General features: G+C 40.0%; 1 protein-coding gene across 1 annotated transcript; it reads left to right on the plus strand.

Moving 5' to 3' along the window:
- The first annotated feature begins 13,640 nt into the window (after positions 1-13,640).
- On the plus strand, positions 13,641-105,084 carry cntn3b (contactin 3b). Its single transcript, XM_033966278.2, has 23 exons — positions 13,641-13,998; positions 31,424-31,549; positions 37,699-37,834; positions 52,963-53,138; positions 59,869-59,967; positions 65,913-66,116; positions 68,228-68,330; positions 70,959-71,143; positions 72,418-72,554; positions 76,513-76,642; positions 79,352-79,502; positions 82,566-82,693; positions 84,846-85,021; positions 91,363-91,480; positions 92,827-92,985; positions 94,215-94,364; positions 95,340-95,410; positions 96,696-96,930; positions 98,359-98,468; positions 100,427-100,613; positions 102,325-102,437; positions 103,405-103,570; positions 104,993-105,084. Exons 2-23 carry the CDS (start codon positions 31,474-31,476, stop codon positions 105,082-105,084), a joined length of 3,102 nt encoding a protein of 1,033 aa, XP_033822169.1. The 5' UTR covers positions 13,641-13,998; positions 31,424-31,473.
- Positions 105,085-144,179: the final 39,095 nt, after the last annotated feature.

Below are 144,179 nucleotides of genomic sequence, written 5' to 3' on the forward strand. Positions count from 1 at the left end.
ATCCTGATTAACACTGAACCAGCACAAGAATCAACATAGAAGCAGAGGAGATGACACAAGTAAGAGCTTTGTGCATAACATTTTTGTATTTTTGATTATTGCAGTGTAATGTTTTATTAAGAGTATGCACGATTTCAAAGGGTAAACACACCCCCACTCTCAGTATGAAACCATTAAAACATATCTTGGTCTTGGTTGTTTCCCTCTGTGATCAGTTTGTAGATAAAATGAGTTCTCACATTGGCTCCTTTCATATAAATAAATAGTAAACGAGCCAGTCTTTTGAATGGCTCTTTGAAACGAACTGATCCAAAAGATTCAGATCCCATAAAAGAGCTAAAATCCCATGACTAGCTGGGATACTCTAAATAAGATATCCCAAATCCTCTCTGCAGTTTTTGTACCTTATATGTCAACCAAATAAAGAGAAAATTGAACCCTGCTAACCTAAACTACAGAGGATGTTTCAAATTGACATCTCTAAACGTAAGATTTTCTCCTATTCACCTGCAGTGTCCCGTCTTACCAAAGCAACTTGTGTCTATGTACAATGCAATTCCAGCACTCTACTACTCCTCTTTGTAGGCTGTTAGAATGAATACCTCTCTCACAGCTGCAGAGCGCCATGCATGCCACCTCACAAATAACTCCAAGGTTCTCTCCGGTGTTCTTTTCTGTGCACATGTATAAACTCGTAGCCTTTCTTGAACACAGCTTGTATGGCAGCTAATTGAAAAGTATCAGGGCTGTGGCACACTTGTTATGCGTGTGCTGCTTTTTAATAGGTACCACTGGGCATGAGTGTAAAGTACTACCGGACCCATTCATGCATACGTCTGTGTGCAGCCTCCCCTGTATGTATATCAGGGTGTATTGATTTTTACCAATACAGATGAATCCCTGTTACTTTACAATGGGTTAGAGAAATGGGTAGCGCTTTATTATAAGAACACACGAACAAAGCATGAATCAAGACTTAATTCATGATGAACAACTAGCTAAAGAAAAAAAATATTCTGTCAACTGGACAACAAGTTTTTAAGGGTTTATGGTATGCTCAAGGTATGTTCTGGGTCCAATTTAAGGCATGTTAAAGGTTCAGTTTAAGGTGTGGTCAGGATCCCATTTAAGGTATGTTTAGGGTCCAGTTTAAGGTGTGTTTTGCGTCCAGTTTAAGGTATGTTCAGGGTCCATTTTAAAGTATGTTCAGGGTCCAGTTTAAGGTAAGTGAAGGGTCCAGTTTAAGGTAAGTTAAGGGTCCGGTTTAAGGTATGTTCAGGGTCTGGTTTATGGTATGTTCAGGGTCTGGTTTATGGTGTGTTCAGGGTCCATTTTAAAGTATGTTCAGGGTCCAGTTTAAGGTATGTTCAGGGTCCATTTTAAAGCATGTTCAGGGTTCAGTTTAAGGTAAGTGAAGGGTCCAGTTTAAGGTAAGTTAAGGGTCCGGTTTAAGGTATGTTCAGGGTCTGGTTTATGGTATGTTCAGGGTCTGGTTTAAAGTAAGTTAAGGGTCCAGTTTAAGGCATGTTCTAGTTCCAGTTTAAGGTATGTTCAGGGTCCATTTAAGGTTTATTATTATGTCCATGAATAGATTTTTTCTTTTATTATGGATCATACCTGGACGGCAGAAGGATTATACAGACAATGAACAAATAGCTTATTAAGAATGATTCAGGCTTGGTAGTTACTTAATTAATGTAGCAACTCTAACTCCTAATGCTCACTGTTTAATTAAGCAGTTACTATGCCTGAATAATAAACGTGCAAAAAAAAAGTAAGGGGTAAAATAGAGCAAAAAACAGGTGCTGTTTTGAGTTGCGCCTCACAAAGAAATGCAGCATAAACTTACCATGTGGAATTGAATGAATATGCAAAATTTGGCTTAAAGTTTAAGCAGAGGAAATGCAAATCTCGTTCTTTAGTGGACACTGTCTGATTTATTAGGACTAGGAGGGCGTAAACTGTGGGAAAATTTAGGACGGTGAAGTGGGTGTGTAGGCAACACAACGGCAATTTGTGCACCAAATTACCCCTAACTTAAAACCAGACCCTACCCCCCTAACCCTGAAATTATCTTAAACCGTAACCCTGGCCCTAACACCTAACTTGGCTCTAAACCTACCCTAGCACCTAACCTGAACATTAGCCCTAACACCCAACCCTAACACTAGCTCTAACCCCCAACCCTACCCTAACACCTAACCCCCTAAGCCTAACCTTATCTTTAATCCTAACCCTGGCCCTAACAACTAACTTGGCCCTAACCCTAGCGCTAACACCTAACTCTAGCCCTAGCTTTAACACCTAACCTTTCCCTAACACCTAACCCTGTTACACCCCTAGCCCTAATAGCTAACCCTACCCCAATCCTTACACCTAACCCTTCATTAACACTTCTATAACACCTAACCTTAGCCTTAAAACCTCACCCTAACCCTAACCCCAAACGCTAACCCTACCCTAACCCTGCCTCAACCCTAACCTTAGCCCTAATATCTAACTCTTCCCTAACCCCTAACCCTAATACCGTCCCCTAAACCCTACCTTAACCCCAAAACCCTCACCTTAAACCTTAACCCTACTCCTAACCCTTATCCCTAACCTTCCCCTACCCATACCCTAAACTCTACGCTAACACCTAACCAGAACCCTAGTCCTAACACCGAACCCTAACTCCTAACCCTCCCCTAACACTTAACCCTAACCCCATGCCCTAACCCTATCCCTCCAATTTTAAAGTCAATTCTAAATTTGTCAGAAAGCCAGTGAAGGGACTCCAGCACTGGGTTGAGTTGCCAGTAGTTTATCACATGCAGCACGCTCATAAATCTCACATGCAATTATTATTTTATTTTTTTTTGCACTCACAGTTTCACACCTGGATTGATAAATGTGGCCTTATTTGTCCATTATGAATTAAGCCTGTGTTCCTGCTTCATTGAAACTAATTGATGTGTAGTTATTATAAAGTGGTACCCGGGAATGCGCTCCTTCATTCAGTAATTATTGCCGAGGCCACAGTATTTAGCAGCAGCGCATTGGCTCAGCTCACCTCCTGGTTCCATACGGCTTCTTAACTGACAAATGTGCTACTCCAGCGCGGTCAGCTGTTCCACTGCATTACTGTTATTGAGATTAATGTTGTTGTGTCGGTTATACCTGTGTGATTGTGTACAGCGGGGAGGGGGTTGGGGGCTGCTGGGCGGGGTTAAGTCTAGAGCTGATCACCTGACTGGGGTCGTTAGACAAATTGAACTAAACATCTGTGAAGGGGCTGTTTAGTTGTTAACCCAATGGCACACTCTAATGCCTGTGCTGTGTGCTGTAACGGACAAGTAAAAGTGGGTTTCTACACCAGTGCCCAGTGAAAACTCAGCAGCTTGGAGAACAATCTGTTTGATTGGTCCTTTGTGTCGAGCTTTGCAGTATTGAGTTGGCTGGTAAAATCAATTTGGGCTGCTCTTTAATGATTGTCTACCATGGCATTTCACTTCCAGCAAACTACATTTAAAATTCAACTGTTTATTGGTCCATTATTTAGATTTTTTGTGATCCATAAGTTTTATACAACGGGGGGAAAATTGAGGGAGAGTGGGATACAAATTACAGATATGATTAGGATTTTATTTAAGGATAGTTGACGGTGCAGGAGATCAGTCCACTACCATGGAGATGTTATTGTACTGATGGCCAATAAATTCTACTTTTTTACTAGGAGGGTGCTCGCTTTCCCACAGAACTGCCCTCTAACTTGACCTCGTGACATCTCATGCTTGTCTCTATGGAGAAAAGTATGTTTAATGTTTAATACCATAATGTGGAGCATTCCAGGAAACAAAATACAATCTCCATGGAGACATGTCAGTGGCAGGCGCTTAGCACAAAGGTCACAAAGTGCACCCTTAATTATCTATTAAAAAACACTATCATTACATTCTAAAAGGCTCATGTATCGGCTTCAGCAACTTTGACCCTGAACTTTCTTGTTGAAGTTGCACATGTGGTTGCAAAAAAAAGGTTGGATAAGCATCTCAACAAAATGAAAACACAAAAGAGGTTAGCACGTGCGATAATAAATGGGTGATATACATAATTTTTTCAGTTTTGACAGCAAATCTACTCTTAACCTTACGTGACAGCCGCTCAAATCACTGCCGCGCTGCGATCAAACAAAATGGATTGTTCTGTATGTCGGTTGTCTCCAAAACCCTGACACACTTCCTCCGGTGGTGGTTTTTGCGGGTCGGCACTCTTTCCGTAGGAACAAAAGCCTCGGGTTGGCAGGTTCTCACAAAGGAACATCTTCGTAGCCGCCATCTCGAATGCAAGCCACAGGTACGAGAGAGACAGATGCTTCGCTCACAGCCAGGCCAGCTCACAAGTGTGCACACGGCATGAACAGGATGCAAAAACACAGCTGCTTTTTGTGCTTCGCTGAATCACACCAATTAATGTCCTCGCCGCCTTCCTTCCTTTCCATGAATGTAGTCATTGGGTTTCTATCGGAACTGCTCTCCAAAACATCTGCAGAAAAGGCAACTCAATGAGAAGCTCTTTCCCCTCATTGCCATTCATATCAATTCATTGCTTGCGTCCAACAAAGTTTCCATTAATATTTCATTGGCTGTTGGGTTTTGACAAGGCATCGATTTGAATCTGCAGGCATTCAAGCTCAAATTAATTGGTTGACAACAAGAAACAGTTTACATACAGAAGCAGATACATGTGCAAAAAGTGTGGAAAATCAAAACATTCTTATGGGTGGTGATTTGTTACAGCACTCAGCTCTTTCTCCAGCTCCATGATATATAATTTGAACCATAATGATGATGCAATAAAAGGCATTAAACTGATATTTCTTCATGGAAACGAGGAGGCAACACCAGTAAGCCAAATTACATTAAGAATGCATTAAATCTGTAAGGCAAAGCAATAACATCTCCACGAGTCGAGCAGGTGCAAGTTACGTACAGTAGTGCACACAGTTAATATACAGAATTTCTTATAAAAAGTTTAAGACCAACTGGTTCTTCTCAACTTGCATTAACACCTAAATTGGCTCCCAGGGGCTGCCGGCCTTAGAGAGAATAGTATTAGTTTTCCTCACCACATGCTCCAATAAACATACTGGCTGTGTGTGCAATGTCCCAATCTGTTACCCGAAGACATCCGCCAACAACACTCTCGTCTACACAATCTAGCGTAAGTTAAACTCATTTGTCATCGCCTCAGTCTTTTAAAACAATGGGGCAGGACTTAAGATGTTATTAAATATCTAAATGTGTCCTTTAGAGATCGACCTATGTGTTTTTTCATGTCCGGTGCCGATAACGATTGTTTGGAATTCAGAGCAAACGATGGCCAATAAATTCTGTTGATATTTTGTATTTAATTTAGTTTTAATTTAATCTAATTTAATTTAGTTGTATTTTATTTTATTTTATTAATTTAATTTAGTTGTATTTTATTAATTAAATTAAATTTAATTTTATTTTATTTTATTTATTTATTTTATTTTTGCTGATATGTAGGGCCAATTTTTCTCCAGATTATATAATGCAAATTTCCCCCCAAGCTTTTGTTTTTACCTCAAACCTATAAATGAGCTGTGCAGTCATGTTTTGTGCAACTATCACTTTGTATTAAAATGTTAAAATAAAGCTTTGTGTGTATTTTCTAGGCAGCAGATTGACCAAAACTAAATATCGGCCTGTGCTGGAGACTGAAGACCGATAGCCGTTACGCTAAAAAGTCCAAATATCGACCAACTGATGTATCGGTCGATCACTGGTGTCGATTGGTCCAGATTTAGTGAGTTGTGTCCGAGAGAAAATCCCACTGTCCACTCCTGTCTAACTGACAAAGCTACTATAATGATTTAACATTTCCTTGACAACTGTATCACTGCACCGAGCTGAGCCGTGTGGTCCATGCAGTCATGTTACTAAGATAAAAAATTCTCTTATGAAACCATGCAGTACTTTTAACTTTACCTTTTTCATCTTCCTTCCTGTTTCCTTCCTTTATGAGAGGGGGAAACTCTAGTAAATGCGATGTAGTTTTATGTAAAACCTGTGCACCCGTGTGCCCTTTGAGTCTACCCAGGTTGGATTAAAATTGCATGACCATGTTCTTGCTGAGTGTGGGCACATGTTGGTTGCACTGCCATACATAATTAATAACAATCAAGATGTCTGGTGTCATTTCACAGGTTTGTCTAACCTCATAATGGACTGAAGCTCTTTTAGGGCACCAGTAAGGGGACTGTGTATTCCCAGTCCCACTCGGATGGTCAGTCAACAGATGGAGCTTCTACATCCCAGTGGTTCTCCTGCACAGCTGTGAAGGCGTACACTTTTACACATTTACTTTTGGCACTCAGGCGTTTGACTCTGGTTTGATCTCACAAAGTTTCGTGACTGAACCGCTTTTTATGAGATGTAACTTCCTAAATTAAACATGTTTGAGGACTTTTCCCCATTGGAAAGATATAAAGACAAAACAACCTATTTTATGTCATATTTTAGCAGCGAAAACCTGAATTTTCAACTGAAATGAATGGGATTCCTATCACGCTGGTAAACTGGACTCAAATGCAACACAAAGAGAGCAGTCAAATGTCTTAGAAACTACAACAGAAAGTGTCCTTTAAACAGGTAATTCAGAATATGGTAAATCAGGGACTAAAGAACTGAGGAATAATGTCTTATTTAATATGAACGAAAATCTCCCCCACACTGGGATTCAATAATGGACACAGGCTGGGGAAATAGACGCAGGAACAAGTAACTCAATCAGATGTAAATGCAAGTTCAAAAGTGCAGAAGTGTTGCTCTTGACTGGTGAACAATCCAGCAAGAACTGACAGAACAGAAGCAGTATATATAGACGAACCTGGGCTGGTAAGCAAAACGAGAGGCTTGAAAACTGAGCTGGACTGGGGATAAACATGCAAACAGGTAGATCTGTGACAATTCCTGCTTAACCAGAAGTGCCACCACAAAGAAAGTACAGTTTAGCAGAATTTACAACAAAAGTGGGTGATGCAGAATAAGGTCAATACTATTTTGATTGACTATCTTAATTGCTACCGTTGCCGTAGGTTGACTTTTCATAATGCTTTTGTATATTTTATCAGGCATATAAAGTTGTCATTATATATTGCTTCTATAGTGACAAACATTAAAATTCAGCTGCACAAGACAAAGTAATATGACACATTCCCCAGTGGTTTCATATACAGCGTAAAGCAGGCTTTTTGTTTGCTTCTAGTGTTAATATCACCCTCACTCTTCACCTGCTGAATGGCTCCACTATAAAGTCTGCATCTCCTATACTCAACAATACCCACATTTTATTTTGCATCACCTGTCTAGAGCAAAGATGAAGGACAACGTGTTTGCAATGTGAAATAATCTAGTAAAGTCTAATCTAATAAAGTTAAAGTTGTGTATAGGAAAACATCTATAAAGAATCAACTCAGAATCATATATTTTCTTGTCTGAAGCTTCTTGACCTTTGACTCTCCTCACAAAATAGTTTCCCCTATTGGTTCTCTCCCCGCAGTCCGGACCAAAGGGGCACCAATAAAAGAGAGAACTATTTTGGCCAGTGGATGTTGTTCTCCGTGCTGTACATTTGGAGAACTGGCAGTAACAACAATCGAAATCGTGCTGTGTAAACTGGTAAGCCTCAAGCCTCAACAGCACTGGCTCCTCGCTCAGTCAAAGCTCGCTGACAGACTGCACAGCGCAACTCTGAGTTTCTGATAAAACTCCACTGTCTTATAACAGCACACTAAAATACACAGCCTTTTCAAATAATATTGTGCTTTCTCTAGTCTAATAATTGCATTACACAGTCCCACTAATACCTCACATCATGTTGCATCCATGGGTCTAGTCCATCTTTTTCATAAATATTTTTCCGGAATGCAATTTATTTTGATCATGCATAGTGGCAGAGCATTGAGTTCTTAGTCCCTCTCCAGACAGCCCAGGAAAAATTCTATACTATCCACAAAACTGTCACTGCTACATTTCCTGTTGGTCCAACTTACTAACCAAAATCGAGATTGGAATATATTACCTGTCTGTTTTTGTGTTGTGCTTTGGATGCTTCTGTCAAACTGTATATTTATGAAAGATACACACTATTTGTACACTCAGTTCTTTCTTTTTTTATGTATAGTACATAATGAATATGTTTAATGCAATTTCTACTGATGTATTTTGAAGGAGGAAATTTGCAAGTACTGGAAGGATTTCAAACCTGGACGGGATTACTTTATTATTATTATTTTTTTAACTTTTACTATTATTATTATTGTTTAATTTTGTTTTATATATACTTATTTTTATGTATTTTTTGTCTTTATTGTCTATGTATGATGATGATGGTGATGATTATTATTATTAATAATAATTTTACATTGTATTATTTCTATATGCTTACTTTTTATGTATTTTTTGTCTTGTGTATTTATTATTATTATTATTATTATTATTATTATTATTATTATTATTATTATTATTATGTATTTATTTATTTTTTCTCTTCTGTGTATATGCCCATTTGGGGTGGGGATGGGGGTAAAATGTAATCGGACTGTAACCTGTAAAGCTGCAGATGAGATCAATACTTGAAGTAAAAAAAATAGCTTGGGTCAATGCAGTATGTTTCACTATTATATGTGTGCACTGATACACTTCATGCTTTTGTGTGTCTGTGCGCCTTTGCTTGTCCAACACATATTTCTCCATGAGTGCACAATGAGTGAATATAGTTTAATTACCATCCCCATGTCCTGTGTTACACTGTGGATAACTAAAGTCATAGCTCCTCATTGCACATAATAGTTTCATAGCCTTATATCTTTACTCTACTGGCACAAATTGTATGTCTATCATTGTGTTCAATAGTTATTTATCCAGATTTTCATTGCATATTTCCTATTCTCCTGCTGTTTTTTAACTGGAATTTCCTCTTTGTCAAAAAAAAAAAGTTGAAATTTGAAACTATACTGTTATAATTGGTATCGAAGCAAAAAAGGGTTCACATTGCAAATATTTCCTCCTGTGCAGTGGAGATTAGTGGCGGTCATCTGTCTTTGGCTTTCAAGTTTATTTTATTTTGCATCTTTAAACCGACATATGGCCATATTTGAAACAGCATCTGATATCACTTCCAACTGCTGCAATGTGAGCAGTGAGGCTGGCTGCATTTACATTTACCCAGATGCAGTTATTCAAATACATATTATATACTCGTGGATTGGGGTCATGCTTGGCTTCTGTTTACAGTAAACATCTGTGCCGTAATGGAACACTATAAGGCTATGTTCGGAGGAGGCTAATAAAGAAGAATTTACTACACACGCATTTGCATTTGGCTGTGTTTTCTTTAGGTAATTGCTAATTGCATGCTGACTCTGTTACTTGTTTATTCTTAACCGCAAAAGTGGTTCAAGAAAAAATAAGCAATGTGCCAATCTGGCATTTTCAAGGAATTCTTTCAAACCCAGCTGGCAAAACATTTAATAAGAATCTTTTTCAGACATTCATGGGTGTTGACAGCTTCAGATTTCAAGTTCGTGATTAATTGGGGAGGGAAATGAGGGGTTTTGAGGTTTGTGGTTCAATTCTGTTATGGGACTTTGTGAAAATTGTGTTGTTTTTTTTTTTGGTTTTGAGAAACATTTAACAGTAAAATTGGTGCATTATTCCACCAGTTGTGATGAAAGGAGGTTGTAAAGCTAATGAAAACTAGCATGTTAACACTCATTTTCTCATTATCGGACAATCAAATCAATCAAAAAGGTGTAGACAGCACGTAGTAGACTTATTTTGACCTCAAGAACTGCTGAACTGGGGCTCAAGCACATGAGAACACACTGGGTGCAGAACCTTTAAGAAGCTGACGTTCTGCTATGATGATGAGTGCTCTGCTTCACATTTCTACACCATTTATCAAGCAAAATACAGCAGAAAGCAAAGAAATGTATAGTTAACTCTGCCTAGTTCCAAACAGAGGATCATCATCATAAAAAGTCTAGTTTATAGAGCACGCTCCATCTGCTCCATGTCTATCTCCCTCCTGTCTTATTTTCCATCTGTGCTCTACTTCTAGACCACTTCATATTTGCTACATAATCCACAGCTGGTAACCACTAATGACTGTGTAGATTGAGAGAATGATAAGTATCTCATTCATCGCACGTACACACACACACACCAACAAACATCGGTATCAGTGGAGGCAGGACACTCACTGAAGAAACTTCTTTGTCAAATAAAATTAAGTTTTAATGAACTGCTTCCCGGGTCTTTCTCATAAACATCTAACGCTGAGAAAATACAAACCCGGAACATCGAATTCCCGCAGAATCTGAGAGTAAAATCTGAGACCTTCTCTTGTTTGAGAGTGCTAATGATGGTGCGTCTAGATATCATCCATGATATGCAACAGCGCTTTAATCCAGGACCAAAGCCATACCTTCACTTTCATGTATACGACAACCTGTATAATGTTTATGGAGCCTATATGTTTGCACCACATGGGTCTTAGATGTATTACACAAGCAAAAATGACAGGATAATTCACACATTTATTCACAATATGTTGTGCACACATTCAATTAGATTATCTCGTAATTTCAGACGGAGGGCAGGGGTCTATATAACTCTACGGGGGATTCAGTTTCTGCAAAAAATATCCAAATTTATCCACAAAAGCTTTGCACATTTGTCATAGCAATGAAGGAGTAATGGCTTTCAACTGAGGAGATTCATGGCATTAGGGTTGAATACTGGCAAGTAATTCTGAAAAAATAAAAATGTTACTTTATTTCTGCAGATAAGAAGACATTAAACCATGAACTTTGGACAATACCATAGAATTCTGACCTGTCTTTCACTTTCGCTGGGTCCTTTATCCGTGTGGAATTTGCATGTTCTCTCCATGTTTGCGTAGGTTCCATCACGTTGCTCGGGTTTTCCCCTAAAACAAAAAAATATTTACAATACGGCCAAGAATCCAGGAAATCATATTGTAGGATTTTTTATGAATTAATTGGTAACTCCCTCGGTAAAATAAGTATTTCACCTACAAACAAGCAAGATTTCTGGCTCTCACCGACCTGTAACTTCTTTAAGAGGTTCCTCTGTCCTCCACTCGTTACCTGTATTAACGGCACTTGTTTGAACTCGTTATCAGTATAAAAGACACCTGTCCACAACCTTAAACAGTCAGACTGAAAACTCCACTATGGCCAAGACCAAAGAGCTGTCAAAGGACACCACAAACAAAACTGTAGACCTGCACCAAGCTGGGAAGACTGAATCTGCAATAGGTAAGCAGCTCGGTGTGAAGAAATCCACTTTGGGAGCAATTATTAGAAAATGGAAAACATACATGACCATTGATAATCTCCCCCGATCTGGAGAGAGGGAGATTATGAGTGGGGTCAAAATTATCACAAGAACGGTGAGCAAAAATCCCACAATCACACGGGGGGACCCAGGCTACCATCAATAACACGCTACGCTGCCAGGGACTCAAATCCTGCAGTGCCAGATGTGTCCCCCTGCTTAAGCCTGTACATGTCCAGGCCCGTCTGAAGTTTGTTAAAGAGCATTTGGATGATCCAGAAGAGGACTGGGAGAAGTTGTCGTGTTCGGAGGAGAAAGATTGCTGAGTTGCATCCAAAGAACTCCATACCTACTGTGAAGCATGAGGGTGGAAACATCATGCTTTGGGTATGTTTTGGGGGTTTTTTTTTTTAGTTTTTTTCTGTAAAGGGACCAGGACGACTAATCTGTGTAAAGGAAAGAATGAATTGGGCCTCCTTCCCTCAACAAGAACACTGAAGATAAAACATGGCTGCCGTTTTTTTACATTATACCATAGCGTAAAACTCGAATAGTTAAGTGAGTTTATACAATAAGTGTCCCACAGTGAGGTAAGTCAGAATATAATGTCCCTCAGTCAGAAAAATGACTTTTGGCAGTGCCTGCAAAACCCAACTGAGGAGACCTGCTCTAAAATTGATGAGATGCTGTGGATGCAAAAGTGCCACCCTCTTCCTCATTTGACTGCATGGGTTGTAGCTAATGCAGCTCGTCATCTTCAGTGGCCCTGTGCGTGATAAGCTCATATCTCCACTGACCTTCATCTGTCATTTTAGTCCGCACAACTCCCTCACCGGCACCTCCATCGCCCGTAACAACCTGCACAACCTTAATTAATAGAGTTTCAACCCATCTGTATGTTCTATCAGTCATTCCGAAAAGCCCTTCTCCTGCACCCACAAACATTAAATATTCATATCTCCTTTGTACCAGATAAAACTAACACCAATTACGCACGAGGAGATAGGCAGATTTATATAGCCTGATGAGTGACAGTTGGTAAAACACAGGGCTGTCACAAATCGTCCATGCCTTTATAGCTATTTTTAATTTATTTTTTAACAGTACAATGCTTCTTTCAAGGCTTCCCTAAACTTGAAAGAGAATAGATGGCGCGTCAGTTTTCAACAAGATCTATCTGCTTAGAACAAAAAGTGACAATGGCCCCTTGACAACATGAGACCTCCAAACTGCTGGTGTGCATCGCGCTGACAATTCAACACTTTCACACTTTTATTGTATCAACAGCTTTTTGTCAAATAAAGAAATAACTGTTAATCAAACCAGCAATTATAAAGATGTTTGTTTTTTAATATTAAAAAATGGATGCTAAAAACTCTGAGAGACACAAAATCTACAATGGTACAATTCCCAGTATCATTTTCTCCAGCAAATACACAAAATAGTTTTAAAACATAAGCTTCCAGGGTGGTTGCAGTTCAGATAGAATAGAGAACATGGTTGTGCACTTTTCCAAACTGCATTGTGTTTTGCAGGACCAGCGATTTACAATAAGTTCAGTTTTTGTGTTTTGTTTGTGGATATAGTTAAAAAAGTGAAAAATAGACCACACGAAGAATCATGGGTCACTTTTTGTGAGGTGGAAAGTGAGCTGAGAAACCTGCTCTGTCTGTGTCTCTGTAATCCTGCAGTGTCCAGGTGTGATCCACAGTAAAAGAACAAGGTAAATGTGTCAACTGGACAAAAAGACAAAGACAAAAACAAAACACAACAACAAACAAACAGACAATCAACTGTATGTTAACAGTCAACTGTATGCTACAGAAATGCAGTGTCCTCCTGTTAAAAGTGCAGTTTTACTTTTGAGAATATAACATTACACCAAGCTCACGCAGAACCAAATACTTCAAATAAATAGGCTATGTATCCAATAATAACTTCATTCTGTTAAATCTTTTCCATATTTCCGCAAAAGTTTCAACGTGACGCACGCACATACATGATATGTGATGAAAAGCTGAGTGCGTAGTGCGCACACAGTGTATAGTGCGCACAGTGTATAGTGCGCACAGCACATTGTGCGCAAAGTGCAGGGTGCACACACAGTGCATTGTGCACACACAGTACACTGTGCGCACAGTGCATTGTGCACACACAGTACACTGTGCGCACAGTGCAGGTGTCTATAGGCTGCTGCTGGTGCATTACACTGTGCGCGCACACGTCACCAGTGGGCGCTTGTGCCTTCGCTCCTCTGCCTCGTTCTGCAGCGCACAAAGAGCCCAGCAGCGGAGGGATGTGCACTATGTGACTCTCCTCTCTCTCCCGCTCCTTTTCCACATCCTCTGCTTCTCTTTTGGCCGCATCTCCTGGACTGTACAACAGGACGAGGTCGTGGAGCATCGTGTTTCTCCAACTGCGCGACAGTGGGATTTATTCGCCGAGGTTTAACCCGTTTTGCACTTCTAGAATCACGGAAAAGACAAAGTAAAGAAGTGGATTGCGCTGAGCTCTCCCTCGTGGTGCTGGAGATGATTTCTGGACACTAGCTGCAGTGGAAACACGTCTCATTCATAGAAGGATTACACTCAAGGCAATTTCATGAAGAGGAAAAAACTGAACGAAACAAGTAAGTCCTAAACCAACACTTTGGATGATTCACTCCATCCTCCATGCACCATTCTGCTAAACTTTCGCTTCATCCAGGGGGGAATATTAATTGCACACTGCACCGTTAAACCCAGTGTCTTTTTCTAAACTGTGAGAATAAAACAGATTAAATATTATATCTGCCTCTTATATGTGACGAGATGAGCACATGTGACCGATTTAATCACGAAAAATGAGCAGGAAAATATAGTCAAGATTAATTTAACACTCACGTTTATTCTTATTGTTTTTTTCTCTTTTTTTTCCTGTGGGGATGTGGGTTATGGCACAACCTGATTCATGCGGAACACTTTAATTCCATTTGTCCAAACAGAAATGCGCAAAAGTTACTCTAATTTGCAGGATGTAGTAACCTATTAGGATGATTCAGTGCACTGCCCTGTGGAGAGGATGTGCGTATTTGCCCGTGGTCCTTGTTAAAACGAGCAGAGAGTGCAGTGTTGCCTGCGACCGACGCTGCCACTGCTGCTGATGACTGCGATTCACAAACGCTTTAGATAGTCCTAGTGGGATTTCTACTGTTGGGGCTCATTTCCCTCTCATCTAGGGCTAACTCCATATGGTGCCTCTCTGCGCAATCACACAGAGGGAGAAAGAAAGATGGATAGAATGAGAAAGAGTAAGTACTTTGGGAAGTTGTGCCTATTTGAATATTGTAGCTGCTCAATTAGTATTTGCATTTCTATCCCAGACTCTTTGGAGACATAGAAAAAACATTGAAAAAACAAAAAAACTGGCCCATCTTCAAAGCAGCACCATAGTCAGTTGGGATTGTCTCACTTTCTCTTCTAGTCATGTTTATTTATAGCCTCCTTGCACATTTTTTTTGTTGAAGGAAACAAGGAGTAGCCAAATGAGAGGTGAAGTGTCTTTGAAGCGCGGGGAACATTATAAAACAGGCGATATCCTCCAGCTTGGATGAGTTTGTGTGGAGCACCATTTGCTTTGAACACGCCTTTGATTGAACCCTAGTGGCAATTACTGTGCGTATAGACAGTCTCGATTTTGAACTCGCCGGAGAAATGGATTGAGAAAGCGTGGAGAAGCTGCGTCTCCAGTCTCCAGTCTCCAGTCCTGCACATCATCCTCATCCTCTTGACCTCTAGGCGAAGCGTCTGGAGGCTGGGAGCGTCTCCGGAGGGCAAAGCGTCTGGATGTTGATAGGAGTCTCGCTGGCCCCTCTGTTTCTTTAAGTGCACTCACTCTTTTTGCCCCATTTTAAAGATGCAGAGATGCACGTCGGTCGTTCTTGTGGGGATTTACGTTTATGGAGGTTGAAAAATACACAAAAGCCCAGACCAGATGTGGCAGGGATCAGCTGTTCTCCTGCCTGAAAATTTTTCACATTTGAGCTGCTTTAATGTATCAAACAAACATGATGGTAGTTGTAATTGTGGTGCCAATATAATAAAAGTTATGTATAATATAAGTAAGGCTTTAAATCTTTATGGAGACAAGCGCCATTAGGTCAAGTTAGTCACATCTATGGAGAGGTGAGCCTGCTGACAGTATTTATGCACCTATGTTCAATTTAAAGCAATAAAACACTAGTAAATGGGATAAAAAGAATAAAGAAAGATAGATTTGTTTAATGCCTGACTGTAAAATATTGCAGGACTGGTCTGGATTTAAATTAATATGACATTGTATTTTTGTGTGGTCTAAAGTAAAAATAACAAAGCAAAACAAAGATCGTTCAGAAACAAATAATATTCACTCAAAGCCACAGTAACCTGGTTATTAGAGGTGTCAGAAACACATATCTCAGTTTAATCAGTGCTTCCCGGCTCTCTGGGGCGCAGGCGTGATAAAGACTGACTTTTATGTCGGAAATATCAGCTGCTCGAATGAAAAGCATTTTGAATTTATCACATCATACGGTCTGGCTGTTTATCATATTTCCCTATGCAATATCTGTTCAGTCTTATCCATACAACATGCCACTCACACCCGGGGAGTGGATGCTTTTATTATATTTCCACTGATATTGAAAAAAATGTGATGTTTGAGCAGCTATTTCATGAATGTTAAAGTCATAGCTGCTGGAATTGACTTAAGTGAGTGTCTATATGTGTGTGCGCTGTGGGGATTACATAACAGTTTATTTCATCCCGTGACGGACAACGCGTCAGTTGGAGATATTTTTATTCGGCTTGAAACTGTTATTGGCACCTGAATTTTCTATATTCTTATGATCCTGCCTAATCACTGTATAAATAAGAACCTGCATTAGACACGACTAAAGCCATAAACCTGCTCGGGCTCTACAACAATGCAAAACTGAAGCACAGTCACTTCCCGTGTTAGTGCTTTATCAAAAACATATTTGTGTGCACTGCAGTGTTAGACTTTGGAATGTGGCCAGTGGCTCCATTATAATATTAATCTTATCTGTGCTGTGCCCATGTGTGTCACCAGCGCACGTGCGTATACACTTTGGATGTATTGTGTTAATTTAATGACCAGTCTTGCACCAAGTATCCAGTTTACATTAGCAGGACAGTCTACTTTATGCTAAACGTAAAGGTGCACTTGTTTTCATGGAGATGCTTGGGATGTTCTATAGTATGACATTAAACTCATCTACATACAACCATGTGACGCCATCAGGACAATTTTCAAGTCAGATTGGTGAAGAACAGTGGCGGAGATGGACTTTTACGTGAGGGTTGGCCAGGGGGTGTCAAAGTTTGAACAAAATGAACAAGCTGTCGTTCATTATCGTTCTTATAAGCCATTTAATCACACAGGAAATCACTGGTTAATTCAGTTTTTGTCAGTCTTTACAATGTTTTAAAGATAGTATTTTGTAGTGACCATGGCATTTACGGTGCGTATTCCCGCGCTGTGGGGTTCTCGGGTCTTCCTTCAGGAGATTTAGCTAAAACAGGTATAATTTCATGTATTTTGGTTGGTTTTCAGGATGAATTACCATGCATTTGACCTAATATGCTGTTATTTGCCAGCTAGTATTTGCATAATCACTAGTGCCCAGTACAAGTATATAATTGTCGTAACGGTGCGGATAGGACCAAAGGATGCAGACCAGAGCAGTTTTAACAGTGTTTATTTACAGCGGTGAAAATGCAGTCTTTAAACAGGTCACAAGAGCAGGTACAGGAACCGGGGAGCGGGAGACGGGTCAGGCGGGTGCGGTGCAGGTAGAGGCGGGCAGGACAGGACCAGGACGGGGATAGAAGCAGGTGCGGTACCAGGGCAGGCGGATCAGACGAAGACCAGAGCGGGGAGCGGGTGACAAACCAGAGACCAGGACCGGACAGGAGACGAGACGAGCAGGAGACGAGACGAGCAGGAGACGAGACGAGCAGGAGACGAGACGAGCAGGAGACAAGACGAGCTGGAAGCGATACCGGGACTGGAACGTGGCGGCAGGAGCTGGGCGAGTAGAGGCAGGAATCTGGAGGGTGCATAAATCCAAATGAGCATTTGCCGGAAAGTACCATATAACAAAGCTTAGCAAGAAACATTCACGTTTTACACGCGGACGGTCTGGCACCGAGTGTAGACTGCCAAGCCTTCTTGTACTCAGCAGCAGGTGGTGGTGATTAGGCTGATGCACCCCAGGTGTGCACGGGAGGAGTCAGGCACTCCACCCAGCTCCAGACACACAGGTAGGGGAGGGGGAGAGAGCACGGGAGGACAGGGAAACTGACATCATGACAGTACCCCCCCCCTAAGGTCCACCTCCTGGTGGACCCCCAGGCTTGTCAGGATGAGCGCGGTGGAAGTCTCTCACCATGTCGGGGTCCAGAATGCGTGCCCTGGGCACCCAGGATCGCTCCTCCGGACCGTAACCCTCCCAATCGACGAGGTACTGGAGGCCCCTACCACGGCGACGAACGTCAATCAGGCGGCGGACGGTGAACGCCGGGTGGCCGTCAATGACTCGGGCGGGCGGTGGGGGATCGGCCGGAGGGCACAGGTCGCTGGTCCGGACTGGTTTAACCTGGGAGACGTGAAAGGTCGGATGAATCCGGAGAGACGGGGGTAACTGGAGGCGCACCGCCGATGGATTTATGATCCTCATGATCTTAAACGGTCCCAGGAATCGGGGGGACAGCTTACGGGAGTCCGTCTTCAGCGGGACCGTCTTGGCGGAGAGCCAAACCATCTGGCCAGGTTGGTATACGGGCGCCGGGACACGGTGGCGATCGGCCGTCGCCTTAGTGCGCGCTCCAGCCCGAAGAAGGGCCGCCCTGGCCTTCTTCCAGATCCGGCGACAGCGCTGGAGATGGCGCTGAACAGACGGGACGGCGAGGTCCCTCTCCTCCGTGGGAAAGAGAGGGGGTTGATATCCCAGCGATGCCTCGAAGGGGGACATACCAGTGGCGGAACTCACGAGGGAGTTGTGAGCATACTCTATCCAGGGCAGGTGAGTACTCCAGGTCGCGGGGTTGGCGGAGGCTGTGCACCGTAGGGCCGACTCCAGGTCTTGGTTGGCCCGCTCCGTCTGCCCATTAGATTGTGGATGGAACCCGGACGTGAGGCTAACCGTGGCCCCCAAACCGTTGCAGAAAGACCGCCATACCTGAGAGGTGAATTGGGTCCCTCTGTCGGACACGATGTCCACCGGGATGCCGTGGAGTCGGAAGACATGACTGGTCAGCTGGTCGGCAGTTTCTTTGGCTGTGGGGAGCTTAGGCAGGGCAACGAAATGGGCGGCCTTGGAGAAGCGGTCCACAATGGTGAGAACCACCGTGTTCCCCTGGGAAGGGGGAAGGCCCGTCACGAAGTCCAAGGCGATGTGGGACCAAGGGCGACGAGGAACTGGGAGAGGATGCAAGAGACCAGAAGGGGGTGAGTGGGAGGCCTTGGCCCGAGCACATACCTGGCAGGCGGCGACATAAGCCCGGGTGTCTGTGTCCATCGTGGGCCACCAGAAGCGTCTCCTGAGGAGGGAGAGAGAGCGACCGGCACCAGGATGGCAGGCGAAACGGGAGGCATGGACCCACTGGAGCACCTGAGACCGGACAGAATCGGGAACAAACAGTTTACCTGGAGGGCCGTTACCTGGGTCGGGGTCGTTGGTCTGGGCCTCTCGAACGGTGTCCTCGATATCCCAATGGACCGCGGCCACCACACACGAGGAGGGAATAATTGTTTCTGCGGTGACCGGGCTATCCTCCAGGGCGAACTGGCGGGAGAGGGCATCGGGTTTGACGTTCCGAGATCCGGGGCGGTAGGTGAGGAGAAAGTTGAAGCGGCTGAAGAAGAGGGACCAACGAGCTTGACGGGGATTGAGGCGCCTGGCGGACTGGATGTACTCCAAGTTTTTATGGTCGGTCCAGACGATGAATGGTTGCTCCGCCCCTTCGAGCCAGTGGCGCCACTCCTCCAAGGCCAGCTTTACGGCAAGGAGCTCCCGATCCCCCACGTCATAATTGACCTCGGCCGAGGACAATCGCCGGGAAAAGAAGGCGCAGGGACAGAGGCGGTTGTGGGGGTCGAACCTCTGCGAAAGCACGGCCCCCACTCCCGAGTCGGAGGCGTCGACCTCCACGATGAATTGCCGTGAAGGGTCGGGCTGGTGCAGGATGGGAGCGGAGGTAAATAGTCTCTTAAGCTTCTCGAAGGCTGTCTGCGCCTCAGGAGACCAGGCAAACGGCAAAGCAGGAGAGGTGAGTTTAGTTAAGGGCGAGATAACCCTACTAAAATCCCGGATGAAACGTCTATAAAAATTGGCAAAGCCGATAAATCTCTGGAGCTGTCTCCGGCTGGTAGGAACGGGCCACTCAGTGACAGCCTGGATCTTTTCAGGGTCAGCTCTTACTTGGCCCCGCCCCACAATGAAGCCCAAAAAGCTGACCTCCTCTGCGTGAAACTCGCATTTCTCAGCTTTCACGAACAGTTTATTCTCGAGGAGGCGCTGGAGAACCTGGCGAACGTGCTGATGATGCTCCTGGGGGGACCGCGAGAAAATCAAGATGTCATCCAAGTAAACAAAGACGAATCGGTTAAGGAAATCACGGAGCACATCGTTGATGAGGGCTTGGAATACGGCAGGGGCGTTGGTGAGACCGAAGGGCATAACCAAGTATTCGAAATGTCCCAGGGGTGTCTTGAAGGCCGTCTTCCATTCGTCTCCCTCCCTGATGCGCACCAGGTGGTACGCATTCCGCAAATCCAACTTTGAGAAGATGGTCGCACCGTGGAGGGGCGTAAATGCCGAGTCCAGTAAGGGAAGCGGGTATTTATTCTTTACAGTTATATTGTTCAGACCCCGGTAATCAATGCAAGGCCGCAGGGATTTGTCCTTCTTAGCCACAAAGAAGAACCCCGCTCCCACGGGTGAAGTGGACGGGCGGATGATTCCGGCAGCCAGGGACCCACGGATATAGTCCTCCATTGACTCGCGTTCAGGTTTAGACAGGTTATATAGCCTGCTAGATGGTAGTGGGGCACCCGGCAGGAGGTCAATGGCGCAGTCATATGGACGGTGGGGCGGTAAAGAGAGGGCCTTGCTCTTGCTAAAAACCTCCCCCAGGTCGTGATATTCAGCAGGCACCGAGGACAGATTGGGGGTGTCTGGGGACGGATCAGCGACAGGAACGGACCTCCCGGCCGGAGGGAGGGCGGACCGAAGGCACTTGGCGTGGCAATCGGGACTCCAGCCCGAAACTCCGCCCCTGGCCCAATCGAAAACAGGGTTGTGGGCGCGTAGCCAGGGGTAACCAAGGACCAGAGGAGAAGCGGAGGAGGACAGGACATGAAACTGACGGTTCTCTTGGTGGTTGCCGGACAGAATCACGGTGACAGGTTCTGTGATGTGAGTGATGTGCCCCAGAAAACGTCCATTGAGCCCCTGGGCATTTAAGGGGCGTTCGAGGGGCTCCAGGTAGACCCCGAGCTGCTCCGCGACTTGGGCATCAATAAAGTCCCTCTCAGCCCCGGAGTCGATAAGGGCGGAAACGCATAAGGTCTCTGTGCGAACGCACAGGGTGGCGCTGAGCCGCAGTCTATTAGAAGAGTCCAGGATGTGTTGCTCGCCCACCAGTACTCCCAGTGCTACTGGTGGGCCCCCTCTTTTGGCCGAACTGGGCAAGTGACCACATAATGTCCGCGCTCACCGCAGTAGAGGCAAGCCCCGGCCAGACGACGCCTCCGTTGACGCTCCTCGGCCGACACAAGGGTCCTGTCGAGTTGCATGGGCTCATCCGGCGGGGGCGGGGCAGCGCGTGGCTCCGGCGGGACCGGTGACCGGCGTCTCTCTCGGCGACGAGCCCGTAGGCGGTTGTCTATACGGTGAGTGAGGGAGATGAGGGTCCGCAGGTCGGGGGGTTCGTCCCGGGAAACCAATTCATCTTTCAAAGTCTCGTTCAGGCCCCGCACAAACACAGCCCGCAGCGCGCTGTCCGTCCAGTCCAGCTCCGCCGCATGTGTCCAGAATTCAATGGAATAATCCGCTACCGTCCTGGAGCCCTGGCTGAGAGTCAATAACCGGGAGGCAGCATTGTCCTGGTAGTGCGGGTGGTCAAACACCAGCTTAAACGTGGACACAAATTCATTAAAATCCAGGCTATCCACAGACGTCTTCATTAGGCGCGCCTCTGCCCACTGGAGAGCTCTGCCCCGGAGTAATCCACATATATATCGGATCTTGGTGGCCCCCGAGCTGAAACGAGAAGGGCATTGCTGGAACATGAACTCGCACTGGAACAGGAATCCGCGACAGAGGTGAGGTTGTCCAGCATACGGCTCCGGATCCGTGCCTCTCGGCTCCGGGAGGCGTGGCGGCGCTCCGGCTGCAGCAGGCGGGGTGACGAGGAGCGCGGCCACCTGGTGGTTAAGCTGTGCCACCTGCTGGGACAATGTCTGATTTAGCTCCAATAGAGTCCGAATGGATTGTTCATGCTGACCCAGCACCGCCTCGGGGTGAGAGTGCGTGAGGCGGCGCGTCTGGTCCGGATCTGAGCCTGCTTGGTCCATAGTGGCCAGACCGTTCTGTCGTAACGGTGCGGATAGGACCAAAGGATGCAGACCAGAGCAGTTTTAACAGTGTTTATTTACAGCGGTGAAAATGCAGTCTTTAAACAGGTCACAAGAGCAGGTACAGGAACCGGGGAGCGGGAGACGGGTCAGGCGGGTGCGGTGCAGGTAGAGGCGGGCAGGACAGGACCAGGACGGGGATAGAAGCAGGTGCGGTACCAGGGCAGGCGGATCAGACGAAGACCAGAGCGGGGAGCGGGTGACAAACCAGAGACCAGGACCGGACAGGAGACGAGACGAGCAGGAGACGAGACGAGCAGGAGACGAGACGAGCAGGAGACGAGACGAGCAGGAGACAAGACGAGCTGGAAGCGATACCGGGACTGGAACGTGGCGGCAGGAGCTGGGCGAGTAGAGGCAGGAATCTGGAGGGTGCATAAATCCAAATGAGCATTTGCCGGAAAGTACCATATAACAAAGCTTAGCAAGAAACATTCACGTTTTACACGCGGACGGTCTGGCACCGAGTGTAGACTGCCAAGCCTTCTTGTACTCAGCAGCAGGTGGTGGTGATTAGGCTGATGCACCCCAGGTGTGCACGGGAGGAGTCAGGCACTCCACCCAGCTCCAGACACACAGGTAGGGGAGGGGGAGAGAGCACGGGAGGACAGGGAAACTGACATCATGACAATAATGTAGTTTTGTGCTCATGTTATGATCAGCAAATATCTACAAACAATATCCCTCCATTTCTTATGATGCAATTTAGTTTTAACATCAGCTACACAATCTGTTTTGCATGCCCCCAAAACCTCTGTGTCTATTTTGGACCTTCACTCACAGTTTGAGAATGCCTGTTCTTACCCAGCTGTCACCTGCACTTGAACTGCTTGAATAGTCGCCTTGTTGAAATGTTTTAGTGCTATAATGCTAACAGTAATATTACATACACAGCGCTGGAGTCAGGTGCCAGTGCTCCAATAAACAGCACACAATTACTACAGTATGTGCCAAATACAACTGCGCTGTGCCCGTTTAATCAGCCGACTGGATACTGGACTCCAGGTCTGACCTACGCCACCAGCTCTAAGGCCAGTGACCACAATACTGTCCACAAACCTCCACTCTGATCAAAGCTGGCGTGCGCATAATGGGGGAATAGAAAGGCGCACAATTTGACAGAATAGTTCAACCCCAAACAAGCCTAATGTTTCCTTCTGTCACTCAAAGCGTAGGGTAAACGCTAAAGTAACCACTCAAAACGAAACGAACATTAAAAATCCCAGCTGTAAAACTCACAAGTTACAATAATGGCACAAATGCAAAAGCCGGTGACATAAGCATCATATAAAGAAAGACTCACCTCATTGTTCACTATCCCCTGTCCTGCTGTCATCGTGGATAAATTCACGTTGACGTCCTGTCCGTATTGTATTATCCTATGCTTGTTACGTTTGTCTCTCCTTATAAAGCCAAACCACTCTTTTGACATTGATTCATTTGATCCTCAATAGACAGTCCGACTTCCTCACTCTGCTTCACTTAATTTACATTTCAAAAGGAGAAAACAAAACTCTCGTCCTCTGTCTCCTACTGTAATAGCTCGTGTTGTTTTGTTGCACTTAGGAAACACATGTTCTGGGGCTGTAAGAGAACGCTTTCATGGACATTTGGAAGTTGGAGCTTGGAGTTTTCGATCGCAAATGTTCAGCAAAGTTCTTTATAAAATGTTTTAATGGTCAGTGTCTCTAGTTGGGGCGTTTATAGAGATGACACTGACCAACCTGACTACACCTTTGGCTCTGCTACTGGTGGAGAAGCAACCGAATTCACTGTTTTTCAATGCAATAAATACTGTAATTGAATAAATACAAGGTAAAACAATAACATCTCCATGAAGACACGCAGTTGAGCTCTCCACCACAAATTTATAAAGTGCAGTTTTGAATCATCTATCATATTTTCTGCTCTTTTTTATGTTTTTTTCATGCTTTTTCCATCAGTTATATGTAATAAACAAGGGTTAAAGACAATACATTTGCCGGCACTGAGCATCTGCGCATATTCAGATTGAGTTATTCCTTGGTGGTGAATTGTCAGTCTCTTCGCTTCTCGCACACACTAGAAGATAGCTGCCATAAAGACAATAACACAGTAGAATTGACCGTGACCCGCGCCTTCTGAATACATAATCATCGCGCTACCGCTGTCCCGTTTCGATAACATTCTCCCATCTGCACGAGGACATGTGCGGACACCCGTGTGAATCCACCTGGCTTGCATGTCCACACTTATATTAGATTTTGCAATTACTGTGCCCTCAGAGGGGAAATAGAGGCATTTAACCACATCTCCAATCAATTATATGCCAAACAACGATGGCGCTAACCAAGAAGCCATCTCATTTAGCATGGGGCGCGTTTAGCTGACGACTCCCATTAGCCACAGTGGAGGTGAGAGCGTGATGCCTCATTACATTTGGCACAGCAATCTCTCGCTGGTCGTCTCGCCAGGAAAAAGCCCAGAAGGAAACTGCCACCTTTACCTTCAGAGGCTGGAGAATTTAAGTTTTTCAGTTGGTTTAGCTGTGGCTTCAACATGAGTGGTTTAAAATTGACTTGCTGGGATGTATAGAAATGTAATAGAATTGCTCTGTAAAAAGGACTGATTATAGTTGGATCCAAGGGGCGCTACTAGAAGCTATATAGCGCTTCTCAAACTGTGGAATGTTGGCTTATCCCGTGTTCCTCCTCCTCTGTTATTCATCACTTATATTACTCAGATAATCATCTTTACTTACATCCAGTTCAGTCAAAATTTTGTAAGAATATCTCAGCGTATTTCAGTCTCAGTTGTAGGATTTGGTTTAGCGCAAATCTATTCTTGAATCAAATCAAAGCAGGTACAATATTAGGGCTGGGCAATTTGACAGTACAAATCTAATCTCTGTGACCATCTGCTATTGCCGTATTGTTATTCAGTAATTCTCTGTTTAATACAGCGCTAAAGCTCAAACTGTTGCACATTTGCGACAACGGCTCGTCCTATTTATTTGATCATATGAGCGTTTATATTTACCATTATTACCATTGTGTTGGTTGTTTTCGCTGAAGTTTCGAATGTGTATTTTGTTCACTGACAAGGCATGAAAACGTATTCTGATTCCACTGGCCAGCGTCTATCTTCTTAACTGATTGACAGGTGGATTTAACCAATCACAGCCCTTAAATCATGATCTAAGCTCTGTAAAAACATGATATTCATTTTCACAGATATCGCTCACTCCTTCACTGGTTTGTTTATTGGGGGAAAAAATGCTTGAAAACCAAATTATTCCAACTTTTCTAAGAAGGAATGACAGGGATAATATCTACAAAGTCAACCTGGGATATAGCATAGCCCTGTATCCAACCTGTGTGTTCCCAATTTGCCTTTTCAGACAAAAGCTTTTACCCTCTAATCAGCACCAACCTGCCGTATGTAGGTGGAGGTTAGAGATTTGGTTGGTAATGTTAACGTCACCATCTATTGCAGGATCCGATGCCAGCTCTTTTTGTGAACTGAATTATGTTCAGGTGCATGTTCAAAGATGCAAATACGTTTATTTCTGTCTCCAAATCAACGGCAGGCGCACCTCTCTGAGAGTTTGAAATGACAAAAAATGGCCTTTTCACTGAGTATGCAAATGTGTGAGTGGTGGAAGGGAAGGCTGTTGAAATATGGGTAAAGACAGCTAAAGATTTAGACATTACACTGTATTGCGTTTGTCTGCAACTCTAACCTGACAATATATCACAGATTGGGCCGATGTGCCAATAAGATGAAATTAGTCTAGGATACAATTTTGGTTATATCATCATTCCTATATCTTTATAATGTTTTATTTTATTTTTTATTTTTTGTTTGTTTGTTTTAGTTTTTAACTAAAGCCTCTAAAAGATCACAATTAAGAGGTTGAAAATATATGTATATATTATTATTATTAATAATATAATTTTGCAATGGTTGTTTTGGAGATTTAGTCTTTAGTAAAAATAAAAAGACTGCAAAATAGTTCACTAAAAACTGTAATCTTTCAAATACATTTACTGATGCACTGCTATATTTTCATCTCAATATTGTCATTGGGAAAACATAAATAAATACATAAATAGATTGAAAAAAAATGAGATACAGATGAACTATGGTCATGAGCTCTGGGTAATGACCAAAATCCGAAAGATCGCGGATTCAAGCGGCCAAAATTAGTTTCCTCCGCAGAGTGGCTGGGCGCTCCCTTAGAGATAGGGTGAGGAGCTCGGTCACACGGGAGGAGCTCAGAGTAGAGCCTCTGCTCCTCCATGTCGAGAGGAGCCAGTTGAGGTGGCTCAGGCATCTGTTCCAGATGCCTCCTGGACGCCTCCCTAGAAAGGTGTTCCAGGCATGTCCCACCAGGAGGAGGCCCTGGGGAAGACCCAGGACACGCTGGTCTCTCGTTTATCGTGGGGGTTATGTTCTGAAAATAACCCACAATAGGTGAAATCTGTGAAGTAGTCAACTTTATTTTTTACAATTATTCTACATGTTTTTGGCTGTAAAACCCCTCACCACGCACTTTATACACTTTTCTCAGACAGGCATTAACATTTTCTCACCTTTCTCTCTTGTTTAATTAATTAATAGTGACTCACGCATATTTCACACTTCCTCTGACAATGTCTCTTCGTCCTGGTGTTGTAGTGTCGATCGAACATTTGTCTGAACACATTCTGTACTGTACAGGAGACACGGCACAGAGGAGACTGATGGACAATGGTCTACAGTCCAACAGTCAATCAGGACGCAGAACAGATTGAACAGATGCTGTAAAAAAGCATGTAAAATTGCACTAAAAAAATCTGTGAAACAGCAAGACCGCAAAAGGTGAACCGCGATAAAGCGAGGAACAACTGTATTGGGTAAATACACCTGCCACAGAGAGTTGTTGAGAGTGCGAGGGAGAAAATGTCTTTGTTTGAGCTTGGCAATACATTAGAGATGCATCAGAAAAGCACTGAATCACAACATGACAATTTCATACAAATAACATATTGTGAGGAATCAAAGTGTGATAAATATGTTCTTCAAATCGCCCAAGTCCAGAAAAAAAGTAACTACACCTAAGCTTCTAAAACAGTGAGACTGGAGTAAGGTTACTACAATTATCGACTGTTGAGTCTTAGCCAAGAACCTGCAGCCCAGCATGAAAGCCCTTTTATTAAATTGTCAGACCTTCAGAAGAGGATTTGTTATGCTACTCCATGTGAAGCCTACAACTTTTAAATGTGTTTTGTGTACAAAGAAGGTGTGGAATTGAGTTGTCACTTTGATGTCCAAAAAAGCTCCATCTTCACAACCCACCTTCACCGCACTAAGATTACGGAATGCATGCAATGTCTCCCTTTTGTAATATTTTAAACCATGTAATTAAATGTGATGGGTTTCTCACAGTGAGTCTCAAAACTCCAAAACTTCTCTGATAACTCTTTAATGGCTATTGGCAATGGAAAAACCCAATGGTGACATCAGCTAATTGTGTTTGTACATATTCTTCTTCCAAGTCCAGCCAAGTTTTAGCTTAAATAAATAAAATAAACATGGAGAATGATCCAACAAATGCATATGTATTTGTTATTGTTAAGTAGTAGTAGTGTGTCGTGCACTAAGGCTAGGCAATTAACGTCATTTGAATCGAGATTGAGATTCAGTCAGTCGTTAATCGTAAAAGTTTTATGCAGCTTTCCAATCAATAAGTCCACAGTCAGTCCTCTGTCTGTAAGAGCATGGGGTTTGGAGCAGATGATTTTGGCTATTATTTCTGATCAATTTCTCATAAAGTCTATCTTGATTATCACGTCTATCTTGATTGACAACATTAAAAGCCATTTATATTTCTGAAAAAGAATAAATCAAACTGAAATCGACATTTATAAACATGAGGAAAAGTGATTTGGTTTGAAAATAAGGTCACCCAGCTTTAAATCTTGTAGCCATTATTAGTTATTTCCATCGACATAAAGCTGTTTTTAAAGTTAACGCCCATTTGACCCATCGTTTAATGCTTCTGGGGCAGCCTGTCCGGAGTCATGGGTGCAGCGCGTCTCCAGATCTTGAGCTTGGCTTGATCAGGACGACTTTAGCTGAAGGATTTGGTGCATGTTTTGAGTTGATGGGGGACATTGAAACGTGCAAACTCTGCACAGAAAGGCTCGACAAGGAGTAAAACCTGGAATTTTCTTGCCATGAAGTGAGAGTATTTGCCATTCAGCCACTGCGCCAACAGGACACATAGAGAAATAAATATTTGAACTAGTATTGATGCTAAAAAGTCACATTCACAGGACAGAAATGAACGTTTTCTGAATAGCTTAGAATGATCTTGAGCTGTATCAGAAATTATAAGACCACATAGACTAGTATTGCCCACTGACGACGATGGAACATCCTTGGACAACTGAGGGATTTTTCATATTATTTAATGTTGAAACTCACATTCTTTTGTCTAAATGAAGAGTGTTTTTTCATTATCATCATGGTATCGGAATGGATATTGAGTAACGAGTCTATTCCTCAGTATCGAAATCAAGTTTGCAACACTAATAAGAATCATAAATACATGAAATATTCCGCAGTTGTGGGTGCACTCTATACCGCTATTAATCCCGGTTGGGCTGGGACGCACTGATATAGTTTTACAGTGTTAATCTGTAATGACAGGAGTGTCAGTGCTGCCTTACACAATAACGCAATTCAGATTCTTTCTAGCGTCCTTATGCCACTTTCTCCCACACAGTGAAAGCCTCCTGTGGTGGTATTTAGCTCTGTTTTAAGAATGCCAAAGATAGCCCTGGGTTAATCCGCACAACAGGGTGGAACTGTGGGATGGAGGGGTTTGGTTGGAGTCTTAATCCTGAGCACTGTATCACTTTCTCTCACTGTGATTTAGGTCAGGGCCTGTCCACTGCCACAGTAATTATAGTTCTCCTCGCTGTCTCCACATAAGAAAACTTTTAATGGCCTTTAAAGGGTTCTGTCAAAGGTTAGCGCTGTGTGTTCCAAGTATTTGCTCTTACATGTACCTTTTTAACGATTCTACATTTAGATTCAGGTCATGTATTTGCGATGATGCACGTCCCACCAGGGCAATTAGCATGAGCAGTAAAAACGCACATACGGATGACCAAACATACGACACAGTGACGCAATTCGGAAAAAAGTGGAGCTCTCACGCACCCGATGAAGGGCATTACATCTACACAGGCAGGATTTATACTTAAAAGACGGATGAGAGTCGGAATAAAAGATACAAAATACCTATTTGTGTTTGAATAGGGAATAAAATAGCTAGAGCCTTAAGGCAGTGAATAAAACTCACTTAAAATATGACTATGACTGTGAGCGAAAGAGGTTTTTGTTTTTAATATTCTAATGTGCAGTTAAGTCTTGATATATTTTGTGGGTTTTAAAGTGTAATAAACTCGTGCTAAACTAGGGAAGAACATCGAACAGAGAAATGGGCGACAGTAGCTCAGTTCGTTGAGCTTTATAGTGATGAATCCCGCTCGTGACGTAAGCAGCATTGGTTGAGCGGTCAGATCCATTGACAAACTGGTTGGAGGTGCAATTCCAGCTCCCACGGATGAATGCTGTCGTTGCGCAGGACACTTAACCCACTTCGCCCCCAGTTTCTGCGTACACTGGTGTATGAACGTGTGAATGGGTGAGTGGTTCCTTGAAGTAAAGTGCTATATAAGAATTTGACCATTTACCATTTACTAAACCCAGTATGTCAAATGACATATGTTTCACCTCCAGACACAGACAAAGGTGATGATGATGAGATGGAGAGTCTGAAGTATCTAATGGTTCTGCTGCTGCACAGGTGGATAGAGTGAATTGGGATTGCAGCAGATATTAAACAGAAGACGACTGAGGACTGAGGGTGTTACAAATGAATGAGTCGACACATAAATATATTAGATTTTGGCTTGATGAAAACTTATCCTTTAAAAAACATATCTTATAATTATTTAACAGTTTAAAATCTAAATTATCATTTTATTACAGAAATATATAATGTATCCCAATGAGTTACAGAAAAGCCTTCCTGTCCGTATTGGATTATGGGGATGTGGTACTTTGGAAACCATTGGATCCAAAATTTCACTTAGCCCTTCATTTTATTACAGGTGATGGATTTGTAGCTCATCACTGTTTCTCTATGAAAAAGTGGGTTGTCCATCACTGTCTGTTAGAAGAGAACAGCACTGTATGAAGTTTATCTATAAGGGATTACTTCAAAAACTGCCAGAATACCTCACCTGCTTGCTAATCATTGATACCGGAACATTTAAGGCTAAGGCTAAGGATGAGCCGCACCAGAGTTAGTGTGAGTTTGTGTTGTATTTTAAACAGGGCACCCATGAAAAAGAGACCCCAAGTGCTCTCATTGGGTCCCCCTGTATAAAAAAAGATAAATAAAATAAAAATAAATGAGTTGAGGAGACTGCTTGAGTTGTAGACAGCAAAAGGCAAGTGTGAAAAAATAAGAAAAATAGTTGTGATCATTGCACATAATTGTATAATAAGTACAATATCATTTGCAGTAGACAAAATCGCAGCTGTGTATTCAAGAATTAGCTGATATGGCTTCAGTTTTACTTATTCAACAAAGAGCTTGCATCATAAGTAGTCCAGTCTAGTTCTGTTGTAGGTAGTACCCGTGATGACGTAGTCCAAGATAACAAGGTCTGAGCTGGCGGTGTGGAGCTGGCACTGCACACAATCCAATTTATCTATCATATACTTTACCTTATCAGATCAGAAGCAGTGACTTGGATGCCGCAACTTCCAAATTTCAGAAACCAACAGGAACCAGTCTAATTAGCATGCTACGTCTCAAGTATTTGAATAATTATATGTGCAAAATCAGTGCCTAAACGTCATACCGACATCTCGCTCCACTAAAAAACACAACAAATTCGATGTACATGTTTTTGGCTAAGCTGCTGCGTTTCACCACTAGCCTACACAACATAAAAGCCCATACTGTAGAATCTATACGTAGTAGTATTGTCCACGCTTGTACGCTTGGAGCTCCACCGCTGAGTTCTTTAGTTTGCTCGTGGGCTGCTTATTTGAGCTTGTTAGTTCGCTAGACAAACAGGCACACTGGTTTAACAGCTGTTTCTTCTCCTGTTCCACCTGAAAATATCACTGCTGCTTGAATCGTATCCCCAGGTTTTCCGCACGTCTGTTCCGTTCGCTTCTCTGCTCCCACTCCACTCTCACTTCATTTACAGTACCTCCAAAATAATAGCATCTAATTATGCACGCCTGGCATCCTAATCATGTTTTCTGTTGTCAAATTCTTGTCGCATTTGGATCAAAATGTCATATTTTAATTACTTTCCGTTTAGATTGAATTCGAGGGAGAGACTTCCATTCGCACGCAGTTGGAGGAGAGTCCATGAGCCCTTGGCAACTAAAGATGATGTTACCATGGAAACAAATTGTTCTGCTATCAATCACCGGATGCCTTGCAGGTAAGAAATCTGATTCCAGTGTAGTCTTCAGTGTTAACACAATTTCTCCTAATACTATGGTGAATGCTAATATGGATCTCGACATGCATGAATTGGCTAATGCTGTTATGCATATACGAAGTAGGTGGCTTGGATGTGAAACCTCTGGGCTAAAACGTAAACTTTTTAGCATCGGCAGGAAGCACAACTGCACAATATGGATTTTATTATCACCTTTGCCTTTATGTAATTAGATAACTGTTCTCTTAAGGGAGAAACGTATAAGCCCTGAGTTTAAAATAAGCTCTTAATTTATTCGCAAAACCAACAGAACGATATTCCAAAGTCAGATTGTTGAACGCTGAGAGTCGGTAGCTGAGTGATTTTTAAAATGCCCTTGTGCACTCGCTGAGGATTGCACAGCCTATACAAGCCGCATAATTAAGAGGAGACATATGCGGAATGATGCTTTAATGATACGCTGTGATACGGTACTGTTATCTCGCAGAATGGAAGACGTTTTTATTTTTATAGGAAGCTTTCAGTGCAATATTAAACATGGGTTCTAATGTCAGGTAAGAGAAAACATTGTTTGGTTTTAATATGAGTTGAGAGCTATGTAAATACTGTTATTATTCCACAACACATACAACTGTTTACTGTTTATCGTGTTGGAAAAGCCATTAGCCAGTGGAAAAGCCTATTTATTTTCAGTTTGGTGATATTATATTTTGATTTGAATATATTTTCTAATGATTTTAACATAAAAAATGGATTTGTATCTGTAAAACTCACTCAACACAATCAGACAAAGTAACTGTGTTCGGCTACGACCTCCAGAAGATATTTTTAGTGATACGAGATTGCCTTTTATTGTGCGCAAATGAAATAGTTTATAATCCTTCATGGTTTGCTAATTATATCAATTCAGCTGTGATCAAATAAGAAAGAAAGCGTTCAGTTCTTTGACACTACAGTCTCATCTACAGCGGTTTTGTAATGGCGAGGTGATTGCCGTTCTGCTCCTGCTGCTATCTCTTACTCTAGGTTAGAGGTTAAAAATAGCATTTCATTCACACTAAGCCCTCTATGAAATCCAGAGTCCAAGGCGCCTTATGACCAAATCACAGCAGCAGTGAATAACCTCATCCGTGTTGACCACAAAGGTTGAGCTGATTGTCTCTGTCCTTCCGAGAGCTCTGTCCTCTTACATATTCAGTCATCGCTGTCGGGGACGGTCGCTAGTCCCATCCCATCCCAGTTTATATCCCGTTCTGATCCTTATCTGAGTGCAAGCGTGCAGTCCTATCTCATATTTTAGCACAATTTTCCTGCCGACTTACCTCGCTTGCCCTTGTTGTGACTTGGGTTTTGGACAATAAACAATAATATCATTTTGTCGTGATAAAAAACGTAGACAATAATCGTTCATGGGACATTTCATATAAACGTGATCATCATTATACTACCAGAATGTGCAGAAAAAAAGCTACTTATCCACAGGGAAGTCAAAGGGGACAAAGGGGTCTGTTCTTTTGGGCGCCAAGGTCATATTGGCCCAGAATTAGACCCTCTTCCTCTTAATTTGTCTTAGAGGGGGGCCCATGTGAGGCTTCATGCCCCTAGCCCCCAAATTTCCGCCAACGCCCCTGCTCATTATTATAGATTGTAGTTTTATTCACTGATAACAAAGTACAATACTGTCCCAGCTGTTTAAACATGGAACTTATTCATAATTAAATGATAAAAAATATAATTATTCATATCCAGAACATTTTAAAACTCTCAGCGACTTTAATAATTATTGTGATATAATCGTTAATCGCAATTATTTAACCGTGACACCAAATTACAATGTGGTCCCATGCCATCCCGTGTGATTGCTTTGGGACGGGACCAGGAAAGAACAAACTATTGTTAAGCCCACTTCAAATGACATTGCAAATCCCTTTATTGTTATTCAAAGTGACTCGTGAGTAATCGACATCTCTGTTCTCAGTGGAGCGTCGGCCAAGCGGGTTCACCTTCCACACGGACGAGCAGAGTGTTGGAGGGTGGATGTTTTTTTTCCAATCATACACACTGTTATGATTGTGCGGAGTAAAATACTTGAAAATAACTACAGCCAGGGGTGGATGAAGTACTCCATTTTGTTACTTAAGTACAAGTACAGATACAGAGGTTAAAAGAAAACACCACATGAAAAAACGTATTTAAAAAGTACCTGTTTAAAAATGTACTTTGAGTAAAAATAAAAGTATTTCACACTAGTGTTGTTCATTTGTTAAAGTGTTAAATGTAGAGATATTGATTACAAAATGAGACATGAGACATTTTGGTCACAGTAACAATATGGGTAACACTTTGTAATAACTACAGCCTATTTAGCCTTAATAAAGCATGAACAAGCACTTAATTAATAATGATTCAGGCTTAATAACTGCTTAATTACAACCTTAATTTTTCTTATAAAGTTTGTGCATTCAGCCAAAGCTTGAACTCTAAAACTTTAGTCAGGATTTTACCACGAACATGGTAAAAAAACAACCCCTCAAATCATATGAAAAGTACTTTTTACTTTCAGTTCAGTTTAAAAATGTAGTGGAGTTGAAAGTACATATACTGCTCTCAAATGTAGTGAATTAAAAGTAAAAAGTATCCACTGAAAAATGCACTTAAGTAAAGTACAGATACCTAAAAATTCGACTTAGTACAGTACTTTTCTACGTGTACTTCATTATCTTCCATCACTAGTAGACGGTTTGCTACAGAATCATGTAGTCCAAGTCTTAAAGTATTTTTTTACTGGTTCATAAATATGTGTTACCTGTAGTTCTTTATGGATCCACTTTCACAGAGTCACAGAGTTGAATTCGTTCTTGCATTTGTTTATTTTGTTCATGACATTTCAGAGCCAAAGGAGATAAATGTTCTCAAAAGCCGGGATATTAACAATTTAGAGAGGCACTTGGTGAGCCGATGTTTGGATGCCACTATCTGATGCAAGAAAATATACCTTGCTTTGTCAAATGTCAGAGGTTGGAGCAAAAACTCAGTACAAGTAGCGCCTGCCAGAATGAATTGCGAGGACCGTGACATGAAGGGCCAAAGCCTTGTGGTTTCCTGAGGTGACTCCTGAATAACTGAAGCACTCAAACTGACTCAAGCACATAGTTTATAAATCCTCTGTCATCAGAGGATTTTTTGAGCGAAGAAGGTCAAGTATTAAAATACCTGAAAGCCTGCCTAACTTAGGTGCAACAATGGGTCAACTGTCTGAAATTGTTTTACTCCGCACTCCACACTTTTGATAGTAGTGCTAACGGTCTTTCAACTTAGTTTTTGCAAATGCAGCCGTCATATTTTTAAAGAAAATCAAGATTCATTCCAATTAAGATTTCAAAGCGCAAGTGATAAAAGCACCAAACAAAAAAACCCTAATTTTCTTTTTTATTTTTTGTATTTTAGCCTTTCTTTTTAGCATCAAAACACCTCTGGCTTAGCTCTACAACATATGCACCATATCCACCTGAAAAAGGAACATAATTTTAGGTTAAGCACACTTGTAAACTTGTTCTATTTTTAACTGCCCTCCTGACATATAATTATTGTTAGAGCCACATGCTAGCCACATGCTGCTCGCGTGTTAGCTGTAGGGTTTTACTATAACGAGACCTTTTTTTTCCATCTGTTCCTGCCTTCGTTTAGTCCCAGATTGTGTTCTACTTCTGCCCTGTTAAGAGGTTGGCAGATGAGCGTATCTTTACTCTCCATATGTACGCTGTCACAAAACACTTCTGGAAAAGAAACACAGGACTGAACATCGTTTTGTGCTTGGATTCGTACATCAACTTTTTCATTTATCCAGTTTAAAAGAAGTAAAAATGACTAGTGTGCAATAATAGTTTCCTGACCAGCCACATTTTGCAGTACTTTACAAAGAAAAAACGTGTCCTATCTCCCTAAAAACGTGTCCGATCTCTCTGATTTCTGATGGTTTTATTGGCAATGGGATTAACCAAACACAGAAATGCATGGTTTGTTTTGTCAAATACAATCGTGGCAGCAGGATTACATGTTATATATTTCCTTTTGCTGTGAATATAATACCTTCTAAGTGCTGCAAAATGGTTGTTGTTCTTGTAGGCTAGTCGTCGCACAAATCTCTAAGACTAATTAAGGTCCTTGGCTGTCTGAGGTCAATCAATACTCGAGATGCATGTGTAAAATTATCTCAGCCCATTTGCAAAAGAATAAAGGAATATTATATACTCAGCCTTTTCATTTTTCCGCATTGTTGCACCGGACCAGTTCGTATAAATCTTGCACGGTGCGATGGTATATCATGATGATAAATTGATGGGTCAAACATTACGCTTGCTGCTTCCGAGGCTGGAATAACCGTGCTTAAGTGCCACCGCAGCCAGTGTTGTGTTTCTCTGAATGTTTCAAGTGTCTCCTGAAAATGCAGCCGTGTACAGAAAAGTGCTTGCAAATAAATGAGCGCCTAATGCCGTACAAAGTGGGATTTACTCAAGTGCAATAACAGCAAATAAAACAGCATTTGTAGAGTACCACTGTCCTTTCTGTCCCATCAACACATGTCTCGCTATACCTTTACAAGCTAGGCCTATCACAGTTAAGTTTTCGTATGCAGTATATTGCTAAATTGGCGAAAATATTGCATTCAACAATAATATTTAAGAGCACTTGATGTTGTTAATACTGTAAAGCAGTAATGTCAGTAAACCCTTTTGTTAACTCACTATATTATAATTTACTGCAATAAATTAATAGGAAAATAAAACAAATTCAAACTGGTAGCACTTTAAAATATGGTTCAGGACTTACTAAGTACTTACGGTGGTAGGTAGTAGATACTTGACTGGTAATTACGGTGGTACTTACAGTGGTAGTTACTGGGTTAGCTACTGTGGTACTTGTACTGGTACTTTGGCTGGTACTTACACTGATACTTACTGACATATACTGTATAATTAATAGTGGTACTTTGTGGTATTTACAATGGTACTTATAGTGGTACAAGAAGTGATACTTGCACTAAATAAGAAAATATATAATATCCAATAATCCAATAATAACAAAAACAAATAAATTATACGTTTTAAATGAACGTGACAGTGACACATACTGATAACTATCAATACTTTAACTGGTACTTGATTGAGCATTTCATGGTACTTACTGGTAATTCTACTGGTAATTACTGTGGTATTTTAAAGCGAGACTTATGGTACTGACACTAGTAATTACTGGTACTATCTATAGTACTTAATGCAGTTTGTACTGGTAATTACTGTCATAGTTAACAGTGAGACCGGACTGTATTTTAAAGCGAGACATTGCCGTAGTTGCACTGGTAATTACTAGTATTTCCCATAGCACTAACTGTTGTTTCTACAGGTAATTACTATAGTAGTTAACAGTGAGACCGGACTGTATTTTAAAGCCAGACATTGTGGTAGTTGTACTGGTAATTACTAATACTTTCTGTAGTGCTAACTGTTGCTTCTACTGGTAAATATTATAGTAGTTAATACCAATTCCAGACTGTATTTTAAAGCGAGACAATATGATACTGACACTAGTACTACCTAAAGTACTTACTGCAGTTTGTACTGGTAATTACAGTAATAGTTAATAGTGAGACTGGACTGTATTTTAAAACAAGACATTAACAAATTAACAAAAAAACAAGCGTATAGAATAAGATGAGCATGTATTTAAAATAAAGTTGTTTGTCTATTATTTATAACCAATACAGTGTTTATTGTAAAAGCCCTACTAGCTTTAGCCATGCATGCTATTCCATTTTTCCATGTAGCCTACTGTTTCACTGCACAACATCTTTCTGGACAAAGCAGCATAGAGTGAGAACAAAATAGATGTGTGCGTCCGTGTATATGCGCATGTGTGTATGTGTTTGTGGGGATGAAACAGTAGCAGGCTCAGAAGACAGCCTTTATATACTTGTGAAAAACTAATATCAACTGAGTGCCAGAAAGTTGCCACTGTTGAGTAAGATAAAGTACTAGTCCACGCGCTGCTGGGGCTGTTGTTGCATTGCTCTAGTATTTTCTCCTTTAGGTCAAAGAGACACATTTGTCTGCCTTGTTCTACTGTATACTTTTCTTCCTCTTCTGTTCCAGCCTGCACAGAGGATGTCATCTTTCAGGGGCCAAGATGGACGACCGAGCCAAGTGACCTCATTTTACCAATCAACTCGCCCAACCGCCAGGCCACAGTCACATGTCAGGCAGAAGGCAGTCCTCCTCCACACTACAGGTAAACCGCCGCATCAAAGTATACTTACTCTTTTCACGCTTCAAAGACCTGTCCGTGATGGTTCTTCATCTACCTCGCCGTAACTCCTTGTGAATCCCCATTGTTGTCACTGTGGAAATCAAAGCGTTTTCCAATAGAGCTGACGGCCATTGATTTGCCGAAGTTTTCTGGACATAAGTGAGCGATTAGGCGCTTTCCAGCAAAAGGCTCGGCTTCAAAGTGCTTAATTGAGCATCCATTCCTAATTGAAAAAGCTTATCTGAGTTTGCCATTAGATATGAGGTATGGAGTCGGCAGGCCAAAAGCCGCCGCCGCCGCCGCTGTGCCTGATGAAAATGACAATTCACTCCGATGTGAGCGGGGTTAGCTTTATTAATGATAAGATTTAAGCCAGTGTGCAGCTAAAGCCGGTGATTTATAATATGCTGCAAGGATTAAGAAATCATTAGGAGCGAGGGGAAGATTGGAGTGGCTCATTTGCACTGCAGATCCTTTGATATCTTCTTGTTATTCCCTGAGTGGGGCAAGTCTGAAAATGGCAGCGTGCTCGGTAGATTGTGTTTCGGAGCTGGGTCAGCACCGTGGTTAGGAGATATAAGCGAGCAGAGCAGAGGCGAGCGGCTGTAACCTTGAGCGTTAAGAAAATGTATAGAAAGGTGTCGACTCAAAATGGTTAGATCTGTTTGATATAGTGAGAGGGCTGTTCTGAAAAAAGAAAATCTAACTGTGATTATTACGACTGTGATTACATTTGTGATACAGTGGTCCCTTGTTTATCGCGGGGGTTATGTTCCAAAAATAACCCGCAATAGGCGAAATCCGCAAAGTTTACAATTATTCTATATGTTTTTGGCTGTAAAACCCCTCACCACACACTTTATACACTTTTTTCACACAGGCATTAACATTTTGTCACATTTCTCTCTTGTGTAAACTCTCTCAAAGTTCAAACCTTCGTACATTTTAATAAATAAGCGCAGTATTATAGAACGAAACCAAACACTATACTCCACTGTAAATAAAAATGACAGCTTTTAGAAATACTGTAATAAATTTAACGAGGTTGGACACATAAGAAATGATTAACAGTGACTCACGCGTATTTCACAGTTCCTCTGACCGCGCCTCTTCGTCCTGGCGCCGCTTCGCTGTAGTGTCTCTTAATGTTCTTTCCTGCAGTCACAGTTACTCAAAGCTAAAGCAGACTCCATCTTTACTATGGTCTTGTTGCGAGTAGTTAAAACCCTTTTTGCATTTTGGTTAAACCTTATAGCTGCTGTCGTTCGTATGTTATTTTCCTCCTTTTTTATGTAACAAACTGAAAATTCATTTATTCCGTAATGGCGTCCTACAGCCACTTAACTTCCACCTTCCCTCAGCGGGTCCAGAAGTCCAACTTTTTCTGCGATGGTTAACGTCTTTCTTGGTCTTTTGGGCTCGGGCGTAGGCGCCTTTGACGCTGCAGAACGTTTCATCGACATCGTGGGTTTTGTTGGAGAGAAAACTTGCAAACATACAGCACTTTAGAGTCACAGTGCGATCCAACATTTGTGTAAATTTTGCTGAATTGAGACCGCAAAAGATGAACCACAATGTAACTGTATATGTTTAAAAAGTAAGATTCTGAGTGGACATTAGAGTGGACATTGTAAACCACACTATTTTGCATGCATGGAAAGAAGGAAAAAGGCAAAAAAAAAAAAAAAGCTTCGATTTGGACTTTTTGCTTTTGCATTCAATTCAACGTGAACATCAACACTTGACAGAAGACTGAAAATACTGAAGTTCTAAACCACAAGGATAGCAGTTTTTTTTCTTTTTTCCATTCCTTTTTGCCCAATAAAAGACAGGATAATTTGTTGTTGGCAGAAGACATTTCAATCCCTAAATAATTGCAGCCTTTTCGATTTGATAATTGCTACAGTTCAAACTGCAATTTCGTTTCAATTGTGATAAATGGTGCAGTCCCTATTGTGAACCTTCTTTAATCACTGTTTTGTGTATCAGAAAATAACAGTGCACTCGTATTCCGTGATAGATAGTGTTCCGGGCCTGGCTCAGCAGTGGGGTTAGTTGATGCACAGCCAGCAGAGGCGTGCAGACGTAACCTCGTGAGTGGCATTCCTTTAAATGCTTACATATCCTTTAATGTTCACCGAGATGCGCTCCAGCCGCCGCAGTGGGCGATCTGTGCTTTTCTCTGCGTGTCTCCCCAGAGCAGCTGCACCTGAGCACTCACATGTTGGGTCTGTGGAGAGGAAAACATCTGTGAGAGGATGGGGTTGTTGTCAGAAAAATGAGCCACAGCTGAGTGAGCCTTGGTGTTATGAAACAGTACAGGAGCACGCTGCCATTATCTACTCAAGTGAAACATGCTATTCTATCATAACAATCACATTTCATACTGAGAGCGGAGCGTCAGTGCTGGGTTTGTTGTACAGATACAGGTAACATTTATATCAAACCATTTTTACATAGTTTACATTGATGGTCTAATATTACTTTGGGCACATCCTTTATTTGAGAATCATTTATATAATTAGAAGTTGTTTTTTTATGTGTTTATGAGTTTTAAACAGACAAACTTGAGGTTTTATTGTGGTTGTACTTTCTTAAATTATGAAATATTTTAGTTTTAGTAAAAGAAATTTGGTGATCATATGAATCATTAAAGGAGCACTATGTAACTTTTCTGTTAAAGGGCCAATAAAGGGCAATAAAAATATGTGTAATTTAATAAATGCAAGATTTACTCATTTAACGCCATATACGCTGGAACATTGCAGGAAAAGAAATGGCATCTCCATGGACACAAGCAGGTCGCCCCACCAGAGAAATGTTTTTAGCCAATATGACAAAAAGAGACTGTGAAAAGTTCAGATCAAGGTTCACACAACAAACTAATACTAATTCTGTTGCCATGACAATGCACGTCATCATTTCCTTGGTCAGCCAGACCATGACTGTGGCTGTTAATGGTGTGACATAATCAGCTGTTTTTAGAGTTTATAACAGAAACAGAACTGGGTATGAAGCTAGAGGCTTATTTGTGGTGATACACTTGTTTAAGGCAGATTGTTGAATGCCGTTTCTAGAGCTGACAACAAATCTGTCTCTTCTCATTACAAATAATGCATGTTGTCGAGTTGGAATGAAGTGCACAAGAGCTTGTACACATTTGTCTTTCCTCAGTCTCATTACTTCTTCATTGTCCTTCAATATAAGGACACATCAGCTAATCAAGCTTTTCTGAAGGTCTACATTTTTAACCATTTCATTTACAGCTTTTGTGTTGTTCAGATATTACCTGTACTGCACTGCATAAACCATGTATTTTACCCAAGAATCTCAGAAGGCTACAATAATACCCCTCTCACTTTGATTCAATTTCACACTTGTGCAGACACATAGGCCCACATTAGCATTTCCCAGTGCTCTTTTGTTTTGTGGGCTCTTAAAGTGTATGGTCCTGCCTCTTTCTTTAGCACTTGGCAGCCGTAATGAACCGGCATCCTCCCCTGGTGACAGCTTTAAACATCAATCTCACCTTATTGTGGAGCATAAAACCTTTACAAAGGCAAGAGAATCACTTCAGACTAAAAAGGTGTGCATTTGTGCTCTCATTTCCACTCCCATTCACAATTGTTTTCCATTTTCAAGTTGAGATTGATTCAGGGACGAAATAGCACATGAGGGCTCTCATTGCAATTAATAATGTTATGTTGAATAATAAGGCGGTGTTACGAGTCTACTGAAAATATACAGGCAGGAGTCAAGGAAAATGTCTTTTGATGTAAATAGTTCAGCTACACTCTGTGAGCCCACGTCGTAAGTCCAGCATTTAAATTGAAGGGCGATTTATTTTGGAAAATAAACCCAGCTTGTTGCCGCTATGAAAAATAACATTAAGATGAGAGCGGAATGCTAACAAGCTACCATCGTCACCTCTGTAAACAACACAAGTCATCAGGTCAATGCAGAAAGATGTAACAAAGCAAACAGAAACATGGCTCTCTAGTAATATAGCTACATTTGATTGTTTGAAAGTACCTGACTGCTTTCCAATCTAACCCATTTGAAAATAAATTAGCTTTAAATATGTACCGTATTTTCTGTACTATAAGTCACACTTTTTTCATAGTTTGGCCGGGGATGTGACATATACTCAGATGTGATTTATATGTGAAATATATGTTGTTTTTCTTCATTATTATGCATTTTTTGGCTGGTGCGACTTATACTCCTGCACAACTTATACTCCTGCGCGACGTATACTCCAGCACGACTTATACTCCTGCGCAACTTATACTCCTGAGCGACTTATACTCCAGCACGACTTATACTCCTGCACAACTTATACTGTGCGACGTATACTCCAGCACGACTTATACTCCTGCGCAACTTATACTGCGCAACTTATACTCCAGCGCGACTTATACTCCCGCATGACTTATACTCCTGCACAACTTATACTGCACGACTTATACTCCAGCGCAACTTATACTCCTGAGCGACTTATACTCCAGCACGACTTATACTCCTGCACAACTTATACTGCGCGACTTATACTCCAGTGCGACTTATACTCCAGTGCGACTTATACTGCGCGACTTATACTCCAGCGCGACTTGCACTCCTGAGCGACTTATACTCCATCACGACTTGCACTCCTGAGCGACTTATACTCCTGTGCGGCTTATACTCCAGCGCGACTTATACTCCGAAAAATACGTTACTTGTTTTTTTTGGTGTTGCATCATTTAGTATGACACTAAGCCCTGTCACGATAACACATTTTGAAAGCAGGATATATTGCAACAGCGATATACTGCGATAAACGATAATACTGAAACTACTTTATGCCACTGAAACAACAATAATGAAAGTGAATCCTTGTAAGCCACTGCAGTCCTCCTCTCTTTTTCCTGTGGGTTTTTTGGAGTTTTTCTTTGCTGAGAAGGACAGTCTAAGGACAAGGGATGTTCTGGGACAGTTTAATCTGTTATTGACCAATGTCTGTTTCATGGCTGATTTTCTGACTTTCTGTTGATTAAGTCACTTCTCATGTTCAGCCGTTAGAGCCGACTGCTGCTGTGATTTTGGGCTTTACAAAAATATATTTAATTGAACTAAGTGGACTGAGCTGTAAAAAATAAATAGCAGAAAGAAGCAATAATTAGCCACAGATGTAACTTTTTCAATGCAGCTACCAAGTTCATTTTATGGTTAATAGTCAGATTTTTATATCGCGCTTTTCCACCTTCAATGATGTTTATGTTGAGAGCGGGATTCAAACTGCCAACCTTCAGATCAGTGGGCAAACACCAACTGAGTTACTGTAACACTGGGGAATGTGAAGTCTGAAATTAGCTGTAAATGAGACTCTTTCTGAACGCCTGACTCTGTCTTTCAGTGCAGTGTGCAGGCTTGGCATGGGACTCACAAATGAACAGTTTGTGTAATTAGACATGCCAGGCTAGAGCATATTACATTCTGGCTGCCATGATTAATTCTGTCTTTGGTGTAGCTGTAAGAAAAAAATCTCAATTGGCTTTAAAATGAGTGGATAAATTGGACCACACATGATTTAATTCACCATTGTTTAGCATTCCATCTGCTACGAGGGCTAGGCTGTATCATGTCGCTGCGTATATGTTTTGTGATATAAAATTATGAGGTACCTTCACCGATATCCTTCATCAGAAAAGTTACACAGTGGATCTTAGTGATAGACCGATATTTGCCCCTTTTAGCGTATTGACGATCAGCCTTAAATCTGCTCCAGAAGCTGATATTTGATTTGTGCTCAGCAACTGCCTCATTTGAACACTTCAATACAAAGGATTATACAAAATGACTACTACTGCAACAGAAGCTCAGTTGATCCGAAGGTTCAAATCCCACTCTAAACATAAATGGTCAGAGCGCTTAGATCCACTGACCACAGGTTAGCGATTCCACAGATGAATGAGGTTGTGTGAATGGTTGAGTATTTCCTTGATGTAAAGCGCTTTGAGTACCTTGAAAGTAGAAAAGTGCTATATAAAAGTGTATGTTCTCTCATCTAATTGAAACAAGGTTGTGGGTGAGTTTGTAATAAATGAATGTAATACACTGCTTGCCCCCCCCCCAAAAAAGGTCACATACTGTTATATTTGGTTGGACTGCCCCCCTTTCAGATAGATACAAGCCAGTGTCCACTAGCAATCTGACCAGAACTCAATGGACAGTGAAACATCTTCACTCCAACAACTTTTTGTCCAGTTGACTGATTAGAATTTTTCTTTTACTAAGCAATGAATGATTATCTGGACTTTACACAGCCTCCAAAACATGCAAAGTACTGTGATAAGACAGAGCAGTACATACAAGTATCTACACAGGAAGTATACTGCCTGGCCAAAAAAGAAAAGGTCACACGCTCTAATATTTGGTTGTTCCGCCTTTAGCTTTGGTTACGGCGTTCGCTGTGGCGTTGTTTCGATTTTGCTTCTTCAATGTCACAAGATTTATTTCCATCCAGTGTTGCATTAATTTTCCACCAAGATGTTGCATTGATGATGGTCGAGTCTGACCGCTGCACAAATTCTTCTCCAGCACATCCCAAAGATTCTCATTGGGGTTAAGGTCTGGACTCTGTGGTGGACAATCCATGTGTGAAAATGATGTCTCATGCTCCTGAACCACTCTTTCACAATTTAAGCCCGATGAATCCTGGCATTGTCATCTTGGAATATGCCCCAAAATCCATTGATGGAATAACCTGGTCATTCAGTATATTCAGGTGTCAGCTGACCTCATTCTTTGAGCACAGACTCTTGCTGAACCTAGACCGGACCAACTGCAGGAACCTCGTACCTATTTGCTTAGTTAAATCCAGGTGGTGACCTTTTTTTTGGCCAGGCAGTGAACTTTGAAGGAGATAATTTCAATTTTCAGCCCTACATATCAGTCCAGAAAATATCGGCAGGGCATATCGGCCTTTGGTTTCTCTGGATTCTAAACAAGCAGTACTGGCATCGGCCCTGAAACAAAACCCACAAAAACAACACATCGGTCGATCTCCAGTGGACCGTTAAGTACTATGAATTGCTCGCCCTCATCACTCAGTATATGACGCTCCCCGTGACACAGCGAATACAGCAGGAGCCATAACAGTAGTTGGCTTGACAAATAGTCCAGTGTGGCGGCGGAGTGCACCACGGGGCTACAAGCGCTGTTTTATGAATACACCTGTCAGCGTGTTTACTATGAATCAGCTGTACCCCAGGATCAAGGGCGCAGCCGTGATTGGGAAGAGAGGGAATAAAAGGCACATGGGGTCGCCTCTCCTATCACATAATGGGGCTCCAGGTAGATGTATGGCTCCGCAAAGGCATTAAGTAAAGGCGCAGGAGAACAGGGGTAGTCGATAGAGTCATGTGGCTTGTTTAGGTTTGGAGAAGAGTAAGCTTAGATTTTAGATTATATTATATCAGTGCTTTGCCAAATGTTGAAAATCGCGTTACGCTTTCATACATGGTTCATTCCCTCATTTCTACATGGGCTGGTTAAAATGTTTTGCCCACTGACACAATGGAAGTACATGCACAGAGCTGGGATCAAACCGCCAGCTTTTGTGTTTAGGGCTGCAACAAATAATTTGATTTGTGAGGGTGATTGTTTTTGTTCAGATTTTGATTGTGAAAGTTCAGTGAGGTAGAGATTTTTGCAAGCCAGATAAAACTAAAACTATATATATATATATATATATATATATATATATATATATATATATATATATATATATATATATATATATATATATATATATATATATATATATATATATATATATATATATATAAAAAAGTCGCCACCTGGATTTAACTAAGCAAATAAGTACAAGCCGGTAAGTGCAGTTGGTCCGGTCTAGAGTCAGCAACAGTCTGTGCTCAAAGAATGAGGTCAGCTGACACCTGAATATACTGAATGACCAGGTTATTCCAGCAATGGATTTTTTCTTCCCAGATGGCACAGACATATTCCAAGATGACAATGCCAGGATTTATCGGGCTCAAATTGTGAAAGAGTGGATCAGGAGCATGAACACAGAGAAAGACAGAGAGAGAGAGGGAGAAAGCAGAGAGAGAGACAGAGAGAAAGAGGGAGAGGGAGGGAGAGAGAAATAGAAGCAGAGAGAGAGACAAAGAGAGAAAGAGGAGCAGAGAGAGGGAGAAGCAGAAAGAGAGAGATGCACAGAGAGAGAGGGAGGCAGAGAGAGAGAAATAGAAGCCGAGAAAGAGAGAGAGGGAGAGGAAGGCAGAGAGAGAGAAATAGAAGCCGAGAGGGAGAGAGAGGGGGAGAAAGCAGAGAGAGAGAGAAAGCAGAGAGAGAGAAAGAGGGAGGGAGAGAGAGAGAAATAGAAGCAGAGAGAGAGACAAAGAGAGAAAGAGGAGCAGAGAGAGGGAGAAGCAGAAAGAGACACAGAGAGAGAGATGCACAGAGAGAGAGAGGGAGAGAGAGAGGGAGGCAGAGAGAGATAAATAGAAACTGAGAGAGAGGCAGAGAGAGGGAGGTGCACAGAGAGAGAGTCAGACACATCATTTTCACACATGGATTGTCCACCACAGAGTCCAGACCTTAACCCCATTGAGAATCTTTGGGATGTGCTGGAGAAGCTTTGTGCAGAGTCAGACTCGACCATCATCAATGCAACATCTGGGTGAAAAATTTATGCAACACTGGATGTTAATGTACTGCTCTGTCTTATCACAGTACTTTGCATGTTTTTGAGGCTGTGTAAAATCCAGATAATCATTCATCACTTAGTAAAAGAAAAATTCTAATCAGTCAACTGGACAAAAAGTTGTTCGCTGTTCATTCAGTTGAGGTCAGATTGCTAGTGGACACTGCCACTCTATCTGAAATCAGGGCTAATTATAATGAAACACACCAATTTTTTCCACTTTCTGTTTGTTTGAAGAAGTGACTTGGATGAGGGATTACACCGACATTAATACCAAATTAGTAGATGAGTATTTAAGTAATCAATTATGTATGATATATTATGAAGTTGGAAATTGCAGCCAAATGATAGTATTTTGTCCATATTTGTGTGTTTTTTATAATTATTATGCAGCTGAGCAAGCTAAACGCTCTCCCATGATATGGTTTAATCTAGCATTCAATTGGTTTAAATAATTACCACAACTCAATAATGGCTCTCTATAGACAATTTCATTAGTGACATAACACAGCCGTCTAAAAGATTCCCCTGTCACCGTGTTCTCGTCAGTCTGTGTTACAGCAGCTCACTCCAGTCCCTGTTCTGTTCTACTCTCCTCCTATTAATAGCTTAGACATATTTATGTGGATGTGGCTCTTGTATTTGCCCGCATGGCACTGAGCTGTCAATTTTCCTTCTAATGCTCTGGGATTGTAAAAATCCACTCACACCTAAACTGGCAGTGAGGGGGCAGCAGCTTTGTGCCACATTTACATTGCATCCAAATGAGCTGCAATGTATTAAAAAGCAATAGGCACTAAGCATAACTGTGGAGAGAATTCTCAGGTCAGCAGTATAAATCTCATTATACAATTCGGCACTGTGTATGACTCTGTTTTGAAATTGCACTGTGTAACTGCGGGGAGCGTAATGCCACCTGCTTGTTTCCGTGCAGATGATATTGCTTTGCTTAGAATGTTTCACAGTATGGCATTAAACCTATCTATCTTCGCAAGACGAGCAGGGTCAAGTTATTGGTCAGATCTTTGTAGAGGAGCCCCGTTCACTGTAAACATGCCAATGAATTTCAAGGTATTTTTGAGGAATACAAACATTTAAAATTGAATAGCTATACAACTGATAAACAGTTGAATGCTCTACTGTGTAACATTTTAAGCAAAGCAAGGCAAGACGAGGCAAGGCAAGTTTATTTCTGCAGCGGTCCCTCATAACCCACAATAGGCGAAATCCGTGAAGTATCAGCTTTATTTTTTACAATTATTCTCTATATTTTGCAGCTGTAAAACCCCTCACCACACACTTTATACACTTTTCTCACACAGGCGTTAACATTTCCTCACATTTCTCTCTTGTTTAAACTCTCTCAAAGTTCAAACCTTCGTAGGCGCCTTTGTCGGTGCAGAACGTTTCATCGACATTGTGGGTTCTGTCGGGGAGAAAACAAATTGCAAACATACAGCACTTCAGAGTCACACTGCGATCCAACATTTATGTAAATTTGTCTGAACACATTCTGTACTGTACAGGAGACACGGCACGGAGGAGACTGATGGACAATGGTCTACAGTCCAACAGCCAATCAGGACGCAGAACACAATGCACATTCATACACTGTTAAAAAGCATGTGAAATTGCACTAAAAAAATCCGCAAAACAGCGAGACCGGGAAAAGTGAAACGCCTTATAGTGAGGGACAACTGTACAGCATAATTCATACACCCTGGAATTCAAAGTGCTTTACAGACTAAGAAAAATATTAAAATCACAATGCAAACAAACCAAAACATAAATAGTCACAAATAATCATCATAAAATTAACATTAAAAGAGTCTTATGCACAGCTAAACAGCATATACATGGAGACAAATAGGTAGCAGTCGCCTCAACAAACAGTTTTAGTGCAGCTTTAAGTAGACGGTCAAGTGACATTAACTTGTAAATGACCATCAGCTTGTCCCAGGTGTGCACCCGTCATTGTGTCCACCCGCGCCTAATCAGGTCTGAGGGGACAGGGCCACCCCCTTTCTGTGTCTGGCCTTAAGCAGAGACCAGGTGAGCTATTGCGGCAGTACAATCCCCAGTCCATTTGATGAGGAAAGCTCATGCAAAATTGATGCGAACCTCAAGGTCAGCGGGAGTTCATTCCGAGCATGCTCAGCTCATTCTGCGCCTGCAGCCAATCGCACGCTCGTCTAACTGAGCTTGAACTACTGTAAATCCCTGTCTGACTCAAAGATGTCGGGACGGCGCTGAAGAGGCCGGAAGAATTTGATTTGAAGGAGCAGAAGTTACCCTTTGAGTGGCTGTATGAATAATCCTTTATGGAACATTAGGGAACATGACAAGTTAGACTAGAAATTTCATTAAATTATAGTTAACACAATTATATTTACCACTAGACGTGTCTCGGTGAATATTGTATCGACTTATGTTAGATGGAACAAGACTTTTGGGGGTCAATATTTATCGTGGGTACTTTTTCTTTGTACTACTGGCAAATTTTTGGGTTATTTTTTTGTACTACAATGAGATTTGAGCTGTAGAAAGAACTGAATGAATTACGAGCTTCTATGACTAATTATAAATACACAATACTTAACTATTACTTAAGTATTGCATTCAGATATTTATTTTTTCAGGTCATATTTTCAACAATATTGTACATTTAGAGTACTTTTTTGCGGATAATTCTGCTTTATGGTTTGGTTTCAGTATTATCATTTATCATCTGCTTTTACTTCAGGCAAATTTGTACAGCACAATCTGTACACAAAGTAATTTAAAGTGCTTTACACAATAAGAAAGACATTAAAATCAATACAAATACAAACAAATCAAAACATAAATAATCATCATCAAATTAACATTATAAGAGAAAAGTGCAGAATAAAAACCTTTCAATCATATGCACAGATAAACAGAACAGTTTTGAGCCTGGATTTAAACATTGTCAAAGTAAAGGCCTGTCTCACATCTTCAGGAAGTTGTTCCAGGTTTTAGCTGCATAAAACTGAAATGCTGATTCCGCATGTTTAGTCCTGGTTTAGTCCTGGTTTAGTCCTGGTTTAGTCCTGGTTTAGTCCTGGTTTAGTCCTGGTTTACTCCTGGTTTAGTCCTGGTTTAGTCCTGGTTTACTCCTGGTTTACTCCTGGTTTAGTTCTGGTTTAGTCCTGGTTTACTTGTGGCTTAGTCCTGGTTTAGTCCATGTTTAGTCCTGGTTTAGTTCTGGTTTAGTTCTGGTTTAGTTCTGGTTTAGTCCTGGTTTACTCCTGGTTTAGTCCTGGTTTAGTCCATGTTTACTCCTGGTTTAGTCCATGTTTAGTCCTGGTTTAGTTCTGGTTTAGTCCTGGTTTAGTTCTGGTTTAGTCCTGGTTTAGTCCTGGTTTAGTCCTGGTTTAGTCCTGGTTTAGTCCTGACTCTGGGCACCAGCAGGTCCCTGAAGTCCTCAGAGTGTGAGACGGTTCATGTGGCACTAACATGTGGGAGTACTTCAGCAATACATCGTACTTCAAAATGTGTTATCGTGACAGGCCTCTTTACTGTTTTGCACAAAGAAATCTGCACCCAGCTTTCTCTAGTTTGACCATTTTATTTATAGTTTGTAGTTTTAGGTTGGGTATGGGCTGTATTTTTCCACTGCCACTGTTTTAACTGATGCAAAACTATGATTTACCACCAGGTCCTATCCCACCAAACCAAGTAGTAACAGAAAACACACACTTGAACATTTCAGATTGAGGACAGGGGCTAGTATTATAAAATAATCTTTATAAAGGAAACAGACCAAAGGAAAACACACAAATATTTGTTTATGTCTTGTCAATTCCGCGTGCCCTTTCTTTTCTTTCAGGTTGCTCCACCTTGCCACCTTATAGATTTGCCATTTAATAACAGCAAAGGTACAAGTCGAGTTTGTGTATTGAAAGAAATAAAACATAAAAAAGTTGCAGTACTGTGACCCAACACTCCCAACCTGCTACAACCAGGAGAGTTCATAATTTGCTCTCCGTGACATCTTAACAGTCGATGTACGGCCTTTTAAGCGACTTAACTGTAACAAATATTTATCTAAGGTTAGCAGAGCACACGAGCTCGCAGATGGCATTTACTTTTTACATTCAGTGTTGACTCCCTAAGAATGAGTTACATTTAGTATTTCAGAAAAGCTTTGTGTATTTGGTGGTACGTGTAGGAGGAGGAGGTTAATGAAAGCATTTCTGTGTCTGGGAAACATATTTTTGTAAGCACAATGATGATGTTCTGTTAATTGGTGTAACACGCAAAGTTCTGTCTCATTAACCTCGGTTTGACAATAAAACTGGAAAAGTAAAAGTCATATTCAAATTCTGTTTAGATTCCGTCGCAAAATTTGGTAAGGATTTTTTTAAGTTCAGTCAGTCGTACAGCTGTCTGTCGTTTGTTTCGGTTTCTCTCGGGAGGCGGCGAGAGTCTACACGGTTTTCCCGGTTCTCCACACACACCGCCCGTCCTTTATGGTTAAATTGTGTCATGTGTAGTTATTGACTGCTGGATAAATAATGCACGCTACAAGTCACAGCTCTGTAGTTTGTCACCCACGTCATGTTTTTTTTTTTCTCTGCACAAAGGGGAACATTGATTTTATTTTTATCATTAGGTTTGTCGTTACACGGGCTTGTCGCTAAGGAAACTTGCACATGCCGTTACTACTGAGATATTTCTGTTTTAATGCAAAGAAGAGACTTGTTGCAGCAACGTTTTTACCCATTCTAGATTATGGAGATGTTATTTATATGAATGTCCCAACCCAAGCACTAAAATTGCTGGACTCCGTTTACCATCATGACTCTCTGCGATTTATTGGTTGGTCAGGCAGCACTGGACGCTCGCAGGCTAAGTCACCGGTACATGTTCATTTACTCCATATCTGTGTACGTATATTCAACATAAAACAGATGGACGTTATGCTCTGCCGTCACAAAAGTGCAGCTTCTTTCTGTCCCAAGTGTCCGCACAGAGACTGGTAAAGTGGCATTTCAATATTCTGCACCTTCAACATGGAATAATTTACAAAAAGTCTTGAAATTACAAGACATGACTTCAATAGTTCAGTTTGAATCTATGTTGAAAAGTTTGGAAATTCAGTCTATGATTTGTAATTGCTTTTAAGAATCAATTTTGTGATGTGTTGAAATGTCTGTGTGTGATGTAACTGTGCTGCTGTCTTGGCCAGGACTCCCTTGAAAAAGAGATTAGTAATCTCAATGGGACTTTCCTGGTTAAATAAAGGTTAAATAAATAAATAAATGTTTGTAGCTTTTGTGCAAAATTCGAATCGAAAATCTAATCTCAATCACAATTTGCGTTTTGTTAATATCATGTGCCCCAGTTCTTGTATTTTCTCTTGCATAAACATGAAGAGTTATTAACAGTGAAGGTTGAATGAGATTAGAAGATACAACACAAGAAGACGAGAAAGGCGGGTTACAGTGCAGCGACGATAAGGGAATGAGTGGAGAGAAACTGCATTCAAAGCTAGAAAAGTATGTTTTGCTGACAGTTAAAAACAGGTCATAGGAAGATGAATGATGTACAAATACAGGTTACTGGGTCAGCGGTTGCTAGTTGCTGAAGAGAACCTTGCATGCATGATGGAACACTGCATTTTGAGCAGCTAGTTTACGGGTCAAAGATGGTCATATTTTGGTAAATTAATATGAGTCCACTTTTCACCGACAGTAATGGTGGGTCAGATAGAAGCATAACCTCCAGAACAAACCACATCCTTCTATTAAAACCAGAGCTAGTGAGCGTTGGATAGGTCTACAAATATTTCACGGCCAGGTGGTTATCAAGCATAAAAACGTTTCTAAAAATGTTAAAATCCATTTATTTGAAAAGGGATGCTAAAACAGATGTGCCCATTGTGAAATAACCTCAATTGCAGGGTTTTCCATCCAACACAATGTAAACTTTTTGATTAAAAGCGCCATAGTCTGATCATGACGACCTTGGAAAAGTCGAGCTTGTAGGTATGCACTCTATGAATTTGTGAATACCTTCTTCTGTAAAAACAAGAAGTGCCATCCTAATTTTACTCAGGCAGTGCTTAAAACATAGCAATTTGAGTAGAAAAGGAAAACCAAGAAAAAAATCGATACCCTCCACTGCATTACCCACGTGAATTTGGCCAAACTTACTCGAGATTTCATGCACATAACTGAACAAGAAAGCAAAAGTCTTGTAAGTCTCTGGCCCGTTAGAAATCACGAAGGCTGCTCTTTTCCCTTCTCCTCTGCATGATGTGGGTGGACTGTTCGAATCGATTCTCTGATAAATTGTGTGCGTGTGCGTGCATGTACGTGTGTGTGTGTGTCTCTCCACGGGGGACGGCCCACTGATTGTGTTTGCGTTTCTCCAGATGGTCACTAAACGGAACGCTCATCGATCTGGGGAACGACTACCGGCGTCACATGTCTGGGGGCAACCTGATCATTAGCAACCTGGACAGGGACCAAGACACGGGGATATACCAGTGCACCGCCTACAACACGTGGGGCACCATCGTGAGCCGCAGAGCCAGCCTCCAGTTTGCATGTAAGTACTTTAGCCTTGTACCAGATTATTTACTATGTACTGGTTTAATAAGGTCCTCTCTCATATAGCCATTGCATTTAATCTATGTCTTCCTCTCGCGTTGTACTAATTGAACAAGCAAATCAATTGTCTATGAGGATTAGCCTTGTGTTATTTTGCATTCCCAATAAAGACCTCATCATCCATTCATGTTTAAAGAAAATTACAGCAAATGTTTGATCGTTTTCAATCCGAGAATCACTAAAAAAGAGGCAGAAAGAAGTAAACTTGCCAACATTCCACTTGATCGTGATTTTAATAGCTGGTTTAATTGTGGCCTTGTATTGGCTGAGACTTTAAACATGGGAAATAGTGATTGATAAAAAGATTCAAAGCAAACAACAAAGAAGATATTTAAAATCAATAGCTTCAAACTGTGATTTGAAAACAATGCATTATTCCCTATGATAGAAAAATTTCTATTCTGTCAACTGGATAAAAACATTTGGACAAAAAAAACTAAACACTTTTTGGTCCAGTTGACAGAATATATTTTTTCTCTTTCTATGAATCATACCTGGACGACTGGAGAATTACACTCAGACACTCTTCCCTGTGATTGGATTTACAAGACACATATTACTTTAAGGTATAAAACATCATTTAGACGCTCAAAGACACCACATTCACTCAGACACGTGGGTGAAGTCAAGTGTCTAACTCAATAACACGACAACATAATCTGTTACACTAAAGCTGGGAAAAGAAAATGGGTTCCAAGTAGGCGCCGGCTGAGACTGGGGCCCAACGAGTCTGCGTAAACCTCACCGTAATACTCCTCTGCACATGTAACCACGTAGTAAAAGAGTAAAGCTATTTATCAAAACAAGAAGCATGTGTTCTGCAGCGCTGAAGTGAAATTTACATGTGTATTTGTTTTGAGACATACACTGCCAGGCCAAAAAAAAAAAAAAAAAAGGTCACACACGCTAATACTTTGTTGGAGCAGCACGCTTTCACTGTGGCATTGTTTCGATTTCGCTTTTGCAACGTCACAAGATTTATTTCCATCCAGAGTTGCATTAGTTTTCCACCAAGATGTTGCATTGATGATGGTCGAGTCTGACGCTGCACAAAGCTTCTCCAGCACATCCCAAAGATTCTCAATGGGGTTAAGGTCTGGACTCTGTGGTGGACAATCCATGTGTGAAAATGATGTCTCTGTCTCTCCCTCTCTCTGTCTCTCTCTTTCTGATTCTCCCTCTCTCTGCTTCTCTTTCTCTCTCTCTCTCTCTCGGCTTCTATTTCTCTCTTTCTCTCTCCCTCTCTCTCTGTCTCTTTCTGCTTCTCCCTCTCTCTTCTTCTCTTTCTCTCTCTCTCTCTCGGCTTCAATTTCTCTTTCTCTGCCTCCATCTCTCTCTCTTCCTCTCTCTCTCTCTGTGCATCTCTCTCTCTCTTGGCCTCTCTCTCTCTGCCTCCCTCTCTCTCCCTGTTTCTCTCTCTCTCTATCTGTTTTCTCCCTCTCTCTGCTTTCTCTCTCTCTCCCCCTCTCAGCCTCCCTTTCTCTTCTTTCTTCTCTCTCTCCCTTTCTCCCTCTCTCTGCTTCTCTTTCTCTCTCTTTCTCGGCTTCTATTTCTCTCTTTCTGCCTCCCTCTCTCTCCCTCTCTGCTTCTATTTCTCTCTCCCTCTTTCTCTCTCTCTCCCCCTCTCTCCCTCTCAGCCTCCCTTTCTCTCCCTTCTTCTCCCTCTCTCTCTGTCTTTCTCTGTGTTCATGCTCCTGATCCACTCTTTCACAATTTGAGCCAGATAAATCCTGGCATTGTCATCTTGGAATATGTCCGTGCCATCAGGGAAGAAAAAATCCCCTGATGGAATAACCTGGTCATTCAGTATATTCAGGTGTCAGACTGTTGCTGACCCTAGACCAGACCAACTGCAGCAACCCCAACCTATTTGCTTAGTTAAATCCACGTGGCGACTTATTTTTTGGCCAGACAGTGTAGTTTATGTATAGCCTAGTACTATGTTTTAAAATATGGATTATACAGGCACCAAAAAAAAGAACTGTTCAGGAACCGATATCGAAAAGCGGCTGTCGTTAAGGCACTGGTATCATTCCCAGCCCTATATAGACCTGCCAGTCTTTTCGCCTACGCCAACACTGCCCTTTAGTTGTATGATTATCAGTCATTTTATAAGATAGAACAGACTGAACAGGCAGGGCTATTGCTCCGCCATGTGCAATAAGCCAGAGACAGACTACCGCTGCAATGTCAGCCTAGTGCTTACAAGACAGAAAATGTTGGAATGCAGCGCTCGGAGTGGGGTCTACCTTACACAGGCAGATAGTGCAGAGCCACCTATCTATCCTTGATCACGCAGGCCCACTCTATTGATCTTGCTCTGAGGATAGAGAGCCTTCCACTTCCTCTCAGGAGATGGACTGTCATTATCCCCGCAGCCCAGTAATGAATCTCACTTGTGGGGGCCGAGCCGAGGAGCAGTGCCTCTTGACATTTATGGTCCAGTCTAATGCACAGTGAGGGAGGTGGACCAGATGACCGCAGCTGATACGTTGTGCTTCGACGTAATGAGGCTCGCAGGCAAATGTACCGACCGCTATCTGGAGCTGCCTGTCTTCCAAATGTCACAACCTGTAGGATCGCCGTCCACCGCTCACAGGGAGTGTTTGGTAACTAGCTGTCATGTAGGCTGCAGTACCGCTTTTGGTTCATATAGTATGTGCAGTACTGGCCTTGGAAAGTACAAGTTGCATCCATATTGTGCACAGTTGGTTATTGTTTCGTTTGGTTTTTCCTTTTTACAGATCAATTCAAGACCCATAAATTGCCATTAGCTTGCAGAGATGCTGGGTATTTTAATTAGAGATGCATCGATCCAGCTTTTTCAGGACCGATACAGTTATTTTTACTTTGGCTATAAGTATTTATCAGCAGAACAGCCTTGAAAAAATAAAAGATCAATCATTATGAGACATTCTGTGCCAACAACAACCAATAGATTATTTTATTATTGAAGCTTGTAGCCCCATTTATGATATCAACTGTCCACTTTCTATTATCTATGCAGTATTTTTCAGGACTCAAGCTGATACCTGATGCAAGGATTGGTATTAATGCATCTCTAATTTAAATGGGAGACATAATAGTTGAGCTGAATTCATCAAATCGTACATCATTCAGTCGTAAGCATTAAAAAAGTGATAAAAAATAACATTTTTTACACCAAATCTGACTGTTTCAAGGAGCCATTTGCACAAAGCGAAACTAAAATTGCTCTGACCGATTGTTGTGTATCTTATAATACCCCTTCTCTGTAATCTCTGGTTGAGTTTACAGGGGCAGAGGCAGCGCTTACACAGAAATGGCCGCAGCTATATTGAGCTTTGCCCCTAGCTGTCCATGTTACAATGTGTGGTCAGTTCACGCCAATGAAGCCCATTACTCTTCTTCTCTCAAGGATCCGGAGAAGAGGATGGCACGGTCTCCTGCACTGAGCCATAGCCCCAGGAGTGGCCTACAATGAATCACAGTTGTACCGCAATGAAAACCAATTAAATACGATGGGTTATCGTTGGTGAATATGGAAGCTAAATCACAATCAGATAAACCTGTCAGGATAATTACTATATCAACTTATCGTTCAGTATATGAAAGCTGGGGCAATATTTTTTTTCACTATTTATATTTTTCACTATTTATTGTGTGTACATTTGCGTTGCGGTATTTCTTTGCAGCAATATGATTACATTTAAGCAGTAAAAGGTTAAATAAATAACTTCTATGACTCACTACAGACGCAAACTAAGTACTAAAGTCTTTCATTCTGCTGTTTATTTATTACAGCTTATGAATATTGTACATTTACAAGAGTTTTTTTGTGTTTTAAATGCTGCTCTGCTCTTGAGTTATTGTGTCAGCGGCATAATTTCGGTTCAGTATTATGGTGTCACAAAAAGCATTTATTTATTTATTTATTAAAATTTGTACGTATTTTTAATTTATTTTTAATAGTTTTATTTATTTATTTTTATGTTAAAATTGTTTTTGTATTATTATTATTATTATTATTATTATTATTATTATTATTATTATTATTATTATTATTATTATTTATGTATTTATTTATTTATTTTTTATTTTATTTATATTTTTTTATTAATATTTCTTTTTTTTATTTTACAATTATTCAGTTGTCTGCAATAGGGTTTTCCAGTGAATGATACTGCTAATCTGACGTCTTCACAACACCAATGGGCGTGTCTGTTTGGCCCGGTGTAATCTGAAGGACATCTCCTCTGACTCTAATACATGTATGCACCCTCTCCTCCGGTGGCCCTTTGCTGTGCCCTGTCCTGACATGGCTGCTTCCCCTCCACTGCGGTCACGAGAGAGAGGCTCATTAATCTTAGCAACACTCTGTCCCACATTCTTCATAATCTCCCTCCTCCTAATTTCCCTTATCGGTCACAGCGACTTTCTTGTGTTGGTGTTTGGAGGGCTCTCTCCAGGCTGTTAGCCAGAGGGTGCAGACAGAGCAGAGAGGGGACTGCGGCATCCGTCACACACACTGGGACCACTTTATCATCCCAGGTTTAGCTTTTGTCTGCCAGCGACCGCTCATTCATTTGCAGTGGATAAATTGTGCTGAGGGTATTGATGGGGAGGCTAATGCTTTTAAGTTTGAGATTACAGCAGATTTAATAACGATGTTAGTTATTGCTGCTGGCACTGCAGACTGTCATTTGTCATGCACACTTCCCCCTGTTTGGGAGGTAGAATTTTCTCTCCAGTTTCGGCTTAATCCCATCCTTTTGCAAAGCAGTTGTGTTGAAAACGCATTCATCTATTTCATCAGCAACCTTTTGAAAGCAAACGGATGCTGTCAAGACGTGTCCCAGGGCGATCAATGATGACCTATTAAAATCTCAGAGCTCCAAATGTAACTTCAAAAGCTCGCCTCAGTAAATCGAGGAAGGAAAATGTCCCATGGATTTATATGCATCACCCCCAAAACTTCTTCAATCTCTTCCTATAAGATGTATTGAGCTTTAAATGACTGAACTCTACCAATATAATGAATTACTATGTGATTCTTTATGTTCTGGGTTTCATTTCACACAAAGACATTTGAAACATTGCAGGACATACCTTTTTGGCTGGATTTTTATGGAGCTTTTCTGTTGAAAGTGCCACAGTTCTTTCATTCTTTCTTCTTTATTTGTCAGGGACCACGCACAAACTCATTAATCTTACAAAAGAAGAGATGATTTGTACCAGATTTAGCTACTGCTACTTTCCATCTGCATCTGGAGTAATCATTTCTCAGGCTAAACACTACTCGCAAAACTAATTCTTATTTGATTTTTTTATTTTCAGCCATCACCTGGAAACACTGTCAAATCTGCAAAAAGTGTCATTTATTTGATTCCAGAACGTTGTAACTTCAAAGGCGTTTTCTGTGCAACAAAGTTTTGACAAATTGTTCTAAGCTTAATTTATTCACGTTTTAAGTCAAAGAAATGACACAAATTGTGAATCTTTTGCAAAGTTCAGTAAGGCAAGGACCACACCACAACACTGGTATAAGATAAAGATATTTATTGAATTCTGATTAGATGTGGAGGCTGCGTAGAGACTCGGGATGGGGGTCCTGTCTCGAGCGGTTCGGGGCCCTCCCTCTCTGTAGATGGTGAGGTCCTCAGGCTAAAAGATGAACAAGAGACTCGGGCTGGGGAGGAGGGGTCGAGAGAGCGGAGACAGACGCTGCTGCTGGGATAGGCTTGTATAAATAGAGCTTCTGGGTAATTCGAGGTGTGGTTGAGTGGAGTGTGGAGCAGGACGAGGGTGAGGCGTGGTCCTGTTCCTGCCTCTCATTTAATCATATTAACTCCTGTTGTGGAAAAATTACAATTCTAGATGAAAAGGTAATCTATTTGCAAAGCCCGGTGAGTTTTGAAATGCAGAAAAAGGTTAATTCTTTGTTGGCGCAGACCTGCCCTGGACACAGACTGGTATCTTCCCGCCCCCCCGAGTCTCTCCTGCTCCGTCGTTTTGTTTCACACCCATATGATAATGAACTTTTACACTTACACAGATACAACAACAACGAGTTTCCTGGAGGATGGGACAGACCCTTCACACATGTTAATATCTGGTCTGGGTCTGACACACTCACACAAATCAAATGCATTTCAAGACATACAATACGAATATTTTCTTCAGAATCAGAAGAGTTTTTATTGCCATTGTCAGTAAACACAGCTCACGAACTAGGAACTCTCTTCGGTGATAAAGTGCAACATAAAAAAAAACTGAATAAGTACAAATAAGGGCATGCATAAAGTAAAAAAAAAAAGATACAGTACACTTAAAAATAAAATACTTCATCACAACATCACAACATGAGTATCACATCACACTCCATTTACTCAAATACTACACTGATATAGCTCAAATCCTTTCTTCTGTTTATCCTGTCCTATATATTTTTGACTATTACAGCACATTTGGTCCTTCAACACGCAGTATATGATTTGTGATGAAACAATTATTAAGAAAAATGTGTATTTTACATGCAAACTCAACTAAAATCCTCATGCAACTTCAACACCTTCTTTCTGTGAGCTGAGATTCCTAACCTCGCTAGCTTAACTGTATTCATTTCGATTTGGCCTTAACTGTGTTCAGAACCTGTCCTTACTTCATTTCTCCCTGTGTCCTCTCTCCAGACCTTGATGCTTTCAAAACACAGATGGTGCGGAGCGCGGTGAACGTGCGTGAAGGCCAGGGAGTGGTCTTGCTTTGCGGCCCACCTGCACACTCTGGAGGTAAGATGAATATTACCTTGTGTATAATAAACCACTCGATTCAAATATTTACTGTTTCTCATGGCAACGTTTGATTGCGGAGTACTTCCCACTCCTAACCTAATCTGCTCGTTTCTATTCGTGTCTTTAATAATCACCTTTCACGTAACATATTCCGCGCCGAACAAAACCCCCTTCCCGGCGATTTCTGTATATCCTGATTGAAGCGGAGCGTTCTTTAAGCGGACGAGGCTCGATAACGTAAACACGAACCTCCACCCATGCAAAACAGATGCTTTGATTGCGCGTTGAAGAGGAGATGGAGATGTAGTGTTAGATTTAGCGCTAACAAAAGGGACTGTGCGGATTCAGGCTGCTGTGCGTGTCTCAATAGCGCACGCAGAGGGACATCCAATTTTGCTCACAAGAGAAAGGTTTGCTTTGTACAGCCGCTCTATGGGATAATGGGTCAGTGCTCGGCGTGTGAAATATAGTTTGACAGCTCTCCCCTTTTACACCGGCTTATACACTGCTGCCTGATGTAACCGGGCTGCTATTGTGATTTGCCATATTTTCGGAGGTGAGGGAAAGTGTGATCCGTCAGGTTGAATTTGGCCTGTCTATATTCCTCCCTCAATCTTATCTGCGGTGTATTTTGCAAGATATCAGAGGCGGTGTCCATGTCAAGGCCAATAACATTCAAGGGAAAGGAAACTAAAATGTTGAAGAAAGCAATATTTTTAGAGGTCAACAAAGTGATTTCTATTACTGTGAAACTTTGAAAGAGATACTGAAAACGCACAATAGCTGCACTTTTGATCGCAAATCAGAGTTTTGAAGAATAAATGAGTGTTGTTTGTTATTTGCGAAACTGAAATCCAAAGCGTGTCAGCGAGATATTTTCAATTTATTTAATTTTGTAGTTACCGCAGTGCTGTCACAATCCGAACATTTCAAACTCGAGCAATAGAATGTTATTTTCTGCACAGAACAATAACAGACTCTTTAGTATTATCATATGCAGTTATGCTAGTGGTAACGTGCCTCCAGGGCCGGTCCAGTGTATAAGCAGACTGAGCAGCTGGTTAGGGCCCCGACGCCACCAGGGGGCCCGCAAGTTTTTGCGTTTATATTGAAAATAATATAATATATCAAGTTTTATTGGACACAGGGCTTATGTGTTTGCAGCAGCCTAAATATCCCTCTATCCCTCCCTCTTGTTTTATATCTACAGTAGCAAAATATCTACTGCTGCTGCATTTGTTTTTGAGTCGGGCAGAGGTGAGGGCAGCTATGTGTTTACACCAGTGCAAGGACCCGACATAATGTCAATTTAAGCCCACTGTTGCTAACTGGAACACATTAAAATCTACCGGAAACAAAGAAAAAATGTCTAGAATTTAAAAAATCTTGACCATTCCCTTATATGTTTGTGTTCTGTTCTTGTGACTGTGGTAGTTGTGACGTTTTCAGTCTGATGTTGGTCAAATAAACACAAATACAATTGGTCAAGGTGATGAGAGCAGAGTCATAATGTTGTCAAGAGTGAATCACCATCAGCTGAGTCAGGATACATCCGCTGCCGGGGGCCCCAGAGACAAATTCAGGTTAGGGCCCCCTGAAAGCTAGGACCGGCCCTGAATGCATCAATACAAGCTAAACCTATCCAGGATAATCACACAAACACACCTAATTTACATTTGTCTTCCAGTCTAAACTCTAAAGAATCCATAAGGCCAAATAATACCAGCATCAGCTTCACTTTAGCACAATTGTTTCATCTTTAAATTAGAAGCGAGTGTTTGTGTGTCACTGGTTACAGGTGTGGCTGTCTGAACAGGACGGTGCACAGTGTCATGCATGTCTGCCTCCTGTAACAGCCGCCTGTGCTGTGCTGGAACAATGAGTTCACTTCACAGAACAGTTTGTCAGCGCTCACAGGTGGGCCTGTCTGGGAGGAACTGTCTGTGTGCTTGTATTAGGCTTAATTAGCTTTTTGGCTTAATTAGTTTGGAGATTTCGCTTTTACTTTAGCACATGTGTAAAGGAAATAAACTTCTGCTTCAGTTCTGTAAGTCAACAAGCAATTGATTGTGTCTAACTTGTTATATTGTAGCTTCAAACGTCTATGTAAAGTAAATTAAACTGATCTGACGGATATCACCAAAATTATCCACATAGAATAAACGTTAATGAGCCCTGGCACTAGTCAAATACTAATCCAAACACTATACGATTATTTATTGGGGCTGACAATCAAAAGGCCCTTTCAGTAACATTCCTGCAACATTTATATTTAAAACAAATTAGCCACTCTGTCAATCAAACCTGCTGCTAACGCTAGCGGGATCGACCTCTGGGAAAAAAGGCGTCTGATTTGTCTGTTATTAATGTTCATACTTTGATTTACAGACACAATAGCGAAGTAATACCGGGATCACGTCGAGCGGGTTAATACCAACATTTTAAGACGAAAATGACGAGCCTGACTGGAGCGGTTATGGAGAGAGGCGTCAGTTTTTCAATAAAAAAGTGAGTTAGAGGCATAGTCAGTGGAGCCAGTCGGAGCGGAGAGGCTAGCCGGTTAGCTACAGTATGTCCGTTCATATATACAGTCTGTAAACATAGCGCACACGACTAAAATGGGACCGTAACGCCACTTGTGTCTTTATTATTCTCACCCCTTGCCAGGTTTGCATTCAGCGTCGCATTTAGCACAACTCAGCAACCTGTCCCTTCTGGTGCCGGTTGATTTTGCTCCTTCTGACTGGAGCCACCGCGGCGCTGCTACAAACTGAAGGATAGTGACAGCGGAGTCGTGATTTAAAAGTCCACATTCAATCTGTTCTAATACAGTGAAGAGGACGTGTCATTTGAGGCAAAGCTAAGCGTGAAGCGTGACCACTGACAACAGAGGTGTCAGGTGTCCAGATGGTGCGTGTTCCAAATTAAAACACTATAATTAACGGACGACGCGCCGATTGCGAGTCAAATTATTTTCATGCAATCAGTCACATTTGTAGACAAGCTCTTTCAATAGTCTCCAGTGTCCTTAACTTATCAATAGTTCTTCAATTGTGACGTGCTTGTGATTTCATTTTGGAGAACTTGATTATATTTATTAATTCCATCTTGTTTGTGTTCTATCCTAATTATCTCTACTCTCTGACACCCCGTTCCTGATGTTTTTCCACGTATTTCAGCTAAATTTGTCCTGCCTCAGTAAAGAGATATTATATAAGCAGCTCTTGAGGTCAAAATATGTCAGCTATGTATGCACCTGTATTGTCTGATAATCAGGAAGTGCACGTTGGCATGTTAGTTGTTGCTAGCTTTTGTCATGGCAAAACTCCACTCTGGTCTCTGAGTGTTGTGAAAAGCATTTGAAAAGTCATTGCAGAGAGTAATTAGGATGCTCGGAAAGGGTTAGATAGGTGAGGAAACTGTTTAAAATGAACTAATTCTGTTTTTTTACATTTTTAAGACTGTAAAAATTGTCTATATAGTAGTGTTGCTTAGTCCCAAATGTCTGTTTTCATGCATGTACAGTTGTTCCTAGCTATAGCATGGTTCATCTTTCATGGTCTCGCTGTTTCATGGATTTTGTTAGTGCAATTGTACATGCTTTTTTACAGCGTCTGAACGTGCATTGTGTTCTGCGTCCTGATTGGCTGTTTTGGACTGTAGACCATTGTCCATCAGTCTCCTCCGTGCCGTGTTTCCTGTACAGTACAGAATGTGTTCAGACAAATTTACATAAATGTTGGATCGCAGTGTGACTCTGAAGTGCTGTATGTTTGCAATTTGTTTTCTCCCCGACAAAAAACACAATGTTGATGAAACGTTCTGCACCGACAAAGACGCCTACGAAGGTTTGAACTTTGAGAGTGTTTAAACAAGAGAGAAATGTGAGAAAATGTTAATACCTGTGTGAGAAAAGTGTATAAAGTGTGTGGTGAGGGGTTTTACAGCCAAAAACATAAAGAATAATTGTAAAAAACAAAGCTGATACTTTGCGGATTTCACCTATTGGGGGTTATTTTTAGAACTTAACCCCCACGATAAACCAGGGACCACTGTATAATGACTTTTTTTGGGGGTGCCATTTTTGAATGGCTAGAATTGAACCTCCATCTTGGTCACGTGCACTGTCATAAGTGTTTTGTTTAGTTGCACTAGCTAACAGTTGCTTTGTCCAGCTCAATTACAGCTCATTTCAGCTGTATAGTTCACATGCTGACTGCGAACTCTGGCTTTTGCTTGGCTAATCAGACGAGATTGTGCATCCGTGAAGCTACACCTGGACCAAGGCCAAGGCCTCAAGTGTGATTGGCTGTCACTGTGTGCACTTTTTCACTCCTAGACTGTCTAACTCTGCACCAGAGCATCATTCAGAACAGTTGAGTGGCAGTTCTGATCATGATATGACTTACAAAACAGCACAGGGTGTTTGTCAGACGATCTGACACCACAATAGCATCTCACCTACTAGTTTCAGCACAGATAGTTTGACTTTGTTTTATAGTTATCATGATACTGAAATTTTAAACTTGAAATCAATACTTAGAAAGAGACTTGATACTCAATACTGATTCCATGATGATAATTCAAAACACATTCTTTATTTACATAATAAATCATTTTCAACATTAACTCGATGTATCTATATTTTCCGGACTATAAGTCGCTCTGGAGTATAAGTCGCACCAGCCAAAAAAGGCATAAAAATTAAGAAAAAAAATACATATATATATAAGTTGCACCGGAGTATAAGTGGCATTTTTGGGGGAAATTTATTTTACAAAATCCGAGACCAAGAACAGACATTTTATCTTTAAAGGCAAATTATAATAATGACACTAAAACAGAGAACAACAGGCTGAATATCAGTACAGCACGCTAACATAACACATTTATATTTATTCAGCTACATGAAGCACAGACAGAACTGAACACGCAAGATATTAACAGTTAATCAGATAACCACTAACATAACACATAGTGCGATAAGTGCGACTTACAGTACGGAAAAGACATTTGTTTCTTTTATATTCCCCTCTGGCCTTATATTTATGTAATCCCTTTATGTGGTCCATGGGCGTATACAAGTCTATGTGTCTTATACTTGTTCTGATACAACTCAAGATCATTCTAAAACTGTTCAGGAAAGCTTCATTTCTGGCCTGTGAACGTGACTATTTTAGTATCGACACCTGCTCAAATGAATACCCAGTTTCGATACTAGTTTTAGCATCGATTAGCATCTGATTTTCAAGACTTACGACAACGTGACTTTGTTTTGCTTTGTCCTTCAAGATCCTCACAAATAAACTGACTTTGTGCCAAATAAATAAGGTGAAATACAATACTTGCTTATATGATTTGTAGCGGTTCTGTTCCCTTTAAAAATAATAATAATGATAATAATAATAAAGTTTTGGCTAATTAAGAAGTCTGCATCATCCAATTGCACGCCAGAATTCCACTCTAACAGTAGGGTTTCGATGTTGTATACCAATTAGTTTGCGTAACCTCTGTAGCAGTAACCCCTCACTCATAAATCCATCCCTAACTGCAACATAATCCCTATTTACTGCAATGTGTTATTAATATATTGCGTGTTTAAATAATCATATGATGTAAGCCGTGAGATGCTGTGGGAATTCAGAACGGCAGCGTCAGGGGAGGACCATTGACGCGCTCTAATGCATTTGTTTCGCTCTCTTTCCTGAAGTCCAGCCAATTCTTCTGCACTGATAGCTGTTTCTTATGCCCAAAGGAAGCCCCGATAAGTAAAAAAAAAAAAAGAATATGACGAGATATGCTAAAGTTTTAATAGCACTGCAGGATCTGTTCTTTTTAATTCATCTGTCCTCGCCATCTCTGCCTGATGTATCAAATGTGCAAAAGTTGAGACTCAGCATGTATCCGTCCTCTCACTATCTCTCGCTATCGTTCCCTTCCAGAGCTGACATTTGCTTGGATCTTCAACGAATACCCCTACTTTGTACAACAAGACAGCCGGCGCTTCATCTCTCAGGAGACGGGCAGCCTGTACATCGCCAAAGTGGAGCCGTCGGACGTGGGGAACTACACGTGCGTGGTGAACAACACGGTGACCAGGGAGAGGATGCTCAGCTCGCCCACGCCGCTGGTCCTGAGGAGTGATGGTACGGTGACTGTTCTGAACGTGGTAGTGTTCGTTTTGGTGATGTAGGTCTATCTGGACACTTAAATAGTACAGTTGTCCCTCACTATATCGCGGTTCACCTTCCGCGGTCTCGGGTTTTGCGGATTTTTTACAGCGTCTGAACGTGCACTGTGTTCTGCGTCCTGATTGGCTAAGGGACTGTAGACCATTGTCCATCAGTTTCCTCCGTGCCGTGTCTCCTGTTCAGCCAAATTGTTTGATCGCAGTGTGACTCTAAAGTGCTGTATGTTTGCAAGTTTTCTCCCTGACAAACCCCAGTCTAGTGACCACTGATGCCCACTGCTTCTCAAGGTGCATTATGGGAAATTTTGAACACACTATTTTCTCACTGACTGAACATTCGGACAGTGCTAAAATGGTTAGCGCCCCCTGTAGGGAATACAGCGTAGTGCGGACATTCAGACACATCCAGTATAAGTGTCACCTACAGGGTTTCTTCTACCCGACAACAGTCATGATTATTTTTGTGTTTTGTGATTTGTATAAAAAACAAAACGATTTATCGACTATCAAAAGAAATTCACTTCTATTTTCTTTTTTTTTACTTTTAGAGTGTTTAAATGAGAGAGAAATGTGAGGAAATGTTAATGCCTATGTGAGAAAAGTGTATAAAGTGTGTGGTGAGGGGTTTTATAGCAAAAAACAGAATATTTGAAAAAAATAAAGCTGATACTTTGCGGATTTCGTCTATTGCGGGTTATTTTACAACGTAACCCCCACGATAAACGAGGGACCACTGTATACACATCAAAATATACCAGTTAACCAACACACTGACCCTTTTCTTCGAAGTTAGAGCTACTTTAAAGCAACAGTGTGTAACTTTCTGGAGGTGAAACGTCTTTTGTATGATTCCAGGCAAATAAAAGTTAAACTGATATGAGATAGATATGATATATTTGTCACAGTATGAAATATTTTAGCCAAAGGAACAGGAACAACAGGAAATGCTTTGTGGAAATGCTTTTATTTTAGTTTATTTTTTGTGCTTATGGACTCAAATTAGTTTGACCATTTTTACGTATCAGACCCCAATTATGACGTGATTATGAATAAACTATCATTATTTATTTACAGTTTCAGCAGATTTCAGTTCAGATTTCACAGTTTCAATCTATAAACACGTGTGAATGAGACTATAAAACGAGCCCGAATTTTCAGCGTAGACAATAACCAACATTTCTGCAGAAAAAACAAACCGTGTACCATTTGAATAAAGCAATAACAACAGGCACCATGTGGTTCAAGAGACATTTTCCCTTTTAGAATACAGAGCAATTTTTCCAGTGAGAAAAGTGCGCTTGGAAATTTCTTGTTTTTGTGCAGATCAACATCACAGATCGAGTGTGCTAATAAACACTATTCACAAACTTGAAAGCCAAATGTTTGACCTCAATTTTGGTTAGTCACCTCTTTAAAAATGTTTGGCAATAAGAAATCCAAACTAAAAACACGTCCTTGAGTAGATTTTCATAAAAATACGTGTGAAAAGGAATGTTTTTTTGCCTTTAATACGCAAAATTGCTCGCTACATACTTGTTCCGTCCTGCTTTGTAGGGGCAGTCATCCTTGAGTGCGGGAAAGAAAGAAAAGCATTGGACACCACCAGCCAAAAAGTTCAAAATTCCCAAAACTTCTCGTTCATTTTTCTGTCAATTCTGTTCAGTTATTTAATTATCTGATAAATGCACCTCGTCTGTTCTAAATATTAACTTTATTTCGCATAAAACTACAAATACAAACTTCTAATTGGGTGTTTAAAATGCCAGAAAACTCCTCAACCCAAAAATCTGTAGCGTGATGAATATAAATAGTCATAAATGAAGTCAGATGGCATAGGTGATAAATCTGCTCTGTGCAATCCTCCTTGATGAGCCGCCTGAATCTTTTATAAGCTCTTTGATTTCTGGTCTCCAGTCGTGTCCCTGCAGTGGTCACAGATGCCGAGCGCTCATAAAGATTTGACCTCTTTGCTGCCATGCTACGAGCCGCTTTGATCCAACATGGCGCTGGTCTGTGCAGTTAATCATTCATCTCAACCCTTGTTCGTCTCTCCTCTGTCTTTTGTAGGCGTAATGGGAGAGTACGAACCCAAAATTGAGGTCCATTTTCCCGACTCTGTTCCTGCTGCGAAGGAATCTGTGGTCAAACTGGAATGTTTTGCCTTGGGAAAGTAAGTATGAATTGTGTGGAGTTGTGTTATCTATTATTAGTAAAAGAAAAATCACATGTCTCAAATGGACAAAAAGTTGTAGGAGTGAAGACACACAGTAAACAGTAAACAGACAGTGCAGATATGACGCAGTGTCCAGCAGTGATCTGACCTGAACTGAAGAAGCAGCTTAGATGAACAGTGAAACGTTTTCACGGCGACAACTTTTTGTCCAGTTGACAGATTTGATTTTTTTTTTTTTACTATGGCTCATACCTGGACAACTGAGGGACACACACACAGCTTTATTGACTATTGTCATTGTAAGGTATATGTTAACATATGCCATGAAAGAAATGACTGATTAGTTTTTGTTTTACTATAGCAATACATTCTAGTTTTGAGCATTTTTCCTGTGGATAAATTAAGATACATTTACATGTATATATTATAATATATACAATACTTGTATAGTTGTTTCAAGTTATTATTATTTTTCTGGTATCCAGACAACCAACCAGGTGTATGATCATTTATTTTAAGAAAATGTATCTTTAACTATTTCTTGTAAAAGAAAGAAAAAGAAAAAAGAAAAAAACAACTTAATTTTAGTGTAAAAAGACTAAGTTTAAGTTATTGTGGGTGATTTGGGGCTAGTATATTTTTCTTATTTTTGAAAATCTTGACAATGAAAATGCTCTTGTTCTGTTGCAGATATTTTTGCTAATTTTAAGTAATATTTTTCTTATTTTTCTATATTTTTTCTTATATTATTCATAGGATTTGTCGCAGTGTTACAGGTCCTATATTATACACAATTGTCTCTTGTGAGCTTAAGTCATGTTATAATGTTGTTACCTCCTCAATAACACACCTGGAGCTGTGTTTTGGTTAATTCACACATATTTGCGTAACCCTGTATTATCTCCAAAGCTCAAAATGCTCTGTTCCACCTCATGATGTCATGCAGTGGTGGCTTTTATATAAACAGCTCAACTTCACCTTTAGTTCAGTGGAGACTGTCAACTCCATGTTTTCAGTTTGAGAGAAGAACATTGCATAAATACACAGGGTTTATGTGTTAAATATGAGTGAATGAAACAAACACAACTCTATGTGTGTGCGTGTGTTTAACGTCAGATCAGAAAACAGCCTAATATAGTCTGTTTAACATGTTCAAATAAAGAAATAACTGTACCATGTCTGTACCATGGCAACAGAGTGGTTGGCTGGATGACACACTGAGCACTTTTGTTTTAGCTTGTTTTTTATGATCATGGGATTGAAACAAACTGCAGCACAGTTCAATGGAGAGAAGTTGGGGATTGTCGGATTGGGTGAAATGAGTTGTTTATAGAAGAACCAGTAGAAGGAACAACAACTTAAACAAATATGTACATGAATTTAAAAAATGCATTTGGCTATTTGCCCAAACTTAATCTGGAAAAAAAAAACTAAAAAAAATAAAAACTTTTGCACATCCGTCACCTGAGTGTGCAGAACATTAATACTTTGTCACTGCTATATTAAACATGACTGAAATTGACTGTCAGAATGAATTATTGGAGCTGCTGGTACTTTTGCACCAACACATATTCTGGCAAAATGAGTTTCTCAGCAATGTCCAAGGCCACATAAAACTTTTTTGGCAGAATGACAACAACTTTTTATCTCCAAAATGAACTTGGACATTCGTGTACAGTTAAAAAGATAAAAGAATAACATGTAAGAAATAAAAATGCACATATATACACATAGGGGGTGTAATGAAGGGTTATTTTAGTAGTGGAATAGTCAGCAAAGATTTTTTCTTTTTTCTTTTTCTGATTAGTTAACGTGCCAAATGGCTATTTCTACATTGTACAAATACGTTTTCACCAAAATATAAATTGAAATATAGCAACTGAACGCTTCTAGACAGAGAATATTTGCAAATGAAGTCTATTTTTGTGGAAAATCAGCATTAATTTTGTTCTTTTTTTGACATTTTGGTTTAATAATGCCACTATTCTTGTATAAAAAAAAAAAAAATCAATTAGTTAACATGCCAAATGGCTATTTCTACATTGTATTAATACGTTTTCACCAAAATATAAGTTGAAATACATCGACTGAACGCTTCTATATGGAGAATATTTACAACTAAAGTCTATTTTTTGTGGAAAATCAGCAATAGTTTCTTCTTTTTTTGACATTTTGGTTTAATAATGCCACTATCCTTGTATAAAAAAAACAATTTCCGCTTGTGTTTTAGCATTTAAATAGTCCAGATAACAATTACAATATGACTTTTTTATATTCGAATAGTCACAAATAATGGATTAATCATTGCCGCTCTAATATACAGTCTGCTGTATGTGTAAATGTTGTGTTGTATTGTAAGGCCGTTCTTGCATGCGTGTTCATTGCTTTGGAGGATTAAAGGACACATTGAAGCTCACTATTACTGTGAAGGGTGGAGGGAAAACATGAGCAACAGAAATCAAAGTAGCTCCGAGATGACAGTGATCACAGCCTGTCTAGCCCTAGAACAATACCTCGATGATACTTTAGCTTTAGCACCTCTCCTGCTGCGTTTAATCACACTTTGATGGCTGCTAGTGACAGGTGCCATCATAGGAATATTTTCTTTTCTTCTGCGCTTCACAGCCCCGTTCCAGAAATCAGCTGGAGGAGAACCAGCGGAGTCCCGTTCCCCACCAAAGTCAAAATGAAAAACTCAAACGCGGTTCTCGAAATACCTAATTTCCAACAAGAAGATGCAGGGACCTACGAATGCGTCGCAGAGAATCGGCGAGGGAAGAATGCAGCGAGGGGCCGGCTCTCATTTCATGGTTAGTTAAACAAAACCAATGTACTAATTTTCATATTGCAGGGCACAAATAGGTTGGTCACACTTTATTTGAGGGAAATAAATTGACGTAATGATTCTATTCAGTTTGATCGATTCATAAAAAACTCCAAATCTCACAAATAAGACAGGGTAAGAGAATATTTATCTGTCCCACAATGGTGAAAGAAGTAAGCAAACTAAAAAGAACACTAGAAATACTGAATAGAGTTAAAATACATTAAGATATAACGGTAGTAACATACTGCAACTGAGTAGAGTAAAAGTATGAAGCTATAAAACTGTAATACACACATTGTCCTCGGTCTGACATGTACCTGAAGTATTAGAAAAACTGAAGCAAAAGTATGTGATGGAGCATATTAGAGCTTTACGCAATCTGAACTAGACCCATGTGGGATTATGGGTAACTCTTTTCAATTCAATACAAGTCAATTCAAGTCATACAATGTGGGTGTGGCCAACGTGCAAACAGAAATGCCATTTTTTTAAGTATTGCATCATGTGTAACTGCATCATGTGTAACTTCGACATGCAGTATTCCATTGGCATTAATATACATTTTGTTCAAAACGATGATCTGAACGAGCTGATGTACAATTTACAAAGCTGCCACATGACGTTGCTCCACAGCGCCCCCTTGAACTGTTGAGTGGGACCCAAAATATGACATTTGAAGTTTGGCATAGACATCCCAGTTGTATCAGAACGTTCTACTCTGGTACGAGAGCTGGTCGTACGAGGAACCGCTCCAGCTCTGGACAAACAGCCGACCCACTTGCTCTCAGCACTAGACCCAGGAAGTATCTCCTCCGGGTGGAAAAAGTGCGCGCGACTGTGCACAAACAATCGAACAATCTGCATTTTAGAAGGCTAAAGTCTATCTGAACTTGCATGTTTGTAGAGGCCTTTACTTTGTTCATACAGTAATGGCACAGTATTTTCAGTAAAACCAAGTTAACAAGGAAATTATTTGAATTTTTACAAGCAGATGATTCACTGTCATCCCGAAAACAGCCAAAGGGAAGACAAGCTGGCTTTGTGTTTCTTCTATCACCGCAAAAATAATACTCACCAAACTAATCATCTCGGTTGTACAGTAACTTTTAGTGACAAACAAAATGAGCTATAATGGTTCTTTTGAAGTCAAACTTAAATTAACGCTTGTCTTCAGGAGCTGTGATAAGACTGCGCTAATCCACTCGGGCTGTAATTAAAAACACATGTCTGAAAAAGGTAATCCTCGTTTTTGTGCAGCTAAACCTCACTGGCTGCAGACCATAGATGACACAGCGCTGTCCATCGAGCAGAACCTGTTTTGGGAGTGTAAAGCCACCGGGAAACCCAAACCCTCGTACAGCTGGCTCCGGAACGGACAGACGCTCTCCGCAGAGGTATTTCCGTTTGATCGTGTCTCTTTCAATCACATGTGATGCTTGTAAATCCATGTTCCTTCCTTCACTTTCATCATGAACATCGTTAGTAGAGTCGTCAAATCCGCTGGTTCATAGGTGGACGATGCAAATCCAACTTCTACGGATGAATAGGGTTGTTGTGCGCTTGGGCAAGTCTCTTAACACACCTTGCTTCAGTGTCAGAGTGTGTGTGAGTGTGTGTGAATGGGTGAGTGGTTCATTGATAGAACATGCTTTGAATATCTTGAACGTAGAACAGTTTTTCTCCTCTGTCCCTTGTTTTCGAGCTTGCGTCACAGAATGTTTACCATTTTTTACATTTTGTTATCCTCCTAGCACAATTCCTACATATTTTTATATATTTTGTAAAGTTTTTTTGGGGGAAAATGCCTATAAGTTAAGAAAATAACATGTTTAGCCCTATTGCGTCGGATGCTGTCGTCTCCGATAGACCTGCGGTTACAGATTTTCCATTACCGTAACTCCGCAACCAATTGTGCGATCGTGTAAATTCAAACGGCGTCTCAAAGCAGAGGCACGAGGCTCTTTAAATAGGTTACTGTCGTTACGGTAATCTGCTTACGTTGTCCCTCGAAGATGACGAATCAGAGCGCAAGTGCCACCGGGATTCTCACAGTCGGTTATTCGATGTGTCAAAGGAAAAATAAGGACGGATATATAAAATAGAGGTAGTTGTGTGGAAAAAATGCAGGGTTAATTGGCTGTACACTGTTTTCTGATTGGCCGAGTACAGAGCCAATCCCACCTACAGATGCAGCAAGGTTTGGAGAGTAGAATAAGTTACAATTTGGCCAAAAAAAGACTTGCGCGGTTACGCTACGAGGCTGACGATTTTGAATTTGACCCATTCTTGCCAAAGAATGTCTTCCCTTACCTCTTTTTCTTTCTCTGTTACTGCACAACATCAACTGTCCCACCACTTTCTCATTTATTTATTTATATACATACTTTAAATTTACCTGAAGGGATTTTACCACATGAGACTTCATTTCTCGTCTGCGTTATAATAGTGTCCCTTTGACATAAAATACAACAATCGTTCACTTTTCATCACTTGTAACGTGTAAAATTACTCCAGTTTGTTTTTGTCCTCAGTTCGCCTCATTTGCATAAGAGAGTTGTACTGAATTAAATCTTGATGAAGCTAGCACAGCCGGTTAAAGCTGCTAATTTGATAAAAGCTGTCAAAAATTAAGTGAATTAAAAAGCTTTTTAGAACAGAATTACAGCCTTGCTAATGATTATCATGTCAGATATACAATTTACTGTTTGACTCACGACGAACCTCTTTGCCGTGTCCTGACACTTAACCTGAAACTAAATGATCGGAAGCGTAATTATGCATGTATGATTCCAACCAGCAACAAATGAACTGCCGCAAACAACGGGATATTAACGAGGAAAATACTGAAGTGTGAAAAGAAGCAGGATGTGTCGATGCTACTGGTGTAAAAAGAAAAAACGGTTCCTTTTAATGGTTTAACTCATTATTTGGATTATCTTTGAATGTTTTAGTTTTAGTTTGGTGCAAAAAAAAACAAAAAAAAATGTCGCCCTTGTTACCAAAGTTCAAAAGAACAATTTAAAAAATATAATTACTGTTGGTAAAGTGATACTTGCAGAATAAATTGTGTTTTAACACCGAATACATGTGTTTCACCTTTTTTTTCCCCCTTGTAAAATTTTAATAATATGATGTTGAGTTGAGACTTAATTTTTCCGTTTGGTGAAGTAAGATACAAGTAATTTTTAAGGTTTAATGTGGGACAGTGGATGATTGTTTGAGAGAACTTTGTAGCTGTAAGATTAAACACAGTTGATGTATAGAGGCGTCACTCTTTTTAAAATATAAATAAATTAAATCTACCAAATCTGCAATCTTAATGGAAGCAGGTACAGTGGTCCCTCATTTATCGCGGGGGTTACGTTCCAAAAATAACCCTCAATATGCCAATCAAAGTCGTCAGCTTTATTTTTTACAATTATTCTTTATGTTTTTGTCTGTAAAACCCCTCACCACACACTTTATACACTTTTCTCAGACAGGCATTAACATTTTCTCACATTTCTCTCTTGTTTAAACTCTCTCAAGTTCAAAAATTCGTAGATTTAAAAAGAAAATAAGCACAATATTATAGAGTGAAACCAAAGATCAAGACCTGTTTTCAGGCCCAAACATTATTTTGAGAAATAAAAATATAAATGTTGTCCTATACTGTCAATCAAAATGATAGCTTTAAGAAATACTGTAACAAATCAACCTACGAGGACAGACACATGAATTATTAGTAGTCACTTGTGCTTGTTTCACAGTTCCTCTGATCGTGCGTCTTCATCCTGGCGTCGCTCCGCTGTAGTTTCTTTTTTTTACCACCGAAGGTCTTGGTGCACGTGTTTTTTTCTGAGTGCAAACATACAGCACTTCAGAGTCACACTGCGATTGAACATTTATGTAAATTTGTCTGAACACATTCTGTACTGTACAGGAGACACGGCACGGAGGAGACTGATGGACAATGGTCTACAGTCCCTTAGCCAATCAGGACGCAGAACACAATGCACGTTCATACGCTGCTACACTGCTTTAGCCCAGGGATGTCAAACTCATTTTCACAGAGGGCCACATCAACAAAATGGTTGCTCTCAAACGGCCAGATGTAACTTTAAGACAGTATAAATATAACTAAATGTAATATAAAATAAACTTTTTAATCTTGTCAATTATTGTTTCTATATTTATTACTTATTCAAGTTACAAATATTGCATATGGATTTGCATAGATATGAAAAAATAGCTGTGTAACTGTGTATCTTCTGATAAACTGACATTTTAAGACAGTCATACCTTTTAATTTGCCTTGTCGCGGGCCACATAAAATAACGCGATGGCCCACATTTGGCCCACGCGCCTTGAGTTTGACACATGTGCTTTAGGACATCAGGACGCAGAACGCAATGCACGTTCAGACACTAAAAAAACATGTAAAACTGCACTAAAAGCATCCACGAAACAGCGAGACCGCGACCGACAACTGTACCTGATGTTGTAATTTCCATTTCCATAGGTTGACAGGTGAATACTGTTGTTGTTGTCTTGTCCTTGGGCAAGACTCTTAACCCCCAGTGCTGGCGTACACTGGTGTATGAATGCGTGTGCGTGTGTGTGTTAATGGGTGAGCGATTCCTTGATGGAAACCACTTTGACTACCTTGAAAGTAGAACAGGTTTACTCCTCTGTTTTTCCTTCACTACAACCTGATACTATAAATAAATAAAAATCTACCCAATCTGCAATCTTCCACTTTAAAGTTTTAGTTTGACGGAAGCACGCACCAAATGTTGAAATTTCCAAGCAACGTTCCAAGCGCATCAAATTGTTGGCTATCCATTCCGGCCATTATAACAGCAAAAGACAGTAAGAGCCGTTAATTGTACGATTTGTTTCGGTTTCCTGATGCTAGATTGTTATATGAAAATAGGAAGGTTAAGGATAAGTACGCTGTGTAATTAAAATGATCGCTGTGACAAACAATTCCTCAGCAGGAGAGATTAGCTTAGCGAGGTGAGACTGGCACCAAGTTCTCATCTGTTCTGTCACCGTGCCTTTTTCAACACGACACCCAAACAAAACAAATGGATTTTTCATTGACTCGCGCTGTCAGTTTTGTTTTTTGTCCGTGCATGTACAACACCAGTTAGCAATTTTCACCACTTTCTCCTCAAAGAACTTTATTACAACAAGGCTTTCCAATTTTTTGTGCTTTTTTTCCCTTTTATTTATTTATTTTTTTCAATTTCTCATTCCTCTCCCGCTGCCCTCCTCCGCTCATGGTGCACCCGTAATTGCTGCGGTGCCTTTGGACATAATAGACTGGCCTTGCGATGGATATGCCAAATGTTTGTGTCTCCTCCACAGGGTCAGCTGCAAATCGAAAACGGAGCGCTTTCCATTACCGCGCTCAACCTGTCGGACTCGGGCATGTATCAATGTGTGGCCGAAAACAAGCATGGTATTATCTTTTCCAGTGCCCAGCTAATGGTGCTAGGTAAGATGGACGCCGCTTCTTCATACATAATAATATCGTTTGTTTAGAATATGTTATGTTTTTGTTCTACGCACTACATGAAAATTACTTTAGATCGAGGTTTAGTTTGTTTTCATTCAGTTCTGGTCAGATTACTGGTGGATACTGCCTTGTATCGATCTGAAGAGGGCGCTATAAATGTTTCTTTAACAGAGCTGCAACGATCATTTTAGTAGACCACTTGTTAAAGGATTATTTCTACTGTTCATTGACTTTTTTCCCAAAGTTTTTAACTATTAAAGGTTGAAATATGGTGATTTTTATGAATAAAGAACCTTACACTGGTCCCTCGTTTATCGTGGGGGTTATGGTCTAAAAATAACCCGCAATAAGCGAAATCCGCGAAGTATCAGCTTTATTTTTTACAATTCTATATGTTTTGCAGCTGTAGAACCCCTCACCTTACACTTTATACACTTTCCTCACACAGGCATTAACATTTTCATACTTCCTATTGGCTAAAAACAATAAAAGTCATTTCTGCCGGTGGTGGCGGAAACTGTCAGGTATGAAAAACTAATCCTTGGTTTGAAAAAATAATTGTTGCGACCCAGCTCGTGTGGGGTCAGGGATGTAACAAAACACAACTAAGATGGGAAAATGGTAAAGTAAGAAGTGATTTAATTAGCAGGGATGGTAAGGGTAAACTAAACAAAAAAGGACTAAACATATATAAACAAAGGGTTAAACAAAACAAAGGTAAAGTTAACTACAACACGAATTTCACAGTAAGCAACAAAATCTTGATGAACAGACAGAGTTAGTACTGACAACGAAGTGTCTCATCACAAAACGTCACTACCCCTGTTGTGACTTGACCCAAAGAGACACGCATGAATTGGCAGACTGGCCCGAACCGGTGTCCCGAATCTTCTTAAGTTGGGTGGGAGGCGGCTGAAGGTGAGTCAGGCTGGAAAACTGTCCTCCAATCACGGCCAAGGGATCCAACAGCCATGATTATGGGGAAAGAAGAAGACTCTGGGACACACAGACAAAACATAATGGACAAATACAAACAACAAAAACAACTTAAGGCAGGTAAACTCTGCACAGTTGAGTTGTTAAAAGAGCTTATTAACTCATTGCAGTGAATAATTAGGACGGTTGAAATGCATTAGGTAAGTGAGGAAGAACTTTGGATCACTGCGAACTGTTTAAAATACAAGTTGCAGGTTGTGTTTCTCAGGTTTTTTTAAGGCAGTGAAAATCAGGTAAGATGTGATTAACTGACTAATCGTGACTAATTGGCTCTAAATATTTTAGTATAATCGTTATCAGGACTATACAAACTCTAAAACACATACAGATTTTTTTTTTTATTGTCAAAAGAGAATAAATAGTTTCACATTTTTATCAGTAATGTACTTTATTCACAAAAAAAACCCATCTCTATTTAGGAGTGACCCTATTTTAACCTTTATTTGTTAAAAATGTGAGGGAAAAAAGTCTGAATGAACACTAGAAATAATCCTTTAACAAGTCGACTACTAAAATGATCGTTAGTTGCAGCTCTATTGAAGAGACGTTTATTCATTAGTTCAATGTCTGGGCTTTAATCTTGGCGTCTTTGTGCAAATGTTGTTCATTGATAGTGGTCATTCTGTAAGTCTCCTTAGTCCTCTCATCACTTTTCATGTGCTTGAGCTTTGCAGTGAAAAATATCACATTTTATCTTTTCATCACATTGATTGTGTGGTGCATGTGTGCGGTATTGTGGCACTGTGCGTCGTTTCTGTGTAGTAGGACTATTGATCGATTTGGAAAGCTTCAAAGGCTCAAACCAAACTCGCTAAATGAGAATTCAGGTGTACTCTATGTAAGGATACTCCAAACTGTGAATATAATGTCTATAAACATGACCAGTGACAGCAACAGGAATTATGGGAAAGAATCGTTTAGTAATCCTGCTGATTATCTGTGTAATCCAGGTCTGATCCATAGTAAAAGCCAAAAGTAAAATCTGTTAACTTCAGACAGATATAAAGCAGTGTCCAGCAGTAATCTGTCCAGAACTGAGTGAATGGCTTGGATGAGCAGCAAAACGTCTTCACTCCTACATCTTTTTGTCCAGTTGACACTTTTATCCTGCTGTTTTGTTTTGATGTGCTTATTTAAACTCGCAGCAAACACAAAAATAAACTGCACCTGTGCTTAGAATACATTCAAGTACCCCGTGTTCTCTTGTTTGCTTAAATTTTCTGTTCCAAAAAAAATTGTCTGTTCCAAAATCCAAATTGTCACATGATTATCTCAGTTTCTATGAGCCGATTTGCAACCTGATCTCAATTTCTGTCTTGCTAATGTAATATGCCAGATGAGTCATGTTGCTCAAATATATTTATTAATGATCATTGAATCTGCTCAGAGGCGATTACTGATGTATGATCCAACTGTACTATAATAATATTAAATCACCCTCCGCGGGGGGTCTCATCCTTTTTACAAGCTCGGTTCTTCTACCAGAGACCTGTGAGCTTGATTCTCACACACATGTATACACATATTTACATATACACACACAGTACATGAAAGCGTTTTGCTTCCTTTCATATTTGTTATGCAATCATTGACACTATACTGAATGAACACTGAATGAGAGCTAGTGTTGCTATGTATTGCTCAATAGTACATTTTGTGTTTAACACTTGTCTGTTGTCTCCCGCTGCGCAGCCTCGCCTCCCAGTTTCTCCAAGAGTCCATTGAGGGCCCTGTTGAAAGCCCGCTCAGGCAGCACAGTCACTCTGGAATGCAAGCCCCAGGCCGCGCCCCCAGCAATTAGCCTGTGGAAGAAAGGCAGCGAGATCCTGCAACGGAGCGAGAGGTGGGATCTGTCTCTGTGCATATTCCACATAGATTTCATTCACATTTGCAGCCACGGAACTGTTTGAATAGCACATTTGGCATTTGTGCACATGCATAAAGAGAAAGACTAATGAACATATTAAAAAACGCAAGACGGCCCCAACTGAGTAAGTGGCACATCACTCATACACAACACAGGGAGGGAAATAGTTAGCTGTTCAGATTTTAGAAAACCACAAATTGCACATATTTTTCCAAAATGTGATGACACTATTGAGGCGTGTCTTTTGCCATTTGCTCTTGGGGGAAAAAAAATCTGTAGGTGCTAAAAACAAACCCAAAAAAACAAATATGTAACGTGGCAAAACATGTAAACTGGGAAAGGTGTAAATGTCTAAAGATCTTCATAATTACAAAAGAATTTTATCTATTTATTTTTCCCTGTTGAAATGGACATGATGGTGGCCGTCCACTGAGGCCGTCCACTGATTTTAACGCTGGAAATATGTGAATGGTCGGATACCTCAGTAAAATATTTGGGATTACCTTGTGCAGCAGGATGAATTCATGTGATATTTGTGAGTTCACAAACAGACTGCTACAATTATCAGTCTGGCATCTGCTAGGATGAATATTCTTTTTTCCTCATGAAATTTGTAAATAGCCTTGTACAATGTTGCCAGATGAGGCGAAGCAAAGCACAAAAACATCAAAAGCCTTTTCTGAACCATTGTGGTTTTGCCAATTAAAAAAAGAAAAAAGAAAATGTGTCTAATATTTGATTTACAATCATAACTCAGCTGTGTATGTGATGTGTACATTTTTTGACAAAAAACGGAGACAGACAGTTTGAGTGTTGGTCCTGTATCCACTCTGTCTGTGTAGAAGGAAGAAGACATTTAAATGGTAAACTAATGCATTCTCCCGTAGCTGCTATTAGAAGTGTACTTTATAGTGAAATCAAATAGAGCTTGATTTGTTCAATCTCTGGCGCCTGGTGGCACAAAGGAGCCACACAAAATTGAAAGAGCCGTGACTTCTCTGAGAACCAATATGCAGACGGCACCGACATGAGCAAACAGGAAGCACCTCTTCTAATGACAAAAAGTGGGGCTTCATTGTTTGTCTTTCTTATTCTGATTTGAGACTTGAGTGATTTGGACTATTTTAGTTTTTGGATGCTTTTTAGACGGAGTTTAGCCCTGGCATTTATCAGTGTTTACTTTCTGTAAAAAAACTAAAAAAACACATATTCACACTGTGCAGAGTGTTTGTGTTGCACAAAGCCATGCAGAGGGAGCAGATTTAATCTAGTTAAACCTCAGCCATCAGTCCTTGAAATGTCCTTCCACGATTTTAATTTCAAAGCACTTTGTTTACACACTCCACATAAGGTGGGATATTATTCCACAATATTACATATAAAAACAATAACACTGAATTGCAAGAGAGATTTGGTTTTAGTTTCAAATAAAGATGCAAAAGATGCACCAAATATGCAAAGCTGCTCCAGTCAAAAATATAGAAGTCTCTGTGCCATAATTACTTTTACCCTTATCATTGAATTAGATCAAATCCTATCAGTAAAACTAGTCATACTGTAAACCATCCAAAGTGCAAACAGAACATTTCTTACATCTCTGAAACACAAATAATTCTCAAATGTGCTTATTGCTGTCGACTCGAGCCGTCTTCCTGCTGGAGGTCACGCTCTGCTGCTGTATGTCATGTTTTAATGTGCTGGGCTTTTAGTAAACATTTAGCGAGTGCGAGGTGTTCCCAGCATGACACAGCTCCTCTCTGACCTCAGCAATGCTAAGTGGGTAATGCACATTTTATTTATTCATTGTGGTCTGTGTGATGCTGTTTGTGAAATGTTTACTAAAATATCCCACAGTTTTCCCCATTGATTAAGGTGATAGTTCAGCCGCTCTGACCACACAAAGCACTTAAAATGGACTAATGTTATACACTGTGTGCGAAATGCATTTGTCACATATTTTTCTTTCATAAATATGGCCATTATGACACTGGTGTGCTAAATGCATTCATCACGTTCTTTTTTTAATTATTTATTTTCTTTTATAAATATGACTGTTATGATGTCTCTTACTTCCATCATATAGAGTTATAATATGATGGGATTAGCCTCAATAAACCATGAACAGAGTCTTTATTCATACATACATATAGTTTATTAAGAATGATTCAGGCTTAGCAACTATTTCATTCATATCCTAACTCTGACTCTTAATTCTAACCAAATGGACAGATACAATAATAAAATATATGAGATCATCTTATGCAGTGAGATACATTCTTGTGATATTTGTGGGTTCACAAACTAGAACTTCAATGTGACTTCTGCCAATTTAACACAAAGTTGAAATTGAAATGAATAAAAGTAGCTAGACAAGAATGTGTGGGACCAGCTGTTGAATATTTCTCATTTCTTATCACGAGTTTATGTTTTAATTGTGCACAGAGCTCTGGTTAAAAATAGGTGATCACCGCACTGTATCCTTAATTTTATAAAAGTCTCTACGGATCTGAGTATTAATGGAAGGCAATAAAAAATCCTATATTTTAATACTATTCCTAATCAAGGCCAGTTCCTTTTAAATGCCAACCTTAATGTAACCTTCCCTATATGAAATGTAGAAAGTTGCAAGAAAAAAACATTGGAGGAGATGGTGTGTCCAAACTTTTGACTGGTAGAGTAGATAAATGTGAAGTAAAGACTTGACAGAAGAGAGAAGATTATATTAAATATATTGTGTATCTAACAAAGATACAGCTCATTACTGAACTAAAACAAAAGATACAGATGTGACTGAACCATTGATGAGGCTCTGCTACAGCGAACACGGCAAGAAATCCAGTCCCGTCCTGATGTGCTTGGTGCGACTAATGGAACCCATATAGAGGAGGATTAAACGAGGTCAAACACTTTGGAAACCACTGAGTGCAATAGAACAAGTCTGATTAAGATATCCTATCAACTGCCTTTGTAATACACTTTTTAAACTGTTAAAAGACTTCGTGGACACCCTGTATATATCTGTATGTTTTGTTTGTTCAGAATCACGCTGCTGCCCAATGGAACTTTACAGATCACCAACGTAACTAAGCAGGACGCAGGAAGTTACACGTGCATCGCTAAGAACCAGTTTGGAACAGCGAGCACCACAGGGAGGCTCATTATAACAGGTGAGTCCTTCAAAATGACTCTTTGCCACTGGTTTGAAGTCATCAGAGCTTTTTTATTTTGGTTTTGTGTGTTTGTTTTACCTCTGATTTACAACCAATACCAAAATTTGAGTCTATTTGGTCTATTAATGGACCTACTATAGACTCTTTATATAAATGGACATAGCTTATCTCCGAGCGTTCCAAACAGGAAGTCGGTGCGCTTCGGTTCCATCAACTCTGGCTCCAATTCACTTTCTATTGAAAAACTGTTGCCTCTCGCTGTAACTGCTGCTGTCAGACTCGTCATTTTGATCTTAAATGTTCATATTAACCCGCTCTACATGATTCTGATGTTTTTATTTTGCGATTGTGTCCATAAACCAAACTCTGAACAGTAATAACAGACAAATCAGGCGCCTTCTTTCCCCAATGTCCCTCCCGTTAGCGTTAGCAATAAGTTTGATTGACAGCACTACTAAGGTCCCGCTCCAAGCTAAACTAGCGGTGCAGGCAGGAAGGGGTGTTACCTTCAACAACCTGGATCTGGATTGGCTCTTTGGTTGCTATGATACTCACATTCTGAATTCTATATATGGAACTCATCTACGAATTCCTTAGTCCACTTCTATATACAGCCTCTGGTATCTGCAGTACATGTTTCATAAATATAAATGTCTTAATATAGTACATCTCTGTGTCAGCCAATATTCAGGGTTTAACATGCTGCGAAGTTATTGTAATATCACTGGAGGAATAAAACATCAAATAAGATACCAGCTGGCTTTTCCAGTTTTTGATGTGATTCACCTATGTTCTAATTAGGAGCATCCATTTGTACTTAATGACTAAACAGTTTGTGATAATGTCCACTGTTGCTTTGTTGGGTTTTGCTCAGAGTAGCTTTTAAGCCCAAGCATAAGAAAACACAGAAACATTATCTTTGATTTGTGTGTGGTTAGTGTGTAGTGTGTGCACAGTGTGTGTTGTGCGTCTGTCGGACTTATTCTTTCTCATTAGCCCTCATTCGTTTTATGCACTGACAGCTCGGGCCATTTAATGCCACTTATTTAATTATCATGACCTTTCCCCATCGCACACCCATGATTCCAGTCACATTCTCCAGCCTCTACACTTAAACTGGTTATGTCATAACTGTGCAATTAATTAAGGACATGCAGAAACATATATACCAGCTTTTGTGTGGGAGTGGGTTGACAAGGAGGGGAGTAAAAGGAAATAATATGCAATTTAAATATGGTATTGTAACGCCCATAAAACAACCAATATGTTTAACATTCTCTGTTATGAATTACTCAGGCTGAACCTACTATGTTGAAACTACTTCCGACAATTTGCCCTCATGTTTTCACATAGTATAACTCAGAACTATATTTTACATAATATTAATAATTTTGATGGAGATGAGCAGGAATGCTACCAGGCCAAGTTAGAGGTCACATCTGTGGAGAGGTGACGCACCCTCACAGTAAGTTGGATGTTTTTAGTTTAATTAATTTATGTAATGAGACAGGGACAGGGCACAATACACATTAACCTTAACAGGAGAGATGCATTGTACCAGGTTGTAGCATTAGTGCTGCTGTCCACCTGTCGGCTCTGGGCAGGCTGATAGTAGAGTTCATAAAATCAAACATACAAAGAAAAATACTTTGCAATGACTGGACCATCATAAATGTTCTGTAACATCATTCACATCCAGTTCTCTCAGCAGTATAAAATCATCATCCATCATCCAAAACCCTCAGTCAATTCATTGACTCCAGAGCACCTCTCTCCAAACACACATCTGTCCACATTATGGGAGCCATTGTTTTTGCCAGACGTGAAAATGTACCATACTTTGTTCCTGTTATCAGTTCTGTTTACACTTTTCAAGCCAATAAAAATAATAACATCAAATCAAATACATCAAGATGAGTAGGTGGCCAGAAAAGTTACATAGTGAAGCTTTAAGTTACTGTTGGACATTGAATGAAGCTCCTCATTAATGTGCACATGCACCATGGCTCCGCTTGTGCCCCTGGTAGTTAGCAGGGAGTGGGATTAAGTTGGAGTAGGCTGTGGGTTGCAGAGGTCAGCCCTGCAGCTTAAGGTTCCTGTGGTGTGAGGACATTAACATGCAGAGTGTGTTCTGTCTCGTCTGTTACAGAGCCCACCAGAATCACCATGAGGCCCACCAACACAGAGATCATCGTTGGCGAGAGCATCGTGTTGCCGTGCCAGATCGCCTGTGATCCTGCTCTGGATGTCTCCTTCTCCTGGGCATTCAATGGACAGCTCATCAACTTCCAGCAAGACAGTGACCATTTTGAGCGCGTCGGCGGGGTGAGTCATCCCCAAACATTAAACTGCACAGCTTTGGTCTGCGTTCTGGGATTAATTGGGACACACTATGTAATGCGAATAGGGTGATGCTCAAATATCATATGACAGTATAGGCTCATCCCTTTTGCGATGCTCTATTTGAGATTTTTCTAAGAAACTGAAAAATAAAGGCAGAAGTTTAAACACAAACTGTATAATGAGGATCACAACATGTTCAGAGACATTAGTTGCAAACGTTTTAATGCAAATGTAAACAACAGTGAGTGCACAATGACCATTAGCATCTATAACTCCACCCTCAGACCCAAAGCAAACAAAGGAAACAAAGAGAACAACAGAGCTAGCCGGGATGCCAATAGGCACATAAGCATCCATTAAGAGTTGTATGAATATGCTATTTATGACTCAGGCACAGTGCACTTAGTGCAGCTCAATAGACCTAAGCCTACATCCAGAAACTGTAGGTGTTTCCAGTGTCAGTGTTGTTAGCTCCTCCCTGCAGACAGATATAAGGCAGTGTCCAACAGTAATCTGACCAGAACTGAAGAAGCAGCTTGGATGAGCAGCAAAACATCTTCACTCCAGCAACTTTTTTGTCCAGTTGACACATTTTACTTTTGGCTTTTACATTTCAGTGACTAAGCTTTGAATTGACAACACAGTGTTAGATTTCAGGATTTCCCTTCTCCTTTGTTATTAAATCCTTATTAACCTTGACACCTTAACTGAGTAGAGTGGCCTTTAATCTCTTTATGTTGTCACTGAATATACATAGATTCAGAATAACATTCTGAAATCATGCACATAAAAGTAATGAGTTGGCTTTAACCAAGGGCAGACCTGGCACAGCTAAATGTTCTTTTGAATATGAAATAGTTGCTTTGAAATAATGATGAGTGATGAGTCTTTGTGCATATTTGTAGTCAAACATCGAGATCTAAAAATGTACTTCATTTTACACTCATTTATCATCCAAGGTTAATGCTACTATCAGTGCCATTCGTGCATGAATCTGCACTGTCTTTGAATCACATGCAGGTCTATGTCAGACTTCTGTCTTCCTGAATACAAATTGAGATGACTAATGACATTGAAATGTGAATATAATGAGCTATAGTATAGTCTGTTATTGCTGTCCGGGGAGATTACCCCGCCCCTACTCAACAGCTTCTTATGAATTGATTAACATAATTAAAGCACAACCTCCTCATCAGTTCATGTGTGCCAGGGCAGGTTGGCATCTTATAAATGGTGTGCGCTCGGACAGGCCAGGTGGTGTCTGCTAGTGTCACACTAGCCAAGTTGTATACAAAAAAACTGGAGGGGACATGAAACCATGAGTGGGGAGAGGTTGTAGCCCGCTGTAAGGCTTTGGTTAAGTGGCATTTGTCCAGACTGTGTGGGCTCAGGTGCCCGGGACACGTCCGCAGGCAGACCACAGCCAGCTGAGGCTATGATCACTGGGCTCTGATGAGATGTGCTTTGACTGCTGCAGCTCCAGGTCACTGTTTAGCTCCTCACAGACTCACAGGCTGTGTGACAGAAGGCTCGGCTGGTCTCAACCTGGAGAATAAATGTATCTGTGGAGGTACAGCTTAAATGCAAGGGGTTTGATTGTACGTTTTTTAAATGGAAGGTGTGTGACTTTATTTCTTCTTATTTTAACAGTTGAAATTGCTGTTTTAGAAATTGTATTTTGTGGTGGAGTATTTCTAGTGCAATCTTAACCAGTAAACATTATGCTGGCATCAAAACAGTCAAATCAATCACCGGTTTGCCCAGAGTCTTATTTTCAACATACTGAATTCATTTCTAACCTGCACTCAAAACAGACAAACTGAAAACACAAGTCGACTATTGTGCAAGAGTTTTTGTTTTTATACGTAGTTCTATAAATGGCGATCGTTGCTTTGATATTTATAATGATAGTAAGTTAGCAGCAGACAATAATGCCATACTGCCACAGAAAAATAACTCAACACTGCAAAAAATGTATCCCTCAAAAGAATCAAGTTGAAGACATTCACTGCAGATTGGTAAAGCAATATTTGGTTCTCTGCAAAAATGTGCTGTATAATTCTCAGCCTAATTGGATCTTGTTAGCCATCGGATCCCATCTGCCGTCACTCTCCCTCAGATGATGAATATGATCCACTTTAAGATCCTGGGTGTATTTCATGTCACTATTTTCTGCTGCGGTGTGTTTTCCACTCTGTAACTAAGGAGATGACATTACTTTTTTGTTGCAGCAAAGCACAAAATGAATATGCCCAAATATAATCTGGTTTTAGTATAATGCATTGTTATGTAATTAACAGCTGGCTCTTTGTACGTTGAAGAATAGGTTTCTAAATATGACTTCATTTTAAATATATTACTCCAAATGTATCTGTCTGATGATCTCAGTTCAGTTCAGTTCAGTTGTTTTGACATACAGTATTTCTTCTGTAGTTCAGCTCTTATGGTTTTACACTGTTTAACTTAACAGGGGCGTTTTCAGAATGGTTTGCACTTCTCGTTTCTAAAAAAGAATACTGTGAATTTGACACATCACTGACAATTTCTTTCAAGATGCGCATATTTCCCCAAAGACCTGTACAGTTTAGGTGCAGTAGTCGCCCCAAATGAAATGCAAATAGGACTATCTGGGTATATGTCCATCGAAGACCTACAGTTCTTCCAGTTGTATAATTGCCACGGGATACAGGATACCTTTTTATGTGATGTAGCAGCTATGTAGGCTAGGGATGGGCAATATCAGTTCCAGTATCAGTATCATCGATATTAACACCGGTTTACTGGTATTGGTATCGGCCAATATCGATTTTTAGTTGCCATTGCTTCATTGTCCGTGCCCCAGTTCGCCAAATGCACCAGTCGAAGTACCGTTCGAAGTACCCTTTGATGTACCGTTCGAAGTGCGCGGCCAATGAAGGGTACTCCTCCGTGTACTTCAACCTCTGAATTTGGCCCCGGTGCCAATTCTCTACCCTCAGATGGATAAATTCCACCTTCTGCTCGTGGCTCCCTAAACATAAAAGAATATTCTTAAAAAAGGACGAATATTAAACTTTACGATAGCTACACTAATATACAAGTGTGAGAGATAATTCCGCTCACCGTTTGGTCAGTTATAGCGATTACTGTAAACCCAAATGAACAGGACTGAGGTCAAGTCGCCTCATACAGATGTTTACTCACATTTTAACAGTTTCATGTCGCACTGTTGTAGATGACGTAAACCAGTACTTACATTTGAACGTGTATTGAGTAGCGTACTCCATTTTCATCTCTTTTTTGCATAGGCGTGGAACAGCACTTGTCACGTCGGAACTTACGTAAGCCCTTAAATGCACCGTTTGAACGTCGCATTTAAGGGCACTTTGGCGAATTGGGACACGGCTGTTCTCTGTGTGCTCTTTCTGAACAGACTAATGAGTCAAAACAAAACAGCGTAACATGACAAATTATGTAATATTTCGTAACAAAAGTGAATATTGGTTATCAGCCGCAGCAGCAGGCCAAATGCTGGATATGGGTATTTGCCGGTGGCTCTTTTATGAGATCTGAATCTTTTGGATCCATTCATTTCAAAGAGCTGTTCAAAAGACAGGCTCTTTGTTATTTATGCATATAACAGACGCCAATGTGAGAACTCAATTTACCAACAAACTAATCACAGAGAGAATCGACTAAGGCTCAGATGTGTTTGAAATGGTTCAAACTGAGAGTGGGAGTGTGTTTACCCTTTGAAATGATGTATAATCTAAATAAAACGTTGCACTACAGTAATAATAATTTCAAAATTAAGTGTTATTATGATGCCAAATATGTTTTGTTTTTTTTTTTGTTTTTTTATGCTTCTGTGTTGATTCTTGTGTTGGTTCAGCATTAATCAGTATAAAAGTGCAGACAAATTAGCTCTTTTAAAAATGAGATCCGGTTCCAATGTTCATGTTAAGGAGCCATTCAAAAGAGCCGACTCCTTCACATCACTTGTTTTGGCTCAAAAAAACCCATATCAGCACATCCCTAAAGTGGAAAATGCAACGTGTAAAATTATGTAAATGTGTTTTTACTGAAAAAGTTTGTTTTTGCTTATTCATCTTATTTTCTCATTATTTGGGTTTGACAGTACAACTTTTATTTTTAACACATACGAAATGTTTTAAAATACATAGTCATTCATAATGAAATACTGTATGGACAATAACAGAACTAAACCAGACATTTGAGTATGTTCCAAAGGGAGGAGAAAGAAGTCGAAACTTATTTTTGCTTTTTACTTCAGAAGTCCAGCTCTCCATAGCAGTGTACAACGATAACCTCTGTATGTGCACGTAGTATATTAATAATGTGTCCTTTAAAATGCAAGTGCTGAGGATTAGAGTGAAAAATTCAATATTAACATCCCTTTATCCCACTAAAATAAACATCTTTAAGCAGATTAGTGCAAACCCAGTGTTTGTGGCCGTGCTGTTGCCTTCCTCTTGGCCATCCGGCTCATTCTGCTTATGTAAAATCATATTTGCACTTTTCACCCATAGTCCTGCTCCTGTCTTCCCGGAGCTTATGTTATTACTGAATAATTATGTGGGTGCTGCCAATTAGAGGCAGACTGTTTGTGCTGTGTGCTGCGATGTGGGGCTGGTGGCTGTTTGTTGGTGGCGGGTGGGCTCACGCCGGAGGGACAGCCAACTGCAGTATCTGTGCGAGTACATCTGCCACGTCTGCTGCAGTCTTTGTGAAGACGAACAGATCAGTGGCCCGGAGACGCTACCATTGTGCCGAGTATAAGAATACACACAACGCTATAGCTAAGAGCGAGACACACAAAAAAGACTAGAGCCGAGGAAACATGTTTAAGGATTTATAAGTTTTGTCAAAAGGATAATTTGTGAGGAAATACTGTTGTGCAGTGGAGCTCACACTATGTGTTTGGCTGGAACTGAGAGTGAGAGTCGCAGGTCTTATGTGATAAGCAGAAGTCTGTTGCAGTTCAAGACCTGGTTTAGACCATGAAGGAGACAGACATATTATGCTTTAAGTGATAGTCCTCTTTATAGTTACATTTCACTATCTATCTTTCTATCTTTCTTTATTCTTTATTTGTTAGGGACCATGTACAAATTCATTAATCTTGAATTCATTAATCAAGAAAAGATGATTTGTACCAGATTTAGCTACTGTTACTTTCCATGTGCAGTCCCTGGGCAGGTGAACACACATTAAAACACACATTTCATCACGATTACATAACAGTTCATCATTGATATTAGCAGTAAAATGCAATAAATGTCCCCATGTCCAATACAGTATGTTTCCTACAGTCCAAACCCATTTAAAACATCTGTTATGTGCCGGTTTTTACAGGATCGAGTATTGGATTTTCTTTAATGTGCTAAACAACATTTTTTAATTATACATATATGCAGCAGAGTGTTAATTATTTTAATAAATGCCAGCTGGTACAGGGAAGTAGGCGGAGATAGGGGTGGGTGAAAACAGGAAGTAGTCATGTCTCTAATACAAGTCTGAGAAAACGATTGGACGATTACAATTTCAATCTATTTTCAGTCATTCATTTTCATTCTTATCATATCCTTTTATTATCCTACTGCCTTTAATTACATTTATATGGATATGTATGTTGGTACTGTAAATTTTGTACAGTGCCAATAATTTATTGCACAATTGCGCTCCGTCACATGTAAGAAAGTCAGGAGTAAACTTGTTTCATAATAATCCTCGATTTCACAATTTTGCAACTTTTCTAAATCTTTTGATTATTAAAAATACAAATTAGACCCATTGCAGACTGATCTGAGCCTGATTTACATTTTGAACTAATATTTTCATCAATTAATAAAAGCATAAATGAACAGAAGGTGGCAAGCAATGAAACACTTTAATTTTCATTTTTATTTTTTTATTTTATTTTAAAATTTATTTTAAAATTTATTTTATTTATTTTATTTATTTTATTTTATTTTTTATTTATTTTTATTTTATTTATTTATTTATTTATTTTTTTCAATCAAAAAGCCCCATTCAATCTCAACATTTAAAAACCAAGTATAGTTATAAACACTTTTGGAAACAGCACTATTTATGACACTGAGTTACACTGCTTTAACGTAACAGTATTTGGTGATACGTTTGACGGTAGAACACGCCGTTTCATTTGTATGTATTTATACTGACCCAATGGCAGACGGGTTCATGCTACTATTCAGATGAGCTTCCTCCCAGTCCCAGAAACCTCCACGTCACTGCAGCCGTGAGGGACAAAAAGAAGCGACTTATCAGGGTGACTCACTGCGGGCCTGATCTCCTTTCAGAGCATATCGGGAGACCTGATGATTCGGAACATCCAGCTGAACCACGGGGGGAAGTACGTCTGCCTCATTGACACAGATGTCGACAGCCTGTCCACCTCTGCCATTCTGGTTGTCAAAGGTAGGAGAAGTGTTTGATTTCATGGGCTCGTGCTGTGGCGGCTGTATGAATAAAACAGAGAGGTGTCAGTGCCCTACTCTGCCGCTGAAGTTACTCAGATTTACAGAGATTGCTCCGCCAGGCTAGGGCTGGGCGACACGGCGATAAAACTCAAATTGTGATCTGTGACAAGCTGGTGTTTTGGTTCAATTGTCATATCGTGATTCACTCATTTTCTCTTGAATGCGGTTCTTCGCTCACATACTGACACTTTTTCCCACCCACTTCTCTTATTGAACAGCTTCTTCATGGCTCTGAGTTGAGTGACAGCTGGATTTCATTGTATTTATTATTTATTTGAATAGGGACAGATACAACAAACATAGATTAATTCTGTAATCTGACGTGGATATCATAGTGTTTATAGCCTTGGATAATTTGCAAAACCAGTCCCCAGAAGGGCTTTTAAAACTGTTTAAGCAATCATAGTGAACTGTGAACTGTCAGAAGAACAGATGACTTTTTTATCTCTTAAAAGCAAAGTATGACTCAGTTCTTACTTGTAGTGTAGCTCATTAGCTTAGCCTACAAATAGAAACTGTAAGCAATAGCGAGTGTGTTAGTTTCAGTGTAGTTAGCTCCTCTCTTCAGACAGATATAAGGCAGTGTCCAGCAGTAATCTGACCACAACTGAAGAAGAGCAGCAAAACGTCTTCTCTCCTACAACTTTTTGCCCAGCTGATGTATTTAAGTTGTTCTTTTACAGTCTTAAAAGCAAAAGCAAAAATCAAAGTGCACAGGATGCTTATATGATAAACTCAACAGTGTAATCTTAATTGTATTGTATCGTGCCATATGTTCCACCACTTCTCCAGGCTCACTGCAGGGAGCGTGGTGTAAGATTGTACCTGTAAGCCTCCAGCTCATGTTTACATTAGGGATGGGAGGCACTTGCACATTACTGATGTTTGATACTATGGTTGAGAATGGAGTCATTGGCTTCCCAGTTCGTCTCTGGTGATTTACATTGGTATTCATGCCCTTAACAAAGTGTTATAGCTGTCCCAGGTGCTACACCGAGGCAGTGTTTATCACAGAAAATGACTGTAATTGGCTCATTTACACATGGGCAAAATATCACGGAAAACATTTGAATAATGGTGCAGCAGACCAGACAATAGCACCAGCACGGAGCCTCATTTCTTTCTATTGAATTTGTTCTTTCCTCGTCTCGTAAATGATACTAACTCACTTTGAATAAGAGAATGAAATACATGAAGGATAGGGCTTTGAAAAATAGAAGAGATGGTGTATATTCAGTAGCAAGATTGCATATGGAAAACTGTATATTGTTGTGCTGCCTCTAGGTCCTCCTGGCCCTCCTGATAAAGTATCAGTGGAAGAAATCACAGATAGCACAGCCCAACTGTCCTGGACTGCAGGCAGAGACAACGGCAGTCCCATTACCGGCTACTCCATCCAGGCTCGCACACCCTTCACTGTGGGGTGGCAGGCTGTCGATACAGGTAACACGCCAAAACAGGCAAAGTTTCAACATTTTACAGCAGATGTTTACCAATCTCCTCTGCAGCCTGACAGTTTGTTTTTTAGAAAATAGACAAATTATTACTATAAAGTAGATTATTCTTTCCCACATGCCCAGTTGTGGAAACAAACAGGGACATGGGTTGTACTAGTGCAGTAGTGTAGTAATTAATATACACTTATACAGTAATGATAAACAAGCATAAACGTACAAATCACTATTTTTATTTGACAGATATTAAAGATGTCTGACCATTTGTTAAGTTTCTGTAAATAATAACCAAACCTAAAGCACTATTTGATACAACCTTTAAAGCAGTTATACAAAATTGACTTTTTAGATCTTTTAACCATGATATTGTTGTTTCCTCTTCTCATTTACTTTCTCATACTTGTATTTAGTGTGATTCTTGCATGTTTACGCCATCAAACAAGCATGAATCACGTTAAGGCCTCTTGAATACAGGAGTAATTATTCTCTTATGCAACGCTCTCCTGTGATGACATTTACTTAGGCCTGTTACAATAATTACTATATTGACTTATCGTCCCATATATGAAAGCTGGAACAATATATTTTGAGCCTTAATATTTATCGTGCTATTTTTTTCTTTGCAAATGTGGAGAGATTTGTGGTGTTTTTGTTATAAAATGATAAGATTTGAGCAAGAGGGGTGACTAAATCCCTTTTATGGCTAATTATTGATACATTCTGCTGTTTATGTGTTGCAGCTCATGTCTTTTAATGAAACTCTTTATTTAAAATGGTTGACTGGATTTATCTTATATTATTTAAATCTTAATTATTGGCAAAAAGTAGTTTCAGTTTTATTATTTATCGCAATATTTCTCTGTAGCAGTATATTGTTCTTCAAAATGTGTTATTGTGACAGGTTTACGGTGACATTAGCGTCTATTGGACTAATGCAGAAACCAGCTGACTTGTTTCTTTCATTAAGTCTTTTTAGATCAATATTTAGATTTAATATGTCCAAACTGTAACATAATAATCCACATGAGTCATGGATTATATCTATAGAGCAGACTCAGCACATATGTCTTGTTTAATGTTAAATATGTGAGACAAAGCGTGAACAGTTGTCATAGTTACCCTCTTATAGGTCAGGAGTTGTGTCATGACAGGTATGACTTATTCATCAGTCGTGTGGTGCAGCAGCGTGTGTAACTCACTGTGCTGTGCCTGTCCCAGTGCCAGAGATAATCAATGGGAACATGCTGACAGCTACAGTGGTGGACCTGAACGCCTGGGTGGAGTATGAGTTCAGGGTGGTGGCCCGCAACGCTGTTGGACTTGGAGAGCCCAGCCCCCCCTCAGCCAAAACCAGGACAGAAGACGCAAGTACGCGATGTTTATGTTGTACTGAAATTGCTTATTAGGGCTTTACACAAATTAGGGCAACACTGAATTGGGACAGAGGTTTAGTCCATAAAATCTAATCTCATTCAACCATTCAGGGACTTTCTTAAAGCAGTGCTCCAATTACTGAACAAAATGTGTATTAAGTCATATCTGAATACTATGTTTTTATATTTATGTTTATTAATGGGGTCCCCATTTAAGTAGGACAATGTGTTAGACTTTAATATTAATAATGCGGATGTTGCAAAGCATTTACTCTATTTATTTATTTTGTGTATAAATATATATACAGTAGATTAAGCATAAAGGAATCAATATTATTCTTAAAATAAGTGAAAAAGGCTTTGAAATGGCTTCATTAATATTATGATTGTTTTGTTTGTTTTTTGTATTTTTTTTTTTGTCAGTTGGTGATGCCTCATCTTCATTACGATCTAATGCTGCATTCAGACAGGGGTGTCAAAATGCATTGTATTTGAGGTCAAACATCTTTAGTTTGTAGCTGAGGTCTTTCTACTTCAGATAATGACGTCATTAAATCACTGCGGCGTAGTCTCTGATTGGCTGATGCTGTGCATCAAAGGCCAAAAGTTCAGCTTTTTCAACTCTGACGTCTGACGCGCTCAAGACGCAGGGTGTCAACGGCTGATTTGCGCCACTCTGACACTTGAAAACGCGCCACACAAAGACAGGGCAACCAAGACGCACGTCAACCATAGATTTTATATGTGAACTTCACGCTCCTGACGCCGAGATGTGAATGCGTCATTACAGAGAACTAATCCTGGAGTAGAACTGAACTAATATCACGATGCTTGTTTATGCACAATCAGTCTTTTTGATTTGACGGCGTCGTGGGGTGGCAGTGTTACTGTAGCTGCTGGAGACTTACAGAGGTTTGTCGTTGGCTGTAAACTGCTTTGTAATTGCTCCCTTCTGGGCTCTGCCTCTCAGTTCCAGATACAGCTCCTACTGATGTCGGAGGTGGAGGCGGTACCAAGTCGGAATTAGTGATAACATGGGAGGTAAGTCATCTGTCACATTTTACTGCGGTCTCTATCGCCCAGTAATGGTTTTGCTTAATTGTGCAGAATTGAGCAGAGCAATTTTATGACCCACATTAGGGCGAGATACCTCTCTTTGCCTCGGCTCTGCAACACACTGCCATTTTTCAGGCCAAGTGCAGGGACAGAGAGCACTTATTCTCACAGTTCACCAGCTCCAGATACACAGTGTGCACCAGCCCACCACAGTTTATATGCACTTTATAGAGCCATAATGTGGTGAGCTCCAGGAGCACTCCAATGCAAACATTTTACATTTACACCAGCGAGCTAGTGCAAACCATCTGCTACTTGTAAGCCCTATTTGTCATTATTTACTAATTGACACATTTTAGAGTTATTGCTTACACATTATGCAATTGTAGCTACAATATTATGCAGATCTGGGATGTAACACAGCACAAAGTTGCACAGTTAAACTCCTGGTGATAGATGAAATCGTCAGGGACTGCAGATGGAAACTAGCTGTTTAGCTATGATCTGGTGTGGACCATCCCTTTTTTTGAGCTTTTATGAGGTCTAAATTGTTGTAAATTGTATGATCACTATAAATAGCATCTTCCCAAACACATTAGCGAGATAAAACGAAGTAAGACGGTCTGAGAAAACCAAAGATATAATGTCTGGGAACACCTCGCTGTGAAAAGTGCCAACAACACTTCCTTGATAATAGCTGTCACTATGATATATTTTACCTCTGACATAACAAAACAAATCATTTAGGGCATAATTTTGCATTTATTAAATGATCTTAAAACTATACTAAGTGGCAATAATGCATGGTTCAAGTGCAAGATTATTTCATTTAGTAAAAGCCACCGTTTTTTTTTTTAGATTTTTGGTGGTCCTGCTACACTGTTGGCCTGACACCAGCCCTTTAACAACAGAAGGAAACCTGAACAATGAGTTCAAAAACAGCAGTAACTCAATAGCTAAATTGCCAGCCAAATTGTTGGCTCTTGCAGACAAGAAACTTCACCTAGTCTGCTTGAGTGTGATTGGTACTGATCAGACAAACTCCAGGCAGTCACATCGCTCTCAACCCATCAACCTGGAGCCGCCGTGCACTGCAACACAATGTAATGAGCAAATAACGTCCCATTCCAGCAGTTTCAGATTTATTGCAACGATATATACAGTATTTCCTTCATGTACTTAATCCACGAGAATCCTGCTCAGATGGGCCTGCTTGTTTCTACATCTGTATGCCTTTTAATATCACTATAGTTTTGTCTTTCGCTCCCAGCCCGTACCCGAGGAGCTGCAGAATGGTGAAGGCTTTGGCTACATCATTGCCTTCAGACAGACAGGCACAGTCATGTGGACACGAGCTGTTCAATCCACACCTGGAATCTCTCGCTACACCTTCCGCAATGACACCCTGCCCGCCTTCTCCCCGTTTGACGTGAAGGTGGCAGCTTACAACAACCGCGGGGAGGGCCCATTCAGCTCCATTGCGACAGTATACTCAGCAGAAGAGGGTATGGAACGCTTTGAGATTATTTTATGTCTCTGTTTGTGCTGCCAAAAGTGGTAGGATGGGGGGGACAAAAATTTATAATAGCACAATTGTTGCATAGCCTATAATTTTACAGTCCATTCGTACGATACTTTAACCCGGTGGTGTCCAAACCTTTTTTACCGAGGGCCACATACTGAAACATATTTGAAGATACAGGGAGTAAAACGATGCATTTAACACAGGTTTGACAGAGACATTTTACCGTTAATAAGACTTGGAAGATTATTTTTAGGTCTGTGTCACAATGCAAGGTGATGTTATTCAGGTTATAGAGGCAGAATTGCTTCAGTTTGTAGTAAAAAAATACTTCCTGATCAATTGGGCCAGTTTAAGAGGAGGCATGAGGGCTGACAAAGATTGGTCTGAGGGCCGCATTTGGCCCCTGGGCCGTAGTTTGGACAGCTCTGCTTTAACCTCAATCAAGACATGTGCAATTAATTTCTGATAAATGCTGTAATATTTTCGATTATCATCATCTTTGGGTATTGATACTTTGCAGTTATATCATATATATGGGGGTGTTCTTCCTGTATGTCTATGGCGGAATGTTCAGCAGTTAGTTTTAAGATCGTCTGAAAACTTAAGTCTAAAATACAAAATGGATTTAAACAACACATTTTCAGGAGCCTGTGGTCAAGACGAGCGTTCACGGTGCTGTTTAGGTGTTTGATTTTCAACAAAAAAAGGTGAAAAACGGCTGGCTAATGCTAGTTAGCTTATGACTGTGATGTTATTTAACCCGTGTTACATGTACAATAGTGTTATAATAGGAATGCTGATATTTCAATAGTCCGGAACCGTATGTAACTTGGAAATAGGAAGTTGTCTTATTTTTTTTTGCTTTTTTCCAAGCGTATTTATGCGTCAGATTAATCTTTTTTTCTACATTTAGTTCTATTCACCTCAAGACAGTAACCGATAAGAAAAAATCCATCTTGACCCAATTATGTATGAGCTCAATACGCAAACAATCACGACTCAAATCAAGATAATTGTTCAGCTTCTTCACCTTATGAAGTTTTTAAAGTGCAGCCAAACGCTTAAATACCGTTTAATCTTCTGTGCAACTCTGACCTTGGACAGTGACGGTAAAATGAACGTGTCTTGCACTTCTTCCCTCCTCAAGCCGGGAATGTCAACTGAATATTAGTTATCATGGCGCTAGATTACTGGAAATCCTAGCAGACACTTACCACACAGCGCTGTCAGGGAGGTATCCGGTTAATTGAATTTGCCGGGCAGATAGTCTTCCCCTATGTCACTCACTGATTCCATTAAAGCGAGAACTGGGGAAATAGCTTTGCAGTGGAACTACGGGTGTATTTTGTGCTGTACTTGGTTATTGCTATTAGTAAGAGGGGTTTTCTCTGCTGCTCTATTTCTGTAGTCCCCAGTGTGGCTCCTAAGAGGGTCGTGGCTCGGAGTGTGTCTGCCGTACAAATTGAAGTGGTCTGGGAAGCTTTGCGTGCCATCCCTGAAAGAGTGCTCGGGTATGAGGTATGTATCGCACTGAACTATTTCTCTTCTCTCTGGATAACAGCGTATTTCCCATTGGGTTTAGCCTTTAGCCTTACTTAATTATCCAGCTGTGTGCGTTTAATACTTCTAAAGACACTTATCGCTTTGTTTTTATCCAATTCATACATGGCACCATTGCGTTTTATAGATCAGAACTTTGTGGTGAGCATCTGGGTCACCGTTGTTGGTCTTCATCAAACCAGCGTGTTTTTACAGAATTTAAATGATCTTTTCCTAATTCCATTACCTTAACTAGTATCTCATTTTATAATCCCTTAGAGAATTATTTATTGAGTCTTAACAGCGCCTAAAATTGCAAACAAGAACTCGTCAAGTTCGCAGATTCATCGCAGTGTTATTAGCCATTAGAGTCATGCAGCTTATAGGCGTCTAAATAGGAAAGAATTAATTAATGTTGTGTGTGTCGTGTGGTTGTACTATGAGCTGTTACAGGATAATTGTTTTTGGAGTGTTCTATCATGTTATAAAGTTCCCTCATTAAAAAAATGCCACACAGCAGTACGAGCCCACGCCTCCTAAAAGGGATTCTCGCTGATCTGAATTGTCACGCCCTGAACTCCAGCAGGTTAAACTGAGCAAAATCAGCAACTTATATGCATTTACTGGTATATATTGGTTGATAGTCGATGATTTATCTCTTCAAAATTCCACTATTATGCATAACTAAATAGCACTGTGACCTTACCTCTGGTTCAAGTTCTGTTTTACGCGCGTTTTTACAGCTCTAATATCAGCAGTGACCTCCAGCACAGCTCAATAATCCTTTATGGAGCTCTTGTGTGCGCTCTCCCCTGGTGCTCTTTCAGTGGCGATCACCTCTGGCCCCGCGCTCACAGCTCACTGTTACCATAGTGCGGCCCACATTGTCCTTCTGTACCACATGGCTCCGTTTTCTACGCCTAAAGTGGATTTGAGCGGCTCACTCTCAATGGGCCACCAGCGTTATAGATCTGCAGCTTTAATTAACTTCATTCAGAAGGAGTATATACTGTGTTTGCACATATGCCTCTGAATATTATGTTACACTTGAACTCGTTGTGAGTCATTGTGATTCTAATCTTACACAGCACTAATTGAAAAACACATATAATATGATCATGTGAAAAGCAGAGTCTCCCCTAAGGGAGGTGTTTTGATTGAATTATTCATCTGCTTTTATATCATGTTAGACAAGCTTTATCGACACTTAAGATGTCCTACGGCCAGTTGCAAAAGTTTATTTATTCCACTTACATATGTAAACTCTCTTTTGGATTCAGCAATAGAGCAGTTTTTTGTTTTGTTTTTTTCTATAGCTGTCAGCTATGATAGCAGTGACTTGAAATTTTTCAGCCCAAGAATTGGTCAATACCTTGTATAGAAGAGGTGGCATCAGAAAGGGTAGCAGCCAAATGAGTATGCATTGAGTACGCACTGGATCAATGGGGGACATATAGGCAGCTTTGCACTGGGAGAAAACATTTTTTTCAACTTCACTAACTTTCTTTTGCCAAAAACTGAGGTTTATATCAGATTAAAACAGCTAGCTTTCTTTATTAAAAACACAATAACAATATTCTTGTTCTTGAATTTGCAAAAAAAAAAAAGGCCTTTTCCATTTTTCATATAAGTTATAAAATAGTTTCTTCTCATTCTTCCCATTTAAGCAGACTCTTTGGTTCAAGGAATTTATGTTTTTAATGCTACACGGAATTTCATAAACAAACAAAGATCATTATTTTTCATTTTGTTCATTGTAAACAACAATATCTATTGAAAATGACTTGATAATAGAAACCAGTCCATTAACTTCCTGTTCAAAACTGCAGAACTGTTTCTCTGCTTTTGTCCTCTATGTTTATGACCTGGAATCCACATTTTGAAAGAATCACACCTCACTAAAGAGCAGGTTTATTCAGTCTAACTTTCACCACCAGGTCGTTTACTGGGAGGACGACACCAAACCAGACACAATCGGCAAAGTGCGTCTGACGGGAAACTACAGCGCCACCAACCTGACGGGCCTGAGAGCGGACACCGCCTACTACATCTCTGTGGCAGCCTTCAACACAGCCGGCCCGGGACCTCAGACTGCACCCATCAACAGCACCACCAAGAAACCTCGTGAGTGTGTCCCCACAGGCACACACACACACACACTTACATCAGCTGTCATACACAACGTGGGTCTGCTGTAGCAATGATGGCTAAAGCAAGGCTGTGGTTTAGCTAGCAGCTCGTTAAATTTAATGTGACACGACTCCTTTCATTTTGATCTAAAAGAAGCAGGTCCTTGTTATAGTGAGAATATAAGAGTTTAAAAAGAAGTGACGTTTAAAATTAAGTGCTTTCTCGCATACGCTTAGATTGTTGGGTACGATTCTTTCATTGTGCTCGATAACAGCTTGTTCGTAGGTTTCAGAATGATGCTAAATTAGGACTGTTGCAATGAATATAGTATATGACGGTGTGCATTGTGAAAAGTCCTCAAAATGGAGGGAAGTTGAAACCCATGAATAGGGATCTCAATGGAAAAGTGGAGTTAGTCATAATGTTGTACTGTATGGTTTGGTATTTTTTTATTTGGACAGGGACAGTGGACAAAAACACATTGATCTTAAAAAAAACAGGAAGGATTGGCAGCCATTTATTGAGTTTTTTGAAACTGTCTACGCTTGTTTTGGGTTTTTTGGGGGTTTTGTGTGTGTGTGTGTGTGTGTGTGTGTGTGTAGTTACCATTATTATTATTATTATTTATGATTTATATGTTTTGCTTTTTATTATTATTATTTACTATGTGATGCTCAGGATTTGTGTGAGGATTTTTGTATTATTATTATTATTATTTTATATTATTTATTTACTTTTTAAGTTTTAGTTTTGTTATATATAAAAACTAAAAAGGTGTGAATGCATTTGTTGTTTTAAATGACAGTATATTGTAATATTTGTTCACACGTTAATAAAAATAGGAATAAAAAAAAACAAAAAACAGGAAGGATGTATGGGCCAGGTTATAGCAAAAATACTAATTTCCACCTGTCGTCTCACAGGCTGATGTGAAGTAAAAGTAACAGTTTGGTGTAGGTTGATGCAAGACCTGTAAACATATAGTACATACATCTAATACAACACATCTCGTCCCTCAAATACTGTGACATTGGGAAGTAATACAGTACATTGAACATAGAAAAATATATCCTTTCCATATCATATATCCTTTTAAAACATGTACTCCCATGTTAGATTTCGCAGTCAAGTCAATGTAGTGATGTTACTTTCCTGATGTATTCACTTCTACGAGCGCAAAAACACCATTAGCGATTCAACACCACGGAACCACTGTACAGTATGAACACGCTGTAGCCTGCGATCCCTTAATAAATCTGTGAAAATAAAGTGAAGTGTACATTTGCCTTTAATAAAATCTTTAATTAAGCAACATGAGTAATAATTCCGTGTTCTATATGTGGTTCAGGGTCACTGCAAACATGTCAAAGGGGCTTTTAAGTTTCGCGCGTTTGCTAAACTACTTAGAAAAACGTAAAGGAATGATGAGATTTTTCAAAACAGATTTTTCTGTCAGTCAACGTAATGTTTTTGCTTAGGTAGATTTGAATTACATGCAGCCTTATTGATTCTGATCTGTATTCATGGTGTTACAGGATCCTCGGTTTGGTTACATAAAAACGTGATACAGTTACAGTTATTTTATTTATATTCTGAATCTGTCCACATGAAGCAAAGGTCAGAGAAAATAGTTCTGTTCATTTCTATTGTATCGTGTTAACAAATTATGTGTTTTTCTAATTTCATTCTGCTAATGTGCATCCAGCCCCAGACCGGCCTCCGCTTAATATTCAGTGGACTATGGTTGGCTCCACGCTCTCTCTGCACTGGGATCCGGTTGTTGCCACAGAGACAGAGTCAAAGGTCACAGGATACTTGGTGAGTGTGATATCAGGTCTCGCTTGTTCTTAAAAATCTTGAAAATTCTCATTTAATCATTTCAGTCATCAGTGCAACAGTTAGAAGTGTTTTAAAGTGGCACTCATTTAAAATAAAAAACATGACTTTGATTGTTTATTGTTGATTTTGCTCCATTATTATTTTAAACATATGTCAAATTCAGGCCCGGGGACCAAATCTGGCCCACGGGGGAATTAAATTTGGCCCATGAGATCATATCAAATGTGCATGCACCACTAATAATACAAATCCCAGTGTGTCTTGAGTTTGAATATGTTTTCTCTGTGCACTTTTTCTACTTCAAGACATGAACTGTTAATAGTTTGAAACTCGAATTTTCAGTGAATGAATTTTTGGGGTTTTTTTTGGCTTGTGAAAAAAATATTTACTTTAAAAAGGAACTTGAAAGGCTACAGAGAGAGACATAATTTATCTGATTTATTTAAATAAGAAATGAATACTACTGATTTGTCTTTCATTTCAAATAAATATAAATATATAATACAAATATAAACACCTATAGGACTTGTAATTGCAATCAGTGTATCAGACCACTCCTCCGTGTTTGTGAAGGGAGATCTGAATCCTTCATGAACACCTAGCCAAGTTTTTGCTCTCAGTTTTACCCAACTAATACACCAACACATATTTGATCAAAGTAGAGATCACATTCTTCATCCTGATGCACTTTAAAAAGCAAAGGAACACTCTGTAGTCCCCAGTGTGGCTCCTATTTATACCAAAAAAGTATCAACACAAGTTACACCCACTGAACTGCCCATGTAAACAGTTTCAGAAGATGCATATGAGGAAGGGGACTTATAGAGTATTGTGTCATGTTTATTGATTCATTCACACTGTATATACGTAAATGCTTTTCTTCTGTCTTATGAAACTAATTCCAAGTAAAAGGCAGGAAATAACGCATATACACACTTTACTTCAGGTGTTGTTGAAAAGACACCGCTACAACGACATGACCACGATCCTGACCACCAAAACCAGCGTGGAGCTCAGCCTGTCCACCTCCGACAACTATCTTATCCAGATCAGGGCCATGAGCGAGGGCGGCGAAGGCGCGGGCAGCGAACCAATCCACATCCACAAATTAAGTGAGTTTGCTGTTCCCCGCACTTGCATATCATTTCCTCTCCAGCTCTTGATGAATCCTAAGTGAGAATTCAATAAGTCCTCTAAAGAGCATTTCATTTGGCCTGGGTGCATCCCTCTGCAGCCATGTGTAATAGACTTACCTCAGAGGAAAGCAACCTTTTTAGAAATGCGTGCGCAGTGTCATCCATCTCTGCCATTGGGTTATTATTCCTTGTTGACTGGCTGCACAGCGCCGCAGCATATAAAGCAGTTCTGTGCTCCCATCCAGCTGCCGGGCTAAACTGTGAGGCGGCTCAGTGCACACATCGCCATCTGATACGAATTTTATCTCCTCCACAAGCTTAAAAGGCCTCTCCTGTTCAAGCCAGAATTAATGTAGGAGAATATGACTAAAACAATTTCTGGTCACTTGTCAGGAATACTTTTGACTCAAGGGATTCTAGTGCGTGTAAAGGTGGCTGTAGTATAGTGCGCTGCTATGTTGCTGTTGCCGTTAAAACATTGATTTCACATTTCCAATCAGACCAATTAAACGATATCAACTTATGCTGAAACGCTTGAGCCACAGAGCTATTGTGCAGAGCCACTCACGTTACTTACTGTTTCTTCTGTATGGGAAAGCATTGGTCCAAACAAGCACCATGGGATACTACAATTCTATCCTAACATAGTTCCCTAGCATCCAATTAGTTGTAGCCTTTGGCGTTTAGTGTAGCATAAAAGCTTTTGTAGAACAGTTAAATATTGATTTTCCCCACTGACTGGGTGAAGCACATAGCACATACTTGAAGTTTCCTCACTATTATTCCATATTTCAAAGTTTAAATGATAGGGCATTTAGTCCTATTCTATGTGGGAGAATGTGGTGTTTAATTAAAGCCGCCTCTTTAGTTGTTTTTACTCTATAATATGCCATTATACTGCTCTTGATAGAATGGCTTTATATTGTTAGAATATAAGGTAATTTACAACATTTAATGGTGGGGTTAAGGTCTATTAATCTTCATATTCATTTAAACATGAAATAAATGCATTATGTAAAGGGATTAGTTTGATGTAGGCTTAACTAATGAGATGTTCTGACCTGTTCTGAATGTCGTACAATTATAAATCCTTGCTTTTGATTAAATTACAACTGCATTCTTAGATTTCTGCATCTGGGTTTCTGTAAAGTAATGGTTTATCTCATGAAAGTCAACAGGTCAGTCAAACAAGTCTGTGCATGCTGTTTTGGTGTTTTATTGACATTCTTTTGCTGTTTTGTTTTGGGTTTTTTTTTGTTTTTTTAGATCACCTTGGGTTCAATTGATATCTGACACGCAAAGTTAGCCCTGCTTTCAAGATAGAGCATTAATGACCAGTCTCTTTCCCCCGTTGTTGTTGTTGTTGTTGAGTGTCTTCTCTTTTTGGGTGTGTTGCAGGTATGGGCGCTCGCGGCTCTGGGTCAGCCCGCCTTGGCCTGTGCTACCCCGGCATGGCCCTCATCAGTGCACTGCTCTGCTCCTTCTGGTGATGTCCAATCAGACCCCTCCATGTTCTCGCTCTTCAGTCAGACTGTGCCCTTCTCACTGAACTGACACAAGGAAGAGATTGTAAAGGACCAGGCTGCACCAGACGAGCACTAACTGGACCATCAAATCAAGTCTGGATGATTTTGGTGTATGATTGTAGTTTTTTTTAAGAATTCTTTTTAAGAGTGCCACCATGCTTTAGTCCTCCTGACTTAGACGGTATGTCCACGACGAAGCTATTGCCTCAAGTATTCATTGAAGTCATCTGATCTCTACCAAAGTTGTAAGAATGGCTGCTGCTTCATCCGTTTGACCCTTTAGGCATATACACTTCTATATCACTGTAATTACCTTTACGTTTGGTCATTTTGTTTGGGGTGTTTCAGATCTGGTTGTGTGTGAGATGGTTGATCGGAGAGATGGGTCATTTATGAACAATCCAGCTCTAGGAACCGATTCTTTGAAGTTAGTCAGAAGACCCAACTCCCACAATTAGAGCCAAATGTCATGCTGCTCCTGGTCAGATCTTCTTAAAGTCCACGCTAGCTGAGCAAAAATGTGCACAAGACCACCAGTTACTCATGAGAGAACCTTTATTTGTCTCACAACGGGGAAATTCTAGTGTTGCAATGCAAAGAAGGACCCCAGAATGATGTGAAAAATTGCAAAATCAAGATAAATAACTCAAAATAGACCAAATCTAACACAACGCTGTGCCAGTAGATTAAAGATATAGGGCTACAAAACGATTCCCTACAATACATCGCTAGGACTATGTACAGCACAGTGAATGGACAAGAAGACAAAGCAGGTAAAGACACTCATCATGTACAATAAGTGGATATGATTACAGTTATCTACAGTATGGCATATAGGCAGGTCTATAAAAGCTGTTATAAAAGCCTATTATAAAAAGTTACACTGTGAAATATGACAGGTGAGGAAGTGAGAAAAAGACATAGATGCCAAATATTACTGTGATTTTGCAGCATAGTGTCAAATATCAAATATATGTCGATTATAATGACGGAATAACACAAAAAATTACCTTCGAAATAAAATGTCATGATAATTACCTCATCATTTGGGAAGCATAAGAGCAAATTTTTCATGGAGAACCAATTCAGAACAATGAAATCTTTGAAAAATAACGTAAAAATGAAGTACTATGACAGACTGTATATAACGGATGTGAGAAAACAACGGAGCTTACATAAGAAAAGCAGACAACATGTAGACGTCTTGTATGAGAAAGTATTGATTCTTTAGCTCACAATGACCGTTGTGCACTGTAAGTAATACGGCGCTCGGTGTGGATATGACTCCCATTCAAGCAGGCTTCAAAACATCCCCACATCCATTTCTGAACTGCTATTAATACCACACACCACTATTATCTCAATTTGTGCAGATTTTTGCCAAGAGAATCACCTCAAGCACGTAGACAGTTTCACGGATTTGTCGAGTACATTAAGTCGGCATCTCAAATTGATCAATGGTGCCTCAAAACCACTTATCTTTACACATTGAAATAATATGAGCAGCTTAAGGCCCCTCCACGGTATCTTGAAGGATCCTGGCATTTGGCTCTCTATCTCACTCTTCTAAATAATAAATGCCTATCGCAGCCTGGTTGTAGGAGGAAAGAAATAGGATTGCAGAGAATAGAGATGTGTTACTGTGTCGGGCAGGTCCCAAGCGTAATGCTCCCCGACTACAATTAGACGACCCCTGTTCTAGATACGTAGATCATTTTACAGTGTGTACAGCGACCACCCAGCCCCCTCTCCCATGACCAGATGGACCAGAGAACATTGGATTACATGATGATAACAGTGCCTTCATCACTGCTTGGTTTCAAAGGTGGAGGGATGTTTTGATGCAGAGTTATTTTGTCTTTTTTCTTTCATTCTGTTCTTGTTTTGTGGTGTTATCATACAAATATACTTTTTTTAATAATGGAAATACAATATAAAGCTTCTGTCATACTGCATCTGCGATTTTGGTTGATACAAACCGCACGTTATAAACCACCTTCCAAATCAAGGAACTGTTCAATTTTTACTCTATTAAATATTGAGAAGAGCCATAAAGGTGCACTATGTAACTTCTCTGGATTTAGGAACAACACCTGCTTGTCTCCATGGAGATGTTATTGCTTTACCTGAAATGTTCCATAGTATGATGGCATCAGATATTTCTATCATGCATTTTGTCAAGTTAGTTGTTATCCATCTATCCATGTTCTTGTGCTTATCTGGGGCCGGGTCGTGGGGGCAGTAGTTTGAGCAAGGACTCCCAGACTTCCTTCACCCCAGACACATCCTCCAGCTCCTCCGGTGGGACCCCAAGGCGTTCCCAGACCACCCGAGAGACATAGTCCCTTTAGCGTGTCCTGGGTCTTCCCCGGGGCCTTAACCTGGTAGGACATGCCCCGAACACCTCCCTGAAGAGATGCCCGAGCCACTTCAGCTGGGTCCTCTCGACGTGGAGGAGCAGCGGCCCTACTCCGAGCTCCTCCCGTGTGACTGAGCTCCTCACCCTATCTCTTATATAATCTCGTGCTCCATCCTTCCTTTACTCGTGAACAATACCCCGAGATACTTGAACTTCAAGTTGGTTTCACTCCTTAAAAAAAACATTGAAAACATGGTGTTACCTGCTGGTCTTCATGGAGATAAGTTTGATGCTGTACTGTGGAACATTCGAGAGAAAGTATTAACATCTCCATAGAGGCAAACAGTTGGCGGACCACCAGAAAGTTACATAGTGCACGTTTAATCAACAATCCCCATATTGTGAATAACTGGGGGCAATCAGCTCTACTTTCCTTTGTAGTTTTGTTATGATTTAAATTCATTATATGACAAATTCAAAGAAAATCTGTTTCTGTCACAGATTGAATGTGACAAAATAATCAAAAAGAGAAGGAATGAAAGGAACCCTGCTGTGTCCAAAGTGTCTTGGTACAGAACAACAGCCTAATTAGCATACAAATAAATTAAGCTAATGAATTGCGCTTATTTTGGCTCAAATTTTTCAGACTGTTTTGAGACAGTCGCTCCTGTGGGATAAGCCTTACCTCATACCTAATTGTGGGGAGTGTATTTGACAAAAAAAGTTGACATATATGAAATTGACCAGAGAGAGCTATACAAGGTGAGCTGCGCTGACTTGACATCCCTAATTGCACAGTATGACAGATGCTTAAGCAAAAAAAAGACTCGCATTTGGAAATCTGCATTGAATTAGTGTCCATGACTGAAAGTTGGTGCCAGAATTTACGGTCTGTCATTATTAATGTATGACTCCAACCGCAGCATAATTTATGAGCTATTAAGGCATCAGAATAATTGATGCCAAGTGCTTTGACTGGAAACGGAGGCAAAAGGTACAGCTTTCATTTTGAAACCTTTACTGTCTAATGCACACTACAAAACTTTTGAGAACTACGTGTGAATGGAGCTTTCAACCCCACTTAAGTAGGACGGTAGACGGATACGGACCGCCCAAAACACTGCTTCACTTTACTGTGCCTTTTGCTGAATACAAGGCTGCGTAGACCCTCATTTGCTTGGAGGCTGGCCTGGTCTGTATTTTTGCACCCCCTTACCCCGCCCCAAAGTCAAGCAAAAGCACAAGAAACTGCTGCAAGGTGACGGAACAGGTGTGTGGACCCTAGAGGCTGGGTATAAAAATGACCCACATTACGGGTTGCTCTGCTGCTGCCTGACTGATGATTAGACTGTGGCAGACCAGTCGATGGCATATTGATCCCGGTGCCCCATTATTCGGCGTGTCACACTTCGGCGGTGTGATTGACTGACGGCCGGGCTCCGACTCCTCTCGTCGTGTTGAAGTCAATGACATTTGTGATGTGCTCAGCAACTTCTCGATAGGTACAAGGCAAGACATCTTCAGCTGGCTCCAAAGGCTTACTTCCCTTTAGTTTTATAGGCGTTTTTGTTTGGTTTTGCAGTTGTTTATTATAATGGGGTGTGTGCATCGTCAATTTGAGGTGGTTCTATAACTGAAACTAAGAAAGTGGATAGTTTCGGTTTGTGAGTAGTATTGATATAGTTCTGTGCCTGTGCTTCTGCTCATGCAAAGAGCTACAGGGAGTGTGTCACTTCAAACATATCTCCATTTGGTTTTGTGCTGTTTGCTGGTGACGAGTGTTTCTGCTGAGTTGTAAATAACTTGCATATATTTTTGAAAGATGGCCATCAACAATGACCTTTTTGCTATAGTGTGTCCTCTGACCTTAATACTGCTGTATTAATCACTGATCTCTGTGAGATGCTGACCTGTAGAATTGCATTTTCATATTGAAAAGTAACTGTTTTGTCTTGTATACTAAAATTGTGCATGTTAATCATTGTTTGTGGATTTGTGTTGAACTTTTCTAAAACTATATCTTAATAAAAAATGTTTATTCCAGCTTTTTGTTATGTTCTTGTTTTCTCTCTACTCCAGTAACATTTGTGTTATTTTGTATGGCTGCTGCTGGAGCAGATTCAAATGCTCATTGGCTTTTCTCAGCTTGTTCAGCTCTAGGGATGTAACAATAACGGCAATATGGTGATATCGTATCGTCAAAAGTCTCAAATAAATATTGTGGGCCATCACAATAGATCAAGTTACATGAATGCCTAAATGCCTTGTTATGGTGCAGCTAATGGCTAAAAAACAACTACACAAACAATGATCCTTTGGTTCATTTCAGTTCAGATTAAGTGAAGGGAAAAAAAGTAGCACATTGAGAGATTTGGATATTGTTACATCCCTGTTCAGACCGATGGTAGCCAGCTGGAAACGCCCAAGGTACATTTAGGAAGAAACATCTTTTAAACAACACATTTGATGAATGCATTGCCCTTTATTCAATGTTTCAAGTGATGTATATCACAGCATATTGTTATAATCTGATCTAATGTTTCATATAATCTTAAAGGCTCCATATTGTGGTATTTTCTGATCTGTTATAGTGTTGTCTCCTCATTAAAAACATACCTAGATTTGTGATTCATTTCATTCACACATGTTTAACACACAAATCTTGCATAGTTTCTCTCACAAACAAAACACACTCTATTCCACCTTGTGATGTCATGTGGCAATACAGGAAGTGCTCCACTGTGTTTTAAACTCGATTTCCCTTCTTTAGAATTATTTGGGTAATTTCACCCCTAGAATTGCCAATCTCTACAGAACTAAAGTCAAAAGGAGCTGTTAACTTGAAAACGACCACAACATGACATCACAAGGTGAAACAGAGCATTTTGAGCTTTGGAGATGTAAACAGCTTAATAACAAAGGGTTAAACATGTGAATGAAACAAAACATAACTCCCTCTATATTTTTGATGAGGTAACAGCGTTATGTCATTGCTTAAAGCTCACAATAATCCATTTTGTGTAATATAGGACCTTTAATTATTGTACATAAATATGTTAATATACTTATCAGCTGACAACATATAGGCACATAACGCTGGGGACTATGACTGCCTCTAAACTGTACCATTCTGTAGATCTGAACATCAAGTTGTGGTGTTTGTGAATCCTGGAGGCTCTATTTTCACAAGTAAAATCTAGGTTGATACAAAATGACAAGTGATCCACTTTGAGTGGATTTTCACAGCTTAAGTGGCAGTGAAAGACTTGCAGAACATCTGCCATCAAAACCAAAATTCAAATGTGAGTGAGTCCACCCACCAATTATTCATAAAGGCCAGAGGATGCAGTGTGCACTCTGTTCATGATTTAGGGTGTTGCTGCTGGTGGGGAACGGTGGCCGAGTCCATTATGTCAGGCTGATGTGACATATGTGAGAACTAAATGACGTACTGCAAAATGTAAAGGAGCTTTGAGTCCTTACATGGTGTTGATGAATTATTCAGACCTCACATGTGTGGTTTTGCATATGGCAGGTGACAGCACATGTGTAAATTAGGTATGTGCACTAACTTAGAACTGGAGAAGTGTGACCAGATGCTCCATACACACCAGAGGAACAGTGGTGCACATCAGGTTTGTTTTAAAGCAGACCCATTATGCAAAATCAACTTTTCAGAGTTTTTAACCATGTTGTAGTAGTTTCCCCTTCTCATGAACCCTCTCAAAGTTGTGTTTGGACTGATTTGTGCCATATTGCTGATCAATCCCTGTTCACTGCCACCAGAATACGCCCACTGCTCTGGACTTAGTTTTTCAATTTTATTTTTTAAATCAGTGATACGTGTAGGATTCAGCAGTGCTGTGTTGTCATTTTGGTGCGAAAGAAAAATAAAGTCGGCCACTAGGTAGCGTGATGTGCAGATATCCACAGGAAGAGCCGACAGCCACACGGCTCTTTGTGATGACGTTTACAGCAACATCAGCTCCGATTGGACTCCTTCTCTAACACAGCAGTCAGCGGACTTGTTTCTTTTATTAAGCCAGTTTTAGATGAATATTATGATTTAAAATGTGTAAGTTATAACATAATGATGCACGGGTGTCAGATTATGGTTATATACCAGACACAAGCACAATGGATCAAAAAGACTTTTATTTCTGTCTTTATTTATTGTAAATTTTGTGCTTTCCTCTAAAGAATATATTGTAAAATCAGCCTGTAGTGACAAAATTAGGCAGTTGCGAGCTGTCTGTAGTTTTTTTTTTTTTTTTTTTTTCTCATCAACTTGGACGTGAGAGCTGAAAGCAGCGCTCTGATTGGCTGAGCTTGGGAGGTCCACCTCAGTTTCATTTTGCCTAAAGTTGTGCATGTGCTCAAAAATGAATGCATGTGAATAGTGACAATGTGCTAAAGGGTTTGTGAGAGCGAGGGATGAGTTAGTCAGATTTAGATACCTACTTCCTCCTTCTGTGTGTGAAAATCAGGTACCGAAGCTTTAAAGCCACCAATTTATCAGCAGCTCAATTAAGCTACAGTAAGGAATAACTGTTTATCATGTGCAAATGTATCTTGCATGTACAACTCTTGGGTGGATTTCTGGTGTAGGTGTTGACAAAGGGGGTGGTTGGTCCCATCTTTTTTTATAATTTTCATTTAAAGGCAAACCTCACCATCGTGTGAAGGGCTCGTGGTGGCCCAGCACTGATCGCTCTGGCTTTCATGCTTCACAAAAGGAGTGTTAATTTATTGTCCATGCAAATGATCATTAGAATATCCTTCTGTGATGAGAAAGCCATTAAAGCTTTTTTTTTTTTTTTTCACTTTTGGAGAACTGCACAAATGCTCTTAAATGTGGTAATAAGCTCACCAGAAGAGAGAATCTTCATTAAAAGTTTTTGAAAGAGAAAAAGAAATACTGCCACAATTTTCCCAGTTTAAGACACACAAAAAATGAGAGATATCTGGATCCACAACACAATGAAAACAATACACCCCCCCCCCCCCCCACACACACACACACACACACATATATATATATATATATATATATATATATATATATATATATATATATATATATATATATATATATATACATATATAACATTTATATAAGAAGAAATCATACATAAAAAATCTTGAGGCCTGTTCTTGAACATATGAGCATCTGTATTTGTTGCCCACACATGTTTATTTTTCTTGTTAGTTCATGTCAGGTCAATGCCACATAAATGTTTCACAGTGGCAGTGCTTTTTCATGTTTCTTTACAAAGGCTGCCTTACATTATTCTATGCAGGACTATGTACTGGAGGCTGTACAAGAGCAAGAATCTATATGAAAAAGTGACACAAACAAGCAACAATCTTCCAAAAAGATGAAAACTTTCATAAGATTTTACCATTCAGTACTTCTCTAGGAGCTCTATATCACACCAGTGCTCACTAATTAGAATGGTGACTCTTTCTACACACAACAAGGAATAGGACTCAAGAGGGAGGGTTGCAAATTAATCACTGTGTTATTAAGGACTGGGTTTGTGCCCATAGTGGCCATAGTGCTGAGAGGGAGCACTCCATTTAAACTGCACCAGGAAAAGGACTGGTTGCCACTAAAGGCAATGTAACTTTTTCACACCAACTTGACAGTTTTCAATCAAATGAGTTGACAAAGGTTGAACCATAAAGGCTGTGTTACATTTATTTAAGTGCACTGACTCCTGAAGCCTCACATCAAAACACACAAACAGAAAAAGGCTCTTTATTCAAAATAATAAACATTATGAATGAAAGACAAATGCTAAAGCGAGTTGGATCAGTGTTTGGTTTCTTTCCATTAAGATGCGATTATTTCTAACCTTGCATAGAAAGATAGATTCTCGCGATATTTGTGAGTTCACAAACTCATGAGAATCCATCTTGTCATTCTCCCGCTGGTGTGATAGGGGCCAACAGGTGTTTGGTGACCAATCACAGAGCAGCACTGAGGTTTGTGTGGAAGCCAACGCTCCTGTGCACCAAAACAAACAGACAGACAATACTTCAGCCTATTTTAGCATCAATATGGACTATTTTGCTTGTGAAAAACGTGCAGTAGGCAAACACGTGGACAGGGAAGATGACTGTGCTTTTCTCTCAATTGGATTTAACAAAAGTTTGATTTTCATCTTGTTCCACTGTTGTGGCGCATTCGACCAATCAGATTCAAATAATCAATCTGGGTTGAGCCAGGCTACATTATTTCAATAGAACCTTAAAAAGGCTGTGCCCCCATTCCTAAAGCTAGAATTATTTGTGTACAAATGTTAAAACTGTCCATAGTAATACAATAATGTAATATAATACACTGAACATGTGAATGGGCAGCAGTTTTACTTAATACAGAAAAAGATGGGCTCCAGGGTCATAAAGGGTTCACTAAACTCTTGTATAATACTGGACAACTCATATCGACCCAGCGCTAACTTGTCCCAAGCTCATCCATCTTACATGCTCGATATCTGCAAACTGGAAAATAAAAGTTTATGTATCAAAGTGAAATGTAACGTGGCTCTGCTTATTCAAATGACACATATGCATTTCTCCTACATATCAGGACCTGCTCACGAGGCACTGATGGATGGGCCTCCACAGGCATCATCATTTTTCTACTGCACACCACAAAGGATTTTCTGCTCAGACAACCACAAATGATTACGCTCAAACAATAAACCCTAATAATAAATCTTCCTCTGGAACCGGGCAATAAGTGGTTGCAACTGAATTATAGATGGACGTGATTTTTACACTATACTCTGTGCTTGGCAATAAATGGTGTTATTTCTCTTACTGTGCTCTACTTGTTCTGAGGTGCTTGTTAAAACTTTAAGGAGCCAAAGGTTGCATTACATTACAGCTCTTACAGTATACATTGTGTATAATCTATGTGCAAATACATTCCATTATGGAGTCGTTCAGTAAACACCTCATCGATATGTAAGTGGGAGCCTGTTAAATGCTAAAGTGCACAACTGGCTTAACCTCAGAATTAAAAAATAAATCTGAACAAACTGAACAGGCGAGGTATTATTATTGAACAATCAAGTTATAATTTTATTAAGTGTTAAATAATTATTTTTTTATAATTAAAACACACCACAGTTAACACCTACAAAGTGGATACAGGATTTAGTTTTACATCTTGGTTTATTTATTTTTTCTTTCTAAACAATTTCAAGATCCTCCACAATATTTCAACTTAATGCCATCAGCAATTAAAAAATGCCTATGCCTTTTCATTTAGCCTTGTAATCCTGTTGGCTAATCTCTCCATTAAATGAAGCAGCACATACATTGCAGCTGTGTCAGAGGAAGTCATGTAAACAGTCTGCTGCAGCAGGCGTGAGCTCTGCAGTCACGCAGTGCAATTCTAACACCACGTTTAATTGAGCAGCTAGCGTAAAATTGTAGCCTGACAGATGACATGTGTTAATACATCAGTTTTCTTTATGCACTGCAATTTGTTCTCCCATACACAAGCCCGCGGCAAATTAAAAATGAATTTGAATTATGCAAAATATAGATATGTGACAGCAGTCACTGCATGCAGCAGTATGCCACTGCTATTAATATAGCTGAACTCTTATCTTTAATCAACTCAGGCGCTTGCACTTAGGAACAATACGTCATAAGAGAATACTACTGTATCTTACTGACAAATCTCCCATGTCTCAGCAGCCAGCAGTACAGTATAGGACTATTTGCACAGTTTTACATAATAGCTTTATCTCTCTTGTTGCAGCTTAAAGAAATTGAATTTGTGCCGTGCGTTGATGGTGTACTGCCTGGAAGGTTTCTAGGAGACCACCGCGCCAATCATAGATCCCAGTGCTATAAATGAGGTCTGACAAGGGGCACCAGAACTCCCAGAGCCGGTAGTAGCATCTCCGCTTCCTCATTATGGCTTAATTAAGCCGCTCAAACACAGATGTGGACTCTGTATGCTGATGGGCAGGCTTTCTGATTAAATATACTCCCCGGATTTTGACTGTGTGGGAAAGGGACATGGGGCATAAGCTGGGATGAGTATTTTAGCACACATACAGGAGGCTGTGCGCTGTAAGCATTGTAAGTAACTGCTTCTTCATACATATACTCACTAAAAGACCATCTGTGATGACATAATGAAATGTTTTGCCTTTGGTTAATGTTTCATTTGTGATGTGAACTGTGTTTGTTTGTCTATAAAACCCATTTTAGGGATAGAAATTAGGCTTTGCTATAAATGTTGTAGTGTGTTACATGTTTAATGTGCATAACCATTTGTATCTATCAAAATACAATAAAATAAAATAAAATAAATGTCCTTCAGCTAAAGAGAATATATTATGCATGAGTGTGGCTTTAAGTCCCCTTTTAAACCTTGGGATTAGCGATTCTCATTTTCTAACTTAAAATAGTAATAATAATCTGCATTTTGAAAACAGACTTTTAAACTTCTAAACCTTAGAGCTCCCTCTAATGTCAGCGATGCAAATGAACAATGAGGAAACTAAATACCTAAGAGCCACACATTTGTTGACAATTTCACCTTATGAGTCCCGTCATGGTTTATGGGCTGGTTAATGGCACGTGAAGAAGTCCAGAATTTTATCTATGATGCAACAAAACTGATCAAATGCAAACAAAACATTGCTGAGTGCTCAGAGAAGATGACTTTGAATGAATAGATTAGTTAAACAAGTGTGAATGTGGGAATTTCCACTCCAGGTATGTTTTTGATGAGGGGATCAAAATATATCATAGTTAAGAGCTTAAACAAGTCAATTTTGCAGAATATGTGATCTTTAGCATTTTTAATTGGGGGACAATGTCTCACTGTATAATTCCCACAGTCCACAAATACCTGCCTGTAAATCATGTACATTTAATTAGGTAAAGTTACACTTTATTCAGGGTGAGGCTGAGAATACCTATATTCCATTTTTACTGTGTGAATTCATGCACAGACACGTGGCCATGGTGCATAGAAAGGTGCTAAAAGAACCAATTACTGCTGCCAATAACATGATGTGAGTCAACGCAGGGCGATCGCTGCTAATCTGGTCCATGGCTATCGGTGGTCCTCCTGTGGTTTGAGCACTTGCCTTCACGGATCAGACCAGCTCTCTGTAGCAGGACGTGGATTTAGTGAGGCTGTCCGGGCTGGAGGATGTGAATTACAGCTGGATGTTCCTGGACAGCGCCGCGCCGGAGAATTCATGTGTTCTGACATCCCCTTGACTGTGTGTGATGATGAGAGACAGCTCGGGGTCTGCGCTCGGCAGCCGCTCTTCAGCTGACAATGTGAATTATGGAGACCCGGAGGAGCAGGCATCAGCACAACCCCGTGCACATTAATCCTCCCCTCAAAGGTTCCACTGTGGAGAGACCTGACGTACCTCCATGCGGGACTTAGCCTCCTCTTACATGGTCTGCATTATGGCCAAGTCCAGTGCAGCTCAGCATTCTGAATGTACATGACACTATAGACAGTAAACACAGTATGTTTTATTAGAAACCTCGGCATGTTCAACATCTACAGCTTTGCTACCTCCAACTCTCCAAACTGATAAATATTGCTGTCCTCACCTGTCTCATACACCACATGTGCAGTGTAACCGAACACTGGAGTAAAAGCGAACAATTTCGTAAGAATTGTTTGTGTTTTTTATCTTGCCCATAGACATTTGTCCTTTCCCTTGGACCTATCCTTCAACAAGCAATGGATCATCGTAAAGGTGCATTATATAACTCTATTGGAGACGTTATTCTATCACAGGATGGAGTTACATTGATCTATCTTACATTAAAGATGTTTTATTGCTCAAAAATATCTTGGAAAAACATGCATTCTTACCATTGACTGTATAAAGAAGTGGAAGAGTGTGACGTCATCCATAGCGTTCGGCTCCAATCAAATGAAGCTCATCGAGGTTAGCAGGTTATAGTGACGAATTTGGAGCTGAGTTTCATATTTGGACTTCCAACCACGAGTATCATAGCAACCAAAGAGTCAATCAAGAGCGAGGCTGTTGAAGATAACGCCCCTTTCTGCTCACACCACTGGTTTAGCAGGGAGTGATTGCTTCGCAACGCTGTCAATCAAACCTGTTGCTAACGTAAGAAGGCACTTGATTTGTATGTTATTAATCCACATGTTCATTTAGGGACACAAGAGTGAAATAAGCATCGAGCGATTTAATACAAACTGTTTAAGACCAAAAAGGCAAAACTGAGAGCAGCATTTACAGAGCAAGGGGCGACAGTTTTTCAATAGAAGTGAATTGGAGACAGTGTCGGATGAATCAGAAAACGCATTCATGCTCACTTCCTGTTTGAAATGCGGTGGCTAGCAGGTTAGCTATGTCTCTTTGTGGAATATTCCAGGCAAAAACAATGACATTAATAACATACAAATCAAACTCTTTCTTAAGTTAGCAACAGATTTGATTGACAGCGTTGGGCGGTAAGGGGCGGTACCTTCAACAGCCTCGCTCTTGATTGACTCTTTAGTTGCTATGATACTCTGCTAGCCTCGATGAGCTTTATTTGACACTCACTTAGTCCACTTCTTTATACAGTCTATGGTAAGAATGCATGTTTTTCCAAGATAGTTTTGCGCAATAAAACACCTTTAACTGAATAATTGCAAGACAGATCAATGTAATTCAGAGCATCCTGCGATAGAATAACATCTCCATGGAGTCAAACACGTGCATCTTTACGATTATCCATTGCTTGTTGAAGGATTGGTCCAAATGGAAAGCACAAATGTCTATGGGCATTACAAAAAACACCAACACTGATTCTAAAATCATTCGCTTCTACACCAGCGTTAGGTTACACTGCACATGTGGCGTACGAGACAGGTGAGATGTCTTCGAACACATACACCTTTAAGGATTAGCTCAATTGTTTTATGTTGACACAGAAACCGAGCGCACCCGAAGGAACCCACCCACTCTCATTTTAAGTCACCAAACGAAACGATCTTTGCGAATACGCCTCCTTCTGCATATTACACTTTCTGAAACTCAGTGGAGCGTAACACATAATAAATGGGGTATTGCATATTGCTGTTACCCTTTATATATAGAAAACAGCTGAAGAGTAATACCCTCTGTACACCGCCCAAGAAGCATGTACCAGAATATAACAACGACGCGATTCTGACCATTCGCCGAACCCTGACTCTAGGCTCTTCTGAAGGAGATATGAAAACTGAGCCATTGGAGAGAAAGAGAAATCCTGTTGCGCGCCGAGCTCTAATCCTCCCTTTGGATGATAAATGTATCAGTAAGCTTAGAGAGGCACCACCCAGGCTCAACCGCTGCACAGTCTCCGCAGACAATAGAAAGGGAGTGTATTGTCTCATCTCATGTCTTTGCCAAGTTCACATGCCCACATACACAGGCAGCAGAGCCAAGTTCCATGCAGCGCCCCCAGCCTCACAAGCACCCACCACCACCACCACCACCACCACCACCACCACCACTACATCCTCCTCTCTACGACATTTTTATCTGCTTCAAGACACAAGGAGGGAGGGATACATACAAACAGGAAGAAGTCAACTGCAAAGTAACCTAGCTTCTCAAATAAAACACTCTCTCTTAAAAAAACAAATACACTTTTTCGCTTGGAAGGCAATGGGGACTGACTAAGCAGATCTGTTCCGCTAAGATGCTGATGATAAATGTTTTTTTCTGACTAGTGGCGTAACCTTACAGATTGTTTTTCCTTTCCGCAGTCGGTATGAAAATTGTTTGGGAGCAAATCCTAAGTAACCCAAGTCACCTATCACCTCAACGATTGTTTCTAGCGGTTTTATTTTTGGATAAATGGATGAGAGAATGATACTGGAGGGGAAAACCACTGGAAAAAAAGAATAAAACAGTATGGAAAACTTTATATTTTCAAGGAATCCTGCAGGTAACATGCCACCCACACACTGTTGCTTTAAAACAAATCTATTTTATCATAGAGATCCTTTTTTTCGCTGCAACCTCTTCATCTACTTCTGGTTTGAACACACATGTTGCTGAAGGTCTGCTCTGCCAAAATGAATCCTTGGCCATTCATGCTCATATAATGCAGAAGGTAATGGCTTCGGCGCTACAGTACTGGGAACTCACTGGCAAGGAGCAGTAAATCTAACCAGCCTATCCTGTTGCACGTATGCTGTCAGATAATCTCATTACTTAGAAAGAGCAGTCTCCACTATTGGCATGTTGTCTGAGGTTAGCACACCCACCCACTCACTCACCACCACAATGCACTGCTCTATTTCACTCACTCTGTTTGGTATGTGTCGGCATCGAGTGAAGATTGCCATTGATTTTTGCATTCCGGGCAGGCGGTGTTTTACAAGTGTCCGACCGGAATGTTTCTGAATCCAAATGTATATGGTTTCACTAATGAGTCCATTTGCAAAACCTTTCCTGGCTGACTGGAATTATTAAGTATAGACGGCTTTGATCTGTTTTCTATAATGGGAGAAAGATGTAGCGACGAAAGCGTTAATGAAGAGGTGAGTGACTTTCATATACAAATACAGTTTTAAATGTGCTTCCACTGGGTCCTGTAGCAGAGGACTGTCTAAAGCCTTTTGGTTGCACGAAATGACTTAACTCATCTTGTCATCTAATATAAAAGAGCTAATAGTTCCAGAGTCATTCCAGACTGTGTTTGTGCTGATTATATTCTCAGATCACAGATTTCAAACCTCTTGTTTCCATTTCACATGTTCAGTAAAGCCAGTGATTCCTGGCATGAATCAGTCAAAATGCAAAAATGCCAAACTGCAAAGCAAAAAGACGAGGTATTACACGTGTATGGAGTATTAATTGCTAATTGCTACATATTTAGATCATCATATTACTTTTTATTGTTTTGTAAATGCTATATTATGCATTAGTAATAAGCTTGACTTTCATTTTTTCCCCTCTTCAGCTCAATTACAATCGGCGTGCATTCGGCTAATGAAACTACTGCACATCCTGTCGTGTTTGTGAAGTTGTAGTATATTGTTTTGTATCATATTTTTGTATTAATAAAATAAAATTGCAGTGCAGGAGCATGGATGATGTAGTGTTGTGGGCTAAGCTTTAGACAGAATCTTACTGCTAAACATAAGGTGGGTTTGAATAGGGCCTGTGAGAGATCGCTAGATTACTCAAACATGCATGGATGACATTTATAACCTCTTCAGGCATGTTTTTGATCAGGGAACAAAACATGGTAGAAAGCTCCAAAAAGTCCATTTTGCATATTATACTTTTGTTTGCTTTAGCAGGTATAAGCAGTGGGTTTGTATTTTCCATTCGTGCCAGAATAGTTACATGGAGCATGTAGAACTGTAATCAGTGAAGGAAGAAAGTAAAGAACAGCAGGTGTGCGTGGTGGGCAGGGGACAATGGGACTTTTCTATTATTTAGCTCAGTTGTCCAATAGCTGTTGATTTTTCTCTGCTTGTGATAAATATTTGGCAGTTAGAGAATAGAGGCTGGATAAGGCTGAGCGCTCATGTGTACATACAAACCAGACTGTTTACTCCATAGTACTAGTAAGACGCAAAAGTACAATTTGTTCTTAGAACAATTGATCATTACCAATCTCCTCGGATCACAACACAAACATCCACAAAGAGTTTTTAGATTGTAACATTTCAAAACAGAACTACACAGGGCATCATACAGTCTACCTCTGGTCTGAGCTGTAAGTCTGGACTTTATGGATCACGCCTCATTGTTTATGTTTTGCTCTGTGTGTTTTGCTGTTCCTCTTTCTCCTCTATAGGGAAACTACAGTCTATTCGCTTAGAATCATCATAACACCTTTCTAGAAAAATGATTATGAGAAACATTTTACTGTCAACATCAGTTTGAAACTCACTGCATTAGAGAGTATTTTGCATATATAGACTCCTTAATATGTTATGACATCAAAACTCCAGAATGGAGGCGACTAGAGGCAAAGGTGAAATAGTTTCAATGACTGACACCAGATCCACATGAGATGAATGTTAAGTACAAATTGTATTTGCTTAAAAAAGTATAATTTGCGGTGGATGATTCTCCAAACACATTTGAATAGTTTGCATCTCTGTAAGATGTTGTCCAGTAAAACCCTAAAATGCCAAATGTGTGAAATAATCTCATTTTATATGTGTTTTCTCACCAGACTGACATCACTGACACATGACTGAGGCGCCAAAACCACCTTATTTTTCACATTTTCTAATATTCTATTCTTGAATTACCCCCAGTAAATTGCATTGCCTTCAGTTGTCTATACAATTTAGAATGGTTTATTTTACAAACGGTTAAAGGGTATATTGGTAACATTTCATTGTCCCTGCCTGCACCTAAAATCAGCATCTTCTTTTAATATCCCATGTGACCTCTGCTCCATCCATAAATAATATTATTATTCAACTGTCAATCCATCTGCTATTGCTCATGAATTCCCAGCGACCATGGGTCCAGGAGGGTGGATGTCACTTCTACAGCGGTGTGCTGCAGAGATGATGCATAAGTGTGCTCCCTGCTGTACCCACAATGCACCGGCACAGGCAGGGCGCCGCTCCCCAAGGCACTATCTGATGTGTGTAGTATTCACACGGAAGTCACAGGCCCAAAGACGTAAGTCAGCTAAAATTATTTATGATGCAGGCAGAAAAATGGTGAAATACAAATAAAAAAAGCACATCAGGCTGCTGAGATTCTGGGTTGTGACTGAAAGAAAAGAAAAGATAATAGATAAAAACAGAACTACAACTATTTGCAGGAGTCCATCATTATTATCCCTCACTTTTCTAATGCATTTCTAGCTTCCTAATTATTCACCACAAAGAGTTTATGAACAACATTTCACAATATCCAGAGGCCAGAGCGCAGTTTGAGCCACTGTGTCACTGATAACAACGAGCAGCATCCTAACAGCACACCAGAGATACTTCCTGGTCCGCAGACAATGAAAACACTTTTATTATTAGAGCGCACAGCGGCCTTCGTAACTGTAAATAATATAGATTTGTGAAGAAAGAATAACATTTTCACAGTGGTTCCTTCAAGCACACTTATGAACCATGCTGTTGCGCTGCAGAAGACGAGGGATTAGCAGCGCTGCCTTCAAACAAAGAAGCGACGGGTGATGAAATCTTTGTAAGAATCTAGGACTCCTGCCAGACATTTTACTCTTGCTGCGGTAAAACTACATACAAACACCAACGTAACATTTACAGAGCATGGTGGACCCAGCAACGCTCTGGTGTCATGGAAAGTGTCATCCCCAAAGAACCACAATGGAATCCTGCATTTTTACCCAATAATACAATACCTAAAAGCGCATTTAAAAACGAGTAATGGGTGATTGTGCCTTGATTTGCTAACCTACTTTGTTTTTCATTAGTTCCTACGGACGATAAGCCTGTTTTACTTAATTTAAGCACTGTTTTGTTATCATTTGTGCTTTACAGGAGGTTGCAGGGTCAATACCAGATGATCAGATAAGTTCCTTTATCTGATCAGTATCATTTTTGCACGTATTCCCTCAGAATCAGTTCTTTATCACCACATGGACACATCTACGAATCTTCTCACTCACATTTTCCGGTATTACTGTTATCAGAAAGCAGGTTTGTGCATATCTTTTCAAATTCAAAATCCAAATCGATGCATGTTGTTAATAAAAATACTGGAATACTTTTCTGATCTCTGACGGTAGTGCTGTTGGCAGTTGTAATGTAAAACGCAGCCCTTTGTTTGCTTTCACACCAGCCTGTCACAGAGTTTCGCCAAAGTGCCATTTCATCCAGAAGCTTTCCATGCTGCTCATTTCACCTCTCCTCCCATCACACTCAGCTCCGAGATGAAGACTTGGGCAAACAGGAGCGTCCCTCAGCCTCTTCCAAATCACTGTTTGTCTGCTCCTTGTGACCTTTCCGCATTGGCAAACTGCGGCGCTGTCACATACACGTCCTGAAGCACCCGGAGCTCTGAACGCGCACAAACGCCCCATCAGCACATTCGCTCCAAAGAAAGAAAGCCCGTCCCTCATGCCCCAACCCCCGCTTACCCCTCTCATCCATGAGCGCTCTCTAATAGCACTCCACTTGATGTGTGAGGAGCGCAGCTTGTGGTCGACCGCAAAGCATTGAATCATTGTTTGCTGATAAAACACTCAGCAGTGAATGTGTACAGGGAGTCCATCTTCAGAGTGCCAGCTATGCCTGCAGATGAGACAGTAGCTTTGCCCATTTTGTTACCGACTAATTGAACGGCAACCTGTTTACTGGCCATGGCGGCTACAGCTCAGGCAATTCCGAAAGCTCGTACACTGTCCTTCTTTCCCAGGGTTACACGGTGATGAAAAGTCAGAACAGTTGCCATGGCAATTTACAATTTAAAATTAAATCTTTTGAATGGGCACACGTCCTCACAGCGATGCCAATAACAGGAGAAAATGATGTGACTCAACGCCAGATTTCTATTTCTATTGCTCAGAAGCAGATTGAAGGTGTTAGCTTTAGTTTGAGTTGTTTTTTTAGTTAGTTTTTGTTTTGTAGTTGTGGAATTTCGAGTTTACTGGAAAAACACATGATTTCCTTGTCCCGATATCACCTGCCTCAAGTCATTTATGTTCTAGGTACAATCTCAAAATATGATCAAGTTCATGCTTTGCACTGGACGACTGGAAAACAAGATGTCCGCTCTTGTTCCTAACCTCTCATTCACTGCATCACTCCGCACTCTTTAGCAAACTACAGTATATAGTGCAGTCATTCACAAAGCGATCGGGACACACAGCTCACTACTTTTGAGTCACGTGACTTTTTTTTCTTTCTTTCTTTATTCTTTATTTGTCAGGGACCATGTACAAATTCATTAATCTTTCAAAAGAAAAGTTGATTTGTTCTAGATTTAGCTTTCTTCTCCTTTCTATGTTTGGTCCCTGGGCAGTGAACACATATTAAAATACACATTAAAAATCCACATTTCAATACGATTACATTATAAGACTAACAGTTCATCATTGACATTAGAAGTAAAATACAGTAAATGTCCTCATGTCCAATACAGTACGTTTTCCACAGTCCAAACCACTTTTAAAAATCTATTATGTGAAGTTTTTTATAGTGAGATAGAACATTACAAATTAACTAAACCGATCTAGACTGACTGGATACATTTGATTATCTGAAATTTCGAGCAAAATCATTCAAATCTACAGACAATTTTAGCCTGTCTGGAGCTGATTCCACTGTTTAATGGTTTGAAATGAAAACGTGACTGAGCAAAAGTTGATCTTTTTGGGCCTGTGCAGTTTTGGTTCACAGATTGAGTGGATCAGGGAGTTTGTACGGAAGAAAGTTTAATCGTTTTTTCAATGTAGGTGGAGCTGCATTTTTCATAATTTTTTGAATACATTTCTTAGATTTGAATACAAAATTAAATTGTTGTAACTGAACATTGCATATTTACTTAGGACATTACAGTGGTGGTAATGAAGGGTTTTTGTATCGAGTGCCTTTAATGCCTGATTGTAGATGGATCTGAGAGGTCTGGATGAAAAAGAGACGGCTGAACTCGAATAAAGCATGATTCAAATTTGACTGACACACAAGTATTTATGGACTAATAATAATCATAAAAGTTTTTGTAAAGCTGGATCTCATCTCACGTAAATGGACTGGATTCATCAAGTTTTTTTGTTTGAAATGTGGAAATTATCGCTCTTTTAACAGCTCAATGCAACTTTACACAGGGACAGTTTATTTTTATGTGTTTTGATCATGATCAAGAATCAATCGTGCAATAAAACAGCACTTCTCTGCTTTCATTCAGTCGCGTTGTGTCCAGTTAAAGACCTGTCACTGCCCACTGTTGTTTTTCCAACTCCCGCAATGCACCGTGGTAGTGATGGACACTACTTTTCAAGTTGCCATCCCCCCTAAATAGCCCCTTAAGTAGAGAATAGTGTGGACATCCGTACACAGCAATTTTGGACACAACCTTAATAAAAAAACTGACTGCTTCCATCTACGACCACTCACTTTGTTTCTCTACCTTGAAAAGCAGTTCAGACATAAACGGTTTGTGAGTGCTACAGAACAACTCAAAGAAATGGCTCTTCCTTTCACTGATTGAAAATCCAGTCTGTGAAAATCAGTTAAACCTATCAAAGATTTAGGTTCATTAAATGTCAACTGTGTTCTTTTGGCACTAAGCCCTGCCTTTTTGATCAGCCTAATTCCTTAAAAAGACTTAAGGGCTCTGTGCTTTGACACAGACTTTAAATCTGTGCATTTAATTCTGAATCTGATCAGTCTCTGGTAGAATCAGTGCTTTTTAGACTAATATGACTCTAAATTAGTTCTCTCAGACTGATCCATAGAGCCGACTGTAATGTGAAAGTCCATAACAATGACATGCTTAATTGTCACTAAATTAGACAGGAACCTATACTGTACATACAGTGGGTCAAAAAAGTAGTTGTGCAATTGTGCAGGTTCTCCCACCTAAAAAGATGAGACAGGCCTGTCATTTTCATCATAGGTTCACTTCAACTATGAGAGACAGAATGGGGGGAAAGAATCCAGGAAATCACATTGTAGGATTTTTAATGAATTAATTGGTAAAATAAGTACTTCGTCACCTACAAGCAAGATTTCTGGCTCTCACAGACCTGTAAACTGTCAGACTGTCATTTTGGTCTTAAAATGTTCATATTAACCCACTCTACATGATCCTGGTATGTTTTATTTTGCTATCGTGTCTGTAAATCAAGATATGAACATTAATAAGAGACAAATCAGCTGCCTTCTTTCCCCAAGGTTGCTCTTGCAACAGGTTTGATTGACAGCATCGTGGGAGGAAAGGGGCGCTGCCTTACGCATCTTCACTCCTGATTGGCTCTTTGGTTGCTATGATACTTGCAGTCGGAAATCTAAATATGTGTCGAAATGTGTGAGGGGATCAAAGACACAGGGTAAAAGTTTGACAGAGTTTATTACAAACAAGGAAAATGTGAATGTTGGTTGACAGAGCAGATAGTAGAGAGCGAAGTCGTAGGATGAGGTGTTCCTGTCGGTCGTGAAGAGCTGGGTCGGAGGCTGAGGTGTTCGTGCAGTAGTGGAGAGCTGGGTCGGAGGCTGAGGTGCATTGCAGTTCCAAGGAGCAGGATCTGGCAAAAAAAAAACGAGAAAAATCAGCTGAGTACTATAAGCATAATCACGAAAACTAGACTGAGCCAAGCGGAACTGTACCATGGAGGATACACGGACGATCTGGCGGCATGTGGAGGATCCTCAGTCCCTTTGTTCCCCCTGAGGTGCAGGCTCGATTGCTCATGGGCTGCAGGTGTGGAGTGGGTGGTGCCAGAGTCTCCGCTCAGCTCCAGACAAGGACACAGAAGGAAGAAAGAAGACAGACAGCACAGAAACACAGGGATAGACTGGGATATTGACCGTATGGAACTCGGCTTCAAATTCAAGCTTCGATGAGCTTCATTTGACTGGAGCCGAACGCTAAAGGTGACGTTACGCTCACTTAGTCCACTTCTTTGTTCCGTCTATAGTTCTGACTTAAAAAAATTGGCAATTAACCATCAGAAAAGTGTCCGTGCAGACTTTATTCCACCCAACAACAACTGATTTTGCTGCTGTTATCAGACAAATAATGCACAGTTTTAAGCTATATTGCCATTTCTTTAGGTGTGTTTTACTCACTGTATCATGTTGGCTACACTCAAATACTATGCCAGGCTTAACGCATTATAGAAAATGTGGAAAAACTTGCCTCTCATTTGAAAGAAAGAAAGAAAGTGTGGAAAATGTTCTCCTCACTGTAATGCAATAGGGTAAGGCAGCAGTGGCAGAGGTTATCAGCAAATAGGATTGAGGAGGATTTGAGCACATGCGTCTAAACGGATAATGGCATATCTAGTGTAAGTGTTCTCCAGGAGTGGCTCACGTTTAGTAATTGGACTCACCAAAATGGAATGTGCTGAAAATAGAGGTAATTGTTTGAAGCTCCGCACCCGTCTCTGTGCTCCCGAAGACCAAAGTGACTTAACAAAACTCTGGCTGAACACAAAAAAAAAAAAAAAAAATCTCCGTGGCTGCATCATTAAAATGTCCACTTTGTGATATAAAATGAAAAATGGTCTTAGGGTATTTCACGTCTATGGGGTATTAACGGCTAGGACGTAACGTATTTCGATCCCCGTGTTACCTTTTATTGTTTTGAAAATGCTTCCGTTTTTGATGCTGTGAGTCATTCTCCCTTCGGAAAACTATCAAAACAAAACAATCAGCGTTCCTCCCGCTAATGAAACTTTTCACATTTACATTTTGTTCGTTGTAAATGGTAAAATGATTCCGAGTGTTCGCTTTTCAACACAGAAATCTTCTTAGATCCATCCCACTTCCGTACCACACCAGACGTAACCTCTATACATCCCGTGGAATTATAATCTGCAGAATTCTTTTACTGATTCTTTTACTTATGCATGCTAAATATTCATGAATAAGAAATTAGTATGATGTAGCCTGTTGAGCTTTTAGTGCTAACCTATGGGCAACACTGGCTCGTACGAAGTCTGTCAGATTAAAACACCAAATCATGCTGCACGAACACGGCACGAGCTCAGCCGCTGACTGTACCTTAAACTTTAATGTAATCTGTCAGTATAACAAAGAGGCAGGTGATGTGGATGAGGAGCTCAGGAAACAAAACACTTTTCTCTATCTCGAATGACATATATGAGACTTATACAATACAGTGGTCCCTCGTTTATTGTGGGGGTTACGTTCTAAAAATAACCCACAACAGGCGAAATCCACGAAGCATCAGTTTTATTTTTTACAAATATTCTGTTTTTTGCTGTAAAACCCCTCACCACACACTTTATACACTTTTCTCACACAGGCATTAACATTTTCTCACATTTCTCTCTCGTTTAAACTCTCTCAAAGTTCAAACATTCGTAGGCGCCTTTGTCAGTGCAGAACGTTTCATCGACATTGTTTTCTCCCCGACAAAACCCACAAATTGCAAACATACAGCACTTCAGAGTCACACTGCGATCCAACATTTATGTAAATTTGTCTGGACACATTCTGTACTGAACAGGAGACACGGCACAGAGGAGAATGATGGACAATGGTCTACAGTCCCTTAGCCAATCAGGACGCAGAACACAATGCATGTTCGTATAGTGTAAAAAAGCATGTGAAATTGCACAAAAAAATCCGCGAAACAGCGAGACCACGAAAGGTGAACTGCGATATAGTGAGGGACAACTGTATTCAATTCAAAGCCCAAAATCACAGCAGCAGTTCTCTCTTGAAATGAAAATTTAGATGAGTTTTACTGGGAAAATAATAATAATAATAATAATAATAATAATAATAATAATAATAATAATAATAATAATAATAATAATAATAATAATAATAATAATAATAATAAATAAATAAATAAATAAACTTTTTTTTTTAATTCAAATCGCCTTTTTTTTTTTTTTTTTTAATAATGCTATGGCGAGCTGAGTGTATACCAGCTCTTATTGGCAGAAAAGAGATTTAGCCTTCAAGTATCAAATGTCAACTGCTCTTACACTGCAGTATTTAAACCGTCTCTGAGCCAAATTCTATTAGCAACAGACAATGGAAAAGTCACAGTATTCATATTATCATAAAAGCACCAGCCGGCTCACCTGTATCTCTCTGCCTCTGCCACAGGGACTTGACCCTATTGTGAATCATTTCACTGCAGTGACACAGCTCCTCTGTGTGCTAAATTGATTGCTTTTGAAAACAAAGACCTTTGTTTTAGTCGTAGGTGTTTGTGCAGGTTTTGACACTTCTCTTTTGTGTGCCAGTGTTCTGAGCTGCTCCTGAGTCTGGAGACCATGGGCAGCTCTGCAGTTTACACCCTACAGTCTGTCAGCTTTCTCACATGCAGGCACAGCTCTTACCTGAGATACTTCTGCTATACTGTAGAAAGCTTAAAACATTAAAATAGCATAGTATAGGCATTTATGTTGCACTTTACACGGCGCTAACAACCAAAGAGCAAACAATGGCTGTGTCTAAATGTCCACACTGTAGCTCCTTCACCTCTTACTCATAACATAGAGCCGCCCTATTTAGCATGAATATTTAGAGCGTTTCAAATACTCACTACTTTAATGACTATATGTGACTCTGGTGTATGGGTGAAAAAAGGTTTGCAGAACTCTGGTAAAAATGGATTTCTGTCTACAAATCAAATGTGTTTACAGATGTTATTCAAACAGAGAGAGAGAGTCGATATCATCTTAGAACAGGCACGGCCAAACTGTGGCACGGGGTCCAAATGCGGCCCTCAGACCAATTTTTCTTGGTCCTCAAGCTGCCAGGTGAATTGGCCCATATTACTTTAAACAGTACTTTTTACTGAACATTTCTGAAAATCTACTTTAACAAGCCCATGTCAAATATTTTATGTGTGCCATTGAGGATGTAAGCGTGAATAAAGGTCTAGTGGTTCAGTCTAGCGTGTAATAATAACACAGATTTGAAGTATTCACTGTATTCGCGACCAGTCTATGGCCCTCGATCGTCCCGTAGCTTTGTCTGTGGTTTTATATGTGGCCCTTAATGAGAAAAGTTTGGACACCCCTGTCTTAAAAGAACAGGTATATTTAAAAAAAAATAAGACTAGAACCAGTAAAAAATGTCATTGTGTTTCTGTTCGAGTGGAACAAACTTGATGATAAATTAAAAAGCTCCTGCACAATAGAAGCATTTAAAAAGAGGTACAGTATAAAACATTACTTTTTGAAAATTACAGGACTCAGGAATGATGATGAATATTATGGTTTGTAGTTTTTCTTTTGTTTTCATATTGAGTCATTTGTTGTGGAACTGATACTGATTTTCTTGGAATTCCTGTGTGTTATTATTATTAAATAGTGTTAGACATTTTTTACTTTCATAGTCATTTTTACTTCAGCCTAAACCCGTTCAGTCATGATAGAAATGTTATAAACAATCATATACAAGTTGAATAATGTTTGATTTTGAATGTGATGACCAAATAGAATAGAATAGAACAGAATAGAATAGAATAAAATATAATAGAATAAAATAAAATAGAATAGAATAAAATAGAATAGAATAAAAAAATAGAATAAAATAAAAATAAAATAGAATAAAATAGAATAGAATAGAATAGAATAGAATAGAATAAAATAGAATAGACTAAAATGGAATAAAATAAAATAGAATGGAATAAAATAGAATAAAAAAATAGAATAGAATAAAATAAAAATAGAACAAAAAAGAATAGAATAAAATAAAATAAAATAGAATAGAATAAAATAAAAATAAAAATAATAAATAAAACATTTGATATTCAGGTATTCAGATAATATTAATCCTGCAAGTTTTAGTTAACATGGCTATCACGTCAAATGATGAAATTATCAATCTTTAACAGTCCAAGCTATGATAAGTGCATAACGCTAACAACATGACACTAACGGTTTATTTAAGAGTGACTTATTCATAATGACGGGTCAACAGAGGGCTAAAACAGGTTCTCACCGTCACAAATGCTGTCAGCAGTTTGAACAGTGCCAAAGCTATACGTTTTTCTCCTTTTTTGTCATTTTTCCAGTTGTTTGCAAAGACACCGCTGTGATTTGTACCCATAGCTATTTTTCACATTCTATTTTTAGTTTGAATTCTTCAGAAAAACTAGTTTTTATGGGCTGCAGTTAAAATGCTGCACTGCGTGTTCTGTATCGAATTTTGTATTTATGTATCACCGAGCGGCTGCCTTTTCTAAAACATAGAAACATACTATATTGACTGATCACATGTTAAGTCAGTCCAGTACTGAGAGCTGCCGACGCTATGAGCTGTTGGCTAAATGCTTTCCAGACAGTGTCAGTTTGAAATTGACATTGCTGTGCACTGAGGGACCCTGGCTGTATTTATTGAATCACTGTTGCCATCTTGTTTCAAATCAATACTAGGATTTATGAGAGCTTCTGTGACATATTTTCACTCTCACCTCATTGCTGGAGGGTATTTTAATTGGCAGATCCATTTCTATGATCAGGCATAATTCACTTTGGGCATTGTTTAATTCACTTGTGATTAAAGAGATGACTAAGGAGAAGGTTAATTGAAAGAAAGAAGCATCACGAGTGCAATCATGTGTTTGGGTAAGTTCAAGCCAATGTGCAGACTGTGAAAATCCATCCCAGACTGAGACTGAGACTGTGCAATGACTAGACAGACCATGACTAGACAGATAATAATAATGAAAAATAAATACATAAGAAATTAATAAAATAAAATAATTAAAATAAAATCTAATCTAATTAAATGAAATAAAATAATAAATAAATGAATATAAATATAAAAATAAATAAAATAATAATAATAATAAAATAAATAAATACTTCCCTCACCCAAGACACTTCCTCTAGCTCCTCCGGTTGGATCCCAAGGTGTTCCCAGGCCAGCCGAGAGACATAGTCCCTCCAGCGTGTCCTGGGTCTACTAATAATAATAATAATAATAACAATAATATAGGACGACTGGAGCATAGATTGCCCAATGACAAAAGGGAACCTAAACATTTTATTAAAGACAACTAAACAACACTTCAAGACCAAATGCAAAAGAGACAATGCTCATATTTACAGAGCCAAACCTTGCGGTACTATTACCAAGTGAAAATGCAACATAAAAACTAAAATGAGAAAAACATGCAAACTAAGAAGCCAATGAAGCTATTATGGGCAAGCTGGAGGAGTTTGTTGATTTATAATTATGTGCAGACATTGTGAACACATTATGTAGGCTTTTACTAAAAGCCAATCAGGCTAGCTCATAATGTCCCTTATGTGTAACACTGCACAGTTAGAAGTCTGTGCTGCTGTCTCCAAATATACGGATGTGATTGTCCTTCACAGAATGGGAGAGGCCATTTCTCTGAGTTATGTGGCTCTGCTGTGTTTATGCATTGCTCTGTCAAGGTAATGGGGGAATATTTGAAAACACTGAAGAGGCAGGTGTAAGTTTGAAAAGATAATTGTGTTTTTAATATGTTCTTATACATATAAAGCAATAAAAGTTATAGAATCTACAATAGTAAAATGGCCAAAATGACACTTGCACAAATAAAATACTATAAGATAAGTCTGCTAATAACTGTTAAAGCTAATGTTACTTTGCTATTAGTTATTCCAAATAGTTTGTCCAATAGATCAGGATGAGGAGCTACTTGTGGAGTCAGCAGATTGATGGATGATAGATGGCGTTGATGGCGTGGCTGTGACCTATTCATGTTTGCACAACTGAATACCCACGTTAAAAAAACACCTTTCGTAATTTGATTGCAGAGCCCTCTTGATCAAGTCTTAACTCCTTCCGGCCTGCGGAACACCCAAGGGACCAGCGTTTCTAAGCATGAGTCACACATTTGTTATGCAGCCACAACCAGTCTGCTGTGGGTAATCCATTGAGACAAGGACAACTCTACACAGGATTCAAATCTTGCTGTGAGAGGAGCACTTGGCCAATGATGTGATTTAAAAGAAAAGGGCAAACTATTATTAGCAGACCTGAAGTTGTATCTAGAGCATGTTGGTCAGGTGTATATTCACACTATTGCCTTACTTTTTAGCAATTTCACATAAGGAAATGACCACGATACATTCTAACAGACGTTTGTGTTGTATGTGAGAGAAAGGAAACAATCTGGTGTCGTATAAAGCTCAAACTTGTTCTCTAATAAGCAACTTTCAGCGTAATGCTAACATATCGTAACTCATGGTTGTGTTGTCAGAGCGTAAGTAACATAAGCACGCCCAAGGAGCAAAACACTCCAAAATAACTTCTGATACAATAACAAAACATTCAAACTAAGTCTAAAAGTTGCAGCAGGATAAGAAGAAGCATTGAAGACAAGGCAACCAGTAGAATAGTTTTGTAATGTTCTGAAGTACAAAGCTCTAGACTGATTGAATACTGAATACTAAATACTGAATAACATGCGCGTTTACCATCCATCCTTCTTCCACGAGGACCAAAGAACCAAAGTCTGAGGTTGTCCGCCTGGTGACATGATCCCATAACACATTCAGTACAGAAACCACCGTCTCCGAAGCCGCTCTACAACTATACTCTTCTCTACTTCCGAGGAAACTCATTTCAACCCCATGTCCGATATATTGTATTTTCACCAATGCCAATGGAAGTCTGAACCAACAAAAGGAATAAATCAAAGAAATGAGACAGTACACAGACATCTGAGGCCAGAATCACCGCCTGGCAGTGTAATGAAGTCAAAAGAAACACCACATTATAGTTGTCAGCCATCTCTCTGTTTTATCTGTTTGGTCTATTGTGATATTTCCTCGCAAGCTTCTGATAAAAGCTGCATAAAACCAAGCATTTACAAATGACAACATGCATTATCTTGGCTTTTTATTTTCCGTACTGAGCAGCACACAAATCATGAGTGCTGTCTTTCACTGCATTACATTAGCTGATAAGAAATACTATACATATCTAGCAGGCAGAGGCATCTTAGGGCAGCTCGATGCAAAGTATTCGAGATAGCAGAGTTTTGAAACACTCAGACATAAAAACAGTTGATGGAAGTTGCAACAAATTTTGCTTTTGATCACAGCTGTGGCCTAGAGACTGAATGCAACCTGTGTAAATCTTTTTTTGGATATAAATACGATAATGTTAAAGTATTTTTCTCACATAGGTACATGAAGATCTACACCAATCGTTCCAATCTTGCGCTTATATTCTGCCTTAAATATCTACAAAAACAAAATGATGTCCTATTTCCCCGCAGTGTCTCACTTTAAATCATCAAATATCTAATTAAGTCACATACACGTCGCTGGATATAGCCTGGTCACTCCGGCGGGGGGTATCCTTACGTGAACTGGCTTAACGGCTTTGTAAATTGGCGCTCTGCCTGATGGTCACATATTGGAACATCTCACTGGGGTCAGGAGTTAGTCAGAGAGGTGTCGTCCTGGGGGGAAAGGTGCTGCAGATTTATGATGATCCAGCATCGGTTTGACTTTGGAGCAGTTGTCCCAAACATCTGTGGTCGCTCGATGACGGCTGTCCTGGGACGCTTTCTGAACTTTGGCTCTCATGCCTATTCATCTCAAAGGATTTTCTCGGCTAAAGGACACTACATCCTCATTAAGTTTTTAAGTTGTCACAAAAACTGCTGGTGAGGGGAAGGGGATGGCCACATGTCGCAAGTGGGGAAAGATGGGGTCAGCGTATAGGTCCCGTCAGACATCCAGTCCATTTTTTGGTTCAAAGAGAAGATATAGTCGCTCTCACCTGCACCACAGACATAATAAAACACTTTGTTATGCCAACACCAAGGAGTAATATTCTTCATTTGCCCTCCCTCTCGTGGGAAGAGCTGACCTCATCATCATTCACTCGCAGTATAAATCATTTGTGCACAGGTTATCTGCGGTTTGAGCACTTTAATGATCAGAGTGAGTCTGGTGAGTAATTCCTGGATGACCTCCTGGTGAATATCTTAGAGCTACAGCCAAACTGCTTTGCCCTGAAAAAAGGAGTGGGTGATATTGACAAAAATGGTTCCCCCATATTTGAAGCATAGTAGAAAAAAGTACCGGTCTAAGGGGAGGGGAGTTAGCTAAATAATTGCTCAAAGCAGTTCTGCCCTGTAAATTCCCAGTACAATTGTTAGGATAAATAACTATGCTTAGCTATTCTGCATAACCACTGTTAGAGTATAGTATTTCATTGCTATAGTTTATTATTGTACCAGTGCTCATGTGAAGATGAAGACTAGACTACAACTGTGTGGCGCAGATATATGTTCAGGACATGTACAAGATATTCTATATGTAATCAAATAACCAAGTAGGGCACTGACTTATTCATAGGCATGTGCTGACTCATGACTCTTCGCTCTGGTCAAGCAAAATATACTTCAGCAATCGGAGCAAGAGACAACCCCTTCCCCCACATAGATGCTCATCGTAGTCTGATAAGACTGTGCAACGTGCCAAGAGCCTGGCCTGTGCACCGACAAAGAGGCGCTAAGTCTAAACCACGGTGTCCTCTCACTGTAGTATGTGTATAAAACTCATTGTAGAGTTTTATACGCATACACATACAGTCTCTGCTTGGGAATGTCAGCTGCACAGACCCCGTGGACAAGTATTGCTTTTCACTGGTTGATGAAGTAAATTCTTCTTTGAATTTCATCTCTGGGTCAAGATTATTCTTCGTCTTAGCAGAAACTAACGAACACGAAAGGAAAAGGCTGATTTCCTCAACACAATCATTTACCAACTTTAATGATATGCAATCCATTAAAATTCTGATAAAATGAGCATCTACTTTTCTTTACTGAGGCATAAAAAGTGGCCAGTAAATTGTTCACAAAGACAAAAATCAATTTATACCATTGTTTGAAAATTTAAAAGACAAATTAGTCTCTTTACACCATTTTAAAACAATTGTGTCCATTTACAAAACATGCTTGATATCGTCACTTTAGATTTCTTGATCCATCCATCCATTTTCTTCCGCTTATCCGGGGCCGGGTCGCGGGGGCAGCAGTCTAAGCAGGGACTCCAAGACTTCCCTCACCCCAGACACGTCCTCCAGCTCCTCCGGTGGGACCCCAAGGCGTTCCCAGGCCAGCCGAGAGACGTAGTCCCTCCAGTGTGTCCTGGGTCTTCCCCGGGGCCTCCTCCCGGTGGGACATCCTGAGCAGATGCCTGAGCCACCTCAACTGGTTCCTCTCGACGTGTAGGAGCAGCGGATTTCTTGATTTTGATTTATATTTCTATGCATTTTCCCACCTCAACGGCACAATGTGACTACCTCTGCTTTGGTAGCTTGTTGGGTTGTGGCAGATTTTTTGACATTCACATCCATCTTCCCTTTACTCGCAGTCTTTCCTCACATTTTGCTGTAATGAAACTCGCAGCTTGACGTCCCACTGATGGCTAAATCTGTAGCCGAGCGGGTAGTGTAGGTTTGAACTGGGGTCAGTCTCTGCGTGTGTCCTCATCTGCCCCGCTGTGCTCCAGTGCGGCGGAGGGCTTAGTGTGCGTATAGGTCTTCTCCACATAGAGACCGACGTACAGACACACACCCGGAAAGAACATGGATCATTGCCAATTAATTGTGCACCACGCCCCACATCCACGGACGCCTCTAATTTGCAGGCCAAGAGACAGCATGTGTTCTGGTCTGAGTAAACAGAGGGGGAGAAGGAGGAGGCCTGCTATTATGAGGCTCCCTGCCGGACCGAAAACAAGGAGGCACCTCTGTTGGTATGCACGGCCAGTTTAGCCTCTGCCTCTGAGCTAGACCAGGGCCCGAGGTCACACTTCCACAGAGGAAGCTTTGCAAATGTTGTTCCGTCCCCAAAGCTGCAAGCAGAAAGCAAATGAACACACTGAAGAGTTTGGGAGTTTTCCTGAGAGAGTCACAGATTCAGTCCTGATTCCCCAAACCCCACATTATTCAAAATAACACTTAGGTTTTGGCGAGTGTGTCAGCCGCTGGGGCGCTGAGACAAGAACATGAATAAGATCAAATGAATGAGATCAGAGTTTAAACGTGTTGCTTTTAAGACTTGCAGATTTGGTACTTGCAATTAAAGCTGTGAATGCATCCTAATAACAAAACGAGCCTGCTGTAATCAGTTGGAATAAAGGCATATCATACATAATTTTAGTCCTGTTTAAAAAGACTCCATTGCACGATTTCAACTTGGTTCTCCAAAAAGTAAATGAGCCAACCTGAACTTCTGAACACGATCAATAACAGTGTAACTAAAGTGTAAGTATAAATGGGATGTGTACAGTGGTTCATCTTTAATCGCTGGGGTTATGTTCTAAAAATAATGCAACAGGCGAAATCCGTGAAGTATCAGTATTGTTTTTTACACGTTTTGCAGCTGTAAAACGTCTCACCACACACTTTATACACTTTTCTCACACAGGCATTAACATTTTCTTACATTTCTCTCGTCTAAACACTCTCAAAGTTCCAACCTTCGTATATTATATCTCCCGTCCTCGATAATCTCTTTAAATGTGTTGTTCACGTATCTCTGCTCCAGCGTTATCCACAGAGGCGCCTCTCCTTGCAGAAAAACACTTAAGTCCAAAGCGTTTCTGAAATCTGTCGGTGCAGAACATTTCATCGACATAGTGGGTTTTGTCGGGGCAAAAACTTGCAAACATACAGCACTTCAGAGTCACACTGCAATTCAACGTTTATGTAACACGAGACAAGGCACGGAGGAGACTGATGGACAATGGTCTACAGTCCCTTAGCCAATCAGGACACACACAAAAAAATCTGCAAAAAACCGTCTGTAGTTCCTACAGGCTGCATACAGCTCCTTTAAAACACATGTGTCAAACTCAAGGCCCGTGGGCCAAATGCGGCCCACCGTGTCATTTTATGTGGCCCGTGACAAGGTCAATTAAAAGGTATGACTGTCTTAAAATATCAGTTTATCAGGAGATACACAGTTACACAGGCATTTTTTCATATCCATGCAATATTTGTGACTTGAATAAGTATACAAAAACAATTAATTAACAAGATTAAAAAGTAGGTTTGGTTACATTTATACTGTCTTAAATTATATCTGGCCCTTTGAGAGCAACCATTTTATTGATGTGGCCCTCGGTAAAAATGAGTTTGACGCCCCTGTCTTAAAATAATTGTAAATAGTAATTTTTATTGCCACTATGGACCAACAAAGCTCCCAGCATGCTCGATGAACTGTATGTGACATGGACAGTGCACTGGGCTTTAAAACTGCAGCCCAATAAGGAAAACCGAATGTGTTTTAAAATGATAATCAGATAGCTCATTTATAGTATTAGACACCATGTGGGATTTCTCTTTCTGCGCTCAGGTCATTAACTCCCAAACCTCACACTGTTCACCATTTGATGACTCTGGTCTCACTTTACAGAGTTGGTACAGAGATCTATCTCTTTTCACATAAGCTACAATTATCCAAATTAAAAGACCATCTGGTGTGTTTTGTATTGTTAACACCCAACGTGACAACAAAGGGAAAACTTTCTTTGTTATTCCTGCTCTGGCTCTATGAAAGAGATCATTAGCTGAAACAAACAAGCAGAGATTGAATGCTTCCATGTTGGATGACGCATTGGGTGTGTGACATTAAAGAGGTGCTCAGGGAGGCCAATCCTAATCAATCTCACCAAGTCGCCAACAGAAACCAATTGCTTAATGCGCAGCTCTCCTGATTGTGTCCCAGGTGACCAAAGCAGTCAGTAATGAGATATAATGTGGGCCGACCAGCGAGACTTCTATTCACATAAAGCCTGGAGAGACAAGAACATGATGGCATTTGAAATCTAATTGGAAAAAGTTGCGACTGTGAGACTGTGAGACTGTGATTGTTGGTGCCGATACCACAAGTGCAAAACAATACTATTACTAAATTCGAGTAGCAGAAAATGAAAGCTTAAGCAAAACAAAGCGAAAACTGTGCCTTAACTTTGGCGTAACACTTAAAGGCCACATATTCTGCTTAGTTTGTAATGTTATTGACCTTTACACATGATCTAGAATAACTTTCCTTTGGCATTTCATATTTTAGATGAGAACCTAAAATAATAATACCTATGTATAGAAAACACATGTCATAATCCATCAGATGCACTCTCGATAATGGGATTTGGTTTTAGCTCACCTTCTACTGGCAATGGTTGGAAGTACAATTGCAAACAGAACAAGAGCTAGCTGGCAATTTTAGCAACGTAGCCAACATGCTAAAGTAAAGATGCAGTTGTAATTACTATAATAGTAATGGTAGAAATGCTCAAAACAAGTCTAGCAGTGATTTCTTAAAACAGCGTAAGAGACGTCCAGATTTGTCACAATCCAAATAGCATTGAAATATTAAGTTTTTTTCTCTTTAATCTCTTTAATCTCTCTTTAATGCAACTTTATTAATGTCACAGATGCACTAAGATACTATAACTGTAAATCTGTGGTGGTGTAGGTACTGTTTGCGTTGTATCTTTAGCAACGTTTTTATCTCAAAATCCTGCACTTGTTCAACAGATGGAACATGCACTGGAAAAGAACCTATTTAACTTTAGTCTCTCAAATGTGGTAAAACACCAGTTCACAGGAATGAATGCAGAGTGATTGAAACACATAACATTTGCTCCTAAAGAAAGATATTGTAATGAAAAAAGCGTACTTACCATATAAGCCCTACGCAAACTATTCTTGTACAGTGCTGCTTCATAAAAAGTGCTTGAAGGCAGCACGTGTTCAGTTCAAATTAAAGTCTGTGTCATGCCTTAGGAAGTATTTTATTGTAGATTACACGGTACGACTGTAAGATTTACATCAGTTCTACCTATGGATTTCTCCCCTCATTCATATTCAGGGCAGGTACACACTGACAGCCATCACACACTGGATTTAAACACATCTTCCAGAGCAGAGTTGTTCTGCTGCTCGACATGGACACTGGCTCCGGGTAGGACGGACGAACTGGAGGGTGGGGGGTCGGATGGATCACATTTACATATATAAAGTGACAGCCAGCAGCCAGAACCTGAGAACAGTTAGTGTCAAACTCTGGGTTGGAAACTAAAGGTGCGTCATGTAGACCTGCCATGATAATTACTATTGATTTATCGTTCAATATATGAAAGCTGGAACAATATTTTTTAGGGGTCAGTATTTACTGGGATTAAAAAATATATATATATATTATTATTATTATTATTATTATTATTATTATTTATTTTTATTTTTATTTTTTTTACATTGTTTAATCATTTTATTTTATTTATTTATTTTACTTTTTTAGGGGTCAATATTTACTGGGATTTTTTATTATTATTATTATTATTATTATTATTTCTTATTATCTATTTATTTATTTATTTTACTTTTTAGGGGTCAATATTTACTGGGATTTAATTTTTTTTAAATTTATTATTATTATTATTATTATTATTATTATTATTATTATTATTATTATTATTATTATTATTATTATTATTATTATTATTTTATTTTTTTAACATTTTTTATCATTTTATTTGATTTATTTATTTATTTTACTTTTTAGGGGTCAATATTTACTGGGATTTTTTAATTATTATTTCTTATTATCAATTTATTTTATTTTTTTTTTTTTATTTTGCTTTTTAGGGGTCAATATTTACTGGGATTTTTTAATTTTTTTTAATGTATTTTTTTATCAATTTATTTTATTTATTATTTTATTTTTTTAAGGTTGAATTAATAACTAATAATTTAATAACTAAAAACTATTTATTGAGGCTCATGTTTTTTTATTGTTTTGTTTTTTTTGTATTATTTTTTAACAATATTGTACATTTAGAATACATTTTGTGGGATTATTCTATTTTAGGGTTATTACATCAGTGGCATTATTAGTTTGAGTATTGCCATTTATCATCCTTTTTTTTTCATCAATATATCGCACATGTTATGTAAAAAAAAAAAAAAAGTCTGACTTCCCCTTTTGTCTGACCTCTCTGCCTTTTTTTTTTTTTTTTTTTTTTTTTTTTTTTCAGGATAATATTTAACCCCAAAAGTGACATACATTAGTGTAGCTATGTTTATAACGAGATGAGGTCAATGTCATGTCACTGCTAAATGTTTGCATTGGTAATTTGTGTAATTCTAAATGTATTCTGTCCTTATAAATAAACTTTAAGGACCTCCAGCTTCTGTGTCCTGATGAATAGAGTCAGGTGAATGTGGACAAATACTTTAAGCAGAAATACTACAGCCTGGCACAGCAGTTTGTGGCCTCAACGTTAAGACTCTGTTCTTCTGCCACGCAAGCCCATAAATCTGCACCCAGAGGCCATGACACACAATTAACTCTAGACCAAAGGACTGGTCTCAGGACCGCTCTCAGGACCACCTTGAAGAACTGTTTGCTTAAGGTCGTCCGTGTAAACAGCGGGCTTCACTATTTCACACACCGTCATGTGGTTTTGAACAGCCTGCAGACGCAATTAAAACACTGCCCTACAAGTCCCATTATCCAAAAACTGCTCGTAAATGACCTTGAGATGCATCGTTCCCCCATTTGCGTGTGACTAAAACACAGGGCACCATCAGACACTCATGACATTAGACAGTTCATTTTCTTAATGTTTAAATTTGCATAAAAATATCATGTTTGTGTAAGCTTTTATGAGACCAAAATTGATCAAATGGAGTGCATCTTTATTCCTGGATGGATATGGTTTAAAGTGCAGTCAAAGCCGTGTTTCGCAGAACCTACTGGTGGAAAATCATCTTTGACAGCTTTTTTTTTTTTCCTTTTAGAGAGAAAAACAAGTGTAATTTTTTTTTTACAATTTGATATATAAAACACAGCTCGCCGAATGCAAATGTTTACACAAGAGGAGACTGCTCAGATGCTTAAGAGATCTTGCTGGTAGTGGAGTCAAGTCATATCTCAAAGACATCTCCGGGCGGTTGAAGACACACACATCTTGAATCATCACAGCGTATGACATGTGCAAAATGAGATTTTTTACCCGGGCCCAAAGCTGAGACCATTATTCCCAACAAGTCACCGCTTTTGTGATTTTTTTATTTTTTTTTTTCCGCAGCAAAGATAGCATTATCCTTTGTTATCGCTTCATATTTCTCCTCTATACATCACAAACAGTTAAATGCCAGATCCAATCAGCCCACTCAACCATTTATAAACCCATTCATAGCGTCCGCTGGCCTGATAAAGCCTTGTATTTACAGCGCGCTCGTCCTCAGTCTTGTCCGACCCGGTGCTTCTCCATTGAGCCATTGTTACGTCCCGCTCCCTCCGGACAGTGGCTGGCCTCCACATCACTGGCTGTAAATGACAAAGCGGGACATCGAGGGGAGGACATGAGGAGCTGCCGGTCCAGAAAGCTTTTTTTTAGTGTATTTTTGTGATGCGATTTGACGTGTTCGGTCAAATGGCAGACTATAGTAAAAAAGGACAGTTTGCCTCATAGGACAAGTGGACTTTGACTTTTTGTGACATTTGCTGATCTTTTTGGTTTACCAGATCAGTTTATATAACACAGTACAAGCTCACGTTCTTATTTTAAGCAGCTCAACAGCGATTGTGAATAATGAGTATGAATGTTGAGCTTGACACTGTCGCAAAATCTTGTCAATTTTGCCTTTTTTTGTTTGTTTTGCAAATATATCTTTGTGTCTTTGTTCAGTTGTGAGTGTAGTACATACAGGCTGCATACAGTTCCTTTAAAACACATGTGTCAAACTCAAGGCCCGTGGGCCAAATGCGGCCCGCCATGTAATTTCATGTGGCCTGTGACAAGGTCAATTAAAAGGTATGACTGTCTTAAAATATCAGTTTATCAGGAGATACACAGTTACACAGTCATTTTTTCATATCCATGCAATATTTGTGACTTGAGTAAGTATACAAAAACAATTAATTAACAAGATTAAAAAGTAGTTGCATTTATTTTTAGTTAGTTAGTTAGTTAGTTACTTTATTGTCCCCGAGGGGAAATTTGTCTTCACAGTCATGTTCACACAGGGAAAAAAATAAATAAATAAACGCCATTTACATACAATACCACACAAACACATCACATACATTGGACAGACCCAAGTAAATGACATTATAACAGTGAATAATAATAATAATCAGCGTTTCGTGGTCTATACATTGTTCAGGTTAATAATGGCTGTGGGTATGAAACTATTTTTGAAATGTGCTTTTTTATTTTATGTTACATTTGGTTACATTTATACTGTCTTAAATTATATCTGGCCCTTTGAGAGCAGCCATTTTATTGATGTGGCCCTGCTTTAGAACATAGTATCTGTAAACATTTTTGGCTTTTACACGACTCAAAACTCAAACTCCTGATGCGAGAGTGACTTGAAAGCGCCCCTTGACCTACCTATGAAATTGCGTTATTGTACATAAAGCGGCGTAAAGCACGTTCTGTGTGACATATACTTACTTTCCTCCCGTGCATAATCAGGGACGCTGTGACTCACGGAGTAAACATCAACAATGGCCATGTTTCCTAAAATAAGATAAAGGAAGGATAAAATGCCAGCTGGACTTTTGAGCCCTGCATGTGAAAATGTCAGCCAAAACGTGTCTGAAGAAGGAACAGCTTCTGAGGGTGTAGAATATGTATATTTAACAGCTAGAGAAAGTTCAAACCGAGCTTAAGGTCACCAAGCCAAAGGTCAAACGGATGGCATCTGACAGTGTATGCTAATTAGAAGAGTACGGTAGTCAACAGTGTGCAGTGTGCGCGTACTGCTCACATACGACACTTGTGGAAATGAACTTGTGCATAGGCCCCGTCCTTATGTGAAGAGGGTTATAGGAACTTACTTATCCAGATGTTTAGGGGTGAAGATTAGACCCGAAAGTATATTTAGGTTGATGTAAAGTTCAGATATGGTTAAAAATATGTTATAAGGTTATGGTTTAGGTTCAGTCTCAATACAAGTCAATGTAACGTCTCCAAAAAGCACGTGGAGACATTACATTGGGTTTGTCTTTAAAAGCAGCATTTACTTGAAGGTGGAGGAAAACAGGAA

This window comes from Periophthalmus magnuspinnatus, chromosome 5 (assembly GCF_009829125.3).
Source record: "Periophthalmus magnuspinnatus isolate fPerMag1 chromosome 5, fPerMag1.2.pri, whole genome shotgun sequence".
NCBI classification, from domain to species: Eukaryota; Metazoa; Chordata; class Actinopteri; order Gobiiformes; family Gobiidae; genus Periophthalmus; species Periophthalmus magnuspinnatus.

Bases quoted from the DNA above. Each gene is read 5' to 3' on its own strand.
- cntn3b (XM_033966278.2), top strand. From the start codon at position 31,474: ATGAGCCCTTGGCAACTAAAGATGATGTTACCATGGAAACAAATTGTT. The intron at 85,022-91,362 runs GTGAGTCATCCC...ATCTCCTTTCAG, and splicing joins ATTTTGAGCGCGTCGGCGGG to AGCATATCGGGAGACCTGAT. The intron at 98,469-100,426 runs GTATGTATCGCA...TTTCACCACCAG, and splicing joins AAAGAGTGCTCGGGTATGAG to GTCGTTTACTGGGAGGACGA.